This window comes from Podarcis pityusensis (assembly GCF_964106645.2).
Source record: "Podarcis pityusensis genome assembly, chromosome: 5".
Taxonomy (NCBI): domain Eukaryota; kingdom Metazoa; phylum Chordata; class Lepidosauria; order Squamata; family Lacertidae; genus Podarcis; species Podarcis pityusensis.
This window is the reverse complement of record NC_138032.1, coordinates 75,657,160-75,801,338: the sequence shown is the minus strand read 5'-3', so window position 1 is coordinate 75,801,338 and position 144,179 is coordinate 75,657,160. Positions and strand designations below refer to the sequence as shown.

The window sequence follows — 144,179 nt, the reverse complement described above, 5'->3', positions numbered from 1 at the left end:
CCATCATAATTGGGTCATAAAGGTTTTACAATGAGCCTATATGAATGTGTACCAAGGGTAAAATTCCTTTTTGCAAAAGCTGCTCTGATCTGAAAATCTGCACCCTCCTCTTAAAATGAGTATATGATGGGATGCTTTTAACATAGCGAATTTTCAAAAACTATATACTTAAAATCAGTTTTATGTACATTTTATTTACCTTTTAAGGGAAACTGGACTAATAGTGCTTCAGGGATCTCTGGTGTGTGGGTTTTATAAAAAATAAAAATATTTTTTTGCAATGCATAAGAATTTGGTCATTTCTTGATATCTTGGTGCAGCTATGGGGGAGGATGAGTTGAGCTAAGAAGATGTAAGCTTGTTCCCAGTACCTGAGATTTAGGGGTAACTGCTTCTGCATGTTGAGGTTCCACACATTTCTCCCCAAATATCCTGGATTCTTCTTTCTCATCCAACGCCTGTCAGCCTCCACCTGAATGCTAGATTTGAAGCTCTTTAGATGCATGGCAAAGTGAAGATGCAATTTAGACTGTATTCAGTCCTGGGGTTTATTGTGTTAGTTTTCCTAGTTATAATGCCAGCTCCTCTTTCCCAATTTCCAATATTCTTTGTATACTGTTGCATTAAGGAACTGCAGCTTCCTGATCAATATACTGCCACGTTGTGCTACATTTTAAACAGCAGGAAAGAACTGTGCCGCACCACATTTTGTTGTGTGAGCAGCAATGGTGTGACCATGAAAACCATGGGAAGTTTACAACACAGAACTCCAGCAATTTTCTGAGTTAATGGAGTTGCAAATGGGTCCCGTCCCCCCTGTAAACAACATGGAAATGTGTTCTAAACTTCTGCTAGATTTCCAGAAGAGGCTTTTACATTGTGTGAAAGATAATACAGTCATACCGTGGATCTCAAACGCCTTGGTACCTGGATGTTTTGGCTCCCGAACCCCACAAACCTGGAAATGAGTGTTCCGGTTTGTGAACGTTCTTTGGAACCCTGATGTCTGACGGGGCTTCCATGGCTTCCAATTGGCTGCAGGAGCTTCCTGCAGCCAATCAGAAGCCGCGCTTTGGTTTCTGAACATTTTGGAAGTCAAACAGACTTCCAGAACGGATTCTGTTTGGCTTCCAAGGTACGACTGTATATAAAACTCAAAAATTAATGTGGAAGGAAACTTTAGGAATAAAAAAGTGTCCCCTGAATATAGCTGCAGTTTAATCTCGACATTCTATAGCTGGTTAAACATCCTTTCCCCCATATAAGATTCTTTTACTGTTCATCTTCCCTCTACACTCTCCCTCTTTGAAACAGGGCTTGTTAGTTTTGCTTTGAGAAATCTGGTCCGTAGGAGGTCTCCACTGAAACTGTTAAGAATTTATTTTAAAAACAAGAGGATGCCTCCTGCCGGGGACACAATCTGTTAAAATAAAAAGCAAAGATGACTATGACCTCTGTAACTTGAAAGAAAGAAAGACAAAGGCCAGCCTTTTCGATGGGGAACGGGGAGATCTTGCAAACTGAGCTGAAATTTATCAGAAGGGAATCTGTTGTTGTTTCAAAAAATGTTATTTTTAAAAATCTGTAAAAGAAGAAGAAGAAGAAGTCATTATTAAAAAGGGAAAGAAATGAATTTTCTGATGCATTCCATGATAATATACTTTTTCTGCCTCCCCACAAACTGTTAGAGAATTTCAGGAGCCCCGGGGGGGGGGGAGAATCTGTGAAATCCCCTTTCCAAGTTGCCGTCTGCAAATAGGGTGAAGAATTTTGAGTGCAACCGTGGATCCTAACATATTTTACCACTGAAGGAAGAAATTGACCCCCATTTCTTCTAGTCCTCTTCCCCTTAGCCTACTAATAATGAAATAATTCCATTCACCTTAAATGGAGGGAAAGTTTCTCAGAGGAGAAAATTTGTGAGATTGTTATTCTCAGAAATCTTTGAGAATTTGACAGCCGCTTGCCCAAGAATATTCAGTGAAATTTTCCTGCACCCCATTTTGTCACCTGCATTGGGGTAGAGAATTTTGGGAGGCCATTTTCACTCAGGACATTAAGGGACCAGGGGGCAGCAAGGTGGGAAAGGAGATTTCATTTTGGTCAAGATGGAGGAAAGTGTAATCAACGGACCAGTGGTAAAAAGAACTTCTTAGGCGTGTTAACGCTGGACTCCCACTATTTTTGGAGAGGAATTCTCTGCAATGTGAAATATTTCACATTCCCTTTTTATTTTCTTCAGGGACAAAAAAAAATGCTCTTTAAAAATTATTCTGAGGAGAAAAGACTGGAGGCTAAATTTTGAATCGGCTGCCCTCATTCATTCGAAAACAGATGCCTCAGTGGACACAATATAGAAAGAGCTTCTGGTTATGAGCAATGTATAGGAGGAATTAAAAAGTGAAACTATTTTCCCCAGCCTTTGCCAGAGCTTGTAAAAAGGAAATGTCCTACTAACAAGCAAATTAGATGCCCTGGGGTGTTATGACAGATTTAGAAATATCCAACTATTAAGGCATTAAGGAAAGCACCATGCCACAGATGTCAATAGCACTGAAAGGATTAGGGGAGCATTACTGGAGCATAAGCAGTACGTTCTCTCTTCACATGTGTATAACTTGCCATTCATGAGGACTAACTCCATCTGTAGCTGGAGAGGTGAAGAGACAGGTTTAATTTTCAAGATGGTTTTGCCACCGCTGTATTTTAAACTGTGTAATGAAAAAAGCCTGAGCGAGTGCCAAGCTTGAGCCCCTTTCAAATGTTTTAATGTGCGTACAGTTTGGTATGGAGGAGAAATTCAATTCCGTTCATATTTTAATGACAGCCTCCTTCATTTGCATTTCCCTAAATGGTACATGAACTGAAGCGCAGCTGTAATTCCAAATCTGCATTTCTCCCAATTTTGGCAATGCAGTTCTCCAACTAGAAGAGGTGTCCAAAAATGCAGGTTTCAGAGAAATGTGTGTGTGAAAATGAATCGTGTTAGGGGAAGTTGCTTGTAAAATTGTGTGTTAGGCGAAATTGCACACAAAAGTACTGACAATGTTTTGAGGACTTAAATCACTAAATCACTGGAGACTGGGAAAATGGGACACAGATAATAAATAACAATAATTTATTATTTCTACCCCGCCCATCTGGTAGGGTTTTCCCCAGCCACTCTGGGCAGCTTTCAACAGAACCTTAAAAACAGAATAAAACTTCAAACATTAAAAACTTCCCTAAACAGGGCTGCTTTCAGATGTCTTATAAAAGTCAGAGAGTTGTTTATTTCCTTGACATCTGGTGGGAGGGCGTTCCACAGGGTGGGCACCACTGCCGAGAAGGCCCTCTGTCTGGTTCTCTGTAGCCTCACTTCTCACAGTGAGGGAACCACCAGAAGGTCCTCAGTGCTGGACCTCAGTGTCTGGGCTGAACAATGGGGGTGGAGACACTCCTTCAAGTATACTGGGCTGAGGCCATTTAGGGCTTTAAAGGTCAGCACCAACACTCCAAATTGTGCTTGGAATCATTCAATGTAGGTCTTTCAGGACCAGTGTTATGTGATCTCAGTGGCCACTCCCAGTTACCAGTCTAGTTGCCACATTCTGGATTAGTTGTAGTTTCCAGGTTACCTTCAAAGGTAGCCCCACATAGAGCACGTTGCAGTAGTCCAAGCGGGAGATAACCAGAGCATGCACCACTCTGGCAAGACAATGTGCAGGCAGGTAGGGTCTCAGCCTGTGTACTAGATGGAGATGGTAGACAGCTGCCCTGGACACAGAATTAACCTGCACCTCCATGGACAGCTGTGAGTCCAAAATGACTCCAAGGCTTCACACCTGCTCCTTCAGGGGCACAGTTGCCCCATTCAGGACCAGGGAATCCCACACAAACACCCGCCTCCCTGTTCCCCCAAAACAGTACTTCTGTCTTGTCAGGATTCAATTTCAATCTGTTAGCTGCCATCCATCCTCCAACCACCTCCAAGCACTCACACAGGACCTTCACCGCCTTCACTGGTTCTGATTTAAAATAGAGGTAGAGCTGGATATCATCCACATACTGATAAACACCCAGTCCAAACCCCCTGGTTATCTGTCCCAGCGGCTTCATATACATATTAAAAACCATGGGGGAGAGGACAGAACCCTGGGGCACCCCACAAGTGAGGGTCCAAGGGTCTGAGCACTCATCCCCCAACACCACTTTCTGGACACAGCCCAGGAGAAAGGAGCGGAACCACTGTATAACAGTGCCCCCAGCTCCCAGCTCCTCTAGACTCATCCTCCTGAGACATGATGAAACTGACAGATTCATCACCCCTGGATAGCTCAGTTGGTTAGAGTGTATTGTTGATAATAGCAAGGTCGCAAGTTTGATCCCCATACTCCTCACTGCAGAGATTTGGACTAGATGATTCCCAGGTCCCTTCCAACTTTACAATTCCATGACTCTATGATCTATCCCTATGTGTGCTGAATGCTCATAGGATGAAAGCATGCTCCGCCATGCAACTTTAGCACCAAAGAAGGAAGCTATGCTCTCTCTCTCTCTCTCTCTCTTTCTCTCTCTCTCTAGCCCCATGGATTTCCTTTCCCCCAGCTTTCTCTCGATAAAAAGCCCAAAGAGAATGAACGAGCAGCTAAATAGAGCACTTTGTTGTCACTGATACCCGACTTCAATGGAATCATCAAGCATTTGAAGACAGGTGCTGGGATCACCCAATGCAGAGACGAGGGAGATAAAAGGCTTCTGACAAAGAGGAAGGCAAAGCAGATAAATAAATAAAACTGTTCACAGTTGCAGGTGTCTTTGTATTCCTTCCAAGCAGATTTTTTAGCCCAAAAAAAGCACAAAATTAGATGTCAGTACCAACAACCTGAGAACATGCATTGCATTATTAGGAAGTTCCTGGTTTCTTTCAAACACAGATATATATTGACCTTAAAAAACACACACAAAAAAACCCTCTGACATACAAGCCAGCATATCACCCTTCTCAGTGAGATTAGCTGGTGGAGGTGATGCTCAAGAGGACCCTCGGTTTTTTGGGAAAGTTTTTGAGTTATGTATGGGGCTGAAGGGGAGAATTGAAACATGTGGCGTTTGCATGTGGTTCTGCCATACAGGATGGTTTTGGATCCCAGCCATTGCAATGTGGCAATGGATTTGGGAGATGGGATATTTCCAGTAATGTCTGGATGAGATGCCCTTGTGTGATTGGAAGGGCAGGGCAAGCAGCAGTTTTTCTGACTTCTCTAGATTGAGTCTACCAAAAACCAGCAAGGCAGGTCAAAGAGTTTGAGAGTCTGGGGAAGAAGAAGAAGAAGAACCATGGATCTAGGTGGACATAGTGTGACTTACTGCTGAGTAGACATGCTCAGTAAGAGATGTCATGTGGCTGGGCTAGTCAGAATATGGAGTTGACTGGAGGAATGAAGCCATGAAAGTGAATCTGAAAGAGAGACTTCTCGGTTTGTCAGAGAAGAAGAGGTCCATAAGACCATGAGTGACCAATGTGAGCAAAACACAGGTTCGCATTTTGATTTCAAAGAACAAGTTTAAATATTGGGCTGCAAGCCAGTAAAGTAATAAGGTTTAGCAATAACTATTGGAGTGTTTGAAATGTTTTGCAACCAGGCGAAAGCCCTGTTAAAAACGTCAGTATACTCACCACCTAACTGAGCTGAGACTCCAAGAGAAGTCTCTTGGATTCACGGCTGAGATTCTAACCAGCAGCTTCCTGGCTCACAGCTCACACTCTTGGCCACCGTACTAGGTCTCAGAAAGAAACATACAAGGGAGGGGAATACAGAGTGGTATTGTTTATCGGGAGAGTCATAAAGTGGGAAATGGGGGGGGGGATATTTGCAATGTTTCTATATTGGCCTTCATTATGCAAGTTCACACAGTACATCATCTGGTTGCTTGAGGAACAGAGCCAAGCCCTGAGGCAATAACAGACAGTGGGATGGGACATGGCCTGCATTGGCTTCACCATTGCATGTGTGCAACACATGCAACCTTCCCATCTCCTTGCTGCCAGGAGGTTAGGTGAGTTCCACCACCCCATGCTGCCATCCATTGCTGCCATGGAGCAAATGTATTTGGCAACCACCAACAAATTTTAGCTGACGTATTGTATGCCTGCCATTGCACTCATTAGGGACAGAAGGAACATTTCCAGGTTATTAGAACGTGAGCTTTCCTACTTCCACACTGCGTTGCAATGTAAAGTTGTGTAATATGGACATTGTTGGAGTTCGTAGTCTACATGCAGCTTGGCAAGTGAACAATTAGTGTTTTGACTAGAGGCTAGGGAGACAGAGCATGGGAGAAATTTACCTGGAAATAAGAGGACCTAGTAACAGCTCGGTAATTGGCTGAGATCTCTCATATAGGCAGCATGACCTATGACATTGTTTCACTAGTTAGGAGTATATAGTACTGTATATAGTAACTTGCATATAGCTTGTGAGTTTACTGCTGTATATAATAAACTACAAAATCAAGTTACTAGTCGTCAGCTTTGTTCCTGATTGTCATCCTGACTGAGCAGTCTCAATCGTCACCTAAGAAAAGCTGCACTACTCTGCTAAGTTGTGCATTATTGAAGAAGTTCAGAGGTCATAGAATCATAGAATCATAGAGTTGGAAGAGACCACAAGGGCCATCAAGTCCAACCCCCTGCCAAGCAGGAAACACCATCAGAGCACTCCTGATATATGGTTGTCAAGCCTCTGCTTAAAGACCTCCAAAGAAGGAGACTCCACCACACTCCTTGGCAGCAAATTCCACTGTCGAACAGCTCTTACTGTCAGGAAGTTCTTCCTAATGTTTAGGTGGAATCTTCTTTCTTGTAGTTTGGATCCATTGCTCCGTGTCCGCTTCTCTGGAGCAGCAGAAAACAACCTTTCTCCCTCCTCTATGTGACATCCTTTTATATATTTGAACATGGCTATCATATCACCCCTTAACCTCCTCTTCTCCAGGCTAAACATGCCCAGCTCTCTTAGCCGTTCCTCATAAGGCATTGTTTCCAGGCCTTTGACCATTTTGGTTGCCCTCCTCTGGACACGTTCCAGTTTGTCAGTGTCCTTCTTGAACTGTGGTGCCCAGAACTGGACACAGTACTCCAGGTGAGGTCTGACCAGAGCAGAATACAGTGGCACTATTACTTCCCTTGATCTAGATGCTATACTCCTATTGATGCAGCCCAGAATTGCATTGGCTTTTTTAGCTGCCGCGTCACACTGTTGGCTCATGTCAAGTTTGTGGTCAACCAAGACTCCTAGATCCTTTTCACATGTACTGCTCTCAAGCCAGGTGAAGAGACTGGTCCTAGCAGCCTGCAAAAGGACTTCAGAAAGTGCTCACAGGCTTCGGAGTTTTAACAGACATGTGAATAGATAGATAGATAGATAGATAGATAGATAGATAGATAGATGATAGATAGATAGATAGATGATAGATAGATAGATAGATAGATAGATAGATAGATAGATGATAGATAGATAGATGATAGGTAGATATAGATAGATGATAGATGATAGATGATAGATGATAGATGATAGATGGATGATAGATAGATAGATATAGATGATAGATAGATGATAAATAGATGATAAATAGATAGATACATAATAACCAGATAAATAGATGCTAGATAGATGCTAGATTAATAGGCATATAATGCCTAGGTACATGACTGGAAGCTTCTACTGGTAAAAGGTATCAACTTTATTATGCTGCTGGCTTATCTGTGTGTGCAGGGTGCGGGGGTGGGTAATTTTTATATCAAAACAAACTTATGTTCCTCAAATTTCTATCTGGAGAACGATTTGGCTCCGGTTTTGGAGAACACAGAACATCCCTGCTCTATGGCATGAACTGCATCCTTGGACAGATGCCCAAACTCCAAAAAAAACTAAAAAGTGTGCACCATTCCCAATATTTCCCAATTAGAAAACAATGGGGGGGGGGAGGCAAAAGAGAAGCTGTCTTCTTGCATTATGGTGAACTACAGACCTTAGTTATCAGATCGGCAAGTAACTTTGCCTGGGTTTGCGCAGAATCATCCAGCTTGAGCTGTTCTTCCTTGGAGGACGGGAGGCGAGCAGAAATCGATGGGCTTAAAGAAGGTGCTCTGTAAAACCTTGCATAAAAGCAACTACATTCGATCAAATTCTCCTGAAGATTGATTCTCCCCAGAAGATTTCATCAGCTTACAAGCAGAAAGGTTGTGACTTCGTTTCCCCTTGGGATTCAGCTAAGGGTAAAAACAAGAAATAGAGCCTAAACGGGAAAACACAGAGTAAAAAAAACGGGGAAAAAAAGATGAAGAAGCCTGCTGTTAACAGTGGCTATGTGTCATATGAGCCCAAATAACATTTCAGTTCAGAATGATTTAGCTCAGTTGGTAGAGCATGAGACTGAGGGTCATGGGTTGGAGTCCCACCTTGGGCAAAAGATTCCTGAATTGCAGGGGATTCAACTAGATGACTCTCATGGTTCCTTTCAAATCTACAGTTCTATGATTCTATAATTTAGGGATGGTGGAAAAATTCAGATTTGTTCGCATGTAAAGGCAACTTTCTGAAACACAGCCATCCCCTGAAATTCACCTTTTAAAAAAATTTTGCAGTGCAGTTCTCCAGCCAAGTAATGTGTGCAAAAATGCATATTTTAGTGAAAGTGATGTACAAAAATGAATCATATTAGGGAACATTACTTTGCAAAGTGTGCACATCGGCAAAACTGCATATTAGAAGAAATTTGCATGAAAATTCTGGTGAGTACTTTAGAAAGAAAAATGCAAACTGATGCGGAAATGTAGAGAACTGAACTTAAGACTGGGGAAGTGAGAAATTGGGAGAAACTGAAAGCAACAGATTCACCCATCCCTAGTGAAGGCAGAAGTACAGGACACAGATAAGCTGCTGCCCCCCTCCCAGCTGAATTCTCTGTTCTTCCTCCATGATGTCAAGTTCAATTCCCCCTGTGTGCTGATGCCAAACACAGAGAATGTACTGCAACTCAAAATCTCCCTAATACACACACACCCATATTCACACACATCCTCCCTTTTCATCTAGATGGTGGCTTACTGGCAAAGCAAATTCTTCTGGAATATTTTGGGCCTATTTCTTTCAGGACCTTGCAAGCAGCAAGCAAAACACAAACAAACAAAACAAGACAACAGCCTCTTTTATCAAGCGCCAATCTTTTATCAGAAGAAGCATATGGAGGAGCAAAGAATCTCTAGGGACAAATAATGTCTTCCCAGAGTGCTTAATAAAGACGCAGGGATAGATGGTGTCAGAATAATTGGGATACATTGCCATCCACTGCCCTGACTATTTCTGGCTTGTGTATATTCAGAATGACCTGGGTACATGACAGGCTCCCAGAATAATGGGATACATTCAGGCGACTTTGGGGAGCTGACATATTCCAATCTCCACAGGGTAAATACTGGAGGAGTACATCTATTAGCTGCCAAAAGTTTGCTTTAAAACGCAGAGCCAACTATGACAAGCGATAGATCAGGGAGAAGGATTTGGAAAGCCTCCTGAAAACGCATTTCGAAAAGCAGCAAGCATACGGCATGCCTGAAGGAAACTCAAACCCTCCCCCCTATTTATATATACACAGATCACAACTGAAGGGAACCTGAGCAATCTAATATGTAATTGAAAGAAAATTAGAGCGGAGCATAAAGTATTCATCCAAGTCTAAATTCATTTGTTGAGCTCTTAAAAATAATAATAATCATTTGGTGGTCAAAATGCTCACCTCTGATTGTCCATGTTTTGAATGCCATGGGTGGCTGGCCAGGTCATCTTGAAAAGAAATCCCTAATAGCACCAGTGATGAGGTGTGGAATTAGAGAAATGTGGTTCTCCCTCTCTCATAATGCCAGAACTCAGGGATATTCAGTGGAGGTAAATAATGGATGATTCCAGAAAAGCAAGAGAAAGTACTTCTTCCCACAATGTGAAGTTAACTATCACAAGACATAGTGATTGTCATCAACTTGGATGGCTTTAAAAGAGGATTAGACAAATTCATGGAAAACAAACCTATCAACGACTACTTACCACAATTGTTATGTTCTACCTCCATGGTGTTCTGTTTGAAAAAGTACTTTTCCATTGAGGTTGTCCTCTTATTCGTTAAGCAGTTTTCCATTTCCAGAAGGGTGCTTTTTTCCAGTGCGAAAACTGGATATGGCAGATATTCAAAGCTGCCCTAATTAAAATAAAATATTCCGAAAATTTACCTTCGGGTATAATGTTCCCCCTAGCTAAAATATGTTCCTCTGAGACAATTATAACCAGATTTAAATGCAAATAAAATGCACAGCAAAGAACCATAGCTCTGGAAACAATGTAGATATCCCACTGTTAAGCAAAGGATGTGGGCACATGCATCTGAATCGAGAGCTAAAGGTTTTGTTTTCCACCCGATGGTCCCTGAAGGCACTTGCCAGGGCCTGAAGCATTGCAGGAAGAAGGACAGACCACTAAGTTTTTATATCAAGCTCAGCACATTCAAATGCTTCATATTATCACAGATCAATCTGGTATATCCCTGTCCCTTTCTGTGCCACAGACCAATGTAGCCCACACCAGGCCAGGTTACAGCTTCAGCTCATGAGGTTCCTTTTGCAAAAAAAATCTCAGGAAAATTTGACATCTGTATCTAAAGGAAGCTTGCTGTGTGAGTTAGTAGCCAGAAAACAAATGCACTCTCTTCTCTCTCTCTCTCTCTCTCTCTCTCTCTCTCTCTCTCTCATGCTCTGTCTTTTTTCAATCTGATAATAACATGCTGATAAGATAAAGGTTCTCAAAGCCAGCAAGACAGGAGAGCAATTAAAGCGTTCTTTTACTTGTGTGTACAGATTGAACTTCCTCAGATATGGGTGAGATCTAGCCCTCCCTATCAATCAGGCCCAATTTAGGCACAGTCAACTAGAATGGGCAAAATAACTAGATCAGAGAGAAACAACAAGTGAGTTGCAAGTAAAAAAACACACGACTGGACATGGTAGATTTCACAGGCGGGTTCTTTCTTCACATCAGTAGGTTCCAACTGCTGGAGGACTGAAGGATAGATAACACCTCTGAAAATGGTGCTCTGTGAAATATTAGCACCCCACCCAACCTTCCCCTAAAGAAGATCACCCACCAGAGACAGAAAGCCTTGTGGTTACATATTGAGTGCATATCACTTGATAGCTTTTATCCCTGTATTATCAATACTTGAGTCAGGTTCACACACACCTGTATGACAGTTGGTTGACTGCAGCTTTAAGGCTTGCATGTGGGAATGGGACATCGCAGATCACTTCAGAGACAATGCATTTCTTTTTCTTCTTTTATTTATGGTTTTCAATTTTATACATTTCAATAATTTCAAAGTCATTTTAACATTTCAGAACTTGACTTCCTTCCCCCTCTTTCTGCAGTTCCCTAAATTTATTTTTAATATTTCCTGCATATCCAAATTAACGTAATTTGTTCATTTATTCATCTACTTTAAATATACACTCTTACGAAACTGCAGGTTATTACAATAATCCTGCCAATGTTCCTACCTGTTTACAATTTGTTTGTAAATATTCAATAAACCATTTCCATTCTTTTATTTAAAAAAAGTTTGTTATCTTGATTTCTTATTTTTCCAGTAAGTTTTGTCATTTCTGTATATTCCGCAAGCTTTTGCATCCATTCTTCTTTTGCTGGGACTTCTTCTTATTTCCATTTTGGGGCAAGTAACATTCTTGCTGCTGTAGTCGCATACACGAGTAAATTTTTGTACAGTTTGGGTAGACGCGATGCATTTCAAAGGGTGTAACAGTCCCACGCTCACCTGAAAGCCGTCAAATGTACTGTCATCTAGTGCAAAGAAATCAAACGATGTGTGTGCATGTGTGAAGCAGGCCTGAGTGATATGCACAAATTCATGGCAGATGAGGCTATCAATAAGTACTAGCTGTGATGGCAATGCTCTTCCTCAACGGTTGGAGGCAGTATGCCTTTGAATGTGGGCTTCTAGACATAATAAGTGAGAGAATGCTGGTGTCAGGAGTCCAGTCCCTGGCTTGATCACATAGTGAATGTAGTTAATTAAAAGGGATGATTTATTGTAAAAATGAACAGATAGATCCAGACAGCTTTAACACAGCCTCCGCCATCATCAATCAAGATGACCCTTCTGAAGATTTCTTCCGGTTACAGAAGATATTGAACTTTCTCACTTTGCATCTCTTGCTTTGTTTCCGGTCTAACAGCCCTCCCCTTAGCTGACTCTTAGGAGAGATTGGATCAGCTCCAATTGCTTCCCGTTCTGACAAACTGCTTCCTTCTCTGTTCACGCCAGTTGGCACTTCTTAAGAGCGTTGGCTGGGTTCCAACCCGCTCTCAGCCATTCCCTTATCAACCAGCATTCCAAGGCACGGGGGAGTTGGTCCTCGCCAATGCTCATCCTGCCTGGCAGTTAACCCTCTCTGTTCCTGGCTGCTTTCTTCAGTTGGCTGCAAACCTTCACTGGGAGCTGGCTGCAAGCCTTCCTTGTGAGCTGGCTCATTCATGACAGCTGGTGTGCTCAGGTCTGGTTAGTAAGCTTCCCATGGGCATCTGATTGGTCACTGAGAGAAACAAGATGCTGGACTTGATGGGCCACTGGGCTGACCCAGCAGGGCTGTTCTTATGTTTTACCAGCTGCATCCTTCAGAGCTACCCACTGAGTTTTAGCTTCAGTCTTACCATTGGGATATGAATGAGCAGATGGAACCCAAAGCAGTCCCAGGAACAAACTGTACTTCATTGGGTCTCATCTACACTTCTGCTTTTCCTGTGCCTAGAAAGCATGGGTCCGAGCAATTTCCCCCTTGCCCCATTCCTTTCAATGGTAATCCCTAGTCTTTATCAATGGATCAGAACATATGGCAATTTGGGGGGGGGGCACCTGAATTACCATTTGCTCTGACTGAGCACTAAAGCATGGTTTTCCCCAGAGGAACACAGCAGGACAAAAAGAAGTGTGGCTAAGCCTTTAGTGTGCTTCAAACATTACATAAATTGTGAGGCATTCCCCCATATGTTGCAAACCAGCTCCAGACGCTGACCTGAACCTCTACAGCTTGTACAAATATAAAACTTTAAAGGCAATTATAATTTCTGAAGACACAAATGCAGTAGAAGCAAACTTTGTTTGTACAAAGCTTCATCTTGGTGTTTTTTAATCAACAGGCACCAAAAATGAAGTTATTCCAGAAGTTTTCCTGTGTTCTAAATGAGAACCTGCCTTGCCACTGGATTTCTCCTCTCACCCTGTTGTGTTTTTACTCTTCTATTCAGCAAGGCTTGGAGGTGGGAACAGATGGGCTTTTTTGCTCTGATGGAAGCTGTGCCGTTTTGACAGAGAATTCCCAGCAGAATTTGGAGAAATCAATAGCAGAAGGCTTTTCCTCTGTAAGCAGCTCCATGGCTCCCATCTCCGTATGGCTATATTCCTGCACTAAACTCTCTGTTTCCTCTATAATCTGCTGTATGCAAGAAGAACCAGGATCCAAAAAACTGTGTGATGAGTTTTGCATGGGGGCATTGAACTTGTGCTGCTCAAACAGCAGTACCCAATGCCATATGGCTAACCAGCTTGAAACAGAGGGGGAGAGCTTTTTAAACATGAGAGTTCACTGTTGAAATAAGTAAATAAAATGTATTTTCAAAACCACTGGACATCCTCATTTTTTAAAGTGTATCTAAAGCTTTGGGGGTGGGGGGCCTGGTCAACATTTGTGCATTATGTTGCCATGAGTGTCAACATCTACCATTTTCAGGTAGGTGCCTTTGCACCAGTACCCCTGGGTGAGACCACTGCAGAGACCTTTCTTAGGCTCCCCTTACCAGGCCAGTACTCTGAGCAGTGCTGGGTTAAAGGATGTTGGAGCAGTGCCAGATTTAGGGCAGTGCCAGTGGTTTCCCCCATTCCCCGGGCACCAAGCCAAGGGAGCACAAAGTTGAGAAGATCCATTTTGGGGCACCAAAGTTTGGCCTCACACAGGGTGCCATGTTATGAAAGATTATCAAAGTTTGCCCCTGGTCAGAGAATTCCGATGAAATGAGAAAAGGAAGCATAGATTGCAGCAGTTCTCATGTTTGTCTTTGGTCAGCCATGTAAATCAGTCAAGCAAGTGCAATAAGTATACATTCACATTGCTGCTGTTTTTAAGTCTGCAAATGATATGTAATTACTGACCTTTTTTTTTTTACATTGTTTCGATGTTTCCTTTACGATGAAATGAATGTAATTTATGCAATTACATAAGCAGTTGTGTACGCTAAGTAAATAGTTACATACATTACCAAACTTACATTCAATAGTAGACAGTAAGACGAATATTGTGGTATTTGGCAGAAACTAAACTACAGCAGAATGGAAACAATGCTGATTGTGACAAACACAGTTTGGAAGAGAATTACTGCCTTCTTACATCCCTAGTTGAGTGGCTTTGTCAAGGCACCAATTTAATGTTCCGCAATGGCTCTGATGAAATGTAAAAATGATGGCACAGCTCTCAGCTTTGCTGCCACTGCTGCCCACTTCAACAGGGTAAGTCTCCACTGGTGAAGCAGGGGTTCACCAAAGGGCAGTTTTCCCAGCCCCCTCAACCTGGAGCCAACCTTTGTTATTTGGGAGTATCACAAAATCCACTATCTTTTCTACCACCTGGCTATTCATTCAGACACTCAGCAGCAACATGTGTATGTGTGTACGAATGTTTATGCATGCACCGCTAGCCCTCAAACTGTAGAGAAATACATCACTATGCTGGAATCCAGTTAAATTTCAAGCACACAGTAGCCAATGACTCCAACAGATACTGAGAACGCCATACCCTCTAGAGAAACGGTTCTTTCTTTTTCATTATGTTCTCCTGGGGGACCTGCTAGCTGATTGATAGAATGGATTCAGGAAGGCTTATATCATACTAATAGTCAATGCAGTTCTAGGATGTTCTGAACATTGCTGCCATGCAGTGCCAATGGCATACATCAGTGGTTTTCAACCAGTGTGCTGGTGGCACCCAGGGGTGCCTTGAATGATGGTCAGGGTTCCGCGGGCAACTGTCCCTCTTTCCTTCCCTCCCTTCTGTGATGCCCTCTTGCATCTCTGCCTCCCAAAGGTTTGCACGGCTGTTTGTTGCAGCAGCCCTGGCTACAAGCTTCCCAGGCGAATGGAGCCTCTGGAGCTGACCAGGAGGTGCTTCCCAGGCTTCTGTGGAGTGTAAGGAGGCACCTCTCTTTGGGGTGAAGGGAAGGCAGCTCATAGACCAGGGGCAGCGGCAGTGGACTCCCAAGGAGAGGAGATTGGAGAGGAGGCTGAGGGAACACTCCACAAGGGTGTGTTTGAAAAATGGTGAGAAGCTAAAGGCAAAGGGTGACATAATTGGGCTCCTGAGCCCCATGGGGGTGCCACAGAAATAATTTAGTTGGTCAAGGGAGCCATGGACTCAAAAAGGTTGAAAACCTCTGATATTTATGGTGCTTTGGGCATGAGAAAAAGAGAGAATGTTTCCTGCCCCAGGGAGCTTGCAAGCTTTCAACTGCAATCTGTTGAAAACTGCAGGGACTTGTCGTTTTGCTCATCCAATACAATACTAAGTGCACATTGTATAAGTCATCACCATCTCTAAAATAGGAAGATTATTTTCTTCCCTCAAATCTTTATGCACTGCCAACCAAACCTGAAATGGCGCTGCTGTGAAATGGGACAGAAAAGTCAGCCCCCAAACGCCAGGATATGTTTCTTCCATGTCTTTGGATGCAATGAGAGCAGCCAGGTCAGCAAACGCTCCTGCGTTCCTTTCCCTGGACTGTACATGAAAAGAGGAAAGATGAAACACCTGCTGGAAATGACACAAATTAGGTATGCTAAGTTAGTGGTCACGATTTGCATAATCAGCATGTCTTAGTTGCACATTATGCAAATTTCATTACACAGATTTATTTTGGAAGATGAGAAGGAGGGGTCTCAGAGAGAGTATCCCCCACTATATGTAACACAACAACACATCAAATGCTTGTTATATACAGCGGACATTCAAAACGCAGAAAGGCTCACTGGCATTTCTGATTATACCTAGGATGGCACACAGCTAGCACATTGCCCTGCCTTTAAAACTCCACTGTAGCAAAGTGGAAGTCTATGGAAGCATCTGGAAACCCCAAGTGCCGTACGTCACCTTTTGCCTAACAGATGAGGAAAACTAGCTAGCGAGTGTGGTATGTGTAGGGCTGCCATATGTCTGGATTTTTCGGGACGGTACCGGGATTTCAAAGGCGGAATTGACATCTGGTGGGAACTTTCAAAAGGCGGCGCTTTGTCCTGGATCTTAGGCAAGTCAATCGAAAAATTGCATTTCCCTGGAAGTTAGAAGGTCATGTTGCTTCCCCTCTTTATTCATTTTCCTCTTCACATTGGCAAGCGTTGATTCTCCCACTCCCTTTTCTGCCCTCCTGAGTCTCTTCTGGGCTACAGAGAAGCAAACATGCCTCTCAGTCCATTCCTTCGTTTGTACAGAAGGACCCTGGAGAGGAGAGATGAACACAACTTTGCCAAGTTACCCTGACCAAAGCAAGGGCAGCTTCATAAAAACGGCGATTGACTGACTAATGGCATGCTATAACTTTTCAGTGTCAGACAGACATTATTTCTCTTTCAGTACATATTTGAGACAGGTCACTTTTGCCTGATCCCAGCTTCTGAAGGGATTTGTTGCAGGAAAAAAGCGCCAAGAGGCTAAAAAGACATATTTCTTCTTCTGGCTGAGGAAACTAGGCAGTCAGTGGCAAGCTATGATTTCTCCATGCCACAAAGTTATGGCTGAGAGGCCATAAGGAGTTTTGTTTCCACTGGAAATAGCACATACATGTAGGGATGGGTGAATCTGTCAATTTCAGTATTTCCCAGTTTCTCATTTTTCCAATCTTATGTTCACATTTCTCCATATTTCAGTTTGCGATTTTTATTAAGTCCTCAGCATCTTTGTGTGACTTTCTCCTGATAGGTTTGCATGCAGTTTTGCCTAATATACACATTTTTTTTGCATGTAAATTTTCCCTAGAACATTCTTTTTGTGTGTTATCTTCACAAATATAGGCAGCTTTGTGCACACTTTATCTGAGTGTATACATTTTAGCTCACTTTACTTGGCCGGACAACTGCATTCCAAAATCTGAAGAAGTGTGGATTTTGAAATATGGCTGTGCTTCGCTTCTTGTAGCATTTCAGAAAGAGCAAATGAGGTAGGTTTGCCTATAAATTGGACACTGATGAGAAATTCTCTCCTGTTTCAAGGCACCAGGGATGGAGCAGCTGATTCTGCCCATGGGAGCAACAAAGAACTAAAGCCTCTTTCCTCACACACCATGGTCCCAATCTGGCTCTCTCCCACCCCGCCGTTCTGCCCATTTGTTTAAGAAAAGGCTACACAAGCCCAATCTAGGCAACTAATGTCACGTCTGTTTTGACCTACATTCTCCCATAGTCTTGCTCCCTTTGGTTTGGGCAGCTTTACTCAGGAAGCATTCAGGCCAAACGCAGCACAACAAACTCTTGCTGAGGTGCCATCTTCTCAGGATGTTACGTCCTGATGTCGCAGGAGCCAGGGACAGTGGCATAGCGTGGGGGTGCAGGGGGGCTGGCCGCACCGGGCGCAACATCTGGGGGGGCGCGCTGGGGGCGCGTGCTAAAATCCACGGGTTAGGGGGCGCAAATTACTTGCCTTGCCCCGGGTGCTGACAACCCACGCTACGCCACTGGCCAGGGAGCAGAGCCAAATGTCCTCTGAACATTGAGGAGGCCTGCCCCCCTTCAGAAAACCATTGAGGGGGCAGAAAGTTCCTTGGCCCTTAGGAATCAGTGCCTATGGACTCTTGTGTAATCCTATGCTGGTTCCCAACAGGCATGTCTGCTGCCTGTGCCCTGTCTTCTACTTGACATAAGGATGTATTCTCCCAGAAAGGGCCCTGCTTTGATATAATGACCTCTAATTTTAAAGCTTATTTTGTCCATCCTAATTACCTGTTGCATGGTTTAATAAGAGTAATCATCATTACATGGAGCGTTTATATAGCACTTCACATGCATTATCTTGATGCTCTAATATTTGCAGTAACTCTGTAACACAAGTCAGCTTTTATTATCCCCACATCACATGGCGGGGGCTGAGGCTGAAAGGGTGGTTGGGGGGTGGGAGAGAGAATGAGGCTTTGGAGTTCATGGCAGAGACACAATCCGAGTCAAGGCCTTTCTGATTTTGAACTCAGGCTCCAAAAGGAGCAGAGTTTGGACTTTCAATTTTCAGCGGCACCCTGTGTGAGGCCAAAATTTGGCATTCCCCTCCCCTCCCTTGCCTTCTGTTCAGCTCAATTCACTATGTCATAGTTGTGGTGCCCTGCGGCAGCCCCTAAGCTCAGCACTCAGTGTAGTGAAAGCAGTTTCACTGCCTTAAATTCACCTCTGGGCTCCATTTCTAATCACCGTTGCTAGAGATTAAGCTCTGTTGAACATAATAAGATTTACATCTTGAGCAAGCATGTGAAGGATTGCAATGGTTTTCATTTATTTATTTTTGAATCTGTTGATTGTTTTTTACCTTGCTGTTTCATCCTTTTCTGTAAACCACTTTGAGGATTTCTACCATCAAGCAGTATATAAATTCTATGGAATAAGATAAATGAATAAATTGCCAGTCTCTTAGCCAGTTTGGGATTCCTCAATGAGAAAGCAAACCCACTGGGAGACTTTAAAATGAAGGTTAGGAAACCCGCGATGGGCAGGGATGATGGGAGATGAGGTTGGGCCTCCCTGGTGTGCAAGCCTGGGCAGTATGTGTGGAGGTCTTGGGCTGCCCAGATGACAAGACTTGTTGAGGTGGTTCAAAGGAAAGCAGAGCAATACCTTTGGCATCAGCTTGGCTGCAGGAGTTGTCAGAAGGAGGCATACAAGGTGCCATCCAACTATCTTGGGGACTCCACTTGGATTTCTTTAGCCTTTTCTTCTCCAGAAGATGTCCCACAAGGCAGGGGGTCTAGTTCTTCTTCTTTGGCAATCACTCGTAGCTGAGTAAGTCCATGGCTGAGTAGCTGAGTCTTCCATAAACACGTTTTTAACAAATGAGTCCGTAAGTGACTGTGGAGGCCAATTCTGGATCCACACATCCTTCCACAGTGGGGACATCAGTTTCCGGGTGGGAGTTGATCATGGTGTGGATTTGCCAAGCGTGCCTTCCTTTTAGCATGTTTCTCCCTTGAGTCCTGAGTTCGAGTGTCTTCAAAGGCCATGCCACCTTTGGTAAAGGCTGTTCTCCAATTGGAGCACTTGCAAGTGTTTCCCAATTGTTGGTGTTTATACTACATTTTTTTTTAGATTTGCTTTGAGATTGTCTTTAAACCTCTTTTGTTGACCTCCAAAGCAACTACTCTATTCCGAACATAAAAATGGAAAGCGTAGTGCTGGTGGGTCTCGTTCTACTTCCTCCTTATCCTGACATCATCACAGTGTCTAGATCCCCACTGCTTCTGCCAACAGCAGCCAATTGCATCACTCAGGGGGTAGGGAAACACCAATCAGAACTAGATACTAGGGAGGGAAAGCAAGAGGACAAAAGCAGAGCAGCCATTGCCAGTCACAGCTCCCGTGTCCTTTGCAGCAGACCCTCCATCCCATATATTGCAAGTCCATTTTCTTTCAGTGTTTCTGATTTGAACCCCACCAAGTGGGCCCAATCAGGCAGCGCATTGAGGCACTTAAAGGGAGCACCAGCGAGGAGTGCATCTCAGGAGCAAATTTCCTGGCGCATATTGCCATTTCAGTCATGTCTCTCTGACGCTGCTAAAGCTTCTGCTTCTGATGTTTGTGGTGGGGAGGCCACTTGTAATATCAAAGGATTGCAGAAATCACATCACTAATGACAGATGTTTGGGAATGAAAGTAAACAGGGAAGTATGTCAGGCGAGTGTGCTCAAGGGAATGAAAGAGCTGGGAAGATACGCTGAGTGGTGCACTAATAGTTTTCAAATGAAGCTACCATGGGGTATACACAAAGGATTGCTAGATTTCTGGCTATTATCCCTGGGGGAAGATAAAAGGTGTCTCTCTTTTTTAATAAAAAAAAACCCATATGAAATACCCTCTCCTACGTCACTTTAAAAGCAGCTTTTAAAGTACGAAAGGAGGAGAGAGACAGAGAGAGGTAATGACACACAGCTAGAATAATTCCCTGTATTATGTGAAATGCCCAGTAGATTAAATGGAACTTGTTTCTATTTATCTCAGTGGCACATACGGAATACTCAGGTAGCTGAACGAGATTCCTACCCAGGGCAGGAAGTGTAAAGAGAAAAGTTCTCGACAGCAAGGGTTTGAAAACAATGAGTAATCTTGGGGGCACATGTACTCTACCTCTTAATCCCAAGCGTGCATCACCAAGGGGAAACAATATTGTGGAGATGAAAGGTGCATTTCAGCAGGGGGGACACTTTGCTGCACAAGAGAAGTAATACTGCATTTCATATGAATGCCTCCCTCCTAAACATATATATGTGGTAGGGCTAGAGCTTAGTGGTAGAGCATCTGTTTTGCAAACAAACGATCCCAGGTTTGATTCTGAACTTCTCCAGGTTGGGCTGGCAATGTCCCCTATCTGAAACTGTGGAAATATTGTTTGGGTGGACAATGTTGAGGTAAAAGGACCAATAATCTAACTCTATGTATGGCAGCTTCCCATTTTCCTCTGTATCTGTCAGGATGCTGTCGGCAGCTCCCAGCTGGGTGCAAAGGAAAGTATAAAGACAAGATTTCTTACTGTCCTTTTTTATTTCAGTATTTATGGAGAGAGGCTATAGAACCCAGCCTCTTGGATGATGGCATTGCCCCAAGTGAATCTTCAGCCCTCATCTCTCCCACTTCATCATTCGTCATTCCTATGGGTGCTGCTACATACCCTCTGTCTTTGAGCTCTTTGCTCTCCTACTTTCAAGGCTTGCCGGGTTCTGGGAGATGGAGGGTTTGGGATGCTTTCTAATGACACTGTGTCAGCCACTCCGCTTCTGCCTCCTCCTCCTCCTCCTCCTCCTCCTCCTCCTCCTCTCCCATTATTTCCCAACTTTTCCCCTCATCTGCTTCTGAGCTATGACCTCATGCAAACCACTGTTGTAAATCTATACTGTCTTCCTCCTCCCTGAAAGGGTCAGGATGGGGACACAGTCTCCACCATTCCCCTTCTGCACAGTGCCTGAGAGTATTCTGGGGAAAGCAGTTTTGCAAGGGTGCTGGGACAGTAGCTCTGTGGGGGTATACTACAGTTCCTGGGATTCTTTGGGGGGGAGCCATGTGCTTTAAAAGTATAGTGTGTTCACAGCCTCAGACTTTTAAAAGGCTCAAAAGAGTGAGAGCTATGAATACCAGAACTTGAGCCCTCTGTCCCGCTGAGCCCTCTGAGCAGGCAAGCCTTGAGAGAGCTCCTCCACACCTCTTGTCCCCTTGAGAAGTTTTGCCTTTCAGATACCCTTTCCTGGTGGCAGTATCTCAATGAGTTCTTGGAGGAGCTACTCTCCTGAGAGGTGATATGGATGTCTAGGAAAAGAGAGGATGCAAAGCCTCTGATCCATCTTTAATCTGACACTAATACTTTAAAGGAAGTATAACAGCAGAAAGATCGCAGAAGAAATATCGGTACTGTGGGAATGTATCCGTCGCATTGCCAGAAGCAAAGAGATTTACAGGCAACGCAAGGGTAGAACAGCCTGTTCTCTAAAAGGCAGCAGCCAAGGGTCAGATGGGCAAAGCAGTCAAAAACAAAAAATTAAAAAACACCTGGGTGACCTTGGATTCCTGGAGCTTCTCAATGCCAGGCACCAGTTCCTTCAGCCAAAGTCTGTTAGCCTTTGGACTACCTTGCCGTTAATCAGACAGGGTGAAGGAACTTGCCAAGTGAGAAATTTGTATAGAACTCATGTCATTTCCATGGGCGAGAGAGAGATTTGTTGCTCCTAGAGAAGGAGCAAGTGCATACTTAGATCCGGTCTGCACTCTGTATAAAATAATGTTACTGTACAGCGGTACCTCAGATTACAGGCACTTCAGGTTACAGACGCTTCAGGCTACAGACTCCACCAACCCAGAAATAGTACCTCAAGTTAAGAACTTTGCTTCAGGATGAGAACAGAAATTGTGCAGCAGCGGCGTGGCAGCAGCGGGAGGCCCCATTAGCTAAAGTGGTACCTCAGGTTAAGAACAGTTTCATGATAAGAACAGACCTCCAGAACAAATTAAGTTCTTAACCCAAGGTACCACTGTATAGCAATGGTTTTCAACCAGTGTGCCAAGGAGAGGGTATTGGAGAGGAGGCTGTGGGAACACTCCACAAGGGAGGATGTTCAAAAAGCAGTGAGGGGCTGCTGGCTCTGGAGGCAAGGGGTGACATAACTGGAGCCCGGAGCCCTATAGGTGTGCCACTGAAATAATGTACAGTAGTACCTTGGGTTAAGTACTTAATTCGTTCTGGAGGTCCGTTCTTAACCTGAAACTGTTCTTAACCTGAAGCACCACTTTAGCTAATGGGGCCTCCTGCTGCCACCGCGCCGCCGGAGCACAATTTCTGTTCTCATCCTGAAGCAAAGTTCTTAACCCGAGGTACTATTTCTGGGTTAGCGGAGTCTGTAATCTGAAGTGTATGTAACATGAAGCGTATGTAACCCGAGGTACCACTGTGGTTGGTCAAGGGAGTCGTGGACCCAAAAAGGTTGAAAACCTCTGCCGTATAGGGATGCGTGAAACCTCCCAGATGGCTCTGTGGTGAAAAATTCATAGTTGCCACCGAAAAAGCAGCCAAGTGTCCAGTTGCCCTTGCAATATCTGTTAGCTTTTTTCATATTTGGCATTGTGGCATTCAGTGCAGGAGGAGACCTACCCATTTGTCCCAGTGCTGGCTTAAGGAGCAAAAGCATTGCTGAGTATGCACAGGTGGGTACATGTGCTCGGTGACTACATGCGCAAGAGTGGAGGTTGTGTGTGCTTGTGGGGTGTGGGGAGCAGAGGGCATCTTGCTCTGGGGCCCCTGAAACTTGACAGAGCCATCTGGAGAACAATAAAAAATTTCCCCTGTGTATTATGGATGACAGTGACTCTCCAACATCCTACCACCATCCCCCACGTGCCATGATGACATCTCTCTCCAACCAAAAATACCGTTCTTTAATGGAAATTCAGAAACAGAAGCCCAGAGCCTGACTCTGAAGGCATTTCTCCCCTTGTTTGGCATGCAGCATTGAATTCTAGAAGGGAAGTACACTGGAGCAGGATGCAAATATTCTCTGTATCTTCCATCTTAATCTGCAAAGCTATGGAGTATCCGGTTCTTATTTATAGCGAGGCTGTTGTTGTAGCTGCTGTGAGCAGAGTAATTGAAACAGTATTTCAGCCTGTCCCCGCTTCTGATTTGTGTAAATGACTTGCTGTTAGCCTTAGCATAATCACAACACTAAGTGGAAAATAAAAAATAAAATATGCATTAAACATATGTTTTTTTATGTTGTGGTTTATGATTGCATCTTATTTTTTATTGCACTTCCAAATTCTGCCGTTTCTTCCCCTCCAAGATCGATCTTCATGCCTAGCAGCAGTTTCCAGTATTGCAGTTCAACCCTTCTCTTTTTCTCTCTCTTTCTAGATGAATAGAGCTTTCACGCTGCTGGCTGCAAAAATGTTAAGATTTAGGCGCACCGTGGCCCCTTTTTAGGTTGGCCTGGCCTAATGGATCAGATTGTGCAACAATTTTTGTTTGTTTGTCTGTTTGTTTGCAATCTACACCACAATTTATGCTTAGTTCCCGGGAATTAGTTTGCTTAGCCTCTTTCCCCCTGTTTGAGTACCGCAATTCATCTCTTTATTTATACCGTCTGGGATGAGTGTGCCATCATGATTCAGGAATGAAAGTTGATCATTCCTTCCCACTGCATACCCATATCTGCGCTCTTGGAAATATTCACTCGGCAAAATCACTTAGCGAGTGCTTTAATGAAGTTGTTAGCTTTGCCTTAATCAGTACAGTTTGACTTAGTTTTGCTTGATCTTCCTTTGTGGGAAATTAAAATAATGAAGGCCACAGCTTGATATTGTACAGCAACTCAATGGATTGAATTAGCTTTGATTTCTAGCTGACCCGCTGAGTGTCTTCCAAACTCTATGCCTTTCAAACTACTAGCTTAATTACTCTTTATGACCTTTGCTGAAAATCAGTCTCCTAGTAATGGAGAAGGCAGTTGTAAATAACAGGGTAACAAAAACCTCTTGGGAGCTTCGAAGGTTCATCTTTATGTCTGTGTTACTTGCCAACTGTCTCCCTTCTGTAGAGTCTATTTTTCATACTTTAGTTCCCTCCCCACTTCTTATGCCAACTATAGTTGCTGCTATGCTCCATGAATCACCATTTTTGGAGGGAGGGGAGAGATTCCACGGGTTCAGTTACTGGTTGGCCTCTTCGGAATCAGACACTCTGCAGTTTAGAATCCATAAACCATTCAGAGCGCTGGTGGTGATGGTGATCTGACTCATTTGCATAGCTCCTCCTCTTCATCCGCAGAGCCTCATCCTGGTGGGCTTCTCAAAGAATGGAACAGAAAGTTGGGAGCTGCCTTCTGTAACTGATGGTTTCTTCGCTCCGATTTTGCTCCTGCTGTTTTATACCTTGGCCTTTATAGCTAATTACATTTCGGGTTACAGCGATGTCTTCACTCTTTCCATTGCAAGGGCTCTTGAGCGAGTGACCATTTTGGAAACTGCTTAAGAATCCTCCAGACACACCAATAAAATAAGACTGGAAACACCCCCCTCCCCAAATGCATTTCTTTAAATAAGTGTTTTTAAGAGCATCTATTTATATTCAGTTTGACATTTACAGTGTTCTAATCCAGCAGCAAGCCTCTGGAGAACCTTGCAGTCTTGTATCACATAAATGCCTATTCAGAGTTTAATGGATCTTCAATAGCACCTTTGAGAAAGTATTTTGTTTAACAGAACTCTTGAGCATCGCCTGCCACAGTTCTTTTGAGCCTCTACATATAAATGCTGCCTAGGGAAAGATAGGAAGAAAGAGCTGGCGAGAAAACCAGACACTTACATATTAGATTCATTTTTAAAGTTTACAGGACAAATAAAATGTATACCATAAACCCAGCAGTGCTGTGTCACACACACGTCATAGGAGTCAGCTGTTTTCACCCACTTTCTCCACAAATGCCGACATTTGTGCTACCCTGCACCCAGTGGTGTAGCGTGGGTTGCCAGCACCCAGGGCCACATGGAGGGGGAGGAGGGGAGGAAACAGAGTATGCATGCACATTCAACTGCCTAATGCTGTCCGTGTCATGCAGGAGATCACAGCCACAGAGATAACAAAAGCAGAGTCATTCTGTTGTCTGGAGAAGTCACTTCCTGGTTTGCACAGAGGAGCCAGCTGTATTGAGGCAGCACCAGGTGTTGAAATTTGGTGCCCCTAACAATTTTGCATCCAGGGAAACCACCCCTGTGCCCCCCTCCCCACACACACTATGCCACTGCCTGCAACAAGCTAATCACCCACCACAACCAGCTATTATTAGACCCTACCCCTCACTAGTGATGGACAAATCTGTCCACTTTTTAAATCTTCAATTCTGATCATACTTCCCCATCCCACAGTGCTACGTCACATAAGATAGTGCCATTCTCCAGCTCCCTCCAAAAACTACAGGAAAATGTCCTCTCTTTTTTGGATGTCCCTATAAAAGCAGGAGGACATTTTCGGTACAGCACTGGGTCACCTCAGATTTAAGGCAAGCATCACAATTTTCATCCAAGTCAGAAAATGATCCTCTCCAGCAGTTACAATAATTCTGCTTCTTGTTATTCAGATGGTTGTAGATGGTGACAAGGATTACATGCAGTGAAAATTTGGAAAGAAGCAGACAGCCAATAAGTATTTGGAAAGATGGAGAGAGAGAGAGAGAGAGAGAGAGAGAGAGAGAGAGAGAGAGAGAGAGAATCCTTAGACAGTATCTGCAAGGACAAATTGAGGAGAAGTGGGATTTAAGGAACTGGGAATGAAGGGGAATGTAATTATAAGCAAAAGCTACTGCAAGTGGCAAGCTTCAAAATTGAAACATGGCGTGTACGGATAAGGGATTAGGGAAATGAGTAAGAACGGTGCTTCTTCTTACACTATGCTGCTTAGGAAGCCGAAATTTATAGGGCCAGACAAGCCAATGATTTGAGGTATTAATAGTTGCTAATAGATTAGCATAACTGTTTCTCTCCAACTGCTTCCAACATGAAGTAACTGAATGTTAGAGTTCTCCAGGAACCATGTTATCCTTCCCAAAAACAGTATGTTTGAAATGGATCTTCGGCGTGTACTTCACCCAGGAAATGTGCAAGACAGCACTGGTCAGATCCACATCATATATTTAAAGTCCATCCAGCCACACCCTACAGAATGTTGTTGTGAGTTTGGGGGATTCCATTGTTGAAGGAGCCAGACAAGTTTCTTGGTGAGTTCATGGGCTGTTAGTATAAGAAAGGAAGCTGCTTTGTGCCAGAGGGCAAATAGGTGGACTGCCTCCCTCACCTGACTGGTAGTGAGAAGGACAATAGCCAGAGTAGCGTGTGTCAGGGCTGGAAGCTAGAAGCAGGCCTCAATCCGCCATCTGGTAGAGGGTAAAACATGCAAACTCATAACAGCAGAAGCTCTCTAATCTGAAAAAGATCATGGTTGTATTTACCTTGGCTAACAGAGCCTGCTGTCCTGTGCATAAAGGTAAAGGACCCCTGACAGTTAAGTCCAGTCACAGACGACTCTGGGGTTGCGGCACTCATCTCGCTTTACAGGCCAAGGGAGCCAGTGTTTGTCCGCAGGCAGTTTTTCTGGGTCATGTGGCCAGCATGACTAAGCCGCTTCTGGCGCAACAGAACACCAAAACAGAGCTGCGCACAGAAACGCCATTTACCTTCCCACCAGAGTGGTACCTATTTATCTACTTGCACTTTTTGGCGTGCTTTTGAACTGCTAGGTTGGCAGGAGCTGAGACAGAGCAACGGGAGCTTACCCCGGTGTGGGGATTCGAACCACCAACCTTCTGATCAGCAAGCCCAAGAGGCTCAGTGGTTTAGACCACAGAGCCACCTGCGTCCCACAGCGCCACCTGTGTTCTGTGCATACTTGCATCTAAATAACTGCCATTGAATTCAGTGAGACTTACTTTTGAGTAAACGTTCATAGGCATGAGCTGTTCTTCCCTGAGACCAACAGAGCATCAACAGCCCACACTGATATTTCAAAGGAAGACAAAATTGCAATACTTTCTCATCATCTCAGCAATTACCCCTTAAGGTAAAGAGATAAGCAAATGTGTGGTTTTTCTTTTTGTTTTTTAAAAGTCCATCTAGTTTATAAATAGCTGGGCATGGCAGAACACTGAGGTAGAATTAAAGTAAAGCTGCCTCATTAACGGTCACAACTAATTTTGCCCAGTTGACAACATAGAGCTGGGTCTTTTTCTTAAAAAGAAGTTTTTCCAAGCTGAAATTACTACTTCAATTTAGACAAAAAGTCCTCAGAAGTTGAAAGGGCAAGAAAATTGGGGAGGGGGGAAATACTGTGTAAGATAATGAGCTTCAAGGTGAGCACCCCACCTCTGGCACTTTCCAATTAAGAGAGAAAGAATTTTGTGCCTGAAAAAATAATGCCACTTCCCGAGAGCCTATGTTATATTTTTAGAACATGCTCACAAATTTGCCCAGAGACTATTAAGTTTCCAGAATCGCCCTTCTTCCCTTTTGCCACCTGCTGATTGCTAACTTCCATATAACACTTGGAATTGCTTTTGCCTTCCAAATCCTGATTTTTAAAGTAAATTAAAAAGATACAGAAAAATTACCATATAACAGTCCCTTTCCAAATTCCAGTGCTTGGCCCCCAAATGGGTGCAGCAATGGAACCTGGAATTCTGAAATTCTGTGGCAAACTTTCACAAAATAATTCAATGAAGGCAAGATTGCAGTTGTGTTTCTTATCATTAGTTTTGTCTGAAATTTTTCAGGCACCAACCTCTCAGAAGGGGCTGCAATATCCAACCCTGCCTAAAAATAAAACAGTTATCGATTTTTGTTTGTTGGTGTTCCCATTATAGTCAACAAGGAAGACATCTGAGGTTTAGGGAAATGAAGTGAAGCAACCTCTGGCTTGGATACAGTCCAAAGCATGATATCATTCCAAGACTCTGAACCAAAAGAGTCCACTACCCAAGCCAGCAAGGTAATTTCTGAAGCATTTTTTTTTTCTGTGCTCAACCCTAATGGCTGTTGTTTAGTGATCCAGACAAGCTTTTACTCAATGAACTAGTGTTATGTCCATGGCAAATTGCTCAACACCAAGAAATAAGAGTATTTCTGTGGCATGAAAAGATAACAGAACCAAATAAACGCCTGCAGCGGAAAGCATCAGAAATGGCATTGATGTTTGTTTCTAGCTCATTGCAGCTTGGTGAATATTTGTCTAGTTAATGTCATCTTCCAGGTGGCAGCAGTGTGTATTTCCCTTTGGACTTGTCATTCCTGACTGGGATTTTACTTTTAGTCTTTTTGCATGTGGGTAAATTCATATTTTTTCTAAAGCAACATTTACACACCGCCAACATTTTGCACATTAAAACAGGGACAACTCTTGTGTACTTGGAACACCACCTTCTGTTCATATCAAGGATCACTGACTGAGCACACTTCCTTCCACCCAAACCATTACACAATGCTAAATGCTCTTCACGCCATTAATTTGTCCTGTAAAAGCCTGTCTGGCACTTATTTAAATACAAAGGGAGAAATGCAACATGATGCTCTTCTAATCGCTGCATCAACACAATCATTTTGGCTTCCTGGACAGAATGACTCCCCTCTCCTGCCCCATTCTGTGTTATATCATCCTGGCGGCCACTCCCAGTCACCAGTCTAGCTGCCGCATTCTGGATTAGTTATAGTTTCCGAGTCACCTTCAAAGGTAGTCCTGTGTAGAGCACATTGCAGTAATCCAAGCAGGAGATAACCAGGGCATGCACCACTCTGGTGAGACAGTCTGCCGGCAAGTAGGGTCTCAGCCAGCAAACCAGGTGGAGCTGGTAGACAGCTGCCCTGGACACAGAATTGACCTGCGCCTCCATGGACAGCTGCTCACCTGGTCCTTCAGGGGTACAGTTGCCCCATTCAGGACCAGGGAATCCCCCCTCACCCACCTGCCCCCTGTCCCCCAAGAACAGTACTTCTGTCTTGTTAGGATTCAACCTCGATCTTCCTTCCTTCTGAAATATCTTGAGCCTAAAGAGGTGGGTGTGGTGAGGATAAGACAAGCACATCTGTAGCTTTGCCCCCTGTATTTGCAGAGCACAAGGGTGGGGAACCTGTCAATCTCCAGGTTTTCTTGGACTTCCAAGTCCCATCAGCATGAGCCTCCAAGGGTGCTGTAGTCCAACAACATCAGGAGGGCCCCAGGTTCCTCACCCCTGGCTCAGCACATCTCATTCCACCTTGCACTTTGCTCAGAATTCTGCTTCTCAACCAGATCCTATCGGCTCTACAAAAAAAAAGTCCAGTGACTCATGTCTCCATGACTTTTGACAACCTCCATTTCCCAAGCAGAGATTCTCTGGGCCCGGTACAAATTGGAAAAAAGGCAAGTCCCCTACGCATGCTTTTAAAATCATGGAGGGTGGATTGGCTTTTTGCTTCCTTGAGCCTTTTAGCTGCTTTAGAACTGTCCATTTAAGCTCCTTATGTTTCTGGCTGCCTGGTTTGCAGTTATAGCCAGGGCACAGCAAAAGTACATGCCGTAATTATACACAAGTGACAGAAGCCATTTAGATACCGGTCCCTTTCCCTGGGATCTAGTGTTAGTTCTTCTATGAGCTCTGGAGAACAGAGGCTCAACTCATGAATTCCCATCTGTTCTGGGCCCTGATATTCTGTCAGCAGCTCTGGCTCCCAATCTACCAGTTTTTTCCAACGGCTTGAGTCCAGAGTTCCCTTCCATAAAGGAAGGCTGACAACATGCTGGAGGATTCCGCTTCTGGAAGGGAACTTCAGATGTGGGTAACTGGGGAGGACAGAGTTCCGGATTAGTGCCACTGGTGCGTTCAGACCATGCCAATCTTCTCGCCACCTTGCCTGTCCAACTCTCCCTCCTGTTAAGCAGCAGCAGCTCAGCTGCCAGGAAGCTAGCATAGCGATTCCACCCCAACTGGAGAGCCACTTTGGGGGAGTAGCAAATGTCGCTGGTCTCACCCTTTCCTGAAGCCCCACCTGTTCCCAGATATCTGGAGCAGATGTTCAGGAGGGAAGGAGAGAGACTTGTCAGGGTGTGGTGCAAACAAAACCTCTCCAGGAGAAGAGCTGTAAAGTCTGGGTGCCACAACAAAAAGGGCCCTGCCTCACAATGAGCCAGAAAATCACAACTCTGGAAACAGCATGCTGATTTGCACAGAACATAGTTCCTAGTGCTGTTTGCTGCTGCTTGCCCTCAGAATCCTCCCGCTGTACAATTTTTTCCATACTTTTGACTTTAAACTCCACCAAATGTACTATTTCTACTGCACACCCTGACAAGTCTCTCTCCTCCTACCCCCCCCCCCCCCATTTCTGCCCATTCCCTGGGCACATTTTGATCCACCTTGCATCCAAATACAGAGGAAGTAATTCCATATTTAATTTTTTAAAACCCCACTAAAAATACAGATCATTCTTAATTTCTATATTTGAAACACATTGAGGGGAAAAACACAGTCCCCAGACTCTTGCACCTGTCTTCCAAGATCTCTTGTCATCATTTGAAATGATGTGCTAGGCCCCAGGAGCATTGCTGCCATGGCAGTTTATTAAAATGTGTCAGTTAAAAGTCTCTGGTTTTAAAATAATAATTGCATATTCCAATTATGATCTCTTCCAGTCTACTTTTTTTTTTTTTAAGAAAAGGGAGCAAGCGAGCACACCAGTAATGGAAGTGAAGCACCTGACAGCCCCATCAGATGTAATCAGGAAGATGTGGGCAACATTTGTCCCAAACAGTCCCCTCACGGTACATTATTCATGACAACCTGTAGCGAAGGGATGGCAAACTTGGGAGAAGCGAGTTTTCGTTCAAGCTTTGGTCTGTGCAGATCTTGCGCTCAGATTCAATGTTTCACATGAAATAACTGCTGGCCGTATAAACAGAAATCTCCAGTGCTTTTTTTCTGCGGGGATGCAGGGGTACGCATACCCCAAAACATTTTGTGAATCTAACAGGAGAAGAAACTATTTTTTTTATATTTAAAAAAATAGTTTCTTCTCTAGCATGGTGAATCGTCAGTTCCATTGCTACCCCCGATGGCAGCCTCATTTTCTGTTACGGTGTTTCCTGAGTCTCAGACAGAAGTGAATGTTTAATGTGTGAAGTAGGAGTTGGAATCTAGCATGGTGACTGGTCAGTTTTGTTGTATTTACTGTATTTATTTTTCCCAATTTGAATTATAAAATGGTGAGTTTATTGAGTCAAAATGAGAGTACCCCTAAACATTTTTAAAGGGGGAAAAAAGCACCGGAAATCTCCAACCATTTCAGGTATCTGTTAACATGAGGGCTAATATATATTCTTTTATGGAGGGCGAAGCTTACAGGTAAATTCATAAGTTGCTCTAGACTGTACCAAGGTTAACAGCCCAGTTCCATACATGTTGCTCCATACATCAAATACACAAAGAGACCCTGTGTGGAATAGGCCTGCCCTACATCCAGATTTTCCCAGACATTACCGGGAATTCAAAGGTGGAATTGACATTTGAAGGGAATTTCTGAAAGGCGGATCTTAGGCAAAAAGCTCAACAACTTTGGGGTGTCCTGGTTTTTACTTTTTGATATATGGCAACTCACGTGTGGAATAGAGGTTAGACCACAGGGATGCGGGTGGCGCTGTGGTCTAAACCACTGAGCCTCTTGGGCTTGCTGATCAGAAGGTCGGCGGTTCGAATCCCCACGACGGGGTGAGCTCCCATTGCTCTGTCCCAGCTACTGCCAACCTAGCAGTTCGACAGCACGCCAGTGCAGGTAGATAAATAGGTACTGCTGCAGTGGGAAGGTAAATGGCATTTCTGTGGGCTCTGGTTTCCATCACGGTGTTCCATTGCACCAGAAACAGTTTAGTCATGCTGGCCACATGACCCAGAAAGCTGTCTGTGGACAAACACCGGCTCCCTTGGCCTGAAAGCGAAATGAGTGCCGCAACCCCCAAAGTCGCCTTTGACTAGGCTTAACCATCCCGGGGACCTTTACCTTTATCTTTACCTTTACCTAGTGGTTAGAGTGATGGACTAGGGCCTTGGAGACCAGGGTTCAAATCCCCACTCAGCCATGGAGCTCACTTTAAGCCAGTCATTAGCCTCTCGGCCTAATCTGCCTCACAGGGTTATTGTGAGGAGAAAATAAAATGGGGAGGGGGGTGCACTCCAACTTGAGGTCTTTGAAGAAGAGGTGGGTATAAATGTAAAAAGAAATAAACCCCACTGAGGTGTGTGTGTGTGTGTGTGTGTGTGTGCATATATATATATATATATATATATATATACACACACACCGTATTTTTCGCTCTATAAGACGCACCAGACCACAAGACGCACCTAGTTTTTGGAGGAGGAAAACAAGAAAAAAAATATTCTGAACCTCAGAAGCCAGAACAGCAAAAGGGATCGCTGCGCAGTGAAAGCAGCAATCCCTCTTGCTGTTCTGGCTTCTGGGATAGCTGCGCAGCCTGCATTCGCTGCATAAGACGCACACACATTTCCCCTTACTTTTTAGGAGGGAAAAAGTGAGTCTTATAGAGCAAAAAATACGGTATATATATATATATATATGCATGCAAAAGACTGCAATCTCATTTAGAAAAAAATACTGTGTATTTTAAGGGCATTTTGTTCTGTTTTTATACTTCAGAGTAGGCAGAAATGACAAAGGGGATAATCACATATGGTTCCTGAGGGGATAATCACATATGGTTTGAAACCAGAAGGTAGAGTTTAAAAGGCTCAGTGATGGTCTGCTGCCTGAAAGCCTATAAAATCCTTTAAGTACACACAAATTATTATTAATTATATATTGCAGATAGGAGGGTAAGAGACAGCAGCTTACCTGATGGGGCATCAATTTGTTTCATAATGAATGATTTAGAAATTGGACTGAATTGGGCCCATTTGGTTCAGCTTTCATTCATTATGAAATGAACGCCCCAAGCAACAAAATAGCATGAACGGGTTTGTTCTCTTTATTGTATTTGTACCTAGTCATCACTGCTTTTAGGGGTAGGGAGTATCTTTGTCTGGCAGTAGCTTTGCAGAAAATATTATTATTATTATTATTATTATTATTATTATTATTATTAATAATAATAATAAATTTATACCCCACCCATCTGGCTGGGTTTCCCCAGCCACTCTGGGCAGTCCCCAATAGAATATTAAAAACACGATAAAACATCATACATTAAAAACTTCCCTAAACAGGGCTGGTGGGACGCGGGTGGCGCTGTAGGTTAAACCACAGAGCCTAGGGCTTGCCTATCAGAAGGTCGGCAATTCGAATCCCCGCGATGGGGTAAGCTCCCGTTTCTTGATCCCTGCTCCTGCCAACCTAGCAGTTCGAAAGCACGTCAAAGTGCAAGTAGATAAATAGGTACCGCTCCAGTGGGAAGGTAAACAACGTTCCCGTGTGCTGCTCTGGTTCGCCAGAAGTGGCTTAGTCATGCTGGCCACATGTACGCCGGCTCCCTCGACCAGTAAAGCGAAATGAGTGCCACAACCCCAGAGTCGTCCGCGACTGGACTTAACAGTCAGGGGTCCCTTTACTTTTACCTTTACCTGTAAACAGGGCTGATAAGCAGAAATGGTTCCAGTAAAATTGATATTGATTGAGTTCACCCTCCTCCTATAGATGCCACCTCTTAACGAAGCTTCCAGGAAGTAGGTCACATATGCTTTATTAATACAGCTGTTGGTGGCATCTGCAAACAACAAATCTGCAAATCTGCAGCAGAGAGATCTATGGGAAGCAGCCTGTCTGTCACGGGCTTCCTACACATTAATCATCTGAAAAGAGGTGGTTGGAACAAGACACTCCTTTTCTAGGGTCAGACATTAGCGGTGACCACTTTGTCAATGATGTGCTGTAAAATGGGTCCGAGCACTCACTGGGGAGGTAGACCTTAGTGTCTGAATCATACCATTTCACTTTGCAGATAGGGATTGGAAGACTGAATGGATATATATATAGCAATGGCTAGAGTCTGTCCGTCTTGGGAGACAAGGGAGTGCACCTTTGGGGTGAAGTCAAACTGTTGGAAGGTTACAGCATCTGCTAGGGTTGTAAAGACCGATATGAGAGAGGCATATGGGGCAGACGAAGACTGTTTCTTCTCTCTGTGCTCCTCCCAGCAGCCATTCCGCCTCTGGTGACTGCTGTGGATACATGACTTGACTGTCCCCAGGCACTGTGGCCATCTGCAAGGGATTCCCACATAGATGTTGCCAGCCCTAATGCAGTGTCTGCAGACATAGGATTCAACTCCTAGGGGGCGAGGGGTCTTCGGTCCCCCCAATTGAGGGTGGCCCCAAAGTTGATGGAGTTGCCATTCAGATGGAGTGTGTGAACTGCATCATATGACCGATTATGTGTGGTGGGGCTTACCTCCCCCCCCCCAATATTTTATGCAAGTTAGCACCCTTCTCTGCAGACATCTTTGTAGAGCTAGTCTGCCATCAGGTCTAGTGCCTGAAGCCAGCTCCACGTAGAGCTCCACGTAGAGCACATCCTTGGGGATCCTATCATCTTCCATTCTGGGGATGTGACTAAGCCAGGATAGAAAACTCAACATGGCCGAGCAGGGTGCAGCAGAGGCAAGGGCAGATCCCTTCTCCCAGGCACGACATTTTCTCTGTGGTCTTCTATGTGGACTGCAGGACTTCCCTGAAGTCTGAGGTGGTACAGCCTGGGCACATGTTCACCTTTCTGTGAGAACTAAGCCTGATGGCCCTTTGCAATACAGATGCCTAACACAGCCATGATGTAAATTCAGCACAAGGGCATTTGTGTAGTGAATTGCAGAGCTTGTCCTCAGTCTGTTGCCCAAGTCAGCCTCTTGAACATAGTCTCTATAGCAGTCCCTAGAACAGCCAACTTTAGGGTGACAGATTCCTTCCCTTCCTCGTGATTGTTTGTCACATGTCTTAGCTGAGGATCATTTCCTTCCTTCCCAAGCCTCTTTGAGCATCTGGAGTGAATATCCAATTAGTTGTTTTTACATTTATATCCCACATTTTCTCGTTGCTATGGATGCTTCTCCCCACTCTTCATTTTTATCCTCAAAATACCTCTTTGAGGTAAATTATGCTATGACTGCCCCAAGGCCGCCCAACAAGCTTTGTGGCCATTGACTCCTGGTCTCCCAAGTCCTGGTCCAATCCCTAAACCACAACTCTGAACTGACACCATTTATTCAGACCTTCCCTCCCTACAACAGAAGGCCTGAAGAGGAGATTGTGGGGGACATTGGGGACAGTGCTTACCTGAACCCCCATGTTCTCCCTGCTTTAAGTCTCCAAGCATTGAGGTGGATGCTTGAATTGTTCTACAAACATATGCTGAGACAATCCATAATTTTGTTTTATTTTATTTTTTCTGAAAGGCACTTCATCCCAATCATAAAACAGTGACAAGTTAGGAAAAGGAACTGCATTATGCAGAAGAATTTGGTCATCATCCATAAGTGAGAGAAGAGGTGGGGGGGGGTTCTCTCTTCTTCTTTTTTGCTGAACATAGAATAACAGCTCTGACAGGAAATCTATTTCTCCCTTGAAAAGGGGGGTATTAAATTAGCAGAGATAGTGCACTCCCATGAAACTGCTGTTCTGCGGTCGGCTAAAGCAAATGATTAACCTGGCATAAGTGGACCAAGGTTTCCATCTTCTAGAGAATGGTGTGCGTGGAATGCAAACAAAACAACAACTAGGAAGCTCCCCACTCCCACCCTGACAATGATTAATTTAGTTCCTACCCTCACTTATTTATTAAGGAAATATTTTATCTTCTTCTCTCCATCCATCCAAAGCGACTCACAATAAATAATTTAAAAAACCATCATAAAACTATCACATTAAAACAAACCAGTCAATTAAGGGCATAAGTAACTGCTTTAACTGGATTAACGAGCTCTATTTATTTGGCCAACATCCTTTTGTGTTCAACAGTATGGTCAACCATTCCAGGGGCTAGCCAATAAGTCGGATGGCTCAAGCAAGGCAGACCCCGTATATTCTGCTGCTGCGTTGGAGGGCAAGATGGTGGGAGGGCACATTCCAAATGCAGAGGGTGGCACAACTAAGCTTCATCTCACGCCAAGACTGGTTACAGGACAACACCTGAGGGCAGCAGTCCTCGAAAGCTTGTCACTACTCTCTATGGCCCCTCCTTCCCTAGTATCTGCTTCTTGAGGCAGTCTTCTCACTCAGCCAAATGGTAGGGCCGTTACTATCATTGCCAGATTTGAGGGGGCCTTTGGCAAGATGATCTATGGAAGGGATGCAAAAGCTCAGGTCCTAACACTCACAGTTATACCTTGAACTTAGCTCAGTAATGTAGTGAAACCAGTAAAGAGCTTGCAGCACTTGTGCAGTCTGCTGACGCACAGCTGCTCTGGACAAAAGAGGTGTTGCATCATTACGCATTAGCTGCCATTTCTGAGCCAACATCAAGGGCAGAGCCGTCTTTCCCATATGGCTTAGTGGTGTGTTGCACCAGGGCACCAGCTTCTCAGGGGTGTCCCAGTGAGTGGGGAAGCTGCTCGGCTTTCCCCTTTCCCTGCACACCCGCCAGCTGTGCCCCATCAACCATATGGCTGGCAGGCAGGAATGCAGCTTCCCTCTCAAACTTCTGCGGGGATTGCTCTCCCCCAGTGGCATGGGGGAGGGTTGCACACCCCCCCATGGCTGGCAGTGCACAGCTTCGCACCCCCCCATCTGTGGTAATTTGGGGGCGCTGAGCGGATATTTGCACCCCAGCACCGCATCTGCTAAAGACGGCCCTGCTCAAGGGTTCTAGACCAGTGTTTCCCAAACCTGGGTCTCCGGCTGTTTTGGGACTGCAATTCCCAACATCCCTGACCACTGGTTCTGCTAGCTAGGGATGATGGGAGTCGTAGTCCAAAAACAGCTGGCGGCCCAAGTATGGGAAACCCTGTTCTAGACCATTTGCTGGGTTATGCGTCACGGAGGAAAGTGGTAAGAATAATCCCTTTGCAGAACACAGGCTTTCCTCTACAGATGCCACACACACAAACAAAGCTAGATGATGAGGCGCAAGGCATGTGGGAAACACAATGGCAGTTTTGTAAAAACAAACGAACAAACTCCACAACTATGTGGCGTGAAAGGTCTGGATGTGAGCTTCCAAAGCAATACAGGGGACATAATGGATACAGTCCCTCTCAAGGAAATGAACACTGCACAAGAATATGGCATAATGGATTGAATCCTGAATAAAATGGTGGTTGCACCTCCCTTTCAGAGCTCTTTTGGTCAATGCAATTAAGAGTGACATCTAACCAATTTCAAAACAGCTCAGATTGTTTTATAGATTTATTTATTTATTTATTTTAAAACTTACCTTTTTATGTATTTGCATTATTGGTTTTGGCTCAACTTCAGTTGGCTAGGCAATACACTGATTTAATTTTGCACACATTAAAATGCATTCAAATAAGATGATGAGCAAAAGGTCATTTCCTGCTTCACCTTTTCCTGCTGGTTATGCTTACAGCCCTACCCTGAGAGCATTAATCAGTCCTTCCACATTCAAGATGCCACCATATCTAGGTAGACTATTGTTGTTGTTTAGTTGTCTTAGTCATGTTCGACTCTCCGCGACTTCATGAACCAGAGCATGCCTTGGAAACCCTCACTTTCTTCTCAAAGCGTCTCCTATTTTATGTCCATGGAGTTTTCTTGGCAAAATACTGGAGTGGTTTGCCAGTTCCTTCTCCAGGTGGATCACATTTAGTCTAAACTCTCAGCTATGCCCTGTCCGTTTTGGGTGGCCCTGCACAGCATGGCTCATAGCTTCTTGGAGTTATTCAAGCCATTTTGCCACGACAAGGCTGTGGTCCATGAAGGGGAGGTAGACTATAGTCCAGTTCAAAAGAATCATAGAATTGTAGTGTTGGAAGGGACCCCAAGGGTCATGCAATGCAGGATCAGAACTAAAACAGCCTTAGCAGATGGCCATCCAACCTCTGTTTAAAAACCTCCAATGAAGGAGAGTCCACCACCTTCCGAGGGAGTTCAGCAGCTTCTGAGGGAGTCGAATGTCCAGTCCTCCTCTCCACTACCCTCAAGATGAATCATAAGAAGCAGAGCTTTGCCCAAGTAGGCATGTAAGAAATGCCAAAGGCACACTACATTATAGCTGAGGAGGAGGGATCCTGTCAGGGCTGGCCCCCTCATAAGGCAAGGTGAGGCAACTGCCTCAGGCAGCGGGATCCACAGGGGCAGCAGATCCAGCCTCTGAGCAATGCATTGCCCACCACTGCTGCAGCAGTGGCGGTGACAGCTGTGGCATGCTGCTTGGAGGCTAGCTCTGCCTCCTCCACAGCACCACCACCACCAGTATTGCCTCTGTAGGGACCCACTTGGTGAATAGATGCTGCTGCTGGTCTCCTCCCACCTCCAGGGAGGAAATGGCAGAGGCTGCCTTCTAGGGTCTCTGCTGGGAGCATGCAAGAGGTTTTGTTTGTGTGGACAGGCAGAGTCCTCCCAGCCCCAGGCGACCACCGAGCAGAATAATGACACAAGACAATGTGCTATGAGATTAAAATTGGCCACAACTTTACTAAGTTTCAGATGTAGGGAGACCTTGGCTCAGGCATTGGGCGTTTATCCTTCCCAGTCCCCAGCTGGGGACCTGGGAGACATCAGGGTTATCCAGAATGTGTGGGGATTGGGCTGGTTCTGGAGAACATATGTTCAAGCAAAGAGCCCGTTCACCCCCACCCCCACCCCCATTTCATCGGCGTCGCAGGGGAGAGAAATGACAACCTCTTGGTTTATGGCCAATTTCTCCCCTCGAGACCCCTTTAACGGGGAACCCTGGGATCACCGCCACAAGGGGGGCATGGGTCACTGCTTCATGCCCTCCCCCATTTAGGAAGATAGACTAAAGGATTCCACCCAAGGCCTGAAACCGCCAAAGTTGTGAAGGTTTGCTACGGGAAAGGCAAAACCTGCCATTGCAGGAAAATTCCTTTCCGGCCCTTCAACAAGGACTCTGACGTACTAGCGTCCACGTACCTGTGGAGAAGAGGTTAACTTGCAAAAGAAGGCTTAACTGAGGGAGGGCAGGGTGGGAGAAGCTCTGGAGCCAACTGATGCTTCACAGCTAAGATTCACCTTCTGTTGTGTGGGCAGTGCGGTCCCTCCACCTACCTGGCCGATCCCCTGGCAACGGCTCCCCAGGGGGGATTGGGCGATTGGCTGAGGTAGGTGGAGACCTACAGGTATCCAGCCTGGGGCAAGCGAAGCCAGCCTGTACTACCAGGAGCCACACTGGGATCTGGGGGGCTGTGCGCAACCACGCAAAAGGCACCCCCCATTTGATGTGGGGAGAAGTCATTGTTCAAAACTCCCTCCTCAAGGCTGCTCACTTCCAAGCAGGCAGGAATATATTACCCTGTTAACAGTTGTACTCGCCCCAGCACAGTATTGCAACTTCATCTTTTTTTCTGATAATTATAGCCTAAAGTAAACATGGGGGGGGGGGGGAGCAGGACCATAATTAACACAAAAAAAGGAAGAGTGCCATCTCAAATTCAGAGGGATTGGGGCAAAAGTCCTAGTAAAACTGGATATACTGAATGAGATTAATACTTTGTTCCTATTAGGGATGGAGGAATATGGTTCAGTTCACAGTTACAAGTTCATTTACTTAATTCACACTTCCTAAAATCGTATGTGAACTGAAAAGCAGCCGTCATTTGAAGCTTATACTTCTATGAATTTTGCAATGCAGTTCTCGAATAATACAATGCATGCAATAATGCATTTACTAGGCTAAAAAGCAGTGCTACTTTTGTAGAAAAAGAGGTGCCAGAACTCACCATGAATGCCTCCCTTGTTCTCTTATAATGGCAATGGTGCCCACCTGAGAGGTGTCGGAACTGAGTTCCGGCAAGTTCCTGCTGAGAAAAAGCCCTGGTAGAAACTGCAATATAACGCAAACACTGTTGAAAACAACATATAAAAATGTATGGTGTTAATGGAAATGGCTCGCAAAAATGGGTCACGAATTTCCAAGAGGACTTTTTAAAAATAAGAGGAAGAATTGCAAACTGATGTGGAAATGTGCGGGACCGAACTTAAGATTTGAAAGATTAGAAACAAAGAGAATCAGAAACTGACAGATTTGCTCATCTGTAATTTCTGTACACACTTAGCTTGACTTCCTTCCCTTACACTGCAGACCTTCAGTAGTCAAGAAATGAGGTTTTTGCTTGCTCCTATTTAAGTGGACCGGTGCCTCTTTCGGGACAATACTCTTATGGGGAAAGGAAATAAAGCAGCACATTTCGAACCAATATTGTACCGAAGGGGAAATCTGCCTTTCTCGCAGAAGCACTGGGTGGCCTGGCTCTCAAATACAGGGATTCTGCAGAGGTGTTTGTGTGTGAAAGACACTAAGGCGCAATAAAACTCTTCCTTTGGAGAAACCTCACAACCAGTTCCCTCGCACATGCATACCTACCTGCTGTGGTGACAAGCGCCTTTGCTAGTTATTAATTTAAAAAATCAAATATTGCCAGATCACATAGATCTGTCTTCTTAGGAAGGAAAAATAGAAGTCAGAGTGAGAAAGGGCTGCCACCTCACTGTCAGCCCCTCTCAGAAAGCAATTGATTTCCCGTCATTGGCTTTCTGCTAAAACCACAGCATGTCCTCCTAGCTGATAAAGATGCATCCCTACTATGGAGCAGACCTCAGTCGCCAACCTCCCCCCCCCCCTTTTACTGCCTCTTCCATCTTTAAGCTTTCTGCCACAACCCCTTTTCAAAAAGAAACAGGAAGTCAATGTTGGAGTTTTGTCAAAGGCAAATTAACCATGAGCCAGTCAGAACCGAATCCTGCTGTTCTAATAATAATAATAATAATAATAATAATAATAATAATAATAATAATAATAATTTTTTAAAAAAATCATTTATACCCCGCCCGTCTGGCTGGGTTTCCCCAGCCACTCTGGGTGGCTCCCAACAGAACATTAAAAACAGAATAAAACTTCAAACATTATAAACTTCCCTAAACAGGGCTGCCTTCAGACGTCTTCTAAAAGTCTGATAGTTTTTTATTTCTTTGACATTTGATGGGAGGGCGTTCCACAGGGCAGGTGCCACTACCGAGAAGGCCCTCTGCCTGGTTCCCTGTAACCTCACTTCTCACAGTGAGGGAACTGCTAGAAGGCCCTTGGAGCTGGACCTCAGTGTCCGGACAGAACGATGGGGGTGTAGACGCTTCTTCAGGTATACTGGGAGGTATACTACCCCTATCTGCTTGTCTGAATTCTCTCCCTAGCTTGAGGGAACAAGTCCAGGCTTCTGTGATTTTAAAAAAGCACTAAATCACTTGTTGGCGTGCATTGCTCTAAGCAAAAAACATCCCTTCCAAATTCTAAACCTTCTTAGTGGAGTTAGTACACTGCTAACTTCTGTTGAGCATGCTCACACCGTTACTACTGGCTTATACTGAGGATTCCCAAGGAACTCTGTGAACTGAAGTGGCTGGGAACAACAGTTTGAAGATTTGCTCTAACAGCATCGTGCACCCTCTGTACAAAACCGACCCCCAAAAAGAAAAGTTGTGGGGACTGCTTTTGCTACCACCTGGTAAGTAAAGAACTAAGGAGGCAGCAATTTCCATCCTCTCCTGTGTTCATTGCAATCGTCACTGTTTCCCTGCTGCTGCACATCACCTCCCATCAAAATCTAGGTTAGTCATCTCGCCAGCCGCTATGGCCGAAACTAACATAATTAATAAGAACTGGGTGTCGGGGACTGGCGCAAACTCTTAAAATCCCCTGAAAGTGGACCTGAGGGAAGCCAGATTCTTCCATCAGCCCCCCCCCCCAAGGTGAACCCTCCCTCCGCACTAGCCTGCCATTGGCCAATTCAGCAGGCTGGCACACAGCCAGATTTCAAGCTGGGAGCGCAAGCCAAAGCTCACACTCCAGCCAATAATATCCCCCAGCATCCCAGCTCTGCAGCACCGGTGGAGGGGAGGTGCCACACCTCAAAGCCGCCACACCCCAAAAGGGGGTGAGCAAACTTACGACATTGGTTGTGTATGTGATTTCAACCAACAGGAAACATAATGCAGAAAATAATGTGATCATTTGCATGACATTTGTGGAATGAATACAACAACAATAGCAAAAAGGCACTCGTATTCACTTGTGTGATTTCTGTTCCTGACCTCGGGCAAACTTGTAAATTGTGGCAATTTTCATTCCCACTTCGTTTTCTGATAGGATTCTTCAGTAAGTGGTGAAAGCAGAAGAGGGAAGATTCAGCACTAACCCAGAATGAAGGAATGTAGACTGACCAGGCCCAACGTAAGAAGGTGGTGATGACTGCTGGGCAGGCAAAGGAAAGGGATTCTTCTGAATCTCCCCCCCCCCCTGGTTCCTACAGAAATTTTATAAGAACTACTGAATTAATTAATTCACTCACTCATTCCCTTTCCTAGCAACAAACAGGACTGAGTATTAAGAAATGCTTATCCTTTCAAAACACAACTTCAACAGCCAATGAAAAAGGAGCTATGCAATAAAACCAATCGTGCCTACTATGACTGGTAGGTAATTTTTGTTGATGAAATTGTTGATTAACTCACCCTTGCTTTTATATGATAACCTGGGTTTTAGATATGCACAAAAATTTCCTGGATTGTAAACATTCGCATGTAATTTCTGCAAGTAACCAGTTGAAAGAGACATTTATGGAACTATTCTATACAGCCAAATGATAGTCTTCCTAATACTACTCAGTATTACGATGTAATACAATTTAAATACGATTTAATCTCGCCATGGTTATATATATAAAAAATAAGAATGCAGCAATCAACTGAGCTCAGAAAACTAATACAGAAAGACAAATATTACTCATGAAACAATCACCTTTCAGTTTTAAGCAATCAAATAATAGCTGAATCTTTGTGTTTTTCTGCAGCTTAAGCTGTTGTTATCTTGATAGCATTAACCTCTCCACCTTAGAAATCAATATAATCACTGAAGAATATCTTCCATCAGGAAATTTTGCCTCCATGTCTTGATGTTAAATTTCATGGAAATTGGGGGATGGAGTTCAGTGAGCATGAAGGAAATGCAAATTTTAAGAGATGACAGTGGATGTGTGTGCACGTGCGCGCACACAAACACACAGGACCCCTCTTACCAGGGAAACTTGAGTGCCTTTTCTATGGGAACAGATGTGAATCGTGCATTAGCTGAAGTTCTGTTCAGCTGGATTCCAGATGTGAGCTTCTGTCTCCCTGTGAGGGAAAGAAATAAATAAATAAATATCAGCAGTCTAAAGGACCTTGATACCGGCACCCCAGTGCCTTGTGAATCCCAGCGGCTGTGTAATTTTGCAGTTCCTTGTCACAAGCGTTACTAGAAATTAGTTCAGGACAAATGTAGAGCAAAGGGAGGTATAAGGCAACTGTTGTAGTAGAAGAAAACAAAGAAGACAAATGCTGCTGTTTCTTGGAGATATCCCTATATCCACTGTACTGTGACATCACAACAGATGTGCCATTTCAGATTTCAAAAGATGCTCAGTGGAATTTGGGGTAGCCCTAATATGTCTACAGTCCCTCCTGCTTCTTCTACTTAGTAGGGCCCTGGACGTTTGCCCTCAAGTCCTGTTACATCCCCTGGATGTAAAAAGTAACTTTCTTGGACTTCTCAGAAATAACCCTCTGGTTATTTCCCTCCTTCCATTCCTGAAATACATTATCACTGCAGGGCATGAACAAGAAAGAGGGCTGCCTTGCAGGTAGAAATCCTCAAGCAGAACGAAAACCAAGGTCGTTAAAGGATCCAGTCCACAAAGATGTGACAGGATTGTCCAGAAATAACTTATTCACAGATGTAACCATTTCACTGGCATCCGTCATAGTTTGGTTTGTGAAATATTATTGATTTTTCCATAACAAAGGTGCTAAGACATCTTTGCATAATGCATCGCATACATTCCCTAATTGAATGTAACAGATACCGCATAGAGTTCCATTCGGGGAGGGGTCTCCACGGTGGGAAAAATGCAAGCGCTGCAGTTTGTAATTGCATTAGCACTCGCCTAAAATGACACGTACAACATCTCACTGTTTAGAGCTGGAGGGCCAAGCCATTCATTACAAGCTTAGCTGTCATTTCCATGAAAATCAGAAACTAACAGCAGAGAATGGCTTCGAGGCTTTTACTAATACCATCACCCCAGGAGGGACACGATTTCAGATTTGTGGGGCGGAGGGGAGAGAAGAGCGAGATTAATAGAAAGCTTCAAAGAACCTCTTTAGGATAGGTTGTACAAATGGTGAAAGAAGCGCTGTGTTTGTTGTGGGTCTCTCGTTTTCCCCCTCTTATGCCTCCTCGTGACTATCAGTAAAAGAGGGCAAGCTATCCGGTATATCCCATTATATAAATGCAAACGGAGGATTGCCTTTGTGTGTCGGTTTGCATTTCTCATTACAGAAAGTATTAATCTGATGTGTAGAGATCTTTCCTATTCTCCTTAATTCAAGAGGGTTCTGGATTCTGAAAGCTTCTGGAAGCTTCTCTGTGTGAAAGAAACAAGCAGAAGGTTCGTGATGTTTGGGTTATTCCTTCAGAGAAGATGAGTACAGCTGGCTTGAACTGGTTCTCTTATCTCTTCTGTCAAGGTCATGCTGACTCTAAAAGTAAGGGCAGAAGGAACCTGGGTTTCATGTTCTCTTTCTATCTCTCCTCCTTCTGATGTGGTGTTCTGTATGCTTAGTGTTAAGGTTTGGACTTATTATAAGTTATTGTAAGTTTAAGTTAAGTCTGCTGCAACTGGATTTCTTATGGACAGTGCCAATTCTGAACGTATTGGATTTGTGGCCATTATGCTCATTTGCCTTCAGTAGCAGTAGAGCTCTGCTGGATGAATTTTTCATTGCCTCTGGTCTATTTTTGGGGTATACTGCAATGTGTTTTAAGTTTTTACTCTGCTAACTATACATTGGAATCTGCTCTGGATCAATATTGAGTAGAATTCCATGACACTGTGTTCATAACTAACACATTCAAAGAGGGAAATTGGCCCCCAGATTTTCATACAGTTTTGGGTTCCTAATATGAAACCATAAAATAAAGAGGAGAGACATGGGGCCAATTGTGTGCTGAGAAGTCACGCTCTACCCTTAATCAGCCACCTGATGTCAATGTGCTTTAAATGTGTGGTGTGTACACAGCCTTACTCCAGTGTTTCTGTGGACCAGTGCCCCCCACCACACCCAAAGGCAAATTAACTTAGGGGGCACAAAGCATGCTACATAGCACACATGTTGCAGCCATCTCTGTCCCCTGGCTCTGGAACTCATGGTCTGTGTTTGAGCCTCACGTTGGGCAAAAAGGTTCCTGCGTCTCAGGGGGTTGGACTAGATGACCCACAAGGTCCCTTCCAACTCAACAATTCTATGATTCTATGATAAGCCAGCCCTAGAAAGGTTTTTCCCATGCTTCTGATACTGCTCAACTGGATATGCAAGAAACAGCATACAGAAGATTCATATTCAAAGACTCAAGGTCTGACAGATGCTACAACAAATGGGTGGTTATCATATCCTGCCTTTAATTTTCCCAGAAGCATCTGGCTGAGATTCCATAAGAAAGTGACTGCTGTGCTAAAACGAACCTTTGGCCTGATCCAAGCAAGGTAGCTTTTGTATATAGACCAGCTTGCCATAAAGCATCTAAAACCCACGGGACTCTCCCTGAATTTACAGCTGCGGCAATTAAATTAATTTTTCAGCACACACGCAAAATTATTCCCAACAGTAACGATAATTTTTTATATTGCTTTCCTGAAGAATGAGTCACAAAATGTTGGCTTGCAGAGCAAATCACTCACAGCTAACGTAAACGAGAAGAGAAAACTTATTAAAAGCCACAAGGATGCGGATACCATGAGAGATTCCAAGAGTGATAAACTGTGCTGCCTGCCGAGCAATCACACTTCTGAATATTTAAGTTTATTCAAAAGGGCTATTACTCGGCAACATTATTTATCGCTATTGGAATTCAATAAACCCTCTCAATGATGCTGTCTTCCCAGCAAGGGCAACTGCAGCCACTGACTCCACATTGAGCACCGCAGATGCCTGTCACTTCGCTCTATATGGCAAGGATCTTTGAGCAGGCAGGGATAAGCCAGACATTCCTGGGTTTCCATATTCAATTTTGTGGAGGTCCTGGAGCCACATGACCCCTGAGCAAGCTTCAAAGCTGGGATGGAGGATCTCAGGAACCGGTTGCTTTCAGGCCTCCATATCTGAGGCTGAATGCACACCATACCTTATGACTTCCCCCAAAATTGTGGTTGATGTGTATGTGGGTTTCTGTGAGGCAAGACGCAGTGATAATAGCAAGGGACCTTACTGAGCCGATGGCTAACAGAACAGACAAACAGGGGCAAATCTTCTATGTATTTCTGAAGGCCTGGACCACTCCCACTCTCAATGTGATTGGCTGTCTAAACACCCAAGCTGTGAATTGTCACCCAGAGACTAAGAGCCAATGCCAGTAGCCCAAACCCTGACCACTGAAAACATAAGAGTGGCTTACCTCTCCCAGAGCTGAAGGAGCAAGCATGTAGTTCAGGGATGTTCCTGGGTCCAGCTCTATGCCTGGAGGTGCAGATATCCTCCTTGGCTAGGAGTGCCTTTCAATTGGGAAGTCAGCTACCGCCATTCCTGGGTTTTCATAGTTTGACCACAGTTGCTCATGCATTGGTACCCTCAAAGTTCAATTATTGCCATGCACTCTGTGGAGCTTTACCCTTGGAGATGGTCCAGAGGCTGCAGCTGGAGCAGAATGTAGTGGCCAGGTTCCTTGTGTGAAGAAACAGCCACCAAGCTATAACACCTTGCTTGTAGGATCTGCCATGGCTGCCAGTCTTATACTAAGCCAAGTTCAGTGTGTTGCTCTAACATATAAGGTCCTATACAGCTCAGGACCAGTTGCCTGCGAGACTACCCTCTCTCTTATATGCTCAGTAGTTCGCTGAGGTCTGTGGGCCATTCTCTCCTGCAAGTTACAAGGATCTCAGAAGCCCAATCCACCGTAACTTGGAGCAGGGCTGCCCCTATTCTGTGGAAGAGTGTACCTGTCAAGATATGACAGGCATCCACTATCTGCACTTTTCAGAAACAATCAAAGATATTTTTCTTCCAACAGGGTTTCCCAGCTGGATGAATAGGCATTTACTGCTTGTTAGGGTTTTTATTTTTTTGTGGTTTTAACTGCTTTCAATTATCTTGTGATTCAATTGCCTTGAGATGGTGGTTTAGAAGGTGATTAATAAATCGATGATGATGATAATTCTCAGCATGCTTAACTGACAAGCGCTTACTGTGCTTTGAGAAGGCGCCTTTCTCAATGGCTTATCCAGTGCAACTGCGCCACACACACTGCCTTAAATCCTCCCTTGCATTTATTGACTTATTTTTTAAAAAATGTGTATACTGCAATTTCATTTTTTAAAAACAGCAAAGTGGTTTACAACAATTATAATACAATAAAAAACCACACGCAAAATGAACACAATTCACCAGCTAACTATGATGGAAAGGGGGTTGTCGGCATAAGTCAGGCAGCAAAGAAAGTTTTCAGCAAACGTATGCAATTCGGTATAGAAGATGCCCGCTGGATCTCTGTTGGAAGAGCATTCCAGAGAAGTGGGCCAATAACTCTCAAGGCTCAGTTACACGTCAATGTGAAATGTGCCTCACCAACTTGGGGAACAACCCCAGGTGCTTCTACAGGTGATCTCAGTGATCCTGCTGAGATATAAGGGTTCAGGAGGTCCATCTGGGCTGCCTGATCTGGGAACATCCCTGTGCTCTGCCAGCAAATTTCTCTCTCTCTCTCTCTCTCTCTCTCTCTCTCTCTCTCTCTCTTTTCAGAATGCACACTAGTTGAAACTTCTGCAGCTGTTGGGCTGAGCAAATTGGGCTTTATTTGAGTCCAACTTAATTGCCTAACCTCAGTATCTTATTACAATAGCAGTATTTTTAATGGCATGGTAATAAATGTTCACAAATTACAGCACAAGCTCGTAAAGCTTTTTTTGGATATGGCAATGCAAGCAGCACCACAATGCAAGAGGTTCCCAAAGCAGACATTTTGTCATGCAGCAGGCTGTTTGTCACAGGCTGCCACCATAAAAAGAAAAAGAAAAAGTATGGAACCTCCAAAGACTTTAGCTGAAATCTGTTTTTCCTTATAGTGAGAAAATGTCTGTAAAGCAGAGATCAGGGAGACCTGCCATCTGTTACAGGTTAAATCCAAAACTGTTTTGTTTTTTTCAAAGAAACTAATGGTTATTACATTTCTTAATCTTTCTAATCCATCAGTTACACTTTTATTAAACAGAAATGTAATTGTTAACTCATTTAGGTTCTCATAGGCAACAACAACCACCAATGCCATGATTATCCGGGATAAAACTGTTCATTGAAGTCCCGTGGAATTTCATCTAATCTGAGGTGAATATGGCAGGTTCTGACTTGGGTAAAACACACTTGAGAGATTTGCAGAAAGTAAATGTTTTAATTAAGACCAGAGAATTTTCTCAGCAAGGTTCTGCACATCTCTCCTTGGGAAACGATAATAATAGAAAATACAAGTGAGAAGTGGAATGGAATATTCCAACTAGTCAGATATACCCACTTCCCATACACTCCATTCCATTCCACCTCCCCCCCAACACAGTTTTCCATTCTCCATATTCTTGCTTAAGAGAAACACCTGAGGAGTTTCCTCAGAGGATATTGATGAAAACAGGAATGAGTTCCAGAAGATCCCGCAACCCCCTGGGACAGATTTTGGAGGCATAGAGGGTTGCAGGGGAAAGGATGGGGGTGTTATATTGCACAAACAGAAGTCTGCAGCACTAGCAGAACAGCAGCCTTGGGTATGACCCATCATCACAATTCTAATATATATTCCAGTCAAACAAAAAAAAAAGTCCTCAATGTGGATGTAGAGCAGGGCTGGGGATGAGTTAGGCCTGCAGAGGCAAGACCTAGCAGTTCTGAGGTGTAGAGGGGTGTATTTGCCCCCAGGGCCTAAGGTTCCCCACCTCAGAATTCCATACCATCAAGAGTATTCAAAATTTGAACAAATAGAGGAGACCCCAAAGATGCTCGCCACCTGCATCTCCAAGCAAGCTGAGATTGTACGGCTTCTTTCTCCACCACCTTTTTCAGAAACCTTTTTCAAAATTATGGACTCCCATATTCTCAGACGCATCACTCAGGGAATGCCTACCATGCGAGAAAGAAAGTGGAGCAACCAACATGAAGCATTGTCGAGACGGCATATGCCGTTTTGTTCAGAAACTGCCAAGGGCTTTAAAGTGAGACTGAGAGGAATTCTCTCATTCTGGGAGCACTTCATGAAATTTGCAGTTGTTTGCTGGCAAGAGGGCCGAATGGCTTCTCTCGCTGCTCAGGCACCTGCAAAAGACCCCAATTTCACACTAGCTGGTCTGTGAAAACACAATTGCTGCTTGCTTTGAGCTGCATGTAAAGAGGGGAGCTTGCCCAGCTAAAATTAACCCTTGTTGCAAAGTTACATTTGTAGGGTGAAAAAGCTCCACTTTTCCAAATGTTCCACTTCCCTTAGATTTAATCCAACGCAGGTGGCGCTGTGGGTTAAACCACAAAGCCTAAGACTTACCGATCAGAAGGTCGGCGGTTCAAATCCCCGCGACAGGGTGAGCTCCCATTGCTCGGTCCCTGCTCCTGCCAACCCAGCAGTTTGAAAGCACGTCAAATAGGTACCGCTCCGGCGGGAAGGTAAAAGACGTTTCCGTGTGCTGCTCTGGTTCGCCAGAAGCGGCTTTGTCATGCTGGCCACATGACCCGGAAGCTGAAACCGGCTCCCTTGGCCAATAAAGCGAGATGAGTGCCGCAACCACAAAGTCGGTCACAACTGGACCTAATGGTCAGGGGTCCCTTTACCTTTTAATAGGGTACAGCTCTGGGGACATGGTAACTTGTAGTATCAGCATCTTTCCACCACCACAAAGACACATCTGCACTTCACGGTATGACCTTATGACCCTCGACAGCTTCACCCTTGTCCTTTTAATTATCCCAGTGACCTGAAATGTTTTATGCTGTGATGCCAATAAAGGAATTTGATTTGATTTGATTTGACACATCTGCACAATTCAGGTGGACACAGGAACAAGAGCATTTCTGGACTGGAGTGCTCCAGCATTCTGTTCCCCTAGTAGCCAGTCAGTTGCCTCTAAGAAGCTAGCAAGCAGAGCCCTCCCTTGTTTATGCATTATAATTAGTGTGTGGTCATATTAACTCCCTTTCTAGAAAGTGTCGCAACATTGCTCCACTTATTGTCTTCCTCCAAAGGACCAGATGTTGTTGGACTACAGTTCATAGGAACATAGGAAGTTGCGTGGCAAGTTCCCACCTCCCCCCAGTGAAAATAAAGACACATGACACAGATATTTAAGGTTAATGGGCTAAATATGGCCACAACTTTATTGGTTACAGGTGATGAGTGGTATTGGCTCAGGCATTGGTCCTAACCGACTATCCGGCTTCAGCCCAATTGCTTGAAGTCCGGGAAGGGTTAATCACCAGTAGGGGGAGTCCTGCTGATGCATATCAACTAGGAACTCCCCCAGGGTCACCGCTCGGGGGCGTGCCTTAGGCCGTCACCTCCATAGGCTTCGGACAGGGCCACGCCCCCCGGAATCCTTTATCAGACTACCCTTCAATATGCAGGGGAGGTGATGGCGCTTCCTCCCCCCTTCCATCTACATAACAATACCAATACCAATGCCTAATCGTCAATACCAAGGAAGTTGTAACGATTTGCTACGAGGGAGGCGAAAAACCAAGTGGCTGGTGCCAATATGCCAAGTGGAAAAATTCCTACCAGGCCCCTTAACGGTGACCAACCGAGGTCCATAGCAAGGTCAAAGATGAAAAAACCTTAAAGGGCGGGAGGGTGGGAAACTGGAGCAGCTGGAAGCGGCAAAGAGGGAGATCCCAGGCCGCCCCTGCGTTAAATGGAGCAGGCCACACACCTCAGGCCAGCCGATTGGCTGGCCAGGGGATGACGCGATCAAGGATTCCCTCAATCGCGCGGAGGCTGAGAGCCAGCCCCCGCGCGCATGGTGGGAGGGTGAAGCCCGCAACCCTACCTCCTTTCTACGTCGGAAGTGGCTTTGCCTTATACCGAGACAGACCATTGCTCCATCTAGCTCTGTACTGTTTACACTGACTGGCAGCAGCTCTCTGGGATTTGTGCTGGGGCTCATGGGAGCTGGAGTCCAACAGCATCTAGAGGGCCACAGGTTCTCAATCCCTGGTCTGCTCAGACCGCCAGCAGCTCTCCAAGGCTTCATAGAGAGGTTACCTGTCATGGATTGGTTGCATGCAGAAGAATGGTGGGAGGAACCAGCTGGGGAACTTCCAAGGGAAGAAGGCTGAGATCCAGGAGATTGGTGGTGGGACAATGATGAATGGTCAGAGGGAGAAGACTGGGACAATGTGTTGGAAGCCGATGAGGTAACAGGACTTAGTGAGCTGGCAGAGAGAAGTCCAGAATCAGAGGGAGAAGCAGGAGAAGAGGGAGGGCAAGAGGCAGAGAAGTGTCTGGCTGGTGAAGAGGCACAGGTGTCTCCCAGAACTAGGAAAGGCGTGAAGTGGATAGAGGAGAGGTTGACTGCATGCAGGCACAGTCTCAGATTGCTTCGGAAAAACCCTGGAGATGGGAGGACTTAGGCAGCTCTGGAGAGGTGGGGACTTCATGAGGGCAAGACCTGCCAGAGATGAGTTGCTGTGCTCATGAGGTCTGACCCTCCTGTGCAGATCCTGTTTCTGCTGTAAAGAGTTAACTCCATCTTGCTCAGCGTAATTTACTGCTGGCTCGCTCCTGTCATTATCAGTGATCATTTGGGGGTAACTGAGGGTGGCTCCTGAAACCTTATGCATGCAAAGTATGTTCTGCACTACTCAGCTGTAGGCTCTCTTGGTTTTGAGGATTACAGGTGGTTGGTGTTGAGGCCCCTGAGCTACAGGCTGTATTGGTTCTCTGCCCATCCATGCAGCAGATTGCAGCAGAGGTCCCCAATGTTGATGTGCAAATGCTCTTGAGAAAAAGTTCTTGTCTTTTCTACAGATATTTCCCATGCTTTCACCTGTGCACTGTAGCTCCACATTAAAACAGCAGGAAAGGGCCACGTCTTCTGTTCTGTGCCTTGCTACCAGGTGGATAGAGCTGTGGACCCTGGCTCAGAAACCAGAGTTATGAGGTGCAGCTTCCCCTCTCCCAGCTGAGCTCCACTGGAGGTTGACTCCACATCCTATCACTATGCCACAAACTGTAGCATTGCCTCGGTGAAACGTCCTTCCCGTGTCCTAGCTCTTCGAACTGAATTTCCAATCTAATACCTCACCCCGTGCGCTGGAGTTAAACCTCTTTACGTCAACTCTGTGTCAAAGAATGGGTGACAATAATACAAATCTTTCTGCTGTCTCGGTCCCAGGCATTCTGTTGCTGGGATGGAGTGGAGACAACTCTCTTAGAATCTACATTTCATTCCAAAGAACTGCATTTGATTGTCAGGGAATAAATCAAAGCAAAGGTTGAGGAGAGACCCCCCATATACCACAGCAGTGCCAGACTTCAAGGCCTTCCATTTGCAATTCTAATCCTTTATATTCCATTCTAGCCTTAAACTCTTTTGCTTTTGTCAGTGTGTTCCTGGCAATATTGTATCTCAGGGTGCAGCAAAAAAAAGAATTCAGTAAAATTCAGAGATATTTGAAAGAAGACAGATAAGCATGAAGTATGAGTGAGAGATCCAATATGACTACTTCTTCTTCTTCTTTAGATAATTCAGTTGTTGGCTAATGAAGGCATTCACTCGCGAAAGACTTTTTAATGTTTAGGAAGGTGTGACTATTTTTAAACCTACTTCTGCCTTAGCAACTTAGCGCACTTTTTTCAAAACTTGTCAAATACAAAATCCATTTTCTTTTCTTTTTTATTAACACATTCTGTTTCGCCTGAGTAGGTAATAAGCATTTAGTATTAAGCAACGGTACAAAGAAATGACGTTTTATGCTTAAAACATAGGCATTATGTTCCTCACAAGAACAAGGACAGAAATCAAAGTTCCCATTTGTGAAAATATTTCTGTCCTCTGAAAGAAAGGCTAAAGACTTCAATTTAGAACATCCATAAAATGACTGGACTGCTCTCTTGATGGACATTTCCAGAAATTATTTAGTGCCTCAGTTATTTTTAATGCTGCCCTAGACCTTGGCCTCCTTTCTTTATGTAAATGTGAAATAACCTGAAGCACTGATCCTGAAGGACAATCCACCTGCATTAATGGCTTTCATAAATACCCTCAACGGTGTGCAATTATAGACAAGCATATGTTGGTGGACTTGTTAAAAGTTGTGCTTTGTTATTTTACCATTGTGCTGTTTGCTGTTTTTCTCCCATCAACTGAAAACAGATGAAAATTGTATTTTTTTCCCCTAGCCCTTCGAAAAAGTGCAAAACACATCAAGGAGTAGGCAATTTCCTTTCAGCTCAAAGTAAGCATTAATTTAGTAACCTGTCAGATAATATTCCTGAGGCCCTGAGTGATGTTATCATTTATTCATTTCCTGGTCCTTCTTGTGATTCCCCAAATTATCACTGATGGAGTTGCAAGTAGGAGTTTTGTCCTTCACTCATCCCTTTCCGTCCTTATATGAAGCTCTTATTACATTACTGGCACCGAAAGAAATGAATGTCACTTTCCTGGACACATTAGTAGGACTTTGAGGTGAGGTGACTTTTGAGTAACTTAGAACTTGACAGTCTGATTCAGGAACTCTGATGTGCATGGGTTCTACACTGAGCACACAAACACATGTGGAGAGAGAAGTAGGGCATGATGGGAAAGTTCCAAAGATCTGACATCTTGTTCCGTGCTTCTTAACACTTGTTTAGTACAGCTTCTTCACAGCAAGAAGAGCTCTGAGGAACAGTGTAGGCTGGTGCCTAACTGGACTCATAGGGTGGAAGGCAGGGAAGTCAATAGTAGGTGGAGCCAGAGCAAATGACTGGTGAGGGCTGGCTGAAGCAGGAAGAGGTTAATGGGTTCAGCCTCTATGACTGATGCTGACATAGGATAAGACGACTGGGGAGAGCCACACCTCCACCCAATCTAATCCCCTCCAGTCTGTCACAAAGTTGTTTTGATAGCTCAGCCCATCTAGTTTGTGATTATTTGGACCAGAACCTGGAGGAATACATGCCTTAACATAGACCCTGCTTCACACTGTCCAAGTTTGGGTTCTTCACTGTAAAGCTATATTCCTATTAAACTGAACCGAATTTCTCTCTCATCCCTACAAGTGAGTATATATACTGATAAGATAATTTAGGGAAGATATTAGGGGGTGGTACATAAAGGAACAAGAAATGGTCATGAAATTATCATCCAGATGGCCTGTTAAAAGCTCAAATGTAGGCGTAATCTTTTATGCATATTCAGAAAGGACACCAGGCTTATAATAAAACTAGGACTTTGGTAAAACTAGGACTTTAAAATGGTTTGAGATGTGACCTTTATGTGCATGTAAAGTCTCCCAAATGCCAAGAATTAAATTTGCAGGAAGAGAAAATGATCAAATCCTGAGCTAGGCCTCACTGTCTTCCTGGAAATCGTTTCAAATACTGGGAAATGTAAGGCAGCAGGAGTTAAGAGTTCTGCATCCAAATCCTTACTTGGCCAAGAAGCTGGTCTCTTGGGCAAATGACTATATCCCTCCAACCCACCTAATGGGCTAGTCGTAAAAAGAAGCAATTTACAAACTGAGAAATACTCTAAAAATAACAATGAACTGCCTTTCTGTGCAAAAGTCAAGGCAGCCTTATTCAGATGTGATGTGCGGGTACATCAGTGTATGGATTGGGTGTGAAGGGGAACAGGCGTAGTCCCATTTCCACGTCCTTCTCCATATGAACAAATCTGGTGTGCACATGAGCTGAGTGCTCCAATTTTATCTGCTCATGGCTTTGAGTCAATACTTGGATGAATCGTAGAATTGTAGAGAGAAGTAGAATTAGCAGGCATGATCCTATTTCCACTCACACCTATCCATGTATTAATACCCAACGCAAATGTCATCTGAACAGAGCCATTATATCACTCTTTGAATCAATCGGTTTCCGTTTTAAATAAGACCATGACTATACTTTCTGCTGCCTAATAAAACATGTAAACAGCAACTGGCTTTGGTCACCCTATTCAAAATAATAGTGCATACATCCGACTCTTATTTCCTTGAAATCATATCAGGTATCACAATAACTTCTACTACTTCTCAGGTAGGAACTAAGCTAGAGCTCACAGACAAGAGGCGTACTCTAGAGTTGCCACGATATAAAGCCTAAAGCTAAATTTCATATGAACATGCAAAGCTGTCATAGTTCGAGCAAGACTATTGATCCATCAGGTCCAGTACTGTTTATACAAGCAAGAGCTTTCCAGAGTGTTAGAGATTTCTATCCCCTTTGCCCTACAACTAAAGATCACTCAAACCGAAGATGCCAGAGGCTGAACCTGAGATGTTAGTGTATGCATACGTTCCAGCTTAGAGCTGCAGTATCTTCCTGTGAGTGAATTGGGAATTTCCTGCTCAGGAGAAACAACTGAGTAATCCTGAGGAAAGAAAGAAAGAAGTTTGTAAAGACTAGCAACATTTCACAGGAGTGTACTTTACACATCTCTAATATATTCAACTCCTTGCTGTTATTAAGGTGCCACTCTTAAATCTCTTTTCTTTAGGGGCTGATTTTGCATCTCAGATTACCAGATAGTTTGCTTGAAGGCACTCTCTGGGATTTGAATTTTCAGAAAATATATGCATACCGAAATACAGTCAACTTCTTCAGATTTTACAATACTGCTCCTCAGCCAATTAATGTGTGCAAAGAAGAATATACTTGGCTAAAGTGTGCACAGAAACACTTATATTACTAAAAATGACATACAAAATGCATTCTATCAGTGGGACTGTTTTGCAAAAAAAATAATAATGTACATTAGAAAAAAATTAATGCAATTTTTGGGTTTGGGGGCATTAACTACAAACCCTGTATTGATGCATCAATTACTCCATTTGTGGGATGCTATAAAACATGAGGGTTTTGCTGCAAAATGCTGCAAAATGATTGCGAAACCTTGGCACCAGTTTTGAGGTGATCCCAGATTTTGGGGTTCATAGTTTATTAAGCTGTGAATTTCCATCTGCATCCTCCTCCGGACCCTTAGAATTAAATGTGCTTAGGGTCATACTATTGCTATTGCTATTGCATAGCAAGTGGGCATTAATTCATTTAGCCCTCCTGCTAAGTGGGAGAAAAGTGCCATCACCTGGCAGATCGACTTAGCAACTGAGCAAAGAATGATATAAGCTGGTTGCTCTTCCTTCCCCTTTGTGACATGCAGCAACTTTCAGAAAGTTGGGTGGCATCAAGGTCACTTGTCATGGTGAGGGCACTCCCTAATGCATAACAGAAAAATATAGTTCAGGTAACTGGAGAGCCTTCTAATGGAGCTGCTTATAGGAGGAGTGATTAAAAGCATCTGACATCCAAGCCTGCTTCCTTTTCTATTCATAAGGTAAATTAAGTCCATTAAAAGTGAGACAAGGCAGCAAGGGTGCAATAGTTCTCTCAGATCCATTTGTTTGTTCTTAAGGAAATCAACAGGGGGGTCACTATATACTGCAGGCGCACTGTTACCGAGAACCACCGTGATATCAAAACTACACAGCATTTGTGTAGCTCCTTGTGAGCAGGTCATTTCCCACCTGGCCCAGGAAGGTGGGGCCCTGACTGACTCCAGCTACAAAAGATGAGGCTGCTGAACAAACTCTTCTTTAGGGGTGTTTGTAGGGAGGGGGGGTTGTTGCTGTTATTGATATTAATTTTTGCATCTTTATTTTAGGTCTTACGTGAAAATTGCTCAGTTTGGTTGTGTACTTTTTGGTGTTTTATTTATTGTCTGTGACTACTTTTGTTAATGTTTGTAACAAAGGGGGATTTCATGTTGTAAGCCACCTTAAGCAAGGTTTTAGTCATGGAAAGTTGGCATACAAATAAAATGAAGTATGTATGCTTTCAAAAGACATTATGCTTATGTATTAACATGCAAGTGTGTTAGCAAGCGATGGAGGACATCTGCCAATTGTGGTTCTTGTGAAGTTTCTCATTTTGCCAATCTTAAATTCAGTTCTCTATCTTTCCGCATTACTTTCTAATTCTCATGAAAATTCATCAGCATTCTACAGTGTGCTTCTCCTAATAGAGATCTTTTTCTTTGCAGTTTTCCCTAACATACATTTTTGTATGCTATTTTCGCACAGTAATGGATTCATTTCTGTCCACATTATTTGGAGGAGTGTGAATCTTCAAAGATAGCTCTGCTTCAGTCTGCATAATGTTCCAGGCAGTGCCAGTTAGGTAGATTCACAATAAAATGCAAACTGAACTGAATTCCTTCCCATCCCTGGCCTTGGTGAGCCCATGTTGGAGTGCCTGTTCCTCACATGCACAAAGTGGAAATGCACAATGTGTGATGATAGTGAAGCATCCATGGAAAGGTGTCAACAACAAAAAAGGAGCCTCAAAGGGTGCACTTAAAAGAGTTTTATTAAGGTACAACTCATTACAAGTTAGATAACTTGCTTTGGAGCAGATGAACTACTTTCATTGTTGTTGTTGTTTAGTTGTTTAGTCATGTCCGACTCTTCGTGACCCCATGGACCAGAGCACGCCAGGCACTCCTGTCTTCCACTGCCTCCCGCAGTTTGGTCAAACTCATGCTGGTAGCTTCGAGAACACTGTCCAACCATCTCATCCTCTGTCCCCTTCTCTTTCCCAACATCAGGGTCTTTTCCAGGGAGTCTTCTCTTCTCATGAGGTGGCCAAAGTATTGGAGTCTCAGCTTCAGGATCTGTCCTTCCAGTGAGCACTCAGTGAGACCATTTCCTTAAGAATGGATAGGTTTGATCTTCTTGCAGTCCACGGGACTCTCAAGAGTCTCCTCCAGCACCATAATTCAAAAGCATCAATTCTTCGGCGATCAGTCTTCTTTATGGTCCAGCTCTCACTTCCATACATCACTACTGGGAAAACCATAGCTTTAACTATATGGACCTTTGTTGGCAAGGTGATGTCTCTGCTTTTTAAGATGCTGTCTAGGTTTGCCATCGCCTTTCTCCCAAGGAGCAGGCATCTTTTAATTTCGTGACTGCTGTCACCATCTGCAGTGATCATGGAGCCCAAGAAAGTAAAATCTCTCACTGCCTCCATTTCTTCCCCTTCTATTTGCCAGGAGGTGATGGGCCCAGTGGCCATGATCTTAGTTTTTTTGATGTTGAGCTTCAGACCATATTTTGTGTTCTTCTCTTTCACCCTCATTAAAAGGTTCTTTAATTCCTCCTCACTTTCTGCCATCAAGGTTGTGTCATCTGCATATCTGAGGTTGTTGATATTTCTTCCGGCAATCTTAATTCCGGATTGGGATTAATCCAGCCCAGGCTTTCGCATGATGAATTCTGCATATAAGTTAAATAAGCAGGGAGACAATGTGCAGCCTTGTCGTACTCCTTTCCCAATTTTGAACCGATCAGTTGTTTCATATCCAGTTCTACCTGTAGCTTCTTGTCCCACATAGAGATTGTCTAAAATAACAATACAAAAAATAAAATCAACAGCAGCAACAACCTCTCCAACTAAACCCTCTAAAAAACACTCCAAAGAGTCTGTTCAGCAGCCTCAGCTTTTGCAGTTGGAGTCAGTCAGGGCCCCACCTTCGCAGGCCAGGTGGGAAAGGCCTACAGGGTAGGGAGCAGATCTTCCAGGACTCACAGCCAAGATGATGATGATGATAATAATAATAATAATAATAATAATAATAATAATAATAATAAATTTTATTTGTATCCCGCTCTCCCCAGCCAAAGCCAGGCTCAGAGCGGCTAACATCATATAAATAAGACAATATGCATAATACAATATACAATATGCGAATAAAATAACATTCAACATTCAGTAAAATAATATAAAATAATATTAAATATCAGCATTTCAAAATTAAACAGAAATCCACTCAACAATTACAATAAGTAATTTCTAAACTCCGATCAATAAAACAACAGTAAACCACAGTGCAGTAAACCATGGTGTTTAACTAAGGGAAGTGGGATGTGTGGCCCTCCAAATCTTGCTGAAATATTTCTCTCATCATACCTGATCACTGGCCATACTGGATGGGGCTGATGGAAGTTACAAGATAAAGAACATCTGGAAGGCCAAAGGCTCCCCATCCCTGTGTACCTTTTCAGGCTACTTGACCTCTTCTCATTGTACCTGATGGGATAGCTTGCACATGCACAGCATCAGCTGCAATGCGAAACAATACACCTTCATGACATCATATGCACACCATCTTATCCCACCAAACAGAAGATGGGAGAAATAAGCAACACATGCAGACGCCCCAGTCCTGTGCATCCAAGGAGATAGCCCATTGTCAGTGCTAGCTGATGTACATTAGGTAGAAGGCAAGGAGGCCAACAGCAGGTGGCGCCAGAGCTGATGACAGACAGAATAAACCAACCAATCCTAGGCTGTGTTCACACTAGAACGTATTCAATTTTCAGGACATTTCCCTAACTGTTATTTTGTGCATTATATTGGAGCTTCCGCATGAAATGAAAACCACTAATGGTGTGGAATGGAATATAGCACAGATTTGCCGCTCATTTCTGTATTTTACGATTCCATAAATAATCCATTTGCAGCTGCACAGAAAACCGTGGGAGTTTTGTGCTTCAGTTCTGCATGCTGTTCTCTCCAGCTCACTGTTGCTGTCAAACTTGAAATGTCCACAGAAAAGGCATCCAGCCTCACAGCCAACAAGCATCCTGACTCAGCCAGCCTTTGTTTCATCACACACACACACACACACACACCCTGTAAGGTGCAGAGCCTCAACTTTTCCCCACCCATCCTGCTGGTGATGCTCCTATAGGAAAGCTGGTTGCAGAACCTGAGATTCCCCCCTGAGCCTTGTGGAGCCTTGGCACACCCATCCACCAGCAGGATTGCCCTCTCCCTTCAACAACTGCTGAGCAGAGGGGATAATTATAATGATATTGCTTCTGTCCTGATTTCTACTGCTCATTTCACGTTGCAGTACCTACTGGTATGAACGAAATAGAGCATGACATGGTGGTATACCGGTACTGCAATGTGAAAGGTACAGAGGCACTAGCCTTATAATCACTCCAACTGGATTCATTGTGGTAGGCAGAGGTTGGTAGGGCAGTGCCCCATTCATCTTAATGTGTCAGCCGCCACTTCTCATTGTCCTATCCCAAGCATCTGATGTACTGAAGGGAATCCCATTACAGACATGCCTAAATTTACTTATTTACAAGTTTCAGGTATCCCAGCACATTTCAAGGTGATGCTGGTCCACCAGAGGAAGCAACACAGCATGGATGTTGAAAATGTCTTGTGAATTATTCATAGGCTACAAATCAAAAAAGTAGAGTAAGCTGTAAATAAAAAACAAACCAAGACAATAACAATGTTAGGTTAAAGCTGGTTTATAGATTCGTGCTTACCTTGAATTGTCGCAGCCTATGAAAAATGGCAAAACGTATTTGTGATTGTCTACATTGCAATGCTGTCAGTCACGGAGACTCACCAGCACATTTGTGACCAAACCAAAATCCAGTTTGCCGCCAACTCCTCTTACAGGAGATGGGGTGAAGAAAGCCCCCTGAAGTCTGGACCTATCACTCCACACAGGGTGCCTAATATGGAAGAAAGCAGGGTCATTTCCTCTCCTCCATTTACCCTCTGGAAGTTGAACAGAATCCATTCCGGGAGTCTGTTCGACTTCCAAAACATTCGGAAACCAAGGTGCGGCTTCTGATTGGCTGCAGAAAGCTCCTGCAGCCAATCAGAAGCTGCAGAAGCCATGTCGGACGTTCAGGTTCCAAAGAACATTCGCAAACTGGAACACTCACTTCCAGGTTTGTGACATTCGGGAACCAAAACGTTTGAGTTGCAAGGCATTTGACTTCCCGTGTACGACTGTACATCCTCTTTCCAATCAACATTTTGCATCTGTGGTATTAAATCATTTTTTCATCAAAAGCAGTGCAGGCAAAAAGGAGACTTCAAACTCAGCTACATTGGCAAAGAAAAAGGGCTTTATATGAGTTGTTTGTGCATTCTAACACTGTGGTGCCAGATGGCGCTGCGGAGTTCTGTTTTTGCTAACCCGATTTCTCACACAAAGCTTGTAATGTGATTAACTGAAACTGTGTCTAGATCCAGCCAAAGCCTCTGGAAGTACTTGTCAAGGCAAACCAGTGAAAACAACAAGGGTTAATCGATAGCTGGCCTTGCTGAGATTCAGAGGGCTTCCAGTGATTATGTGGCATGGAGGAGGCAGGTGGAATGGAAGGCAGGCATTGGTGTTCAGATAAGACAGCAAGGGTGCCTTCAGACTGTCGGCATTCAAGTGTCTACTAGGAAATTTAGATCTGTGCAATTAAAGTGGATTAAAACACCCTATTGACCTAGCACAACAAACCCACTTTCAATCCACTGTTAGGAAAGTGACAAGGAAGTACTGTACACTGAAAATGAGGAATTTACCAATGATTAACAAGAAAACATACAGGTATGCACACACTGCAAGCAAATCAGGGTCATGGTCACAAAGCCACGCTATAAGCAAATCAAAAGGAATGTGCAATAAACACTGGCAAAAATCTAGCCTCCCCATAAGTTGTGTGCACACAAATCAGGATGAACGCTCAACATATAGCTCATCTGGTGGAGATGTTTCAAAGTGTTGGCCCCTATGAAAGTGAGGAGGGGAGATGGTCCAGAAAACCCGCTCCTTAAGTACAGTGGTACCTCTGGTTAAGTACTTAATTCGTTCCGGAGGTCCGTACTTAACCTGAAACTGTTCTTAACCTGAAGCACCACTTTAGCTAATGGGGCCTCCCGCTGCTGCCGCTCCGCCGCTGTGTGATTTCTGTTCTCATCCTGAAGCAAAGTTCTTAACCCGGGGTACTATTTCTAGGTTAGCGGAGTCTGTAACCTGAAGCGTATGTAACCTGAAGCACATGTAACCTGAGGTACCACTGTAATTCTCTTTGTAATGCAGATTTGAGAAGACGTGTCTGTGAAGAAGATATGTATTAGCATTGGGTCTTAGAAATCAAGCCTCTGAATTTTCTTTCTTTTTCTTTCTAAAGCTGCACTGCACCTGATTTCTTGAACATCCAGGAGCCCAGCATGTTGGATATCTTATTTAAATAGCAGATAAGAGGAAGACCCCATGATGGATGATGTACTCCCAGAACTGGCTTCCCTAATAATTCACCAAACCCGAAACACAACAACTCATGATTCTTCGCATGTCACTGAGCAAATGGGGCATAATTCTAAGCTGCTTTCATTAGCACTTTGGGGACTGAACTATCAAAGGTAGCTTAGGAGGGGGGTTGAGGACAAGTTGGAAGAAGGAATGACCCTGTGTGTTGCTCACAGCATTTCACATTAGGCTGGTTAGGCAATGAAGATGCTCATAGGCTACCTGCCCAGTTGAACCCAGATTTCCAGGTAGGCAATGGAACTGCACAACTTGGGGTAGCAACAGCACAATGAAGCAGCAGCACAATGAAGCAACTTGGCCTCAGCCCATGCTTCCAAGCCCAAGGCTGCAGTGGAGGAAGAGAAAGTCTAAGCAGCTGGTGTAGCCAGATTACCATATTTTTCGCTCTATAAGACGCACCAGACCACAAGATGCACCTAGTTTTTGGAGGAGGAAAACAAGAAAAAAAATATTCTGAATTTGAGAAGCCAGAACAGCAAGAGGGATCGCTGCGCAGTGAAAGCAGCAATCCCTCTTGCTCTTCTGGCTTCTGGGATAGCTGCGCAGCCTGCATTCACCCCATAAGATGCACACACATTTCCCCTTACTTTTTAGGAGGAAAAAAGTGAGTCTTATAGAGCGAAAAATACGGTACTTTGAGACAGCATCCAGGGATGACAGAGGGAGATGAAAGGAGTTGTGTACGGTGCATGAGCATGAGAGGGAATGAGGCTCGGGTGAGGCTCATGGGTATCTCTGAGTGAGAGATTGAGGTGCTGCGCCTGTGTGTAAAAGGGAGAGAATAAAAGAGAGGTAGAAGTGGGAGAGAAGGTGGCTGCGCATGTACAATGAAGAGAATGAGCAGAAATGGAGTACATGGATGTGCACCTGTGAAGAATATGGCAGGTGCATGCATGGCCCAGTATAATATTTGTGTAGACTGGAGGCAAGGGACGTATAGCTGCATACCTGGAGTGACAAGAATGCCTGCTTTTGCTTTCCACCAAGAAGAAAAAGAAAAGAAAAAAAATGAAAAAAAGACAAAAACTTAATACCATTACAAACTTGGAAGAAGAAGGAAAGAACATACAGAATCCAGTGGAAATTAGAAAGTGCTTCCAGAGGTATTTTAAACAACTTTATACACAGGAGAAGCAGAAAGAAATGGATATTGACAAATTTTTGAAAATGAATGGCCGACAAAAAAATTCTCAAGAAAATAAATTAATGCTGAACTACAAAATAACGGAACAGGAAGTAGAAGGGGCCATTCAGAATATGCAACCAGGTAAATCTCCAGGACCGGACGGACTGACTTCAAGATATTACAGATCTTTGAAAGAATGGTTAATACAACCTTTAAAGGAAGCTTGCAATGAAATACTGGAAGGGAAAAGGGCACCAGAGTCGTGGAAGGAAGCTTACATCACACTTATACCGAAAACAGAGACTGAAAAGACACAACTCAAGAACTACCGCCCCATATCATTGCTTAATGTGGATTATAAAATTTTTGCAGATATTTTGGCTAAAAGATTAAAAAAGGTGTTAACAGAAGAAATTCATAAAGATCAAGCGGGCTTTCTCCCGGGCAGACAGTTGTCTGACAATACGAGGAATATAATTAATATTTTAGAAAAATTACAAGTGAAGATTAATACCAAAGCAGTTTTGATATTTGTAGACGCGGAGAAAGCTTTTGACAATATTTCCTGGAGTTTTATGAAGAATAATTTATTGGGGATGGGGGTGGGTCAAGGTTTTGGAAACGGTATAGATGCAATTTATTCAGAACAGAAGGCCAAATTAATTGTGAATAATGTAGTGACGGAAGAATTTAAGATTGAGAAAGGAACACGACAATCTCTCCATTGCTTTTTATATCGGTCTTGGAGGTTTTGTTAAATATGATTAGAAGGGACCAATTGGTAAAAGGTATACAAGTGGGAGCCAAACGGTACAAATTGAAAGCATTTGCTGATGATTTAGTATTGACTTTACAGGAGCCAGAATCCAGCACTAAAAGAGTATTAGAGCTAATTCAAGAATTTGGTCAGGTAGCAGGTTTTAAGTTGAATAAGACGAAAACCAAGGTTTTAGAGAAGAACTTAACAGAGATTGAGAGAGATAAGTTTCAGAAGGAGACAGGACTGACACTGGCTAAGAAAGTGAAATATTTAGGGGTTAACATGACTGCTAAGAATGTGAATTTATTTAAGGATAACTATGAAAAATGTTGGACTGAAGTGAAAAAAGATTTAGAAATATGGTCAAATTTGAAGCTATCGTTGTTAGGCCGAATTGCTGTGATAAAAATGAATGTATTGCCAAGAATGCTGTTTTTGTTTCAAACACTGCAAATTTTGGACAAAATGGACTATTTCAAGAAGTGGCAGAGAGATATCTCCAGATTTGTCTGGCAGGGCAAGAAGCCTCGTATAAAATTTAAGATATTAACTGATGCTAAAGAAAGAGGTGGATTTGCCCTGCCAGACTTAAAACTTTATTATGAATCAGCCGCTTTTTGTTGGCTGAGAGAATGGATGCTTCTTGAAAACACGGATGTTTTGGATTTGGAAGGTTTCAATAATGTATTTGGTTGGCATGCATATTTGTGGTATGATAAGGTTAAAGCACACAAAGCGTTCAAAAACCATATTGTAAGAAAAGCACTGTTTAATGTTTGGATAAGATATAAGGATTTGTTAGAAAATAAAACCTCAAGATGGTTGTCACCAATGGAAGCAAAGGCCCAGAAAAAACTCAATATGGAGGCCAAATGGCCGAAGTATTGGGAAATTTTGGAACAAGAGGGTGACAGATTAAAACTGCAGCGCTTTGAAAAATTAAAAAACAGAGTACGAGATTGGCTCCATTATTATCAAATAATGGAGGCATATAACTTGGATAAAAAACTAGGCTTCCAGGTGGAAAAATCAAAGTTGGAAACAGAATTGTTAGACCCTAAAGTTAAGAATTTGTCAAGAATGTATAACTTGCTGTTGAAATGGAATACTCAAGATGAAATGGTGAAATCTGTTATGATTAAATGGGCACAAGATGTTGGACATAATATTATGATGGCCGACTGGGAACAGTTATGGACCACTGGCATGAAGTTTACGGCATGTAATCCCTTAAAAGAGAACTTAATGAAAATGATTTATAGGTGGTACATAACACCAGTCAAGCTTGCAAAAATCTACCATCTGCCCGATAACAAATGTTGGAAATGTAATGAAACTGAAGGTACATTCTTTCACCTTTGGTGGACATGCCCAAAGATTAAGGCATTCTGGGAGATGATCTATAACGAAATGAAGAAGGTATATAAATATACCTTCCTGAAGAAACCAGAGGCCTTTCTCTTGGGCATGGCCGGCCAATTGGTGCCAAAGAAGGATAGAACTTTCTTTATGTACGCTACAACAGCAGCAAGAATACTTATTGCAAAGCATTGGAAGACACAAGATCTACCCACCAGGGAAGAATGGCAGATGAAGCTAATGGACTACATGGAACTGGCGGAAATGACTGGCAGAATCCGAGACCAGGGAGAAGAGTCGGTGGAAGAAGATTGGAAAAAATTTAAAGTATACTTACAGAAACATTGTAAAATTAATGAGTGTTAGAAGGATGCTGGAATGAAGCTATATGGTTTTAGTAGAAATGCAACAAAGAATTAAGTAAAAACTGATTGATAACGGGTTAAAATGAAAAAATTTAAGGTTAGACCGTTAAGATAAATTATAGAATAAAAATTGAGAAAGATGGGAAGAATTTGCTGAAATAGTGAATTGAACTAGAATACAAAAAAAGGGAGGTGTGAGGAGGTCGATGAAACAAGTAAAGGAAAGGTAAAGATATGGAATATTGGATGTGTGTTTTAGTTTTTTCTTTGTTTCTTTTTGTTTCTTTTTGCTGTATTGTTGTATAGCTTTTCTATGGTTTTTTCTTTTTTATTGTTGTCTTTTTTCTGTAACTTTTAAACTTTTAATAAATATTATTTTTTTTAAAAAAAGAATGCCTGCTTTTGCTTTCCACCAGTTAACAGGGGATTAGACAAATTCATGGAGGATAGGGCTATCTATTGTTTTTCTATGGTGCCTATATAGAGCAGTGGAGCACTGCTCATTTACTATGCCTTTCCTAACAGAGCAGTAAAATATGAGCTGGTTGGCAACTATCTATCTCCACCCTGGTCTGTAGGTATCTATCCCTTAACCATATGAGAGAGGCTCAAGTTATTCGTCAAACACAAATATGTTAATATATCTGGTTGTTTTCAACATGCTGCCTAGGTAGCCTAACATTATCTTTTTGCTACTATTTGAACTGCCGCTTTCTCGGGATAGCTTTCCTTACACCTACACACATGCACCGACTTTGCCTTTTATCACATTATAAAAGCTATCGGGTCTCTTAATTAGTGTCACTGAAACCATGCAAATTAGCTGAAAGCAGCTTTTCTGTCACCAATGGGCTGAGTCAATACCAGCTATTAGGCCTGACATTTTCTCCAGTTCTCTATTCCTTTGATTAATGCATCTGCTTAGTTTAAAATAAAAAACAAAAACAAAAAGCCCCCCTTACCCATCACATAGTGCTCTTCCCTGACAGGAATTGATTTTTAAAAAATAAATTTAAAAATTAAGACAATGACAAAGAAAGAAAGGTGTTCTCTGACAACAAAGGGGGAGCTTAATAATAAGCTTCTGAAGGGGCACTTCCTCTACAGGCCTCAGACGGGCGTGCAAGTGAGGAAATCAGTGAGCCTAGCCATTGTTGTTAATCATCACAGCCCTTTCAGAGTATGAAGGGTTTCATAAGTTGCGCATCAGCGTTTGCCTTGAAGCACCCCTGTCCCCATCTCACACTGCCTGGGAGTTAATGATTTGCTCAGGGGCACCCAGTCCTTTGACAGCTGAGCTTGGATTTAGACCCAGATTCAAGTCAATCTCTCTCTGTCTCTCAGGGATTCCCAAACTGTGAGCCGAAGCACAATAGTGCTGAGCTGGAGAGTGACTTGGCAAATTAAGGCACCAAAATGGCTGCATCCTTCCATGGCTAGACCAAATGCAGCACTGACCTTCCCTCTTCCTCCTAGTAGACAAGCAAAAATACCATCCAAGTAGGCAAAGACCTTGTCCCAAGATGGTATGGATGGTGGTAAGGATACAATAATTAGGGGTGGACAGATGTGGTAATTTAAGGGGCTCTTTTTTCCAATCTTCGGTTCAGTTGTCTATGTTTCCACATCAGCTTGCAATTTTTGAATTTGATTTTGCCTACATTTTCAAAGCAATTTTCCCTGATACATTTTGTACATTATTTTCACTAATGATTCACTAACTATTTTCAACATCTTGCTCTACAAATCACTGTTAGCATTGCACTGTTAGCAGAGCAGAGCCAAAGGTTCCTGGTTCCTGGTCAAAGAGCCACAAAAAGAGAGAAATCACACCCAGGGCAGAGAATTCATACAGCATAACTGTCTTGTCATTTGTGCCAAGGATTGTGGAGTTTGTTACTTGCAAACCCAAGAGGAGACCAGAATGAGAAACAGGAGGAGGTTGACCTAAACAATACAACTCAGAGCACCTGTTGTGCATGTTTCGACACAGTAATCAAAGCCGTACTTGACCCTCGTTGCAGGAGTTTCTGAGTACAAAATCCAGTGGCGCTGTCTCCAGACAGATGACCCTTTAAGTTCCTGAGAAAATGATAAGCTGTATGAAAGATATATGCCAAGGTAAGTCTGGGCTTCTCTTAGACATTGCACATCCAAGTATCAGGAGCAAAACAAATGGTAAAAAACAGTAACTACACAAAGCCTTGTCCCTGAGATATGGAGGCAAGATGATACATTCAAATGCCGTGGCTTAAAATTTAACCAAAATGCCTAAGGCCTTGTACCTATGCACACATCCCAGGAATTTTAAGACCTGTGGTGGATCTTTTAGGATTCTGTAGGGAGCACTGGCTTCTTGACTTGAATTTAGGCTTCAGATGAAAGCCTCAGAAATTCCTTTTCCTCCTCTCAGGCCCAGTTCCTTATCCCGACTTCCCCTAAAAGGTGTGTAATGTGTCGGTGGGCACTCTGTATCTGTTGCAGGTTTGTATAAAGGCAGAACTTTGAAATGCACGGTCTCTTAGCAGTTTCCGTTGCAAGACAGCCGCTAGAGTGTTTCTATGCCATAAGCAACTACTCCCCCCTGGCTGCCTAGGAAGAACTTGCAGGAAGCAGCAGAGTGAGAGAAACCCACATTGGCATTGTAAAGCAGGCGTGGCCAATTGCTGTAGCTTTGCTTGGGGGCCACTCTGTTTTCTAGACATTAATCTAGGACTCAAAGGGCATTTTGCAACATAAGCAGCTCCTTTCAGTAGCAGTCAGGCTCTCTTAATGCAGCTGGTGTCGTCTACCAAGAAGGGATTAACTGTAAGCTCATTTAAAGGCAAAACTACCCAACTTGCGCTTCCCAAAACAATACACAAACCAAATCCTTGGAAATTTGCACGTCTCTGAATTTTACAACCAAGTCATGTGTACATAAATGCATATACTAGGGTAAGGTGTGCACAAAAAGTGAACACATTACCGAAATGCACTGTATAAGAGAAAATTCCTTTGCAATAATGTTCATATCAGGCAAAATTGCATACAAAAATGTGAATATTTGTACTAAAATGCTGGTGAAGTTATCAAGGGTTGGGATTTTCTGAATGAAATCCCTAAAGTTGCCTTAAATTGAAAACAGAGAGGGGGTTTTTTGTATGTGTTTGCTGCCATCTATCACTGCCTTTTCTCCCTTTTTCAGCTTCTCGGCTATCTTCTTTCCTCCTTGATGGCTATTTGTTTGCAACTGTTTCTCCTTGGCAGATTGGTATAAAAATAAAGCAAGGCTTTGACTAGAAAAAGGGATAAGCTCTTTCTTCATCACCGAGTTTTGCTCCTCTAAAGTACTGAAATATCATACGTCCAAATATATTCTTCAGGTAGCATCCATAATACCAAGATATGAATGAAAAGTTTGCATTTTTGTTAAAGTGATAGGATCATGAAAACAACATATAAGGGGGGGGGGGGTTACAGTAATCTGGTGCAATGTCAGGTGGAGAGAAAGTAGCTTTACAGCTTAGACCTAACTTGATGCCCTCCATACATTTTGCACTACAATTCCCATCAGCCCTAGCGGCATAGCACATAGAGGAGCTTGCTGTACAAGCATTGGCTCCAGTAGCAGATGGGGTGGTGGCAGTGATGGACTTGGGTACTATGGCGCCATGTGCAAGGCCAAAATCTGGTGCAAACCCCCACTCCACCCCAGTCCTCATGCTGCATTTCCAAAGATGGGTGTGATGGCCTGGGACTCGGGCTTGGACTCGGAACCAAAGGAGTCTCAGTCTGCACCAGATCCTTTGCCTCAGGCATCATCTGAACCAAGTCTGGGGTCTAATCCTGAAGAGTCCCAGTCTGCACAGGTTCCCCTGCAACAAACACCAGCTGGGCCGAGTCAGGGGCCTAAGCCTGCCCTGGCTTCAGATGCGGGGATTACCTCGTTGCCTTCAGCTGGGCCATCGCTTACAGCTGCTCCACTACTGGTTGGGTCAGGGGAGGCTGAGGCAGCCTCTGTGTCTAGTAACCCACTGATGTCTCCCGAGCTGCAGAGACTAAGGTCTGAGAAAAGGAGAGACCTCAGTACTCGCAGGAGGAGTGCTCACCTTTGGGCGAAACAGGGAGGTGAGTCGCCGGGGGATCAGGGCCAGCCGTTACCCTGACAAAGATAAAAGGCTGTCGGACCCTGCCCCAGGTTGCAGGAGCAACATTGCTGTATGCCAAAGATCCTGTACCTGTCCTTCCCTGGTTTCTTGTCTCATGTCCTGCCTTGGCCCTGTCAGACTGATTCCTAGCAGAACCTTTGGATTCTGGACCGGTCCTGGACCGCGTTTCATGGGTTACCCCCGGGCCCAGCACAATGGGTAAGGAGGCATCTGGCTTTGGGAAGAAGGTGTGGGGGCTCTGTCTGGGTCCTATCACCCTCTCAGCTCCTTCCCAAAACTGGAAAAATGCGAAGTACGTTTTGGGAAGGAGGTGGGAAGCCTCAAGGACTCTGCCAGAGGCTCACACCTCCTTCGCAAAGCCCAGTGCCTCTCTTACTGGACTTTGAGATGCTGACCCCCTTGCACAGCCCTAATCCGCCACCTGCATGGTGGGGCTGTGCCCCACACCTGACCTCCCTCCACCTGAGTTACTGCTGCAAACTGCGATGAAGTAGGGGTGTTGATGAGTCAGTTTGGTTCAAGAGCACCAGCAGGGCCAATGCAGTTCTCCGGCTGACATGTTTACAATGCTTCCTGCCTCAGGCCTGTGCTGGCCACTTTGGGGCTCTGCCTCTACACTGCCCCACCTTCCCGGCCAGTTAATAAAACTTGCTGCCTAGATTTCTCCACCATGTTTCCTCCAGAATCAGGGGGTACCACACCTTTGAATGCCAGTTGCTGGACAATATCAGGAGAGAGAGCTATTGCTCTCAGGCCCTGCTTATGGGCTTTCCAAAGGCATCTAGTTGGCCACCATAGGAAACAGGATTCTATCTTATACATCTTAGCATCTTGCTAAGATGAGTAAGACTGAATCTGATAAGTTCTGGAGATGCAATGAGGTCGAGGGTACATTCTTTCATATGTGGTGGACCTGTAAAAGGGTAAAAGAGTATTGGGAAATAATTTATAATGAATAGAAAAAAATGTTTTAAAGCACTTTTCCAAAATAAAAACCAGAGTCCTATCTGTTGGGGATAATTCAGGTGGAAATTACCAGGTGTCAAAAAAAGTTGTTTATGTGTGCCACTACTGCAGCCCATGTTTTGAGAGCTCAAAACTGGAAAATGAGCAAGGTCCCAACCAAAGAAGAATGGCAACTTAAACTGATGGAATATGCACAGCTTGTGGACCTAACATAGAATAAGAGAACAAGAAGAGCATACATTTAAAGAAGATTGGAAAATGCTTATTGAGTATATGGGGGGGAATTGTGTACATTTGAAAATGTTGGCAGCAGTAAGATAAATTCAACAGCGTAAATAAGTTTTGATGGATGTAATAATGGAATACTGAATGGTTTAGTTTATATAAAATATGCAGGGATTTATGCTATGCAAAATGAAACATGGAAAGAGAAGAAGGGAAGTCACTGATATTTTAAGGTTGTTTAAATGAATATTTTAAATTGTAAAACAGAAAATCTAATTGAAAAAACCAGGAGTCTGGGTAGTGTTTTGAACTCATCCAGCAGGCTTTTCTTATGTTCTCCTGTTCCCACATCTCGGATGCACGTGCTCAAATGCCCAGCTTTGTGAGAATTAAATTTATAATCCAAAAAGTGATTCACCAAAGGCTCTTGCCTAGGAGTTTTTTTGAATTGCCTAGTGAGAATATTTTATAGTCCTCCTTGCTATAAGCAGCATTTGCTATTTCGAACCAGGTTCTTCCTTTTATTAAGGGGCAAAGGACGTAGGGCATTATCAGCCTTCTAAATATTTACCTGTTTGCTTTGTTAGAGTGCATGAAGGGTTAATCGTCCCCACACCACTGACTCTTACCTGCAGTATCTGCAACGGGAGAGTTTGCTGCGAAATGTCATTTAGTTAAGTAGTCCAGGCACATTTCCTACAAGAACCATAACAATTTTAATGTTCCTGGCAAACAAAGACACAATTACCCTTGCAGTCATTGAAAGTGTTGATGTGCAACAAGGGAGGGGGAATTCAGACCAAGGAAAAAGCATCGAGTTCAGCACTTCTGCTTAAGGAATTATCGTAACACCCAGACAGCCTCAGTGAGCAAACTAATCAATCCGGCAGCTTTCAGGTTTCGTATTTTTAGCTAAAGACTACATTTAACTTTTTTTAAACAAGGCGGCTGCTGTGAGCAAGTACAGGCTGTCAGATAAACCACTTCCTAGGAGAAATTGAAGATGGATGCATACGGAAGGATGCCATTTTTAAAAAGGAAAATAAATAGAAACATTAACAGAAGTCCTATTGATTCACAGGGCTTACTCCCAGGCAAGTGAGTATAGGGTTGCAACCTAAGTTTCATAGGGTCATCTGAAGTCTTCAATTCCTGTGAATCTACAACAAGGGTTTGGCATGGAGGAGTGGAAATGGTTTGGGGGTCAAATGATATTTTTAAATAAGTAGAATTGAAGAATTTAAAAAAAAAAAATCAGTATCAGTGGCATCTTACTCTCCATTGACTCAGAAGAATATACCCAGCAACATGGGAAATCTGTTGGAAGGTGCAGCAGGTTCCTTATGTTCTGCAACTTTCCAGTAATTCACATACATTGATCTACATTACAATCTGTAATCTTATTTTAGAAATAACAGGATCCCTAATATAAAATGATTTTTTTTTTTTTAATGACTACTAAATTACCTCAAATATACTGTACTAGGGGCAGATGTGGAAGCATTGCTAAACTTATGGATCAAAGCAAAAACAAGTATTCCAAAATCATGGGGGTGGTAAGGTAAAGGGTAAAGGGACCCCTGACCATTAGGTCCAGTCGTGACCGACTCTGGGGTTGCGGTGCTCATCTCGCTTTAATGGCCGAGGGAGCCGGCGTACAGCTTCCAGGTCATGTGGCCAGCATGACTAAGCCACTTCTGGAGAACCAGAGCAGCACACGGAAACGCCGTTTTCCTTCCCACCTGAGTGGTACCTATTTATCTACTTGCACTTTGACATGCTTTCGAACTGCTAGGTTGGCAGGAGCAGGGACCGAGCAACGGGAGCTCACCCCGTCGCGGGGATTCGAACCGCCAACCTTCTGATCGGCAAGTCCTAGGCTCTGTGGTTTAACCCACAGCGCCACCCACGTCCCATGGGAAAGCCCCTAAATCTTACTCTAATGGCTCCATTGACTAGAGCCATTGAGATTCAAGCTTGTTCCTAATCTGCATGGCCCCTCCTCTTCATTGGCATAGCCCAGCCCCTGGGCTTTGCTTCTCCATCGTTCTAGAATGTGACAGCCTCTTGAGAAGAGGCTTTTATATATGTCAACATTGGATACATTTAAAATTACACATGCACACAAACTCACTGGTGAGTGCCTGCAGTAGGACAAAAAAAAATTCTATTTCCATTCCACTCCTTCCATTGGACTCCGTTGAAGCTTTGCCATTAATTTCAAAGGCCGCAGAGCCAGCCTCCTGATGTGCACATTGCTGGGTTTTTTCTTTGTGATGTTTCTTCAGAGAACCGGAATGTCAGTACAATTAAAACAAGAAGAATGAAAGAAGAATACTAAAGCGTTTTTGCTTGAGGTAGAGCTCAGGCTGGACTGACAAGTAATTACACAGCCTTTGCCAATAAGATATCAAAGGGAGTGGTACATCAATTACTTTGCCTCTTCATATCCCAATTTGAACCCGGTCCTGTTTCTGGAGGACACACAAATACAAATTAAGCTTGGCGGGTCTTTGATCATAGGTGAATGCCTACAGGATCCATTGGGCTGGCTTCTAATTGTTGCAGAAGTGCTTTAAACCGCCTCTTAACTATGGAAATGGAATCACACCCAGGACGTAATTGAAAACCCCTTATCATGCCAATATCACTTATGTTTCCGGGGTGGAGTGGGGGTTATCGAAGGACTCCTAAGACACACTGCTGAAGGCCCGGCAGTTATTGAATATTGTAATAGCGGCTTAGACTAATATACTTCATTAGAGATCTACAGTTAAGCTGTCAGCACGGGCCTCCAACACAGAATTGCCCTTTACGGAATGTTTCCAAGACAGCACAAAGGACAAGAGAGAAGAGCAACAAGGCAAGGCCAAGAACCTTATCTGAGCACTAAAGAGATGGAGCAGCACTGGCTAGTGTTTGGCAGTGTGGCTTGCAGAATGTTGTAAACAAAAATTGCCCTTCTGCCTTATGGGGTATCCAAGAGCCCATATAGCGTCCTTACATAGGTTCCCTATTGGTAGGAGAGAATAACAGAGGCCAGCCAGAGAATATTGAGAAGCAAAGCAGCTAGTAAGCTTGATCTTTATTGATCTGTTGCTACAGGGTGCTCCCCTCACCCGCAGGAGAGAGGAGGAACCCAGAGAAATGGCGTGCAAGGCCTTATAAAGACTTTTGAAATTGCCACCCTGTAGATCAAGACCATCCCCCAGAAACATCATACATACATCACAGAAGGGGTGTAACATAAGACCACCCCTCAAATACATCACACCTACATCACAGGAAAGGCGGTCTAAAAAGAAATTTGAATGTTGTTTTTCTCCTGTCGTTGTTTATTTCCTGTCTGGCAGGTTACTTGATTGGATTTCCTGGGGAGCCTGGCTAGTCTTTTGTAATGATAAATACTTAGTTCCTGGGCCACGTCACAGGCTCACACCCTATTCATATCTTAAATGTGCCCTTAAGACAGGATTTGTGAGGAAAGAGACAATGGGGAGGTTTCCCACTTTGACCTTGCAGAGAAAACATTTGCTCAGTTTAGGAATCAAAATGGTTCCAGATTGGCCTTCCTGTGCTGATCTATGTACATGCTTGGTTGGTACACTTATGAACATTACCATATATCTAAGACCATAAAATTCCTATCACAAGAATCATTGCAATAACTGAACAGGCTCTAACTTTTCGAATATGGTCCCAGAGTTCATTTGTGGGTTGTTAATTCCCCCTCTTCATGCACAGTTCACAAAGGAAGTGATTTGACAAGCTTCCTCTTACATATTCTACCCTCATAGAAACTGGACCTCAAGAATTGGGTATCATCTAGATTAATTTCCCGCTGCAAAACAGCAACAACGACAATTCATAACACAATTTTGCACTGTCTGGATCTGGGTCTTTGGATATTCATCTGGTGTAGAAGAATAGCCAAAGAAGCTGAAAACCAGGACCAAATAAACCAAATGAAGACAACCTAAGACATATATGAACCGTTTCCTCAATTTTGCCTTTTAGTCTGCTCTCCTTTCAATTTGCTTCTCCTGTTATTCCCCTCCTTCAAATCCTTTCTTTCCTTTCTGTCAAATAAAGCATTTTTCTTTCTTCCCTGTATGGCCTATTACCCTATTTCCTGAATTTATCCTATGTCTATTTTTATAATTGTATCCAAGTATTTCCTTGTAATTGTATTCAGGTAATTTTAAATTGTATCTAGGTATTTTTCTTGTAATTGTGTCTTTACTACTTGTAAATGTGAATCCCTAAGGTGACCTTATGCAATTGTTACATTGGGCGTCTTTGCAATGGAATTGGCCCCTTTGTATCCTTGTGCCTTATCAGTGTTTGTTCAACTTCTCAATGATTGTAACTGTTGTTGTTTGTTGTTATTTAGTCGTTTAGTTGTGTCCGACTCTTTGTGACCCCATGGACCAGAGCACGCCAGGCACTCCTGTCTTCCACTGCCTCCCGCAGTTTGGTCAAACTCATGCTGGTAGCTTTGAGAACACTATCAAACCATCTCGTCCTCTGTCATCCCCTTCTCCTTGTGCCCACAATCTTTCCCAACATCAGGGTCTTTTCCAGGGAGTCTTCTCTTCTCATGAGGTGGCCAAAGTATTGGAGTCTCAGCTTCAGGATCTGTCCTTCCAGCGAGCACTCACTACTTTCAGGAAAATAAGAATTGGAACCCATGTATTCAAATTGCATCACTTTATTGTAACCATGAATGTTATTTTTAGCCTCAACCTAATCACTTCCACTCAGCTCCTCTTCCTTCTTCCGTAAAGTGCCAGAAGACCAGATCCATTTCCTTTGAACCTGCGGGAAGAGGAATTTAACTGTTAAATAAAACTCTCGTCTCTATTGTTATTCTAGAAAAACGGATTACCATATCATTTGCCATCAGTCCCTGGATTTCTAGATATTACTTTACTCATGTAGATAAGATTTGCACCCCGAACCTCCCTTTTGCACCATGCTCCCATGTACCTCCCCCTTACCTTGTAAACTGATGAACCTGTGACAAATAAGACCACCCGCAATTGTGACTGTATAATTTCTGAACTTACTTTGGGTGGGTTTCCTCACACCTTTTGTCACCTTTGCGTAGGGAACCCGGTTGCAACCAAATAAAGGATCTTTGCTTTTAAAGGACAACTTGCTTCTTTCTCTCCTTGGTTGGACATCACCCGTCTTCTCCAATCGGGCACAAGGAGAAGGGGACGACAGAGGACGAGATGGTTTGATAGTGTTCTCGAAGCTACCAGCATGAGTTTGACCAAACTGTGGGAGGCAGTGGAAGACAGGAGTGCCTGGCGTGCTCTGGTCCATGGGGTCACGAAGAGTCAGAAATGACTAAACAACAACAACAAGTCCATTGTGTTCAGTGGAGAGTACTCCCTAGTAAGAGTGAGGCTTGCCACCTAAAGTTGGATCTGAGGCATATAATACAGCAGGAAATGCATCTCGGCCAAAACACTGGCCTTGAAATTATATTAACACAAGTGTTCCTCGCCACTAGTTCCTTGCACAACTGCTAAGCTAGAGCATAAAATGATAATCAAAGAGATTTTCTAGGTAACAAGACAAACCAAAAAGATTACAGAAATCTGGGTGGAAATGTTAATACTTGCTTCTTCCACAGTTCAATAAGCGAGACTTACTTCACGCCCCATGTTAGAAGAGGAAGCTTTGTATTATCTGAACATGAGAGAGTTTCCATTCAGTGATGGCTTGAAGATTTTAAGATGGAGAATATCTGGATTCCGGTTTAATACTGTAATTTCACTAAAAGCAGCTCTTGTTTGATGCTAATATTTCTCCACTGCTGCTTCTTTTTCTGAGTGTCCACTGCAGTCTTAAAAAATTATTGCAGAACTTGCTATACGAAGTATTGTCCTGAAATAAATTCTCAACACTTATTGGAAAAGAAATCTCAAAGACCGCAAGCTTTGCTGATGGATACTGCAAGTAATTGGATGCATATCATGCCATTGGATTAACGGCTACTGTCTCCACTTGGCAAAACACTATAGCAGGTGTTTAAATTAGTAAGACCCAATCTCAGCCTGGGAGGTGCTGTAACACAACAAGGGACTTTGGCGGTGGTGGGGAGGCAGGAAAAATCCCATTGAAGAAGCTAGGGGCTGGTGCCTGTAGTAGGTACCCCAAATTAGACCCAGTGGAGGTTGGTCCACTAGGGTGAATTGGGAACTGCCCCATCAAGGCCAGACTGCCCTCAGCTAGCTTCCCCCAGCCTGCATTCTTACAATGGCTGAAGAGAGCGGCACTGCCTCTCAACTTCCTCCAACTTAGTCTCAGTGTGCCCTTTGTAGATTCAGCAGGGAGAAGGAGGAGAACAAAAATAGAATTAGTTTGCTCTGCATCTTGTTGACTCTGGCTTACCGCGCTCCCTACCTACTTCCTTGCCAATCTCAACAGGTGTTAGCCGCCAATGATTACACCTAGCAAGCTTACTTGAATGGAGGAATCCTGCCCTCTTGCAAACTTATGTCTCACGGGAACAGAATCTCTGCAGTTCCTGAGATCTCAAAATATCATGGAGGGAGATGAGAACTGTAACAAGGGGATATGCCTGGAGAAGGCTTTAGTTTTAATAATTTTAGGCATTTTAGTTTGCTGTGCCTTATTATACAAACAATGTTTTCATTGTACCTTATATTTAAATTGTCTCATCGAAACTAGAACTGAAGCAACTGGTTCCTAGAATTGTAGGATTGTGGAGCTGGAAGGGTCTATGAGGGTCATCTAGTCCAACACCTTGCAATGCAGGAATATTTTCCCAGCGTGGTGCTCAAACCCACAACCATGAGATTAATAGTCTCGTGCTCTATTGACTGAGCTACCCCAGCTTTGGTTGTTTTTCATACCAGCATTTTTTTAATGGGTTACAGAACCTTTATTGGCTTGAATGGGAACCAAACCCTGAATGGTTTGACTAAAACTTATTTTCCACTGCAAATAAATATGTTTTTGACTAAAAGTTATCTTCCACTGAAAATGGAGCCTTCTCAGAAGCTCTGTTTCATCCAATGTGTTGACAGCTAGCAATGGAAATTTGTCTGCATGTTGATTCTGTTTTAAAACATTTTTCTCTATAATGATGGGCGCCTTTTACTATATCCTTGCCAGTAGAGTAATTTATGTTAAACTCACAGTATTCATTCCCTAGTAATAAGGGAACCCCAGATTTGTACCAGAGAATTCATTAAGTCAGTAGAACTGTTTAGTTGAAGTGTGAATTCCCCACAATAATATAGATCTCCTGGTTTTCATATCAGAACTTGTTAGGTTACAATCCTAACATAGACATGGGGTAGCTCAACCTAACCTACCTCATAGGGTTGCTTTGAGGATAAAATGGAGAGCAGGAGCAGAACCATGTACACCACTTTGAGGTCCTTAGAGAAAAAGTGGCATATAAATGTAATAGTAAATAGTGGCTGATGGGAGCTGTGTTATGTATAATTGGTTTAATTCACACTGAAATGGAAATTCCTGTGTATTGGTGAAAAGGTTTAACATGGGGAGATTCCACTGAAGCTTTAGAAAAGCAAGAAGAACTCTCTCTGTGCTTTAAGTAGTTGATAATTAACTATTGTTGTTTTCTGCTAGCTAACACGTGAGTGTTTAACCTTAGATCTGGTGATTAAGGTAAAGGGACCCCTGACCATCAGGTCCAGTTGTGACTGACTCTGGGGTTGTGGCGCTCATCTCGAGGGAGCCGGTGTACAGCTTCCAGGTCATGTGGCCAGCATGACTAAGCCGCTTCTGGCAAACCAGAGCAGTGCACGGAAATGCTGTTTCCCTTCCCGCCGGAGCGGTACCTATTTATCTACTTGCACTTTGACGCGCTTTCAAACTGCTAGGTTGGCAGGAGCAGGGACCGAGCAATGGGAGCTCCATTTGCGGGGATTCGAACCGCCGACCTTCCGATCAGCAAGTCCTAGGCTCTGTGGTTTAACCCACAGTGCCACCCGCATCCCGTGATTAAGGTATTGAATTGCAAATTAGTCATCTTGGAAAGGAGTCTTGTTCTTTCAGACACTATGGAGTACAGACTCGTAAAAGACTCTCCCAAAGGGAGAGAAAACAGCTCTAGGGAAATGGAATGCAGGCAAGGAAGCCTGTGTGTGTGTGTGAGAGAGAGAGTTGTGTTTGTCAGCTCTGATTGTACATTTATTTTATTTCTAAGAGGATGCTGAGCCTGTGATGGATATGCACAAGATATGGAATTGTTTGAATGTATCATTTACCTTTTGGTTATATTTTAAAGAAAATTCTGCATGTAAACTTTGCATAATATTTTCATGGGTCTGGACAATGTTGTTTTACTCCATAAGGACTCTATTTTTAGCACCTACTTGCTTCAAACTGTGCAATATGAATATCTGCAGTCCAAGGCCTATGGAGGGCACCAGGTTGGAGAATCCTGGTGCTAAGCCACTGCTGCTGCTGTGTGTGTGTGTGTGTGTGTGTGTGTGTGTGTTTGAGGTGTGGGAACTCTCGTCTCTCCTGACGGAGCTAGAAGACTCTGGCTGCTGTGAATATGCTTATCTTTGCACTGTGTATAATTGTGTATGTTTGTCTGTATGTCTAATGCATCCATAATAACCTCAATTACCTAGGCTGTTAGTGTTATCATTGTGATTTTAGGCTAGCAGCTCAGCTCTCCCCCTGACTTTCAATGATCCAGCAACTGCAATACCGCATCAGAGATTGTAGGAATACACACAGCAGTTACTTACAAAGCATCAAGGCCAGACATTGAGCAAAATGTCTTGGCAGCACATAATCATAGACTATAGCAAAGATGATCCTTTCCCTTTCCCTTTCCTGCGTGAATTTATTCACTTCACAGTTTGTTTCCGAGCCACCTGGCTGAATCTTCTTTTCTGACACCTTCATGAAATCTTTACTGATTGTTCTGTTTCCATGGATCTTCGTGTTTGTTTCTGTGCACGTGAGATGAAAGGAATATAGAGTCTAGTATATTTCTAGTATCTAGCCTGAAATTGCACCTCTGCTTTTTATTATTATAAAACAATACCATGCATCCATTTCACCTGCCTTCATTTAATCTCATTAGGCAACTAATTCACCATCTGAACTACACACACATTTAAAGCAGAATCTTATCGCTTTAAACTGTCACTCCTTCTCCCAAAACTATCTTGGGAAACGGTAGTTTGTTAAGAATGCTCACAGTTGTTGGGAGACCCTTCCCCACCCCGCTCACAGAGCTATAAATCCCGAGAGCTCCCTGAGAAGAAGGATCGATGGATAAACTACTCTGAATATTGTAGTTTAGTGAGGCATGGCCAAGGTGGTATTTGAACCTTGCTCAAGCATGTGTCTCACATGCCGGCCCCATGAAGCCGTATGCCATATCCGGTCTATTTGTCACAACAACGCTGTGAGGTGACGTTCCATGACAACATGCTGCTGGAGATGTAATAAGGAAAATGCTTCTTTGAAACATAGGCTGATTCAGTGTCTGATACTTACAAATACTTGGAGGAAAATATTAAGATGTAGATCAGGCATAGGCAAACTCAGCCCTCCAGATATGCTGGGACTACAACTCCCATGATCCCTAGCTAACAGGACCAGTGGTCGGGGATGATGGGAATTGTAGTTCCAAAACATCTGGAGGGCCGAGTTTGCCTATGCCTGATGCAGAAATACTACTTTGGGGGGAAATGTTAAATTGTCAGATGATAATATTATCCAAACCACAGGTGGTTTGACAGCAGGTCAGCATAAATGTACTCTTCAGGCTCTGACTTAAAAGACATATTGATTCATTGGAAAGATAACACCCTGCCCCCCTTTGAATGATGGATAGAAAATATGACTACTCTTGCACCAGAGTGAGAAGGAGGGGAGGGAGAGAAACAGCAATATTTTATCTTTTTTTAAAAGCAAAGTTAAGTGCATCTGTAGCATCATACCTAGCACCTAGGTTCCTACAATTCTGAAAATAATCCCTTGGAGTTGTAATATAAAACCAGTGAGTAAGCCTGAGACCTACAGAGTGCTCTTCCTAAATGGTACCCATGTCTGCTAATGAAGATGACATTTTGATCAGATGGAGGACAGGGGGAGGAATTATTTTAAATTCAAGGCGCTGATGCCAGTTTGACCTTGTTCTAAATATGGCCACGTTATGAATAAGTCATCCAGATGACTTGCTTTTTATACTTTGTCCCCAAATGCTAACCCACACAGGAGTATCCTTCGTTTCATGTATCACTTAATCCCACTTAATTGCTGCATTGCCACAGTAGATTCAATGGCATCAAAACCAGACTTCTGAAAACAAGGTTATAGGCACATTTGGGAGCTGTTATTGAGGAACAGCACCAAATAAAAGCATACAAACCATAGTAGAAATGGTAGAAAACCCAACTCAGCAGGGCAGCTAGCAAAGAAAGCTGTCAGCTATCAATGGGTAAGGAATTTGTGAGGTGTTAAAGAAGCATTTGTCTTTTTAAAAAAATAATGCATTTTCTGTCTGAGTCCAGGAGTATTTGCCCCGATGCGTGAGTATTCTCATGTGTCAAGATTAAAGGATGTACTGACTTTTCGACGGAGCAGAGGTAGGAAAGAGCAAAAAGTTGTGCAGGAAGGTAGTAAATGGCTGGATTTCCTGGTCCGTGCACTACTTGAGTGTTTTCGCCATCACAGAAGGCACAGAGGACACATCAGTTAGAAAACTAGACAAGAACTTTATTGTCTTGAACAGCACAGAAAATGTTTGCCTCCACCTAAAGGTAAAGGTAAAGGGACCCCTGACCATTAGGTCCAGTCGTGACTGACTCTGGGGTTGTGGCGCTCATCTCACTTTATTGGCCGAGGGAGCCAGCATACAGCTTCCGGGTCATGTGGCCAGCATGACTAAGCCGCTTCTGGCGAACCAGAGCAGCGCACGGAAAAGCCGTTTACCTTCCCACCGGAGCGGTACCTATTTATCTACTTGCACTTTGACGCGCTTTCGAACTGCTAGGTTAGCAGGAGCAGGGACCGAGCAACGGGAGCTCACCACGTCACGGGGATTCGAACCGTCGACCTTCTGATCGGCAAGTCCTAGGCTCTGTGGTTTAACCCACAGCACCACCTGCATCCCGCTGTATCCCGCCTCCCCCTGGATACAGCTAAATCCAGTGCCACCTCATGACTAAACTACATAATTGCACTATTCGCTCCCTCAACATGCACCTTTTTGTTGTTTTCCAGTTCTGTAGTTCACCTTCTGGCCTCACTCATAAAGGAAATTCGGTACACAACCATTCAATCTGGAAGTTGCCTGAGCATGGAGTACAGAGGCCAAGTCATTTCTCTCCAAAAACAGCCAGAGGATTCCTAGTCACCAAGGCCACCAGAGCCTCCAGCGACAGTGTTGAATCCAGCAGCCCCCCTAAGGCTGCCACACGTCTGGGTTTTCCGGGACATTATTCGTTCAGGAAAATGGCGTCTGGGCAGATTTTTGCTGAATTGATAAAATGTCCGGGGAAACCTGGATGTATGGTAAGTTGGGCTATTTTTATTTTTACAATTCTTTAAAAATATAAGACCCAAAATGAATGTTTTTGGGGAGCTCAACAACTTTGCCCCCCCCCCCAAAAAATCAACAACTCTGTCTGGATTTTCACTTTTGGCAATATGGCAACACTAAAAAGCCGCACCCCGAAAGCTGTGGACCTGCTCCTTCCAAGGTAATGTAACATTGTCCAGAACAGGATGTCTCGCCGCCTCCGTGGCTTTGCTGGATTCAAATGAAACGGCAGGATAAATGTGCTGAAAGAGACTTTTATTCTACCTGGTGCTGATAAGGGCTTAGTGATTTAAGAAGTCCCCAGAAGGCCAACTGCAGAGATTTTGAATTGCTTGTTTGAAAATAATGCAGGGTAAAGCTGTGATTTATAAGCTTTCTGAAATTTTGCTCTGGTTTTTATTTTATTTTTAAAGACAGAAATTCCATTTTACTCACTATGACAGCCTATTGTTTACAACTTACCCCTCCTTTCCTTTTTCTGACACCACCGGACGGCGTTCTCGCATTCTGATTTCTTCCACCATGTTTCTCTCTTACGCACAAAGTAATTACAGCCAGCCTAAAACACACTGCCCATGTCACAGTCTTAAAATTTATAGCATTGATATCCTAACATACTTCCCTAATACCTATGGAACTGGCTTTTTACCCTTCATTGACAAAACTGCATACATCACACAATGGAGTAGATCCCAGAGGTCCTCTGTTGTGCCAAGCCGACTTTCCAGGGATTTCTTGTGCTTTATGGATCTCACTCTATCTCCCCATCCATTGCCTGTGATGATTTGTACATTTCTTATTTTGCCATTTGAATAGGAAGGCTGCATAAGGTCAAGTCACTGGAAATTATTGTTTTCTCTAGATAATTTCACTCCAATGGGGCTGAGAAAGGGACATCTGCTCCACATACTGATGCTACTTGCAAAAGGAATCTCTGGCAGTTGTAAGTGGAAAATCCAACTGCTTGATGGGTGCAGATGGGCAAAGTTCCCAGTTTTTCCACACCTCAAATGTGGCAGCAACCTGTTATTCTGGGGCTCAGGGTTCGCGGGGGAAGTGGTAGCAGCCTTAAATAAGGTCACGTCAGGTCAGGTTCATATAAGGTCAAATCTCAGTAAGCAGGTTTACATCAGGTCAGGTTTGTGGGATGGGTTTTTAATGAGTAAGAGAGGATATATTAATTGCAATTTATCCCTCCAAGTGCCCACCTGTGTGAGTTGAAAAGAGGTTCAAAATCCCATCCTTGGGAGCAAAATTAAAAGTATAGGAATTAGGCTATAAAACCTTGTTTTGAACAAGTTCAGCTATGGATTAAGCTGGCTCCCCTTTCTTATCCCACTTAACAAAGAATCAGGTAACAATCTGAAAAGTAAGTTTAAAAATTACCGTATTTTTTGCTCTATAAGACTCACCTTTTCCCTCCTAAGAAGTAAGGGGAAATGTGTGTGCGTCTTATGGAGTGAATGCAGGCTGCGCAGCTATCCCAGACAGAACAGTAAGAGGGATTGCTGCTTTCACTGCGCAGCGATCCCTCTTGCTGTTATGGCTTCTGGGATTCAGAATAATTTTTTTCTTGTTTTCCTCCTCCAAAAACTAGGTGCGTCTTATGGTCTGGTGCGTCTTACAGAGCGAAAAATACGGTAAGTTTGATTTACTTATATTCTTGCACTGGTTCACAGCGATGGCATTAGTCAAAACTATGCAGGCAAAGTACTCATATTTACAGTATGTGCCTAAAGCTGGAACAAGCACAAGGCTCGTCTGCCCTCATGGCTGATCACTGGAAGAAAGAGAGGAACAGGAAGTACTATATGCTCCTTCTTCTCTAGGAAAGGAGGGGAAATGACATCACACAGAGACCACTCTACCAGTTGTATTTCTATGGTCTGAGTACCTGCCTATCAGCAATACAGTTCTGTGGACTTAGCCCTTTCTCATGCTAACTAGCAAGAATATACATTAGTTGGGTTGGACTGCTAATCTCCCACAAAGTCAGATTTAGAAACACTTTAAGGTGGGTGGCTACCAAAGAAAGGGTCTTTTCAGTGTTGGCACCGTGGTTATGGAATAGCCTCCCTTGTTTGGATTCTTGTTTGGGTTTTTTCTGCTGTGAGCTCTGCTGCTTGTAGCTCTCCCTCTACTGTAGACAACATGGGAATGTGGCTTCAGCTAAGCATTGAAGCATCATAAAGCTACGACCTGTTATGCTGCTGGCACTGTCTCCCTAGAGTAGGCTTCCTCAAACTCAGCCCTCCAGATGTTTTTGGCCTACAACTCCCATGATCCCTAGCTAGCAGGACCAGTGGTCAGGGATGATGGGAATTGTAGTCTCAAAACATCTGGAGGGCCGAGTTTGGGGATGCCTGCCCTAGAGGAACTATCTGTTCTTTTAAAAGGGTTTATTTTTGGTTCTGCAACTACAGAGAAGCAGGAGATGCTACTGAGGGCTCTGAGTCTGAGGAAGGCAGAATTTCCATGTCCTCAGGCTTGAAAAGTGTGAGATGCTGAAAGTCTATCCACTGGGTGGAGCAGTGTGAATCTTTTCCTCATCTGGACTTCCCTTGGAGGCAGTGCAAGTTAGCAGGTTTGGGAGGCCATGACAAACCCGTTACCAAATCTTATATTTTTCTAGCTTTTGGAGAACACAAATGAAGAACACAAGACCTAACGGGTATGAGCTATTTCCAGCTAAGGCTGCTTATACATAAACCTTTAAAGCACCTTCAAAGCACATTCTTTTACTCAAGGAATTCTGGGCTCTGTACTTTAGCCCCCAACAGTTGTAATTCCCAGCAAGCCTTAACAAACTGCAGTGCCCATAATTCTTTGAGGGAACGAATTAAATGTATAATATGCACACAGCCTAACAGTCCCTGGTTGTAAATTAGCTGTGTTTAAACATTTTTAACTTTTTTGGTATACCATCCCCCTTTAGTTCCTCCCCCCCAAGTTTTATTGTTCCTTTGCAAAACTTGTGGTTCCATCAGACCTCCGGATAGCTCCCTCATGCACAAGAATGTGTGTCCTTCTGCCTACATATATAAACCACACACATCCTGAACACTGGAGATATTCCTATGTTAGGAAACTGCCCCTGTAATATTCCTATGTTAGGAAACTGCCCCTGTTCCCTTGGAACAGCCTTCTCTTCAAGGTAACAGAAGGAGCAAAGGACTTTCTTGCCATCATGTTTCTCTGTAATAATGCAAGGCCTATGAGAATTCTGTCAAGTACAGGAACAAGACAATAATGAAGCTGAAGACAAAGAACTTGTAAAGAGAATTTTGAAATGATAATGTTTTCAGTGCTGGATCCTAGGGAGATTTGACTTCTACTGAAGGATGCTTCCTGTGTTAAAAATTAGCCTTGTGGGAGTGTCTGGAGAGCTAATTCCCTTCTCAAAACATAGCATGGAAAGAACAAGCCTCTTTCATTAGGCCCCCGCCTCCCCCCCTGAGATGTGGGCACCTGAAGAATCCCACTCTGCCAATGTTGAAACTTAATTATTGACAAAAGTTCCCTTTTCCTTTTGCTGTGGAATGAAATGTCTAACAAACCCCAATGAATAGTGATTGTTTAGTACACAGTACAGTCCCAGATTATCATCAGATGGAAGAGAGCAGCACTGTAACTTCCTCAGCCAGTGGGACACAGTGGTTTTTAATGTGATTCTAGCAGAATACCAAAGGCCATTATCCCTGGCTGAAACATGATGTGCTTCAAAGAGAAATATTCACTGAGAGATATTCAGAGAGAGAGAGAGAGAGAGACCTAGGGATTGAGGCAGGGGGCAAAAGAGAACAAAGGGGAAACTAACTGAAACTAACTGAAATTTTGGGGGAGTGTCTCATCAGAAAGATCTTCTCAAAAGCATGGGTGCATAGTGAACAGATGAAGGAAAGCAGGGAATTGGATGAGTAAGTGCATCAAAATTAAATGTTAAAGAGCTTGGCTTGCAGCTGGTACCCAAGAAAATGCCAGTGTGATATTTCTAATGGGAAAGTATCGGCAGATTAACAGTAATTAAAACAGAGCTAAATACTCTCTTCCTTTCTTCCACATATTTATCCAGTGAATAATGTGTGTTCAACTCTTACTAAGTCCCAGCACAATGCAGAATCGCATTCCTTTGTCTTCCTGTTCCTTAATAATTGGTTACTCTTGCTCATGAATTTTACTCTGAAATGGAGCCAAAGTTAATGTATAAAGAATACCACTGTTGTCAACTTCAGTGAGAATGTTTTGCAGGAAGGGAGTTTATTTTAGAATGTCAGCTTTCACGCAAGATCTCTCCTACTCAGAGCAGTAGCTCCCACACTTTCTGTGGCATAATAGTTCACCCTTCATTTCAGTCCTGCTCCTTTTCCTGTTACCAGATCCTAGGACATTGCCATTCAAATGATGTATGTGCACCGTGTCCTGTGATCGAATGGGGGGGGGGCAGATAAACCCCATATTTTATTCAGAACAGATTTGAGGACACAGAGGGAGAGGAAGTCTCATTGCGCAGGCAAAATTCATTAAAGTGATGGGATGACTTCACTGGCTACAACACAATGCTGAATTGATAGTAACCAGTTAGAGATTTTTTAATGATTAAGTAGTATATAAATCCTGTTAAATAAAACAAACAAACAAATAAAATCTGGCAGAATCTTGTTTGTCTAGCACACAGTGTAGTGGGATTTGATGTTTACTCACTTTTACTTGACAGAATAATAATAATAATAATAATAATAATAATAATAATAATAATAATAATAATTTATATCCCGCCCTCCCCAGCCGAAGCCGGGCTCAGGGCGGCTAACAACAATGCAACCTTGCTGGAAAAGGCCAGTGAAATGTTGACCAATTGACAATCCTTACATACCCTCCAGCATTTTTCCAAAGAAAATAGGGACGTCCCATTCCATATTGATAATTTTACTTTTTATACCCCACATATCTTACTGGGTTGTCACAGCCACATAATAAAACATTAAACATTAAAAAGAACTTCCCTATACAGCATTGCCACTGAGGCCTAATTTGAATACAGTGGTACCTTGGTTCTCAAACTTAATCCATTCCAGAAGTCCGTTCCAAAACCAAAGCGTTCCAAAACCAAGGTGCGCTTTCCCATAGAAAGTCATGCAAAACGGATTAATCCATTCCAGACTTTTAAAAATAACCCCTAAAACAGCAATTTAACCTGAATTTTACTATCTAACGAAACCATTGATCCATAAAATGAAAGCAATAAGCAATGTACCGTACTGTATAAAATAAATAAGACAGTATTGTAGATGATAAAAATAAAAATTACTTTTTTTTCCCTTTCCTGCACCGATAACAGTCATTGTTTGGATAGGGGGCTTTTATCCATTTCCGCAGTCACACAATCAATCAATTAGTAGCTGAACTGGGTTCCACACAGTCACAAAAACAAATTAATTGAAAAAGCCTCAAAAACAAAAACACTAAACCAATAGCAAAAACAGAAGTGCCAGACTTAATCCATTCCGGAAGTCCGTTTGACTTCCGAAATGTTCAAAAACCAAGGCGCAGCTTCTGATTGGTGCAGGCACCCCAGAAACAATAGCTGACAACCGTATTGGACTTTTGGCTTCTGAAAAACATTCGAAAACCAGAACACTTACTTTTGGGTTTTCGGCGTTTGAAAAGCAAGGTGTTTGAGTATCAAGGCATTTGAGAACCAAGGTACCACTCTAGTAGAGTGCTTGGTATCTGGTGGGTGGGGCTTGTGTGCTTTGTTCCAGAATCACCCCTCCCTTCCATGTGTGTTCAGTTCTGTTCAGTTAAGAATGTCCGTTAAGAGGGACCAACTGTGTCTTCTTGTTTCTTGCCTCCTGTTGCTGCATGTAGTTTCTCTCATTATGTTATTCTGTTACAGTTTTCATTATTATTAAAGCTTAGTTTATATTTACGCGAGCCATTTATTTTTCTCAGAGAAAAATTCATGGGTGGGATGGCCCATGGACACTGGTATCTGTTTACCTGTAAGCACACACCTTTAGTGTTTCTCAATCTACCAGCTTTGCACAAAACAGAAGCCATGTGTGTGTGGCCAGGACACAGGCCTGTTGTAGCTTCTGGGCTTGGCAAAGAACGTGAGCCTCACCTGAACCTTCTCCAGCTGAGGAATCACACATCTCCTCCCCAAGCTAGCGAGCCCCACCTGGGCTGTGGGTCATTGCTTGCCTTCACTCAGAACTGATAGCTGTAAGTTCTGGAATCCTGAGATCAGGGGTGGTACGTCACATTTTGCCACTTGAGGCAAAACAGGAAGTGCCACTCTGCTCTGCCACACCACCATACCACCACCACGCATGGGACACTCACCGCCACTGCGCCACCTGCCAGTGTCACTGCTGCTGTACCATACCCTCCAACATTTCTCCAATGAAAATAGGGAAGTCCCATTCCATAATGATAATTTTACTATTTACACCCACACATCTTATTGGGTTGTCCCAGCACTCTGGGCAGCTTCCAACAAATATAAAAACATAACAAAACATTAAAAAAAATTAAAAATACCTTCCCTATACAAGATTGCCTTCAGACAGCTTGGGGGGGGGGTCAGATAACTCCATACCCTCCAACATTTCTCTAATGAAAATAGGGACATCCTACCACATCATCCAGCAGTTCTTCGGTGAAAATAGGGACCTCCTAAGGAAAAAGTGGGACATTTCAGGATCAAATCAGAACCCGGGATGACTTCTCTAAATCAGGGACGTCCCTGGAAAATAGGGAGACTTGGAGGGTCTGTTCTAACTCAGACCAGGCAAAGAAAACTGAAAAACATGTGACTGTCTTATAGATCCAAAGCAATGAACCACAGATAAATATTGACCAATGAACTAGAAAATTACACACAGAGACACACACACATGTAAGGTGGGATTGGGTAGAGGTGTCCTAAAAATGAGTTGCCTGTACTCATATATTGATCAAAGTGTTATGGGTGCCCACATAAAGAGCTGTACTGGTAAGAACTCTCTCTCACACACCTCACACACAAGCCTGTTGTTCAGTGCAGACATGAAGGATACCAATCCAACCAAGAAGCATCTCTAAGACATTTTTTTTCTTGGCCAATCATTCCCAAAAGAAAGATTTGTGTCGACAGAGCTTACACTGTGCAGTGTATTTGCTCTACAATATTTCAGCAGTTAAGCTGCTACAAACGATACAAAGCCTTCAGTGATCCTCTGCAGGCTTCCACTCTGCCAGGACATATATGACTTCTACAACCTTTTAAGGTGCTTTTTTTTATAAAAAGGAAAAAAGAAAAACTGTGGGACCTGAACGGAGGGGGACAACAGTGCCCCAAATAAGTGAATTTGACATTGTGTGGTTTGATTATCAAGCTCTATGGTTCCCTCACACCCTTAGGTGCGAAACATCTGTAGTTATTAGAAACTGCTCCAAGCATGCTCTCAACTACATCATTATGTTATTTTAACGTGCCTCATCCAGGATTTGAACTTCTGGAGGGCATAGCATGCCCCTATTTATGCAGGTGCAGTAAAAGATTTTGCAGTATTTCATCTCTGCCTGTCTCTCTTCTCCATGCAAATGGGAATGCTTTCCCATGGAGCTCCCTGGCTTCATGAATTTTGACAGCACTAGTGATGTCTCTCCCATGAAAACCCATGAAAGGAAAGAACACCTGCACAGTAAACTTATTTGCAGTAAAATATCTGACAACTGGAGATAAATGGAGGTTGCGACTGTGTCCTTCTGTGATATCATTTTTACCCTTTCCAAATAAAACTTTGTATGATTGCTGGATTTGCTAAGCAGAGAGAGAAGCGAGGCCAGGTGCGTATTATATGCCTGTTATTACTAAGGTGAGTATTCATGGATATCTGCGTATTGCAAGAAGACTGGTGGGACGTGTTCCTACACAATTGTCGACAGACACAGGGTTAACCTGGGATAATAAAGATGGTGATGATGACAGAACAACAACAACAATTTCTGGTGCCCCACCCATCTGACTGGGTTGCCCCGGCCACTCTGGGTGGCTTCCAACAGAATATAAAAGAATGCAACAAAACATTAAAAGCTTCTAAAGCACCATAACAAAGTACCAGTCACGTTTCAGTGTTATGTGGTGGGAATATGTGTGCCTCCCCACTCTTATTACAGACCTCCCTGTGTTTATAGCAGGGAAAGTGTGTTGAAGGTTCCAAACTGTTTTCGCTTAGCTAAAGTGAAGTCTTCACTTAATTGAAGTCTTCAAGCTATGATAATACAGGGCTCCTATGTGCAGAGGTGTCTACACTCAGTCAAGTAAATCCAGGTAAAAGCCTCATTCAGACATCTCCTGCTCAACCTGGGAAGATCTGGGGCTGACCAGCATGCTTGGCTCAATACCCCAAATCCAGACTGCTATTTCTTGCTCAAGCATGATGCCTGAATGAGGACAGAGTTTGCTATCTTATCAGAATCATTTTTGCTGCCTTTAAAATCCCTGCAGATGTTTTGGCTGCAGAAGATTTTACAGGTTTGACTGGAGTCTCCCAGGCAATGTTTGGTGACGGCCTTCGAGTTGAACAAATCCAGTTTCCACTGACATTCTGTGTATGAGGTAACAGTGCACTTGGGTCCTGCGACAAAACTTTCAGCGTACCAGCCTATCTCGTAGCAGATGCTCGAGTGGCAATAGAAAACGATCAAAGTTAATCCTGTTCTGAGAAACAATGAGCACAAACAGTGCATAACAAGCGTAAGCTTAATCCCTTTCATCTGAAAGGGTTATTAGAAATGGATTCTTACATTTTCCGCCAGTATTTGAACCTATGGCTATGTTATCCCGTTTCGACTCTTCTCTGTGCGAATGATTGTTTCTAAAAGATCATCTCACTCCTCATATATTCCAAATTGTTCCCTGTGATTTATAGGGGAAGGATCTCATCAGGAGGTCCATTGCATATGATACAGGAATCAGGCCTCTAGCATGGTGGCACCTACCTTTTGGAACTTCCTCCCAGGTCCGGCCTACCCATGAGGCAACAAGGTGAGGCAACCGCCTCAGGCAGCAGGATTCACAGGGGCAGCAGATCAGGCATCCAAGGAATGCATCACCCACTGCTGCGGCTGCCACAGTGGCAGCTGCAACATGCTCCTTGGAGGCGGGTCTGCTGCCTCCTCATTAGCCACCCTGCTATGCCACTGCTACAGTGGCCTCTTGGTGAACAACAGATGCTTCTGGTCTCCTCTCCTGTTCCTGGTGTAGATCTTTATTCCATACCCTTGCTCCTGATGAAGTTTCTTCACACACCTTCCTTGGTGGGGGAGAATCACCATTGTGTCCTTCACCTCAGATGCCAAAATGTCATGAGTTGGCCCTAGTCCCTCTTGTTGCATATCAGACAGGGGCTGTCTCCATTGTCCTTCAGGGCCTAAGGAGGCCCTTTCTTCTTCAACAAGCCTTTTAAGTGGAGATATTTAGCCCAGCCAGTATCTGCATTGGACCTGAAATTGTTTTTGCACATGAAACTTCCTTTAGTTGGTTTCATACATGAAAGGGCCCATTGGTTTTCACTGCCGATGTTTTTATTGTGAAATCTCTTCAAGATAATTTAATTTATAAACAGAACAAAAATAAGAAGAAAGAAGAAGAAAGAAGAAAGAAGAAATAAAGAGATTGCACCGACTTCCCCTTTTCCTTCTCACAATACACTTTCCCACTTAGGAATGAAGTTCTAATTACAGTGACCATCTAATGTTTTAATGGCTTTAATGGTTTTAATGGTGAAGGCTTACTTTGGGAGATGTGGTGATGCTGTAGGCAAATTTTTCAAGGTGGAGATGCTCTGGTAGAAAGGATCAGTACTCCCATTGCCAGAAGACCACATGTAGAGGTAAACAATGTTCTTCATTCTGTGTTTAAAGATGTGGTGCTGAGATGGCTAAATCATGCTCAGGTTGAGCTAGGGATTTGGTTTTTTTCTTCTTCTTGATTTAAACCATGAATCCTTTCTACCAGATGAACAGTAGAGGAAAGGCTAGAGGTGGAGGAAACTCCATAGACCAAGAATAGTCAACTGACAGCCTGCAGACCAAATCCATCCCTAGAGATATTTTATCTGGTCTCTAGTGGTGGTACCAAAATTTAATAATGGTGATAGAACAGGTTTGCTCACAGCTTCATTCCCAAATAAAGTGCTTACAATTTGTTAGGGAGGAAATATTATAGAATTGTAGAGTTGGAAGGTACACTGATGGTCATCTAGTCCAAACCCCTGCAATGCAGGAATCTCAGCTAGATCATCCATGACAGATGGCCATCCAACCTCTGCTTAAAAACCTCCAAGGACCCTTTTAAAAGGGCTAATTAGATTAACAGGAAGGATTCGAAACCGGCGAGACCAGAAATTCACGGAAGACTGGAGTAAATTTACGGACTATTTGAAAAGTAATTGTGAAGAACAGACAACGTTTGTAGGGTTGCAAGAAGTTTTGTGAGGAGTATTATTAGAAGTATTGTAAAAATGGATAAGGGGGAGGATGATTTGTTAAGAGATGTAAAGGCAATATAAAGTTAAGAAATACATAAGAAGTGGTTAAAACGGTGGATCATCAGAGGTGCTGATGGAAGTCCAAAAAGATTGAATAAGTGATAAGTTATGTGGTACATTTTATAATTTATATGTTAAAATTAATAAAAATATTATTTAAAAAATTAAAAGGGCTAAGGAAATATTGAAAGAATTCTATGAAATAAATGAAAATCAGGATACGGATAAAAAAATGATTTGGGAAGCGAGTAAAGCCTATATGAGAGGGTATGTAATACAACAAATGGGAAGGATAAGGAGAAATAAAGATAATATTATGGAAATAAATAAATAAGAGAGAAAGAAAAAGATTTAGTGAAAAACCCAAAAAATGAAGATATCCTCCAACAAATAAAGAACTTACAAGCCCACCTATCAAATTTAATAAATAGAGAAGTTGAGAAAAAAATTACATGGACAAAACAAAGATATTTTGAACAAGCAAATAAACCGGGTAGGATGCTGGCATGGTTCATTAAGGAAATACAGGTAGAAAGAGTAATAAATAGAATTATTGACAAAGAAAAAGAAATTATTGACCCAAAACAAATCAAAGAAAGATTTATAAAATATTACAAAAATTTATATAAAGTAGAATTGAAAGAGGAAAAGAAAATCCAAAAATACCTATTAGAAAATAGATTGCCATATATAGAAGAAGAATATGCAATTTTAAATTCAAATATTGAACTTGAAGAGATTTAAAAAGTGATTAAAAATATGAAGGATGGGAAATTGCCGGGACCAGATGGAATTTCAGTAACATATTATAAAAAATTAGAGGAAATATTAAAACCCAAATTACAATTAATTATGAATGAAATTTTAGACAAAGGAGAAATACCCAATTCGTGGCAAGAAGCATTGATAACCCTTTTCCCAAAACAAGGTAAGGATTTGAGACTTATAAAAAACTAAAGGCCAATATCTTTATTGAATATAGGCTATAAAATATTTACTGGAGTTCTTGCAAATAGAATGAAAACTCTGCTAAAAAGGGTAATTAAAAAAGATCAGGTAGGATTTTTGCCAGCCAGACAAATAAAGGACAACACTAGAATAATTATAGACTTAATAGAATATGCCGAAATGAATCCAAGTAAAGAAATTTCAATGCTTTTGGTAGATGCTGAAAAGGCATTTGACAGTGTCTCTTGGAAATTTATGATCAAAACCTGTGAAAGTCTAAATTTAGGTAAAAGAATTTTGAATGGAATTCAAGCAATTTACAAAAAACAAAGAGCCAAATTAATCCTAAACAACAAAATTACAGAAGAATTTGACATCGAGAGAGGGACACAACAGGGATGTCCTTTATCCCCACTCCTATTTATAACAATATTAGAAACCCTATTAATAGCTCTGAGAAAGGACGAAGAAATAAAGGACATATGTCTTGGTACACAGTGTTACAAAGTAAGAGCATTTGCAGACGATGTGATCATTACAACCAAAACACCAAAAGAAAGTATAAAAAAGCATTAGAAAGAATGAAAGAATTTGGCGAAGTAGCAGGATTCAAATTGAACAAAGATAAATCAAAATTGATAACTAAAAATATAGGCGAGAAAGGGGAAAAGGAATTAGAGGAAACAACAGGACTAAAAATAAAAAATAAAGTGAACTACTTAGGGATATGGATTACAAATAAAAATACAAATTTATTTAAGGATAATTATATCAAAAAATGGAAAGAAATTAAAGGAAGTATTGATAAATGGGGAAAACTAAAATTATCATTAGGAGGAAGAATATCTATGATTAAAATGATGATACTCCCCAAAATTCTATTTTTATTTCAAACGATTCCAATTGTAATAGGAACTGAATATTTTATAAGCTAGCAAAGAGATCTTGCAAATTTTATATGGCAGGGGGAAAAGGCAAGGATAAAATTAGAAGTAATGATGGGCCCAAAGGAAAGTGGAGGATTTGCAGTGCCAGATTTAAGAAAGTATTTTGAGGCAGCGTGTTGGTGTTGGATAGAAAAATGGATATTAAAAGATAATGAAATCCTAACACTAGAGGGTTGGGACAAAATATACGGCTGGCATGGCTATTTATTCTATGACAAAAAAGAACAACATAAAAAATTTACAAATCACATATTAAGAAAGGCTCTATTGGAAGTCTGGGAAAGAACAAAAGCAAAAATTATTGAGAAAACTCCCCAATGGGTTTCACCAGTGGAAGCAACCACAACATTAAAGAGTAATGCAAAGGAAACTTGGCCAACATATAGGGAAATATTAGAGGATGCAGACAGAAATATTAAATTAAAAACTTACAAACAATTACAAACATTTGGAATAAATTGGTCACAATATTATCAATTAAAAGCAACATATGAAAAAGACATAAAAAGGGGGGATTTGAAAATAAAACCTCAAAATTAGAAAAGGAAATATTGCAAAGCGATCAAAAAACACTTGCAAAAATGTATAGATTATTAATGAAAACCACCTTAGAACAAGAGACGAAAGGGGAAAACGTTAAAATGGGAGCACGATTTGGGATATGAGATAGATCTGGAAAGATGGAAAACTTTTTGGGAGAAAACATAAATTTTACTGCGTGTGATTTATTTTCTTTTTCTTTTGTATTTTCTTTTGTTGTGAATATATATGTTTTCTAATTTGTACTTTAAAAAAAAAAAAAACCTCCAAGGAAGGAGAGTCCACCACATCCTGAAGGAGTCCGTTTCACTGTCAAACAACTCTTACCATCACAAAGTACTTCCTGGTAAAGCTTGGATTCCAGACCCTTGATCATCTTGACTGTCCTCCTCTTCACATGTTACAGCTTTTCAATATCCTTCTAAACAAGGACTAATAATAATAATAATAATAATAATAATTTATTATTTGTACCCCGCCCATCTGGCTGGGTTTCCCCAGCCACTCTGGGCAGCTTCCATAGAAACCAAAAATACACTAAAATATCACACATTAAAAACTTCCCTGAACAGGGCTGCCTTAAGATGTCTTCTGAATGTCAGGTAGTTGTTTATCGCTTTGACATCTGATGGGAGGGCATTCCACAGGGTGGGCGCCACTACCGAGAAGGCCCTCTGCCTGGTTCCCTGTAGCTTTGCTTCTCGCAATGAGGGAACCGCCAGAAGGCCCTCGGTGCTGGACCTCAGCGTCCGGGCAGAACGATGGGGGTGGAGATGCTCTTTCAGGTATACCGGGCCGAGGCCATTTAGGGCTTTAAAGGTCAACACCAGCACTTTGAATTGTGCTCGGAAACGTACTGGGAGCCAATGTAGGTCTTTCAAGACCGGTGTTATGTGGTCTTGGCAGCCACCCCCAGTCACCAGTCTAGCTGCCGCATTCTGGATTAGTTGTAGTTTCCGAGTCACCTTCAAAGGTAGCCCCACGTAGAGCGCGTTGCAGTAGTCCAAGCGGGAGATAACTAGAGCATGCACCACTCCGGTGAGACAGTCTGCGGGCAGGCAGGGTCTCAGCCTGCGTACCAGGTGGAGTTGGTAGACAGCTGCCCTGGATACAGAATTGACCTGCGACTCCATGGACAGCTGTGAGTCCAAAATGACTCCCAGGCTGCGCACCTGGTCCTTCAGGGGCACAGTTACCCTATTCAGGACCAGGGAGTCCTCCACACCAGCCCGCCCCCTGTCCCCCAAAAACAGTACTTCTGTCTTGTCAGGATTCAACTTCAATCCATTAGCCGCCATCCATCCTCCAACCGCCTCCAGGCACTCACACAGGACCTTCACCACCTTCACTGGTTCTGATTTGAAAGAGAGGTAGAGCTGGGTATCATCTGCATATTGATGGACACCCAGTCCAAACCCCCTGATGATCTCTCCCAGCGGCTTCATGTAGATGTTAAAAAGCATGGGGGAGAGGACAGAACCCTGAGGCACCCCACAAGTGAGGGCACAGGGGTCTGAACACTCATCTCCCACCACCACTTTCTGAACACAGCCCAGGAGGAAGGAGCGAAACCACTGTATAACAGTGCCCCCAGCTCCCAGCCCCTCTAGACGGTCCAGAAGGATGTTATGGTTGATTGTATCAAAGGCCGCTGAGAGATCCAGCAGAACTAGGAAACAACTCTCACCTTTGTCCCCAGCTCGCCGGAGATCATCAACCAGTGCGACCAAGGCAGTTTCAGTCCCATGATGAGGCCTGAATCCCAATTGGAAGGGATCCAAATGGTCCGCATCCTCCAGGCGTGCCTGGAGTTGTTCAGCAACCACACGCTCAATCACCTTGCCCAAGAATGGAAGATTTGAGACTGGGCGATAGTTGGCCATACTGGCCGGGTCTAAAGATGGTTTTTTAAGAAGCGGTTTAATGACCGCCTCTTTCAGAGGATCTGGGAATGTTCCCTTACAGAGGGAAGCATTCACCACCCCGCAGAGCCCATCGCCCAGCCCTTCCCGGCTTGCTTTTATTAGCCAGGATGGGCAAGGATCAAGGAGACAGGTGGCTGGTTTCACGCGTCCAAGCAGCCTGTCCACATCCTCGGGGGTAACGGATTGAAATCGATTCCATGCAAGTTGACCAGACAGGGCTCTAGCACTCTCCCGCCCCAGCCCTGCTCCCACAGTGGTGTCTAGCTCCCTCCAAATATGAGTGATTTTATCTGCAAAAAAGTTTGCAAAATCGTGACAGTATCTGATCACTCTAAGGCCTCAATTACACTATATATTTGAAATAGTATCAAACCACTTTCAACAGTCATGGCTTCCTTCAAAGAATCCTGGGAACTGTAGTTAAGGATGCTGAGAGTTGCTAGGAGACCCCTATTCCTCTTCCAGAGCTACAGTTCTCAGAGTTCCCTAGGAAGAAAGATTGGTTGTTAAACCACTCTGGGAATTGAAGCTTTGTGAGGGGAATATCTGCTGTAGAAATTTTGTGCCCTATCAACTGAGATTGGTGGCACGGCTTTAAATCACCACACTTCTCAGTGGCATCGCTTCTGACACATGTAGAAAGTGCAAGTGGTACAACTCTGGAGGAGAATCCCGGGCTTGGGGAAAATGGCTTCGGCCTAGCTCTCTCATGTGCTAGCTTTCTACATGCTTAACTAGGCTTAACTAGGCCGGCCCTACCATTAGGCTGCCTAAGGCAAAGGACAAGATGGTGCCTTCCCCAGCCCCAACCCTCCATTTTACCTACAGAAGTCATCCAGGATGTCATCTCCCGAGACAACTCTTGCAACCAAGCAAATTGTCTGTTCCACATCTCCAGAGGTTATCTGTTAGGATGTCTTCACTGATGTTATTAGGGTAGAAGGTGCTGCTGCGGTCTAAACGACTTAGCCTCTTGGGCTTGCCAATCAGAAGGCTGGCAGTTTGAATCTGCGCCACAGGGTGAGTTCCCGCTGCTCTGTCTCGGCTCCTGCAAATCTAGCAGTTTGAAAGCATACCAATGCAAGTAAACAGGTACCGCTGCAGCAGGCAGGTAAACAGCGTTTCCATGCGTTCTGGTTTCCATCACAGTGTCCCACTGTGCCAGAAGCGGTTAAGTCATGCTGGGCACATGACCTGGAAAGCTGTCTGTGGACAAACGCCAGCTCCCTTGGCCTGAAGCGAGATGAGCACCACACCCCATAGTCGCCTTTGCCTGGAATCAACCATCCAGGGTCCTTTCCCCCTTTTACTGATGTTGTTAGCATAAGCAGCATGGAGAGGGGATGAAAATGTAATCGGCACATATATAATTGTTCAATAATGTCTCCATGCTCTGCAAATATTAATTAATAGGAGAAAGGGGTAAAAGTCTGTCCTCACCCTGATGTCCTGCTGTCAAGATGCAGGACTATAAGAAGTGGGAGGAATTAGTGAAAGATTGACTCTTAAAACAACAACAACATATTAAAAATACATTAAAACACCAGTCATTAAAAATTTCCCTAAAAGTTTCAATGCAGGGTCTTCTTCTTGCCATTTGAGACCATGCAGCTGTAATAGTTTCCCTTGCTGGGCTTGGGAACCTGCGAGAGGTTGTTATAATTTCATACCAGCTTACAAAGTCTAGTGCCCTTATAGAAAGAGCAATTATATCCACCCTTTAAGCAGCAAGCGGCAAAAATAATTAAATGAGTAATTACATTCCCACTTTAAAGCTGTCACACAATTAAACTTAATTAGACATTCTCTATACTCCGCTAACCTTATACAAACAGCAGAAGGTAAGATGGGTGGGGCAAGGAACAAAGGGAAGGGGTCTTGGCAAAGGAGTCGAACTAAAAACTTATTATCTCCGTTACGATGAAAGAGGAGAGCTGTGTGGATCTCCCTAGAACAACTGACCTGCCTCTATAGTAGTGTAATAGACGAGGAGGTTCCACGTCGGAGGAGCAAGAGTCATAGTGACATGAGACAAAGCAAATCCTGGAGGAAGCCATGGGGACATAGGCTAGTAGCTCAGGGCAGATTCAGCTAAACCGTTATTCTAGAGGGAGCAGTGCAGTGAGCCCCACCAGTGCAATGGAACTTCCCTTCCTTCTTCCCCACCAAATTTGTTCAGGAGGCGTCAGGCTTCCCCCCCCCCCCCAAAAAAAATTTTTTTTAATTAAATTTTCCATTTTAGAATATTCATTTAAACCAACTATCAGTGACTTCCCTTCTTCTCTTTCCATGGTTCATTTTGCGTAACATAAATCCCTGCATATTTCATATAAACTAAACTATACATATTCTGTATTCCCTTATTACATCCATCAAAACTTACGGTATTTATACTGTTGAATTTATCTTAATGCTGCCCAAATTCTCAAATATACACAATTTCCTTCCAGATATTCAACAAACATTTTCCAATCTTCTTTAAACGTATGTTCTTTTTGTTCTCTTATTCTGTATATTAGGTCCGCAGGCTGTGCATATTCATTCTGTTTAAGCTGTCATTCTTATTTAGTTGGGACTTTGCTCATTTTCCATTTTGTGGCTAATTAACACTGGCCGTGGTATTGGCATACATAAATAACTTTTTTTGACACCTGGGAATTTCCGTCTGAATTATCCCCAGCAAAAGGGACTGGGTTTTGTTGTTTTTTAAAGTACCTTTAAACATTTTTTTTCTATTCATTGTGAATTATTTCCCAATACTCTTTTACCCTTTTACATGTCCACCACATATAATAGAACGTACTCTCAGTCTCATTGCATCTCTAACATTTATCTGATTCAGTCTTATACATCTTAGCAAGTCTACTTGGAGTTAGATACCATCTATAAATCATTTTGAAGTAGTTCTCCCAGGAGGCATCAGGCATGGGGCAGGGAGTCTAGCATAGGGCAGCCTTCCTGCTTGCCTACACTATCCCCAAGGCCACATGCTGGAGCAACCTTCAACAAGCTCATCCTTGCTATGTGGCATCATTCACCATTAAGCCCCTATGGCATGAACCGGGACCTACAGAAAAGCACTACTATCATGCTGCATGTCTGCCACAGGTCCATGTTTTAAAGCTCCATACCTAAGCGCTTTTTTTTTTTTTTTTTTTTTTTTGCCCCAGCAACTTCATACCCTCCAACATTCCTCCGATGAAAATAAGGATGCCCTGTTCCAACAACATCATAATATTTATAGCCCACCCACCTCACTGTGTTGCCCCAGCCACTCTGAGCGGCTTCCAACATGTATAAAAAATAAAACATTAAACATTGAAAACCTTCCCTATACAGGGCTGCTTTCAGATGTCTTCTAAAGGTTGTATAGTTACTTCTCTCCTTGGCTTGGGGGTCGCATCACTCCATACTTTGCAACATTTCTTTGATGATGATAGGGACGTCCTAAGGAAAAGCGGGACATTCAGATCAGAAACTGAGACAGCTTCTGTAAATCCAGGACAGTCCCTGGAAAAATGGGGACACTTGGAGGGTGTGCACTTTCCCTACAAAAAACCTGCTCTTCACCACTGAATCAGAGACAGAGGCGGATTTAGGGGAATGTAACCAATTCAGTCACAGAGCACAGAGCCTTGGGGGGTGCCGTGGGGGACACCACAACTATCATTTAGAACAGAGCACAAGAGGCAGAATTTTAGCATCTCACAGAGTGCCACTGAAATTTGAGACACCAATCCACAGAAAACCTGAGTTGCCATTTGTTCAGATTCAGCATTAATGAGTGGGTTTTCTTGGAGAAAGTGGAGCAGGGGGAAGCCTTCAGGCATGGAGCTTTGAAGTGTGGATCTGTGCAAGGCACGGGGCAAAAAGGAAGTTTGGGTGAGCACTAATGGGACTTCTGCTGGGAATTTTACCAGCCATTCATGCCTGCTATTTCTAGGCCTGAGACTTAGAATCATAGAATCATAGAGTTGGAAGAGACCACAAGGGCCATCGAGTCCAACCCCCTGCCAAGCAGGAAACACCATCAGAGCACTCCTGACATATGGTTGTCAAGCCTCTGCTTAAAGACCTCCAAAGAAGGAGACTCCACCACACTCCTTGGCAGCAAATTCCACTGTCGAACAGCTCTTACTGTCAGGAAGTTCTTCCTAATGTTTAGGTGGAATCTTCTTTCTTGTAGTTTGGATCCATTGCTCCGTGTCCGCTTCTCTGGAGCAGCAGAAAACAACCTTTCTCCCTCCTCTATGTGACATCCTTTTATATATTTGAACATGGCTATCATATCACCCCTTAACCTCCTCTTCTCCAGGCTAAACATGCCCAGCTCCCTTAGCCGTTCCTCATAAGGCATCATTTCCAGGCCTTTGACCATTTTGGTTGCCCTCCTCTGGACACATTCCAGTTTGTCAGTGTCCTTCTTGAACTGTGGTGCCCAGAACTGGACACAGTACTCCAGGTGAGGTCTGACCAGAGCAGAATACCGTGGCACTATTACTTCCCTTGATCTAGATGCTATACTCCTATTGATGCAGCCCAGAATTGCATTGGCTTTTTTAGCTGCCGCGTCACACTGTTGGCTCATGTCAAGTTTGTGGTCAACCAAGACTCCTAGATCCTTTTCACATGTACTGCTCTCAAGCCAGGTGTCACCCATCTTGTATTTGTGCCTCTCATTTTTTTTGCCCAAGTGCAATACTTTACATTTCTCCCTGTTAAAATTCATCTTGTTTGTTTTTGCCCAGTTCTCTAATCTGTCAAGGTCGTTTTGAAGTGTGATCCTGTTCTCTAGGGTGTTAGCCACCCCTCCCAGTTTGGTGTCATCTGCAAATTTGATCAGGATGCCCTTGAGTCCATCATCCAAGTCGTTGATAAAGATGTTGAATAAGACCGGGCCCAAGACAGAACCCTGTGGCACCCCACTAGTCACTCTTCTCCAGGATAAAGAGGAACCATTGATGAGCACCCTTTGGGTTCGGTCAGTCAGCCAGTTACAAATCCACTGAGTGGTAGCATAGTCAAGACCGCATTTTACCAGCTTCTTTACAAGAATATCATGGGGCACCTTGTCAAATGCCTTGCTGAAATCAAGGTAGGCTACATCCACTGCGTTCCCTTCATCTACCAGGCTTGTAATTCTGTCAAAAAACGAGATCAGGTTAGTCTGACATGACTTATTTTTCAGAAATCCATGCTGACTATTGGTGATCACAGCATTCCTTTCTAGGTGCTCACAGACTGTTTGCTTAATGATCTGCTCCAGAATCTTCCCCGGTATTGATGTCAGACTGACTGGGCGGTAATTATTTGGTAATTATTATCCCTTTTTGAAAATAGGGACAACATTTGCCCTCCTCCAGTCTGCCGGGACTTCGCCTGTTCTCCAGGAATTCTCAAAGATGACTGCCAGTGGTTCTGAGATCACATCTGCCAGTTCTTTTAATACTCTTGGATGCAGTTCATCTGGCCCTGGAGACTTGAATACATCTAAACTAGCCAAGTATTCTTGTACTATCTCCTTAGTTATTCTGGGCTGTGTTTCCTTTGCTGAATCATTTGCTCCAAATTCTTCAGGCCGGGCATTGTTTTCTTTATCGGAGAAGACTGAGGCAAAGAAGGCATTGAGGAGTTCAGCCCTTTCTGTGTCCCCTGTTTGCATTTCACCATCTTCTCCTCTGAGTGACCCCACTGTTTCTTTGTTCTTCCTTTTGCTACGAACATACCCATAAAAGCCTTTTTTGCTGCTTTTAACCTTTCTAGCAAGCCTGAGTTCATTCTGTGCTTTAGCTTTTCTGACTTTGTGTCTACACGTGCTGGCTATTTGTTTGAATTCCTCTTTGGTGGTTTCCACCCTTTTCCATTTTTTGTACACATCCTTTTTTAATCTTAACTCAGTTAAAAGTTCTTTAGATAGCCACCCTGGCTTCTTTAGGCACCTTCCATGTTTCCGTCTCACTGGTATTGCCTGACGTTGTGCTTTTACTATCTCCCTCTTAACAAACTCCCAGCCATCATGAACTCCCTTTCCTTTTAGTATTACTGTCCATGGGATCTCACCCAGCACTTCCCTAAGTTTTATGAAGTCGGCTTTCTTAAAGTCAAGAAATTGAGTCCTAGTATGCTTGGCTGCTCCTTTCCACTGTATAGTAAACTTTAGAAGAGCATGATCACTCGCGCCTAATGATCCTTCCACTTCTACCCCACTGACCAGGTCATCAACATTGGTTAGGACCAGATCTAAAATGGCTGTTCCTCTTGTTCCTTCTCCCACTTTCTGGACAATGAAGTTGTCTGCAAGGCCAGTGAGGAATCTGTTTCACCTTATGCTCTTGGCTGAGTTTGACATCCAACAAATATCCGGGTAATTGAAGTCCCCCATTACTACTATCTCCCTTCCTTTTGCATGCTTGGCCATCTGTTCCAGGAAGGCATCATCTATGTCCTCCGTTTGGCTTGGGGATCTATAGTAAACTCCCACAATGAGGTCACTGTTATTCTTCTCTCCCTTAATTTTGACCCAAATGCTCTCACTTTGGCTTTGAGGTTCTAAATCTTGGATCTCTTCACAGGTATACACATCCCTGACATATAACGCCACTCCTCCTCCTTTCTTGTCTGGTCTGTTTCTCTGAAATAGATTGTATCCCCCCATTATTACATTCCAATCGTGAGACTTATCACACCAGGTTTCAGTGATGCCTATTATGTCATATTTAGTTTGCTGTACCAAGAGCTCAAGCTCATCTTATTTCCCATGCTTTGCGCATTAGTGTACAGACACTGAAGTCCATTAATCATTCCCCCGTGTCTCATATTTAAGGATTTTTTTCTCCCACCACTAGGTCTGCGTGCTGTTTGCTCCATTTGGTCTATGACATTTGGATGGTCATCTTCATCAATTGATAGACTTGCATTGTTTTATAACTTGCATTGTTTTATATTCTAAGGAAAAACTTGCTACAGAGATGCAGACTTTGATTTGTTGTTTGAGTTGGGCTCATTAACCAATTTGCTGAAACAACTGAGCAGGCCTGGTTTTCTACACAGAACATGCGTCTTTTCTTCTCTATCCTCTTCTCTCTCTCTGATTTTTATTACCATTTCATTTATGTGCTAATTAGCTCTTGAAAAACATGCTTGGGAAGGTTCCCCTTTAATTAAAAAATTATCTGAAGGCTGAAGAATCCGCACCCAGAATGTTATCCTTTTTGCTTTTCTCGGAAATGCATGCATCCCATTATAGTCTTCAGAGCAATGAGGAAGCCCTTGCGCATTTATGACAGCTTTCCTGTTCCATTTCCACACTTTGCTGCTTTGCATGCACTTGGAGGGCCTGTTTTTCATCTACTTAATAGAGACAACCACAACAAAAGTCCACATGACGATGATTACATGGCTGTTGTATCAGTGGTTTGTCAGTAGTCGTATTGCAGTCGGTCCATAGCCTGTCAGTGGCCTCTACATATTTGGAGAACATGTAAAAGGGGGAGCATGGCTGCATCTGCAGGCCCTGTTTGCAGCATGAACATTCGCAGTGGCTCCAATCTCAGACATCCATGCATTCAGCAAATGTCTGAAGTGGTGGACTATGTGCGCATAGCCAGGTACATGTAGTTAGCGGTGTAGCTAGCTGCTTGGGTGCCTGGTGCGGGGATGTGTCCTGCAGCCGTGGGCAGGGCCATCCACGCGTGGGGGCAGCGTGATCCGCCCATGGGGGCAGGATGATCCACCCATGGGGGTGGGGCAAGCCTCTCCAACGCTTGGAGCCTCTCCGCCGCCTCCCCCTCAGCTGTAGGGCGGCTGAGGGAGAAGCAGTAGGCAGGCGCAAGTCCCACGCTGCCATTTCAGACAAAGCAGAACCTGCAGGTGCCAAAGCCACCACATCACTCCTAAAAAGTTTCGCTAGCCCAATTTGGTTTTTGTAACTCATTTTGTCACACACACATCCTCAGTGATGACACCCAGGGCAGACCGCACTCCCTGCACCCCCCCTTATTCCGCCACTGCATGTAGGCTTTGCCATGTGATCAAGAGCCACTGTCATGTGTGGCTCCCAATCTTGTGCTCAGGTAGAGCTATACACACACATAGTTCTCCCTTTAGATCTTCACTGGAAACACAGAGGTGCAAAGGACAGAACCAGGAACGAGGCAGATTTAGAGTAGTACAACCAGTTCTGCTCAGTGGCATAGCATGGGTTGCTAGCACCCAGGACTGCATGGAGGCAGGAGTGGGTGTGAGGGTGGGACGGAAACAGGGCCAGCCTTGTCATGAGTCATGTGGCACAGGAGGTGCACGAGGAGAGGCAATGAATTGTGCCCTCCTTCCTCCTGCTGCATGCAGGGCCAGCTGGCTGCCCTCTACAATGGACAACCCTGCCTGTTCACTGGCACCACTCTTGCCTCCTGCTGCTCCACCCACTCAAACTGCAGTGGCGGCAAGGGCACTGCTGGCTTTGCTCCTTCAGAGTGAAACCTTGTGAGTAAGGTTGCCCAGAGAGTGCCAGTGCCACCGCTGCCTTGAGGCATTGTAAAGTTGTATTTCAGAGACCCACCGAGTGGCACAGGGGCTTTCTGGGCAACTTCGCCAACAACACCACACTTTGGAGCAAACTTGGCAATGCCCATGCTGCCACTGCTTTGTCAGAGGCCAGCTGGCTGCAGTAAATAACAGGCAAATGGAAGTGTCAGAGGAAGCCAGGAGCGGAAAGAAGCAGAGACAACTGGGTCAGCCTCAGGCGGCACAAAGTCTTGCACTGCCTCTGCTCTCATGGACCGCTGAATGCACAGAGGCAAAATGCCTGAGTCTGGCCCATGCCATAAGCGTTTCCTTCCCTTCCCTTGGTTCTGTTGCCTATGTTGATTCCTCCTCTACATTCTGATGCCTTATCTGTCTTCTCTTCTTCCCTAACCTCACACTCCTGTGCATCAAAGGAGGCAGAATGCTGCTGGAGGAGACAGGAAGAGATTGAGGCAACGACACCAAATGAGACATGGGCTTCGCTTGCGCTGCAAATCTCTCCCACAGGCTTTAGGCTGCCTGCTCAAATTGCTGGGTTCTGGAAGAATGAAAAGAAAGTCACCTGCTTTGAGATGGTAGGAACCTGTCCTCTTGGCAGATGTTTTGGGGAAGTTGTTTGCAACCTATGAAGCTGTCGGGGAAACAGCTTAATTGACTTTCATGGGAGCCACTTGCTTCCCTTCGATGACATTGCAGGGACCTGGATAGGCTGTGACAAATTTAGATAGAAAGCTCTGGACAGGAGCAGTTTTCTTCCATCCGTAACATTTATGATTGTGATTATGATTTAGACTAATATAATACTTGTTATATGGCATAAAATACAAAAAGCTGAAAATATATAAAATAGAATAGTTAAAAAGCTGACTGTAACAGAATTAAGACAATGCAAAAATAAATGTATTAAAATACAGATAGCAAAAACAGCACAGCGCTATTAAAAGCCCTTTCCTTAAAACAGATAATTTCCAAAAGCATGACAGAATAAAATGATTTTCACTTGCCAGCAGAAGGACAGCAAAGAGGAAGTCTAGCCTCTCTAGGGAGTTCCAAAGTCTGGGAGCAGCCACTGAGAAGGCCCTCTCTCACATCCCCACCAAGTGTGCCTGTTCATATTCATTGTTCACATTAAGTAACGTTGTTAATAATGTTAAGGTAATTTTCAATGGGCCAGTAGTAGTAGTAATAATAGTAATAATAATAATAATAATAATAATAATAATTTTATGTGGCTGGTTTCCCCAGCCACTCTGGGTGGCTCTTTATCCATAATGGAGAATTGTATGGATTTCCATGTATAATAAAATAAACACGAAACTTCTGTGAAGATATAGTCTACAGCAGATGAATATTAAGGTGTGAACCAGTCCAACCTCTCCTGCAAAAGGAGGGAGACACTCCCTGTGCAACACTTACTTGCTCTCCCATTCAAGCCGACACAAATTATGACAGAAACTCACAAAGCAGGCTATCGTTTCATCAGCACTCAACTTCTCCTGTCACCTTTTGCTCTCAGAGATTCATAATTGGAAGTGGTGCAGTCGTAACTCTTCCAACAGCAGCTCTCCAAATGTATCGATCAGAAAAGAATTAGGCAATTAGACAGGCTCGCTTGGCGCCATCATTATGTAGCTTTAGGTGCCAGGCAAAAACTTTCCTCTGTAACCAGGCCTTTAACTACCAGTGGCCTTTTAGACGAGTGGAAGGATGTTTTTAATATACAGGCCTTTCATCTGCTCACCTGTGGCAGGTGAGAATTTCTTCCAGCAGCAAGGCAGAAAAGCCAGTTGACCATTCCAGTGTTATGGGCTAGTGACTCTTGTGAACATATTTGCAAGGCTGATCTAGCCTAGGAAAAGTGATACAGTAATAATTGTGGCACTCATAATAGACTTGTCTCACAGCTTGGTTCCCATTGTTAGGCAATTACTTAACAGGGAAAGGACATGATCTGTGGTCCCTCATCACATCATTTTATTTTATTTTTCATGATCTCCTTATGAAAGCTAAATTGTGGAAAACTTTTTCATTAAACCAAGCCTACGCAGACACATAACTGAGTTACCTAAATTCATTTGCAAAGTTTTCCTGTTTTCATGTGTGTTTTAATGGTGTCTATTTTAATAGTTTTGTGAACTTTAGCTGTGTTTTATCTGCAGTTTTATTTTGCACAGAGCTTAAAGAGGTCTTTGATTAAGTGGTCTATAAACCTTTCTAAAGAAATAAATTAACTCGCATATAGAATGATGCCACCTACACATTCTGAACTTTTTGTGATGTGGGGACCAATAGGTGGGGGCGGGGGGGAGTCAATGTAAGCTTCATAGTGATTATTCATTCATGGAACTCTACACTATGAGCATGCCAACTTTCTGCTGAAAGGCAGCTCAAAAATAGGAGGAATCATAACTTGAATCCAAATAATTAAGCAATCCAAACAGAAGAGGATCTAGAAGAGGGAAACATGTTGTCAGGAGACTTATAGCTTGAACTAGATGTTGCAGCATTGCTTGAATGGAGTTGGCACAGAGGTCCCAATACCTTCTGTGGTGCCTTAGCTACTGATTTTAGCTACTTTTTTTTAGTATAACTGGGGCAATTCTGAGGTTGAGGTTTGTGGGTTTCATTTAAGCTCCCCTCTACTCCCTCTCAACTCGAGCACTGTGAGCAGGGAGCAGATAGGTAGCTCTGATGTTCAGCTGCCGCCACATATATCATACTATCTAAATGTGTATTAGTGAAAAGTTTTAACATGGGTAGACACCACTGAAGCTTTAGAAAAGCAAGCAGAGCTCTCTCTTTGCTTTTAATGAGTTGACAATTAACTAACTGCTGTTTCCTGCTAGCTAACACATTAGTGTTCAAACCTTAGATCAGGTGACAAATCTCCTTAGATCAGGTAGCAAATCTCCATTTTGAAGGGAGTTGCCAGTTTAGTCCCCCCGCCCAACACCACAGAGAACAAAAGCATGTAAAATGACTCACCATGAGCTGCAGAGTCAAAGGCCAATGGATATTTTTGGATGCATCATTTGATGTTTCTGTTTTGTTTTGAAGAGTTCTGCAAGATAAAGTTTGAATAATATTTTTGTGGGCCTGGACATTTCTTCCAAAAGGAGTAAGTTCTTATGCTTCCAGTTGCTTCAACTGCACAATATCTATATATACAATACTCCTGACCCTCCCAGAGCCAATCTTTTGGGTGGCCCACAACCCAGGGAGAGGAGGTGAGGGGTTGAATCGAGCCCTCAGCCATTTATGACCCATCTCTCGTAATTTCCTTGGAATGTCCAAACGGCCTTTAAGTCCAGAATAGAGAGACATGATCAAGAGCAGGGGTCTCCAAACTATGGCCCATGGGCCGGATCTGGCCCACCAGGCTTGCAAATCCGGTCCGCCAGCCGAAACGCCGGGCACCTGTCCTGAGCGCAGTGGCCGTGGTGGCAGCGCTTTCGCCGCCTGCCTGGCTTACTGGACTGCAGTGGTGGCGGCCGCAAGAGCGCGGAGAGCAGAGGAGCCTGTGCGTGCTGCGGCCTGCCCAGTGGAGCAGGGGTGCCAACAGGGGAGCGGCAGCCAAAGAGCAGGCCTCACTCGGCAGCCTGGGCCCTCCACTGGCTCAGCTGCTGGGGCTCCTCATTTGCCACCTCCCCCTGCAGACAAGCAGTGAGTTGTGGCAAGCGAGTGGGCGGCGCCACCTCACGCGTAACCTGCCACTCCATCCTTTGACAACGGCAACGCCTCGCTTTCCCTCTGCCTCTTCTGCCAGCTCGGGCAGCAGCCTCTGACGAGCCCAGGAGGCCTGCTCCGGCCTGGCTGTGGGCAGGCGCATGTCCTCTGGCCAGGCGCTCTGGAGAAGCGAGGCCACCCAGGGCAGAATGGAGGGCCTCAGGAAGAGCAAGCAAGGTAGCGAGAGAGAGAATGGCTTCTCCAGGCAAGGCATGCCGCCCCCCACAACGTGGAGGACCTCGCTGCCCGCTCAGTCCATACCCACACACTGAGGTAAACCCGGCGAGGCGAGGAGTTTCCTTGATGTTATGTATTGGGTTTAACACATTTTATGTTACAAGGCGTGTTCTAACCAATCGTAGAAGCGTTCGTAGACGAACGTTCTAATGGCAAGTAAGCGCATGCACTTTCAACTGTCAACTGTCAACGGTCAGTTCATGCTTGGGATTAATATCATGTTGTCCAGTCAGTTTGGTTCTTGTGTTCCTATGAGTGAGCTGTTGTCACTGACAAATGTTGAATAAACTTAGTTGAGGAACTTATACTGCCATGGGCTTCTGAATTTTTCTGAACATTTAACACTTGAAAACAATGTGTGCGATGGCCTCAGGAGCCCAAGATGTGAGTGGGGTCCGCCAGCCCCTCAGCTTGTTTATCCGGCCATGTGAGCACCAGCAAGCTGCCTCCTCCCTCCCTCCCTTCCTCCCTCCCTCATGCTGCTCACTGAGTGGAATGGAACCTGAGCAGAACATGTTTGGTTAGTGCCCCCATCACGGTGGCTCCCAGTAGCTGCCACTTGCCTGGCAAGAGGTTATTGTTAGGGTGAGTCATGGCTAGCAGCTCTGGGAAGGCCGGTGGCACCCTGGGGCTCTTTGTTTGTGTGTGTGGTGCCATGCCATGTGGTGCCCTGGCTGATGTGCTCTGCCTGAGGCTCAGCCCGGGGCAGCAACGCACGCCCTTGCCAGGAACAGGCAGAAGTTGTGTATGGTGAAGCTGATTGTCTGTGTGGCCGGCAACTGCCCTCTTCCTCCATGTCTCATTTCCTCCTTTCCAGCATCATAATGTCCCCCCACTGTGGAACGCCCTCCCACCAGATGTCAAAGAAATAAACAACTATTGGACTTTTAGAAGACATCTGAAGGCAACCCTGTTTAGGGAAGCTTTTAATATTGGATGAATCATTGTATTTTAATATTCTGTTGGAAGCCGCCCAGAGTGGCTGGGGAAACCCAGCCAGATGGGTGGGATATAAATAAAATAATAATAATAATAATAATAATAATAATAATAATAATAATAATGTTGGCATATCACAAGGTTTAGCCGGAGATACATTATGATGTTGGAAAGCAGGTATCACTCAGCCCTAATGTCAACAACTCCATCTTCATTAAACAACAAGCTGCAAAATACATTTTTAGATTTGGTACACCCAACCCTCCCCTTTCCTTTGCATCTTGTAGAGCTTTATAGGTTCTCCCCTTGCTATATAAACCTAGATAAATATTCTTGCCTTTGTTTGAACTGCAAGTCATTAGCTGTAACACGTAATGTGCATAGGAATTGGTTCATTTTCCCCAAAAAATGTAGTCTGGCCCCCAACAGTGTCTGAGGGACAGTTAACCGGCCCCCTGTTTAAAAAGTTTGAGGACCCCTGATCAAGAGCATTGGGAACTAGTGCAACTTTTAAAATTTTGGTTTTCAGCTGTGCATTTTCATCTCAAACACTAGGCTATTATAATACATTAATGGCTCCGAGCATTGTGGTAGAAAATCACCTTGGACTGCAAACCTATTAACTGCTCCATACGCATTAGGGGAGAAAATAAAGACATGGCTATGCACTTCCTGAAATAGTCACTCTGTCACATCACAATCGATGAAAGTGGTGAAATAAAACCCCTGGCAGTTTTGCTGGCCTGGAGTGATATGCGTAAACTGTTAGCAGAAGCTTTGCTTCTGCAAATATTTTTTAAAAGGACCCTGCAAATACACACACACACAGAGAGAGAGAGAGAGAGAGAGAGAGATGCTCTTCAGCTTACACTCTGCATCTTTCAGCAGTGATCTATAATGTTATCAAAGAAGCTTGAACTCCCTAGATCCCAGTTGTTCTTCTCCACTTCTATATTCAGAATTAGACCAGGTTGTTCCATGCTCAGGTAGTTCATGAAATCTAACCATCAAGAGTTCTCTTCTCGATCAAAAATGCACCTCGTTTCAATTGCAGAACGTACTTTAAACATGGGAAACGCTAAGTGGGATAGAGAACAACCAAGAGTTGCCTAAATAACTCACTGCAAAAAATGAGGTTACAGGGAACCAGGCAGAGGGCCTTCTCAGTAGTGGCACCCACCCTATGGAACAGCCTCCCACCAGATGTCAAGGTAATAAACAACTATCTGACTTTTAGAAGACATCTGAAGGCAGCCCTGTTTAGGGAAATTTATAATGTTTGAAGTTTTATTCTGTTTTTAGTGTTCTGTTAGGAGCCACCCAGAGTGGCTGGAGAAACCCAGCCAAATGGGTGGGTTGTTGTTGTTGTTGTTAATAATAATAATAATAATAATAATAATAATAATAATAATATTTTCTGCGAGGAGATGGAAAAAAGATAAAAAATGGCTCCTTTCAGATAAGGAATCTCCTTGGAGTGTGTTATACCTGCTTTACTAATATCCTACTTGGGTAAGCATATAGAAAGCAAAAAGGCAGTAGATTCTCTGACTTTTCTACATTCAATGTTTCTGAGACATTTTGAGTGCTTTTATAGAAGGAAAGTGATAGAAAATGATTGACAATATTAACATTGGAAGTGCAGGCCAATTTTTAAGAACATTCCTAACCCTCGAGTATCTTCCTGTGTCTTTGGTCAACCATTTCAAATAGTAACTTTTATTCCTGGTTTGTAAAGAGTTTTGCTGCTTATTGAAGTCATAAAGAATTATAGAGAAAGAAGAAGTTGTGTTGAAAGAACCAAGTTCTTTTTAGAATAAATTTTGTGAACAATTAAAGAACCAACATCATATGTTATTATTTTCTGTTTTTAGTGTACTTTTCTATTTTGTTGGCATAGCATAATCATGAAGTTACGTTGAAAGCATAGGATGTAAATAATGAAAATAAATCAAGTATTTTCTGTGTAAAAATAAGAGAAGTTAGATTTAAAAGTGAGGGGCCTTTATATACGCTAGCAACTGATTAAGCAATTAACAAGCAGATAAAACCATTATTTGTCTACAATATTTTCAACTTAATGTTTATATGAATAAGGGAGGAAAAGAGAGACCCTGTGTGTTTCTTTAACAGAATTTGAAAAGAAAGTTGTAGACTGTAAAAAGCAAAACCCTGAAGGTGTATTATTGAAACATCTAAACTGAATACAAGCATGGTGAATTAAAAAGGAAACACTATATGAGGTTACTGCCAAAAAAGGCACCCCTTTGTCACGTGTCATCACCCCAAAGTGACTTGCCCATAGTGTGCCATCATAACTTCATCATAACTTCCTGTCCCACTCTAAGTAACTGGTATCAGTTGTGAAGTCTGGAAAACAAAAGGGTCAGGTCAGCCTAAAAATACCTGTACGAAAAGAGAGAGAGAGAGAGAGAGAGAGAGAGAGAGAGAGAGAGAGACTCAATATAAGCCTTTCAATTTCAACAGCCCTGCATCTAGTATTGCCTTCATTCAGCCACTGGAATCCTAGGGCATTAGCAAAACAATAGTTTTGCTCTGGTTAGCTCTGGTTTGACAGAGCTAACAGTGGTTGGTAAAACTACGATTCAGTGAATTTGAAACATACCCTCATTAGAAAACCCTCACCCTGGTTCAGGTCAGCTCCAGTTCCCTTCAAATCTGCATCCAGCTCAGATTTGCTCCCACAAGTCACACCCAATCAAGCCGCTACCACTTTGCCCAAGAGGGAAAATCTATAATCCGAGCATGCCCAGGAAGAACATTTCCTGCCACTGAGTTTCTCCCTGGGAATACTCCACTAGCATTATCTCCTGTAAAGGAGAGACCAGCAAAGCCTCTCGGCCACTGCTTATAATACATTTCCTCTTCTCAAAGTATTTTTTTTATTCTTACATTTCACAGGGAAACGAATGTGGGCCAGCATGCTTCACTCTTATTTTTAAAATTTCATTAAGAATACTGTCTTCTTTCTCAGTATCTCCAGAAAAGGTCTCCCACTCAGTCATTTTTGAGGCAAACCAAATAGAGTCTCCCATCATTCTAGAAACAGCTGAACGAACCTTGTTTACTTAGCAAATGTTCTGCTTAGTTTCCTCTTGACCCGGTATTATCCTTCAGTGTGAGCAACCGAAAGGGAGGAAAGAATAAAATAGGATGTAATCTTTGCTAACTGTCAGTGCTATTGATAAAAGTATAGATTTTCCATTACAGCCTGCTTCGGCAATAAGTGTTAAAATCCATCCCTGGATGCTAATCCACCAAAATAAAATATGGGTTGCCTCAGAAGCTCTGCACCTGTCTTTCTGTTGTTTGGAGTTAGAGAAATAGTAAAAAGCGTGCAATCCCCTGCTTACAGAACACCCACTGATTTTAATGGGGCAGGAAGGACTGCAGTCAAGTATAGCAGCTTATTGAAGTACATGATTAAAAAGCAACTGACATTGTTGGGAAACCTATGTGAACACTTCACAGCTTTTATTAGAAGCAGGGTTATCATTCACTTATATTGACTTGGCTATCACTGTCGTGCAATGCTATTCACAGGTTTTCTCTCGGCAAAATCCACAATCTTCTGAAACCACGCACAATCAGAGCAGTATATCTTGATATCAGTAAGGCAACCGAGATGATCAAGTGTCTGGAAACTGAGCCTTATGAGGAATGGTTGAGGGAGTTGGGCATGTTTAGCCAGGAAAAGAGGAGACTAAGAGCAGATGTGATAGCCATCTTCAAATAGCTAACGGGCTGTCACATGGAAGATGGTGCAAACATGTTTTCTCCTGTTCCAAAGGGTAGGCCACAAACCAAGAAAGTAAATTCCAACTAAACATCAGAAAAATCTTTCTGACAGGAAAAGCTATGATCCATAGCTAGCTGTGATCCATAGCTGTTCTGCTCCATAGCTATGGAGCAGACAGTGGAACAGAATCCTTCAGAAGGTGACAGACTCTTTTTCATTGGAGGTTTTTAAGCAGAGCTTAGGTGGCTATCTGTCATGGATGCATTAGTTGAGATTCCTGCATCCCAGGGTTTTGGTAGGTGGCCCTAAGGGTCCCTTCGATCTCTACAATTATATTATTCTGTGCTTGCCCACCTCCTCCTGAACTGCTTTGCTGGCACAATCAGGAGAGGGACTATTGGCTAGTTGTGAGGGGAGGGGATATTATAGATTGTGTTTTGTGGAATCTGTGATATGCACATGAAAGAAGAACTCATCGAGATCACACCCTTCCCCCTAAGGAGCCACAAAAGACCCTCACACAAACCCCCACGATCATCTCAGATCTGATTGCTCACCAAGCAAACTGCATGCCTCACACGAAGGTAAGGAACCTTTAACAAGCCTGGAAGAAAACTGTTAAAACTTATAATGAAGAAGTGGAACCTGCAAGCAAATGCTGCAGTGCCTCTTCACTCCCGAACAGGTATGTTCCTGTTCTGAGAGCTTGGTGGGCATGACTTCTTCTAGAATAAATGGTTTGGGGCTCAAGCAGGTGTCATGGACTGGCTACACACAGAGGAATGGTGGGAGGAGCCAGCTGGGTAACCACTGGAGAAGAAGACTCAAAGCCCAGAGAGTGGTGGGACGATGATGAGTGGTCAGAGGGAGAAGACAGGGAAGAGGTGTCAGAAGCTGAATAGATAACAGGGCTTAGTGAGCTGGGAGAGTCTGTGGCAGAAGAAGTCCAGAATCAGAGGCAGAAGCTGAAGCTGAAGCAAAAGAGTGGGAGGAGAGAAGCCAAGAGGCAGAGATGAGTCTGAAGAGTCATGGGTGTCTCCTCCTGCTGCTGTGACAAGCTCCCTTCTCCACTTGTCTCCAAGGACCAGAAGAGGCATGAAAAGGATGGGGAAGCAACAGGCTCCCATCAGCCCCCTTCAGCATGGCCAATGGTCAGGGATGATGGGAATTGTCTTCCACATGATTTATGACAATATATTGTGCTCTATTGTGATGTAAGGGTTATAAAGGCTCCCCCTTATACAGAGAAAAATTGGGAAGTGAGAAGTAACCAGTATTCATATAAAGAAACTCATCCTCAAGGGCCATAAAATCAAATTATAAGCGTGGCTAGGAAGACTCTGGATCTCTTAACATTTGTCGCAAGTGCTAAATTAGTTAAAACATAATTGCATTTAAAACAGTGAAAGTCAATTGAAGATGGAGATGCTAATTATTCTCCCTGGTTTATTTTATAATTATGGGTTCATTGAGTTAATGATAAAGAGACAACAGCTATATTTTCTATTTGGGGACTACACTGGGGCTCAAGCTTGCCTACTTCACATGCTCTCTGTACTTAAAAAGATAGCTCCTGCATCCAAGAGTTGATTGAAAGCTTGTGGCATTCTGCACATAATTATTATTATTTACACCCAATCCATTTGACTGGTTTGCCCCAGCCACTCTGGGTCACTTCCAGCATAATAAAAACACAGCAAAACGTCAAACATCAAAAGCTTCCCAATACAGGGCTGCCTTCAGATGTCTTCAGAAAGTTGCATAGTTCAGTGAACCCTCTTCCTTACCGTCGTTTCACATTTTAGTGCCTGAGCTCTGTATTTGTAGTCACAATGGATTGTATTCACCTAATTTTTACCCAGAGCAGACCCACTGGAATTAAGGACCATGGCCAACTTAAATCCATTTAAATGGGTCTACTCTGAACAACAGTTAATTGACTACAATTCAATCCACCCTGGCCCTATGGCTCATTTGACTGAAACTCCTGCCGAGTGGTTAGAAGTTCATGGGAGAAACTACACTGCCCTAAGCTTGTTTCATATTTATATTCCTGTGTTTCTTTCTTTTCTTTTAAATCAAAGGGACTAGCACACATGTAGTTGATCTCAGCAGGGTAGCATTACCAGATCTTCAGCTTTGGCTCAGACATTCCAGACTCAAAGCCCAACCTTCTGAGCTCTGGGCCAACAGCAGGTTTAGGAGGCCCTGAAAAAGTTGTGTTGTGCTGTGCTTTGCAGGCCCACACATGTGGCAAACTGCCAACAGTCAACGAAGACCCTGATGGTTATGATGTAACAATCATCAGGCTCCACCTGGCAGCCTCATAGGTTCTTGTTCTTCCATGCCATAATGCTTGATTCTTACAAGATAGCATATGTAATGTCTTGGAGGCTTAAGGGTTAATGTGTCAGATGAGGCTCTGAGGGACCAGAGTTGAAATCCTCATTCAGCCATGATGACGATGACGATAATAATAATTTTATTATTTATACCCCGCCCATCTAGCTGGGTTTCCCCAGCCACTCTGGGCAGCTTCCAGCACATCTAAAAACATAATAAAATGTCAAACATTTAAAATTTCCTGATACAGGGCTATCTTCAGATGTCTTCTAAAAGTTGTGTAGTTCTTTACCTCCTTGACATCTGAAGGGAGGGCATCCCACAGGCAGGACGCCACCACTGAAGTGGTCTTCTGCCCTATTCCATGTAACTTCACTTCTCGCAGTGAAGGAAACGCCAGAAGGCCCTCGGAGGTGGACCTCAGTTGTCACGGTCCGGTCTACGGGAGATCGAAGTCCCAGCTGAGGACGTCGGGACCGAGGGCAAGATGGCGGGGTGGGAGCAGGAACAAGAGTCCAGAAGTCAGGGATCTGAGGGTCAGGAAGCAGGGAGTCACGAAGTCAAGGGTCCGAGGGTCGAGAAGCAAGGAGTCATGTAGTCAAGGGTCCGAGGATCAGGAAGCAAGAAGCCAAACGCAGCAAGGAAGGAAATGTGTTGATGTGGTGAAGAGCCAAAGGGAAATGCTGACATATCCCTTCCCGGCTCTTGCCACCAGGTGCAGTGAGTTACCAAGCGGCCTCACCTGTGCGGCCATGCCCTGCTTCTCCAGAACAAACTTAGGAAGGCCCCAGTCCTGCAAAGCCCTACTGGTCACAGGGCCTGGCTCCTGCATGGACTCCTGACATCAGGGTTCGGGCTGAATGATGGGGGGGGTGGAGACGCTCCTTCAGTGATCTTCAGCTTGTCTTTCTGTCTCAGCCTAGCCTGCTTCACAGGGTTGTTGTGGGGATAATGTGAGGAGAGGGAGCAATGTATATACTACCCCGAGCTGCTTGGAAGAAAGGTGGGGGACATACCTTTAATTGATAAGTTTGGTTGAACTTACTTAAGTGCTACACCAGAAACAAATGAACGAGGTCGTTTTTTCTTGGTGCTTGACTTTGTCAAAGCAACAAGCAGAAGGAGCACTAAAATCTGTTTTGTGCCTATAGTTATTATCTGTAACACTCGCCAATGCTATCAACACCGTCTCTTTAAAGAAAGGCACCACGAGTGGTCATCAAGGTAGTGGCATGAATTCGTCAACAGCGAGAGATTGTTGTCAGGGAAACTCACCAGAATGAGCTGTGCGGGGTAGGAAATCAAACTTCACCTTAAAAGGATAACTAAAGACACTTCTTACAAACTCAAGATAAGGAAACAAACTACAGGACATTCTGTAGAGACTGAAGTGCCCCTTTGTGGCCTACAGTGGAACAATCCAAGTGAAAGATTTGTGGGTGCCTGGGTCCCCAGGCCCCCCTGGAGATGGTGCCAGTGACGGAAAACCCGTGTGGCCCTCCAGGTGTTGTTGGACTTCAGTTCCCATCATCCTTGACCACTTACTTACTTACCATGCTGGCTGAGGCTAATGGGAACTGGAGTCAAACCACATCAGGAGGGCTACATGTTCCCCATCCTTGTGGAACTGACCTTTCCCTCCTCATCTGCCTTGGGAATTACATACCCACAGAGCCCTCCATCAGAGCTGTCTTTGCCTGCAAAAAAAAAAAAAAAAAAAAAGGAGCTACAGCCTGTCCAGCTACATAGGTGAAATATCTTGTCTCCCACAGAGTCAAAAATGTCACAGTAACCCTCCCTGCTGGGTCAGACCAAAGGCCCATCTAGCCCAGCATCTCATAGCAGCTAACCGTATGTTGGTGGGAAGTCTGCAACCTGGACATGGTCGCTAGGTACCACACACACAGGGAGAGGGAGATTCTCCTCCATGGTTACCAGGGAACCCACAAAGAGCATCATTTGAAACAGCCACAGGTGTCTTGGGATTAGACATCGTCCATAGTTGTTCCCCCAGAGCCTACAGAAGCCATCATTGCCTTAAAAAAAAAAAATCTTATTATATGTACATAGGTTTTCACTTGGAGCCCCACTGTCTAGTAGAAAGGCAGGCTATAGAATCATCCAATCAATTAATTGTATCCCCGTACAGGCTCAAATGTCCTTATTATACAATGCTGAATACAGCAATCTTGGCTTTCAAGAACATGTTTAGGGGAAAAAACTTCTCATGTGGGGCCAAGAGGCTGTCAAAGATGTCCCTTGCATTGTCCTAGTATCATCCTGAGAGAATGGGCACCTGATATTTCTTTGCCATGCCATTTTGAAGCTGTCAATTGAGGGATTTAGCTGCAAGACTCCCATTGCAGCCAGCAGGAGCCGAGCGGTTAAAAAGCCCTTGTGAGAAGCTTTAGAAGCAACTCACTAATGTCCCCATTTCTGTGTCCAAACAGAACGGTTATCTGTCAGTAAGGAGGCAGCGGGTGGCACATCAAAACTTGGCTCTCCTGGTCGACAGCAGCTTCCATTTGCACACAGCGGGATAATTTGGGTTCTCTCAAAGCTTGGTTGGAAGTGTTTTAATTCTTCTCTGAGCGGACATACAGACAGGCCTCCCAGAGCTGGCCAAGGCTACTGACCCCACTGCAAAGCCTCAGTCCCCCTTTGCCTCACAGAGCTGCTGTCCAGTGACCAATTGATTTGTTCCTTTCTATTCCCGCCACTTGCCCTGTACTTTTCTAGTCTTTCCCTTGAGAGACAGCCTCTTCAGCTGACCAAAGCACCAGGTCCTATTCTGGGGAGAAACAGACCAAACTGCAATTATGTCTGGGAAGGAAAGAGCGACGGTGAAGGAGAAATGCTGAAAGATCTTATGAGATTTTTGTAGGTAACTGTGTTCACATCTGTGTGATGCTTTGAGTACAAAGTGGCTGGGGAAACCCAGCAGGATGGGCGTGGTATAAACAATAAAACAATTATTATTACAAGGCTTCTCAGCCCTTTCCCAGTACTTAAACATACGACTTACTGTACCTTTTGTGATCAATCCTGGCTACAGACACAAATCCCTCAGGAATCCTCTCCCCTTTCTGTTCCATTTGCCGCAATCACATTATTCATATTTCCATTGTATTTTTGTTGCTGCTTTGATTTGGGGCATCATATGGCAGGACAGAATCTCAAACAAAGATGTGCTCTTCCAAGCCCACAATCTCAGCATGTTTGCACTCCTGTCTCAGTGATGTTTACGCTGGCTTGGTCATGTGCACAGAATGGAAGATGTGCTTTAAGGGGAGCTGGCTTTAGGCACCAGGCCTGTTGGCAGCTGAGAATAACTTTTTTTCTTTAATGCCTTCATTGGCATTCAGTGTTGGTGCATAAGCGCTTAAAATAGTAGCCTGATGGTTTTTGGTAAGTTTTATTTGAAAGGTTGAAAGTTGCTCATTAATGCCGGTAGGGACTTCTGACAAGAGCTTCACAAGATCGTTTTTGATAGCAAAGCCTACTCCATGTATTCAACATTCTTGTTCAAGTAGACCTTAAAGGGAGTCTTGAAGGGAGCCAGTGTGGTGTAGTGGTTAAGAGCGGTAGTCTCGCAATCTGGGGAACCGGGTTCGTGTCTCCACTCCTCCACATGCAGCTGCTGGGTGATCTTGGGCTAGTCACACTTCTCTGAAGTCTTTCAGCCTCACTCACCTCACAGAGTGTTTGTTGTGGGGGAGGAAGGGAAAGGAAATTGTTAGCCGCTTTGAGACTCCTTCGGGTAGTGATAAAGCGGGATATCAAATCCAAACTCCTCCTCCACCACCTTTCCAGAAGAATGTGTAGCCTCCTCTTTCTTCCTTCAGTTGTCCCTCTCCTGCTCTTTGTTTCTTGAAGTGCTGCAATATCGATGTTAAAACGTCGCAACTCTCTTGCAATGATGGCAGTCCTGCGTTCAGGACACTCATCTTGTTATATTGCTCTGTGTATTCCATGTTCCAAAGGTCAATTTTTACGACCACTGGGTGGCAACCCCACTGAGTGCAGTAATGCAGTCAGGGAAAAAGTGAGGCAGGCTATGTTCAGGGCACCTTTTCTAGCCCCTCCCCCTTTTCGGGGTAAGCAGAGTGGATCCTAAATAGGGCTGCTCCATCCTAGATACAGCTGCCGAGCTACTCAACTGCCTCATTCCTTGAGTCAGAACAAATGAGTCTGTATCCACTGCCCATGTGCCAGTTCATGACTAGGAGCTTCCAGATTTCACGGTCCTTTCCCCGTTACCATGGGGCTTTGGGTTTGGGATGGGTTTTGGGAAAATGCCTGTGCATGAATTTGTTTTATTTGTGCATTTCTTTATTTGTGTAGATCAGTGCACACTGACCAACATATCGTCTTCGCAGTAAGGCTCTATTCTGATGGCATGAGTGTCACAATGACTGGTAGATTCTTATCTGCTGCAGCCTTCATCCGCCTTCACAGCCATTGTAACATACCACTTGTTATCTTCTGCCTGTGCTGCCACTGAGAATTTCTTGGCTCATTCTTTGTCTAGCTCCTCCCCCTTGACCTTACTGCCTTGGGTGACCCTACTGGGAGTACGAGACTCCCGACAGCTTCGCTCACAAGGATCATAGGAAGGTGCAAGTCCACTCACCACAACAAGGTGATGATCCAGCGAGTGATCCAGATGCATGCAAATTCCGAAGAGAGATTTTTGCTTAACTTAGCTTCAAGTTAGTGGATAAGATTGGATTTTTGCAAGGCGCAGAACAATGAGAAAAGCTCTCGGATGTCGGGGGAATTAATTGATACACAATACAATTAAGAAAACGGGCCAAGCGAAAGTGTGGATGAGCACTCAGTGGAGAATAAAGCATTCTGGATATTCTCAAATCCCAACTTTACTTTTGATCTTCCAGGACTGTATTATGGCTCAAAATTAAAGCCTCATTATACTATTCATCTACTGACTACAGTTCTACATGACTCCTTCATCACATGCTCACACAAGGTAAGAAAAATTGCACTCCTTAGTTATGTGTTCCCCTTCCCCTTGCCAGAAGTTCAATCAAAGCAAAAGCTCTAGCTAAAGACAGACTTGGAAGTCAGCTCCTGGAGTGACCTTGAACTTCTTGACTCTTCTCATTAAGCAGCTTGGCTCAGAAAGGGCAGACTGACTGAAGCCAGCACAGTGCCCCTTCGTACAATATCCAATTACAGCCGCTTCTCTTTCAGTCTTGCAAACTACTAGATAGCGAGGGGCGGAAGAGTGCCACTCAAAAGCTAAATTTGGCACCTAGGCAGAGACATTATGATCTCCCTGCCGTCTGATTCTTCCTTAGACACATGACATAATGAAGTGGCAAGGTCTGAAATGTCTGACTTGAGTTTCTACCAATTACAGCAGGCTTCCTCTGACATACAGACCCTCGCTGCGGGTGTGACGGTATGATAAACTTGAAACAACCATCTGCATGAAGTCTGAGCCTAGGCATGCACCCCATAATACACTCCATCTGCATGTCAACCTCAGATTAGTTGACCTGCAGAGGTTAAAGTCTGAATTGCTGTCACAGGGTTAAGATATAAAACCTGTCTGCACCAGGTATTCTGCACATATTTGTATCTCAATGTGCTGCATGCAGCTTCTATGCTTCTGCCACAGGATTTTTTCCCCTTAAGTGTGAAATTCAGCATCTCCTGAAGCATGTTGTAACCTTAATGTGATGTCCCTTAGGTTAGAGTGGCATAACACTATTTCTTGCACTGTCCCCACATCCCAATCATTGCCCCAGCTCCTTCTCCTCTAACTCTCCAGTTCTTCACTATAACTATTTCATCATGCAAGTTATCAAGACTTTGAGCAGCCACTTCCATTTCAACCTTGTAGAACATGTTGAAGTACGAAGAGCAAAATCACAGCTAAGAAGCTCAAATCATACACATGACTGACACTCTTCTTTGGAATATCCAGACTTTAACGTTCAAAAACTTGCATGTTACACTAGAGTAAAGTGTGTATGTAAATGTGTAGCTCAATAAAGCCATAAACAGAAAAGGTTGTGGGTGAGATGTTTTACTGACACCTTCTTTTTCACTCTGAAGGGACAGCTAAAAAACAGTTGGTCATCCTACCTCAACAGGACGCAGCCTCAGAAAACATGCTTGGAACAAATCTAGGGTGATCTATTAGCCTAATTCAGTTCAGGTTCTTTCTTTCAAATCATACAGACTCTGCACACACAGCTAAATGCACCTCAGAAATGCCCTTCTTGACAAATTCTTACAAGTAACAAGGGTAAGCTAGTTTTGAAACTCACTGGGGGAAATGGTAACAAAGAGAAGAAATCAGATATCCCTGACCGATTTTTTTGTGAATATAATATGCCACACCTTCAGCAGGAGGTTCCCAGATAGCTTACAAACACAAGAGAAAAATATAAGACCATAAAAAAATCAATAAAAAGCAGATCAGCAAACTCAAGAGGCTTTTAAGCAGCTACAATATATAAAAAGGAGAGAATTTTTAAGTGCTGGTAACTCACCAAACTAGGCCCTGAGTCAACAATTCCAGAGATTATAGTGATCAGAATCTAGGGGTGTGAATTTAGACCTGTATTTGGCTATACTTGCACGCCAGTATTATGAATGGGGCCTGCAACAGTATTTTGGGTGTGCCCCACACAACCCCTGATTCCTGTCACCTCCTTTTCCTCACCTGACACTCCATTTGTGACTCTCTCTTTTGACCACATTTTTTAAAAAAATACTTTTTATTAAAGATTTCTTAGTTTACAAAAATACGCGCATTGTGTCTTTTTTCAAGTTGTGTTTTCTACAGATCAGTTTCATTGGTTGTGAGCCATTTTTTAAAAAAAGATATTTATTAAAATTTTCAAGATATTACAAAATGAAAAAAGAAAAAAGAAAAATACAAAATAAAAATAGTTAAAAACAACTCAATCTTTCCATTACTTATTTTTCATTGGCTTGTTTCCCGGACCTCCTCGCGCCTCCCTTTTTTGTATTCCAATTCAGTTTGTTAGTTCAGCAAATCCTTCCCCTCTTTGTTTATCCTAGTCTTTAATCTTAAAATAGTGTGACATTGAATTTTAACCTATTAATAATCCATTTTTCATATTCCCTTATAATATTACAGCTAAAAACCACTTAATTTCTATCCAACATCATTCTAACATTCATTAATTTTGCAATATTTCTGTAGATAGTCTTTAAACTTTTTCCAATCTTCTTCCACCGACTCTTCTCCCTGGTCTCGGATTCTGCCAGTCATTTCCGCCAATTCCATATAGTCCATCACCTTCATCTGCCATTCTTCCAGGGTGGGTAGATCTTGTGTCTTCCAGTACTTTGCAATAAGTATTCTTGCTGCTGTTGTGGCATACATAAAGAAAGTTCTATCCTTCTTTGACACCAATTGGCCGACTATGCCCAGGAGAAAGGCCACTGGTTTCTTCAGGAAGGTATATTTAAATACCTTTTTCAATTCATTATAGATCATCTCCCAGAAAGCCTTAATCCTTGGGCACATCCACCAAAGGTGAAAGAATGTACCTTCAGTTTCTTTACATTTCCAACATTTATTATCGGGCAAATGATAGATTTTTGCAAGCTTGACTGGTGTCATGTACCACCTGTATATCATTTTCATAATATTCTCTCTTAAGGCATTGCATGCCGTAAACTTCATACCTGTGGTCCATAACTGTTCCCAGTCAGCCATCATTATGTTATGTCCAACGTCTTGTGCCCATTTAATCATAGCAGATTTCACCGTTTCATCCTGAGTATTCCATTTCAACAGCAAGTTATACATCTTTGATAAAGTCTTAGTTTTGGGTTCTAACAGTTCTGTTTCTAATTTTGATTTTTCCACCTGGAAGCCAATTTTCTTGTCCGAATTATATGCCTCCATTATCTGATAATAATGAAGCCAATCTCGCACTTTATTTTTTAGTTTCTCAAAACTCTGCAGTTTCAATCTGTCTCCCTCTTGTTCCAGAATTTCCCAATATTTCGGCCATTTGGCCTCCATACTGAGCTTTTTCAGTGCTTTCGCTTCCATCGGTGACAACCACCTTGGGGTTTTATTTTCAAGTAAATCCTTATATCTTATCCAGACATTAAACAATGCTTTCCTGACAATATGGTTTTTGAATGCTTTATGTGCTTTGACCTTGTGATACCATAAATATGCATGCCATCCAAATACATTATTAAAACCTTCTAAGTCCAAGATGTCTGTGTTTTCAAGAAGCAGCCATTCTTTCAAACAGCAAAAGGCTGCTGATTCATAATAAAGTTTAAGGTCTGGCAGGGCAAATCCGCCTCTTTCCTTTGCGTCCGTTAATATTTTAAATTTTATTCTAGGCCTCTTGCCCTGCCAGACAAATCTAGAGATGTCTCTCTGCCACTTCTTGAAACAATCCATCTTATCCAAAATTTGCAATGTTTGAAACAAAAATAACATTCTAGGCAATACATTGATTTTTATCGCAGCAATACGGCCTAGCAGTGAAAGCTTCAAATTTGACCAAATTTCTAAGTCTTTTTTCACTTCCGTCCAACATTTTTCATAATTGTCTTTAAATAAGTTCCCATTTTTAGCTGTCATATTAATCCCAAGGTATTTCACTTTCTTAACCACTGTTAAACCTGTCTCATTCTGAAACCTTTCTCTTTCAATCACTGTTAAATTTTTCTCTAAAACCTTTGTTTTTAATTTATTCAGTTTAAATCCTGCAACTTGACCAAATTCTTGAATCAGTTCCAAAACTCTTTTAGTACTAGATTCTGGCTCCTGTAATGTCAATACTAAATCGTCTGCAAAAGCTCTCAATTTATACTGTCTAGCTCCAACTTGTATACCTTTAACCAACTGGTCCCTTCTAATCCTATTCAACAAAACCTCCAGGACTAATATAAAAAGGAATGGGGAGATTGGGCAGCCTTGTCGTGTCCCTTTTTCTATCTTAAATTCCTCCGTCACCTCATTGTTAACAATTAACTTGGCCTTTTGTTCAGAATAAATTGCACCTATACCATTTTCAAATCCTTCACCCACCCCCATCCCCTGTAATTTCTTCTTCATAAAACTCCAAGAGATATTATCAAAAGCTTTCTCCGTGTCCACAAATATCAAAACTGCCTTAGTGTTGATATTCACTTCTAGTTTTTCCAAAATATTAATTATGTTCCTCAAATTGTCAGACAAGTGTCTACCCGGGAGAAAGCCTGCTTGGTCTTTATGAATCTCTTCCATCAACACTTTTTTCAATCTCTTGGCTAAAATATCTGCAAAAATTTTGTAATCCACATTAAGTAATGATATGGGGCGGTAGTTCTTAAGCTGAGTCTTTTCAGTCTCTGTTTTCGGTATAAGTATAATATACGCTTCTTTCCACGACTCTGGTGCCCTTTCCCCTTCCAATATTTCATTACAGACTCCCTTTAAAGGTTGTACTAACCACTCTTTTAAAGATCTATAGTATCTCGAAGTCAGCCCATCTGGTCCTAATTGCATGTTTTGAATGGCACCTTCTACTTCCTGTTCAGATATTTTATAGTTCAACATTAATTTACTTTCTTGAGAGATTTTTTGTAATCCATTTATCTTCAAAAATCGATCTATATCAATTTCTTTCTGTGGCCCTTGTGTATATAATTGTTTAAAGTACCTCTGGAAACAGTTTCTGATCTCGGCTGGGTTCTGTATGTTCTTTCCTTCCACTTCTAAATTTATAATAGTATTTAGTTTTTGTCTTTTTTTCATTTGCCAAGCCAACAATTTCCCACATTTATTAGCTGATTCAAATGTTTTTTGTCTCATTTGTTTAATTTTCCATTCTATTTCCTGATTCATCATTTTCATATATTGTACTTGATATAACTTTATTTCTCTCAAAATCTCCTGCGACTTTGGTTTTGCTCTCAATTTCTTCTCACTTTCTTTTATTTTCTCCAAAATTTTGTCTTCTCATTTTGACTTCTCTTCTTTATTGCATTCTGTTGGATCAGGAACCCTCTCATGACCGCTTTGCTTGCATCCCAGATTACTCTTTTTTCAACATTAGTGTTCATATTTATCTCAAAATAGTCTCTCAAAGTTTTTTGAGCCTTCTTAATCACGTCTTCATCTCTAAATAAGGTATCATTCATCCTCCATCTGAAGGAGCCAGTTGATATTAGTTTCATCTCCATCCTTACAGAATTATGGTCGGAGCAGGTTTTTAGGCAAATTTCCGCTTTCTTTATCTTTGGTGCCATTCCTCTAGTTACCCATATTTGGTCGATTCTAGTCCATGTCATCTTGGCTTCAGAAAAGAAAGTTCCTTCTCTTGCCAAAGGATTCTTTGTTCTCAAAATGTTGACTAAGTCCAAGTTGTCTGTCATCTCAAAAAATGTTTTCGGTAGTCTACCATCCTTGGTGACTACCTATCTTTGTGTCTTATCCATGTTTGTAGATACCACTCCGTTCATATCCCCCATCAAGATCAGATTGTAATCCAAATAGTCCATTAAGGTCTCATGCAACTTTTTAAAGAATTCAGATTTCCCCTCATTCGGTGCATAAACTCCTACTATCAAAAATTTCTCTCCTTGTATTTGAATTTCAATTGCCATAAATCTTCCTTGATCGTCTTTAAAGATAAATTTCGGTGATAATCTCTCCTTTGCATAAATCACTACTCCTCTTTTTTTAACTTTGTCAGATGAAATAAACTCCTGTCCCAATCTCTTATTAATCAATACTTTTCTATGTAGCCTTATCACGTGTGTTTCCTGTAAGCAAATCAAGTCCAATTGTTCCTTTTTTAGTAAATGAAAAACACTTTTCCTTTTCTGAGGAGAGTTGAGGCCATTACAATTCCAGCTTAATAGTTGCAGAGCCATGATGTAATTACTTTGCTTTACCTCCAACTGCACCAAGTGTTTGTTCTTGTTCTGTCGGTGGTGTCACTTTCTCTGAACCATGCAATCCAAACAATAAATTTGCTATGTCTAGTATTCCTCTTTCCAGTGCTCTTGGCTCTTCTCCAGATTCCACTTCTTTCTGTAAGTCTTCTCAGTGATCTTTCAGAAATCTATCTTTGTTGTCGACTGATCTTATTTTTATCTTTCTTCCTTTATATTTAAAAGACAGGCCTTGGGGAAATTCCCACCTAAAGATGATTCTATTGCTTCTCAACAGGGCAACCAGATCTCCGTAGTTAAACCTTAAATCCAAAAGATGTTTTGGAATGTCCTTAAATATCTCCACACTTGACTGATGTATTTCCAGAGTCTTTCGGAAATGCAGATTCAAGATTTTGTCTCTCTCCTCTTTTGTTCGAAGGGTAATCAAACAGTCTCTCACCTTATTCTTCTTTCCTCCTCTTCCAAGCCTGAATGCACTCACTATCTTAAATTCTTCCTTCCCCAAATCCAGTTGCCAGAAGTCTGCAAATTCCTGCGTAAGAAAGTCAATCAAACTATCTTTCTCAAGTTCAGGTACGGCCCTGATTCTCAGATTCGTTTGTTTCTCCTTCAATTCAATCATAGACAACATCAACCTGTGGTCCTCGAGTTGCCTATATATCGGTGGTATCTTCTCTTCAGTAGCAGTTGCTATGTCCTTTGCTTCTTCAGCTGTCTTTCGGGTCAAAGTAGATTCCTGTAACAATTTCTCAATAGTCTCTGTGTTGGTGTTCACCTTCTGTCCCAAATTGTTAATACTTGTAGTATTTTGATCAATTTTAACTGATGCTTCAACTACTTGTTTATTTGTTTCAGCTACTTGTTTACTTAGGTTTTCCAAAGATTCATTAATTTTTCCTAGTGCCAAAGCTAAAACGTCTTCAGACGACATTCCTTTTGGTTTAACTTGTACAGGTGCAGCCCCTGATAATCCAGATGGTCCAGACGGACCAGATGTTGATGCTCTCCACTGCGACCCAGTATCTGTATGAAAGGATCTACCAGACCTCGTAGTTTTTTCCTGAAGCAACTCTAACTTTCCTCTTCCATCTGCCATAACACTCTAGTTAGAATCCAAGGTCAGTCCCACGGCTAGGATTTGTTTTGAAGTGGAAAATTCCCCTGGCCCAGTTGTTATTGTAACAATGTCAAACCTCCTCTAGGGGGACACAGTAACAGTCAAAACTTGTAGCTTTAAAGAGAAAATAACCTTTTTAAATCCCCCAATTCACAAAAAGATGACAGTTTCAATTGCACTTAATCTCCAGTTACTTTAAAACCAGGAGAAGTCCAGAAACACTGTATCTCTCTTGCAGTTAGCTGTCAACAGTACTCTATTTACCAGTAGTGCTTTTCACAGAATGGCATTCCTATTGTCCCTAGGCAGTCCGTTCCCAGGCTCTAAGCGGTGGATTTTAGCTTCCTTTCCTCTCTTTTTTTGCAGAAAAATACAGTTCAAACCTTTCCCCCCTCCTCTCCTGCAATCCGGAGGGGAGATCGCTTATCTGATGTTAGAATTTGAGTCCTTTTTCAAGCTTCTTTCAGAGTTTCCGCTTACAGTCTCTTTGCTTTGATCTGTTTACAAGAAACGGAAGGCGGACTTCCTGCTTATGCCTCCCCGCTTCGGTGCCAAATTAATTGTTTTTCTCCCTTTAAATCCAATTTTATCCTACTCACGGGTAGTTGCTTTTGAAACCAAATTGTCCCAGGAAAAAGTCAGCGCTCTCCGATAACGGCTGTGCGGCTTCACTCCGCGGAAGAAGCAGTCGACTCTCAGCACCGCGCCACTCACCCCGTTTCGCTCCGGAGCCCGTAAATGGGTTCCTTCGCAAATTGGGGGGGCGCAAAGGGTGCCTGCCGAGTCCCACGTTCACAGGCTTCACCCGCCTGTGATTTTTGAAGGGCACCCGCTTCACCGCAGCGGTGAGACCCGATCCCGCGGAGCTGGTCCCTTGGAAAGTCAGAGGGAATCCGCCATTACCGATGGCGCCAACCCGGAAGTCCCTGGTTGTGAGACATTAGTGTTGCAAGCAGTATTAGGTTGGGAAGAAAAGAGGGGGAAGGGGGGGTACATGGCGTAGGGTTGGGTGATAATGCCTCTATTCTTCTACTTAGTGTATGTGTGGGGTTTTATGTCAGCATCACTTGTATCTTTCTGTTCACTTGTTATATTTCCTTGGTTGTGGAGGTTGTGGGTGGTCTAGGGGTTGGTTGGTTGACTTTAGTGAGATTTGTTTTTGTGTGTGTGAGAGGTGTGTGCGTGTTTTTGGATCAGGTTAGCCAGATTGATTTGTATGTTGTTGGCGGATTCTTGTTGTCTTCTTGGGCTGTGTATGTGATGAAGGGGAACCATACCGGAGTGAAGGCGTCTTCTTCTATTTGTCCCTGTGTCAGTTTCAGTTTATTGGTTAACTTTTCTAGTAAGGCTGTTTCCCATACTGTTTGGTACCACTGGTCCATGTTTACTCCTGACAGCTCTCTCCAGTGCCTGGCTATGATGTTTCTGGCTGCTGAGAGTAGGTGGGTTATGAGCTCTTTATAATGTGAACGGGCATTGTTATCTTGGAAGATGTTGAGTAGGGCCAGTTCTGTGGTGACTTCTAATACCTTCTTAGTTATTTTGTGTATTTCTTATATGACTGATGTCCAGAAAAGTTGGATTTGGGGACATTCCCACATGTGGAGGTATGTTCCTGTGGAGGTGCAGCCTCTCCAGCATTTTGGTGAGGCTCCTGGGTGTATTGGCGCTAGTTTCCTTGGTGTTAGGTACCATCTGTAAGTGAGTTTCATGGTGAGTTCTTTTCTTTTAGCTGAGATGGATTTAAAGGGGGGTTTAGACCATGCCCAATCTATTGGGTGGGGTTAACCTCATAGCCTATGTCGTCCTCCCATTGTTTTTTTTATTATATCAAGGGGTGTGTGGGGATTTTGGTGCAGTATTTTGTATATTGTGGATACCATTCCTTTGCCGTGTCCCTTTGCTGTTAGGAGGTTTTCAAAGGTTGTCAAGGGCCTGGTTGATGCTTTTACTACTGGATTGTTTAAGAAGACATGTAATTGGTGGTGCGTTAGCCAGAGTATTTGGGTGTTCCCAAGTTTTTATTGTATTTCTTGTGTCGATGTGGGTTTATTTTGCAGAAGTCTGCTAGGCGGGATATGCCTTTGGCGTGCCATGTTTTTATCTGGAAGTTTTGTGCTGCGTGGTGGAATAGTAGGTGGTGAGCCAGGGGGATTAGTGGGTATAGGGTTGGGGACAGTTTGCCTGCTTCTCCCTTCCATGCTTTAAGCATGGTTTTGACCCCCAATTCTTTTCTTTTTTTAAGGGTTTCAGTATATATTTTATTAAGGATTTTCTTGTTTTACAGAAGTAAGTGTAATGCCTCTTTGACCCCCAATTCTGACCCCATCTTGCTCTTCCTTCCTTTTAGTCCTCTCTCCACCTTATCCGCTTCAGCTGCTCATTCACCTCTTCCCCCTTCTCTGCTGCCTTCTACCTCCTGTTTCCCCTCCCCAGCACGAAGAAGCAAGCGCATGAACAATGTTTTCTTTGAAAGTGAGCCCTGCTCACACGAGACCAGAGAAAGTCAGGCCTGTCCGCACACATGTGTCATTGCCTTCTAAGCCTTCAGTTCCCATTTTGCCTACAAAGATGCTTGCACAGGTCACCCAAGTTCAGCATTAGAGGGAGTGACTGAAAAGAACACCATCTGCCTACTCTCAAAATGGCTTCAAAGTTTCTGTGTATGCCAGATACGATCAAACCCTAGTCAACAGAGTTGCAATTATGTGTTTTCCACAACAGGGAAACATTGAAGTCAGTATCTCTCTCTCAAAAGAAAGCATTCTTCGGAAAAAAGCAGAGCTGCTTTTCTCACTGGTAAAAATGCTTCTGTAATTCCCTGCTGTGAAATATTTGCTAGCAGCGGTGCTCTGTCACTACAGAAGATAGGCCATACTGTATACTGTATATTGCAAAGGAGATCTTGTTATTTTGGTATATTTTGTATTCTGTCATTCTCCTTGAATGGTGATTTAGCCTTCCTCCTAAATGTTAGGCTGGGAGATAGCGGCTTTCCCAAAGCCATGCTGTGAGCCTCTTATCGTAACACGGATTTGAAACAAGTTTTCCAGATCTGAAACCACATCTAGGCCACTCACGCACTGCAGCACAAGTTGTTGATGAAATACAGCCCTCTCAAGTGAAATCTCCACTTTGATATGAATTCCAGAAGAAAGGTGACTAGGGAACTATGACTCTAGGCACTGATCAGAGCCTTGTCATTCCTTTCTACATTCTACAGCGACTCCACTCCTTAAGCTGAAGCACATTAAAAAAATGCCTTGCTGGATCCATCCAAAAAGTTTATGGCTTTGGAAGATCACAAGAACTCAGAGGTGGCCAACTTCTCCTGTGGTTTGCCCCAGCATCTGGTACTCATAGGTAGAAGGCCTCATAACCTTATATTTCAAATTATCTGTTAATTCATTGTTGAGAACTCACTGCTTGATAAGATACTGGAAAAACCATGATCAGGAAGGACTCTGCTTCCCTCATCAGGACTGTACGTTTGTCTACAAAGGCTATTTAGTTCCTCTTGAAGCTACATGGTAGAGAGTAATTAGTTACACATGAGGGAAAGGCTAGTGTACGGCTTAGAGGCCTAGCTGGGAGGATGCTATATTCACTTGACCAGAGCAGTGAGGCGTCAAAATTCTTGCAAACTGAGGCCAACAGAAATTATTGTACTCCAAATAGGTCACTTAATTCTAAGAGTCCATTAACTCCTGCTTAACCAGTGATGAAGAGGGCCGTATAGATAGAACGGTAGAGTTTGCCTGAATACTAACTAATAGATTAATTCATTTATGACCCAAGCCATTACAGTAAAGGGAAAATGAAATCTTTTTTTAATGGAGCTGTAAAAGTATTATAGGCACAGCAGATGAAAGGAGTCTCTGTAATAAAATGGGCATTTTGCTAGCAACCAGTGACCTGATTTCTCCATTAAGTCTAACATTAGTTATTACAGAATGACAAGTGTTGGAGCCAAGTCCTGCAGGTTCCTCAAGCTCCAGCTGGCAGAGCAATTAGGTACTTGCTGACCTATCAGAACCTCCCTGCTTGCATTCTCCTCTTGTCAGTTTTACCTATAGGCATCCCAACAGCCTCTCGCACAGAAAATGAAGCACACATGATGTATTAAAATAGCTCCTTTTTTAACCTTATTTGTTGCTTTTTGGACTGAAGTGCCTGAAAGAAAGTTACAAGATAAAAAAAGAAAATAATAGGAAACATTTAAGGTACAGTGGAACCTCGGTTGTCAAACGTTTCGGAAGTCGAACGTTTCAGCTTTCGAACGCCAACAACCCAAAAGTGAATGCTTCCGTTTTTGAACATGCCTTGGAAGTTGAACGGCTTCCAAGGTGCGTTTCTCCATTTTTTCAATGGATTTTGCCAACCAGCAATTGCGCCTCAGTTGTCGAACGTTTTGGAAGTCTTCCAGAACCAATTACGTTCAACAACTGAGATTCCACTGTATACACACACACACACACACACACACACACACCAGAAATAAAACAAGGCCTAAAGTGCTAATCCAAATTGTATCTCTCTCTCTCTCTCTCTCTCTCTCTCTCTCTCTCTCTCTTGTGTGTGTGTGTGTGTGTGTGTTTGGAGCAAATCCTCCCCATCTCACTTAAAGGATGAGCACAACAAGAGGCTGCATATGACTAGATACCCTCCAAATTAAGGATCAAACTTCTGGATAAATAAAAACATTTTTACCTGTCACCTAAAAGCAATTGATGGCACCAGACGTTCTTCAGTGGAGACAATGTTCCACAGATTGGGAGCTGAAAAGGCCAGATTTTTTTGTCATCATCTCTCACACCTCCCAGAGAGAGCACATGGAGAGGGGTCCGTGCAGTCATACTAAGATTGGTGATGCTCGGGTTGTCTTGCCCCAGTCAGCTACTGAAATCTGAGCTGCAGTTTCCAACCATCTTCAGAAATTTATTGAGGTAATCTAACCTGGAGGTTTTCTGTCAGCCACAACTGTACTTTACACTGTTCTGTTTGTGCAAAGTCATGCTTATGTATTTACCACACATATCAGGGTAGTTGTATGGTCTGTGTGGACTTTTGAGAGAGCTACTGCATTGTATGTGTAATTCTGCAGTAAGCCAGATATCTGTATTGTCTGGAAGTAAGGAGAATTTCCCCAAATAGCATGTGCGGCAAAATGTACCCACTCATGAACCAAAATATTACATGTACACTCTGTAATGCTGCTACACTACACAAATGTCTATAACATACCCTCCAACATTTCTCTGGTGAAAACAGGGACATCACATTCCATAATAATAACTCTACTATTTATACCCCACACATCATACTGGGTTGCCCCAGACACTCTGGGCAGCTTCCAACATATGTAAAAACATAATAAAACATTAAACATTAAAATAACTTCCCTATAAAGGATTGCCTTCAGATGGCTCAGGGTCAGATAACTCCATACCCTCCAACGAAAATAGGGATGCCCAAAGAAAAAGTGAAACATTCCAGGATCACATCAGAAATAGGGACGGCTTCTCTAAATCAGGGACATCCCTGGAAAATAGGAACACTTGGGCCAAAAGTTCCTGTTTCAATTAATTGATAGTGTAGTAGTGCATATTGAAGGGAAACAAGTACATAGCAAGTACAAAAAAGTTTTCCCATATTTTTATGAAGGTGAAACTGTATTACTAACCTTAAGCCAGGCAGGCCTGCCTTTAGTTTAAAAAGGGGAGTGTTGAAGGGAAATCTTATTTGGTTTTCCACACATGGTTAGTAGACTCCCCCCCCCCCCCAAAGGCAGACGAGATCAACTGTGAAATGTCATACACTGTGGAAAAACAACTTGGTTGGTATTCAACCAAGTTTTATCCACAGCAGTCTTATTGAAATTAACGGAAATTAGTCGTGCTCATTGATTTCTTTTCTTTTCTTTTCTTTTGTTTATACTTTTCAAGTATATACATTTCATTGATGTTATAATCAATTTAACATTTCAAAGTTTGACTTCCCCCTCTTTCTGCAGTTCCTTAAATTTATTTTTTAATATCTGCAGGTTTTTTAGTAACTGCAGGTTATTATAATAAACCTGATAATGTTTTTATCTGTTTGCAATTTATCTGTAAATATTCAATAAACCATTTCCATTCTTTTACAAACGGTTTGTTATCTTGATTTCTTATTTTTCTGGTAAGTTTCACCATTTCTGCATATTCCATCAGTTTTTGTATCCATTCTTCCTTTGCTGGGACTTCTGCTTCTTTCCACTTTTGGGCAAGTAGCATTCTTGCTGCTGTAGTAGCATACGTAAATAAATTTCTATACAATTTAGGTAGTTCTGTCCCTATAAGTCCTAAAGCAAAGCTTCTGGTTGTTGTTTTTTACAAAAGTTATTTTGAACATCCTTTTCAATTCACTGTATAGCATTTCATTGTATATCATTAACTGAAATCAATAAACATGTATAATGAACAGGATATACAGTATTTTTCCATGTATAAGAAGCCCCCATGTATAAGACGACCCCTATTTTTTAAAACCCAAAATTAAGAAAATGCACTATGCGCTATCCGTGTATAAGACAACCCCTTATTTTAAACTTCAAAAATTTAGGAAAAAATATAGTCTTATACACGGAAAAATACGGTACATGTTCACTAATTTCAAGAGGTCTGCACTGAGTAAAACTTCACTGAATATCAGGTAGTGGGGTAAACATCAAGAAAGAAGTATTTTTTGTACCTTGTTTGTGAGTTGTTTGGAGACAACTGCTGGACCTCTGTTGGCTAGCAAACAATCCTATGCATGTTTACACAACAGTAAGTATTCAATGAGGCTTACTCCATTGTATAGTCCATAGGGGATTGCACTATGTTGCAGGAAATGTTTGGACTGTCATCAACCACACTTTCTGGATAGTTCTGGTTGATGTAATCAGGATCCCACGGTTAAGGGATACACAAGCTTCCTGACCTCAGAACCCAACCCAGGCCATCAACATTTTTTCCACCAGTTACCAGTAAGAATATTTTCTCCTGTAAGGGTTGAGCATCTACTGCAGCATTGCCTGGCAACCACAACAGAGAGCCCCTGTGTTCCAGCTGGGTGGAGTTATGTCTCCAAAGGTGTTGATGAGATTATTCACATTTTATTGAAGTAGATTAAAGACAACCCATGGAGATGAGATCCTTTTATCAAAGCTGCAGAGCTGCGGAGATGAGAAAAGTAACTGAAAATAAATTCTGACAATGTTTGTTCTGTTTGTCTAAGAAATAAACCCAAACCCCCAAAGCACAGAAAAATTAATTATTACTGTACCTTTGATGGAAAGAAGACCGATGCTGGGGGCTTCCGACGGCAAGCAAACACCTCCGAGGAGCAGGAACATTGATGAAAAACGATTTCCATGGTTTCACTGGTAAGAGGTTAATTCAATGTCAATTTATCTAATGCTGATGAAAGGCTGGTGTCAACCAGAGTTATGATGATAAAAAGCTCAGCAATACTTACAATACCCCAGGGTCACCATGCAAAGGGGTAATTTACAGGCATCCAACAAGTCACAAGATATAATCAGACTTCTGAAATGTGAGTCTGGGGGAGCGACAATGGCACAAACGAGAGCTGGTGAGAACAGGAGTTGGGGTATGCAACTGATCTCAAGTTAGCTTTCTAAAAATGGAGCTGAATAGGCACTCAAAAGCCATTCTGTGGCAGTCAAGCAGTGATTGTGCTAGTGCTTACTAGCCTGGCTCTATGATGGGTGGTATGTATGTGAAGTCCTAGGTACTAGGAACACAGGAAGCTACCTTACACCAAGTCAGACCATTGGTCGGTTTAGCTCAGGATTGCCTACACCAGCCTTCCACAGCTTGAGACCTTCCAGATGTTTTGGATTACAACTCCCATTATCCCCAGTTAGCATGGTGTGTATTTAGGAATTATATAGGAGTTGCAATTGAAAAGGAGAGCAACAAGCTGAAGATTGGCAGACAGTGGTTCTCCAGGGTTTCAGAACTGGCTTTTCCCCAGCCCTTCTGGAGACAGGTGCCAGGGATTAAATCTGGGACCTACCGCATACAAAGCATGTGTACTACAACAAAGCCTACAGAGTCTGTCCAAATGGATCCTCCTTTGTGACCCCTGTTGGTGAGCTAGTGTTGACCATCAGCGGAAAAGTAACTCATGGCAGAGGAGGCTCACTAAACTCCTTTCCAGCCTTTCCAGTACTGGAAATGGTGCTCTTTGGGCATGCTTTTGTTGAACCTTCTCCAACTTGGCACCCCCACCAGATGTTTTGGACTAAAACTCCTGAACCATATGTTCAACAGTATGCCATGCTGCTTGGGACTGTCCTGAGAAATAGTCTCTGATATGATTTGGAGAAAATTAAGCCTAACCCCGAAGGGACGTGGGTGGCAGTGTGGTCTAAACCACAGAGCCTAGGGCTTGCTGATCAGAAGGTCGGCGGTTCAAATCCCCGCGACAGGGTGAGCTCCTGTTGCTCGGTCCCTGCTCCTGCCAACCTAGCAGTTCGAAAGCACCTCAAAGTGCAAGTAGATAAATAGGTACTGCTCCGGCAGGAAGGTAAACGGTGTTTCCGTGCACTGCTCTGGTTTGCCAGAAGCGGCTTAGTCATGCTGGCCATGACAGCTTCCGGCATGGCCTGGAAGCTGTACGCCAGCTCCCTCGGCTAATAAAGCGAGATGAGCGCCGCAACCCCAGAGTCGGCCACGACTGGACCTAATGGTCAGGGGTCCCTTTACCCTTCACCTTTAAGCCTAACCCCGGCTAATGCTTCATTGCATGAGGGGTGGTCCCTGTTGTTTTGAAAGAGGCAGTGGTATGGTTGTTCCCAAAGAAATTAGCTCTGGACCCTTTAGACTGAAGCAACTATCAATCCCCATCAAATATACCCCTTTGAGGAAAGGAGAGGGTTGTGGTAGGGCCACTACAAGCATTCTTGGATGGCAGAGATTATTTAGATCCAAATCTAAATGGTATCCAAATATTTGCAGAGACTGGGACAGAAGGAGTGTGACTTTGCTCCGGTTTCTTATCTCCTGTTGACTTTTGATACCATCAGCAATGGTATCCTCCTGGACTGGCTCTGTTTAAAAAAGGCAGCCTAGTTCTTGTTGAATGGTATGCAAGTAGCACTTGCCTTATGAATCTCTTCCTCGCTGGTTCCATGTCGACATCCATTTCTCACGCCCTCCATGGAGAAATCCATCTTTTCAGGAAAAAAACCCAGCTGCATTTTTTCCTGCAGGTCAGCTCAGCAGGCTGATGCAGTAATCTTCAAGCTCCACAGGAAAGAGCAGAAGTTATGACGAGCGCCGGAGGCAGAAGCAAACATTTGGTCATATTCAGCCTTGCATATATCAGAAAACTGCCAGACATTCATGCAACGCTAAGAACACTGTCCTAGTTTGGGGAGAGAATAGGCTATTTGGAATGTGGAATAAAGAGGATTGATTTTTCTCTCTCAAGACTGTCAGCACTTTTCTAAAGAAGCGCAACGTCGGGTAGCTTCAGATGGAAGCACTTTAAAAGGTATTTATCAAAATGTATTATACAGGGTGGAATTATTGACTGAATTCTGTTCTGTGCGAAATGTAAACAAACAAAGCAAACCAAAAGAGAGACTTACATAGTTTATGGCCTCAAAGACTGGTGGTGAAATTATCTCATTCAGCCCAAAGCACAATAAAACACTGCTTTCAACAGGTAAGAGCTCTTAAGATGCTTCCAGGCATCAAAATTTGGAATGATACTTGTAGCCTTTATGTTCTAACAGAGGATGGAGTTGCTTTTCATCCTGACGACTGCAATTCTATTGATTAACACGTAGAGAGGGTTAGGCAAAATTTACTGTGCTTAAACAGCAAAAATCCTTTAGAAATTACATATATGTGAAAGTTTTCTACATTCGCTAACCAGTGGAAAAGTCCAGGTCATACAATTTATATGCTATGGAAAGCACACCTTTGATTAATTTAAAAATACAAATCTGCCTGAGGGAATAGGTCCCTCTGGTCCAGAAGCCCCACCCCTGAATCAGAAAGTTTATTTGGTTCCCGATTCATACATTATGGGTTGGCTGCAGATCAGTGGTTCCCAACCTTTTTTTGGCCATGTCCCACCTAAGCATCTCTAAAATCCCAATTCTGCCCCCCCCCCGACATAAAATTCTTATTATTCCAGAAGTGAACTCCTATCACGTGGAGGAAGCCTAAAAGGCCACTCACTGTTAATAACTCATTCTCAAATTACCCCCCTGTGGGGCGTGTGCCCCACATTGGGAACCACAGATCTAGATGTACAGAGTAATCGTATGCATATCTACCCAAACAAACAAACAAACAAACAAGAAGCTTTGCAGAAGGTTCCTTGCTTCTAAGGTCATCCTCTACAAGTTGGAGAGTGACAAAAATGAGCTACCATGTTCATCTCTAGACACCCATACCCAAATGTGGAGTTAACCTTTACGTGTAACTGTAGCCATCTTCAGGCACTGCTACGAAGTCAACTTTATTTCGGTGAAAACTAAGTTGAGACATGACTATCTTTCCCCACTGGTTTAAGTAGGATCTATATGCTATGTATTATTATTTTTTTGTATTTTACTTTTGTTGTAAGTTGCTTTCAGACTTCCTCGACTGGGGAAAGCGATGAATAAATTAAGTCTGGATTCAACTCCATAGGCTGGATCCAGCTAACCCACTGTGCTAGCAGAAGCCAGTACAAAGTCTCCTGCTAGCGCAATGGGGCTCCCCCCCTTCTTGTCCCACATCTGCTCTGAAGGGTGGGGAAGAGAGCAGAGAGCACTCCCTTTGGCAAGCAGAAATGCTTGTGCTTATCATCTTAGCACAACTTATCCCCCCATGAGCCTACCCTTATTTGTACAACACCTTCATACAAGTTCCTTAAAGCTAAAGGGACCCCTGACCATTAGGTCCAGTCGTGGCCGACTCTGGGGTTGCGGCGCTCATCTCGCTTTATTGGCCAAGGGAGCCGGCGTACAGCTTCCGGGTCATGTGGCCAGCATGACTAAGCCGCTTCTGGCAAAACCAGAACAGCGCACAGAAACTCCGTTTACCTTCCCGCCAGAGCGGTACCTATTTATCTACTTGCACTTTGAGGTGCTTTCGAACTGCTAGGTTGGCAGGAGCAGGGACCTAGCAACGGGAACTCACCCCGTCGCGGGGATTTGAACCGCCGACCTTCTGATTGGCAAGTCCTAGTCTCTGTAAAACAGGGAAATTGTGCAATCCAGTGGTAATGTATATGCTTTTCGCAGAAAGAAATATGTTCAATCTGCCGCTTCTCTGGGGACTGGGAAAGAGCAACTTGGTTGTAGAACATACAGTGGGGTGGGGTAGAAGAAGCTGGCCCCAAAGTTTGCAATTTATAGCAGTCTTATATTGGACTGCAGAAGGATTTATGAAGATTTTACTGGATTGGCATCTATTCAAAGTGAGGAGAAACCCTCCCAGTCCCGCAGTATTCAACCCTCTCCCCATGTCTTTTCTTCCCATAGCTATGAACTATAAATGCAACCAGCTGGAAATATGAGGCCTATGAATGATATACATTAATAAACATTCTGGTTCTAATTACAAACATACTTTACCTGGGTTATCAATCACTCTCTGTTTCCCTCCTCCCACCAGAGTAATGACAGTTTCTTTCAGCTGAAGAGTTGTGGCTGAGCTAATTTGCTGCTGCTCACTGTCAAATAGATTGTGAGTGGGGGGGAGAAAAATCAGAATACAGTTACGTGTTTAATTTGTGATCCTCCCAACAGTGAGTACAGGAGACGTGAGGGGTAGACTGCAGCAACCGCATTTGTCAAGGACCCAGTCATTGCACAAAGAAACTGTTTTTAACGCAGGCAGGAGTTTCACACACCTTTTTAGAATTCACTTTTCCCCCATTAGCTTGCATCACAGTGCCCTCTGCTGCACAACAGCCAAAGCAAAGCATTTCTCTTTTTCCCATAACCTTTGATTTAAAACAACAAGTGGGGAAGACAGAAAGAACAGGCCTGCCCACTGGCACTACGAAAGCAGTTATACAATTTCTGGGAGGTGCCGAAACTCATGTGGCAATTTTACTCTGCTCCTTGTCATGCCCAGGTTCTCTGTGTGTGAAACAGAAGCTAGATTGTGCTTCCTATGGTAACTGTTCAGATTTTCCTCTCAGGGGCTATTCCACACAAATTGCAAAAACTGAATACAGTGGTACCTTGGGTTACATACGCTTCAGGTTACAGACTCCGCTAACCCAGAAATAGTGCTTCAGGTTAAGAACTTTGCTTCAGGATGAGAACAGAAATCGTGCTCCGGCAGCGCGGCGGCAGCAGGAGGCCCCATTAGCTAAAGTGGTGCTTCAGGTTAAGAACAGTTTCAGGTTAAGAACGGACCTCCGGAACGAATTAAGTACTTAACCTGAGGTATCACTGTAGTAGGATCACCTAGTGAGGACTACCTAGTCAAAAAATGTATGCTATTCAGAAGCACCGGCACTGGAGACCATCGCAGTGCTGTGAAGAAGAAAGGCCACATACTTTCACAAAAACAGCATGGTGCAACATCATCCCCTTCTAAATCATCCATTACCTTCTCTTGCCTCACACTCCCTTTTCCACTCTTGATTTGGAGAAAAACAGGTGCTTCCTGGCTTGAGGCACATCTGACAACAGCACAGCCTGCTCTTTCCAGTTTAAAAAGTAGTAGTAATTGGAGTTGAATTGAACTAAGTTACTTGGCTTGGCCAGAGGGACTAAATACTAGGTGCTTTGATTAAAGACTGGGTGAAGGAGGAACAGCTTCCTCTTGAACTGAGATGGATTGAGTGCCAGGGGGTGATGCCTGGTTTGATTATTTAGTTGGACTCAGGTTGCCATAATAGATCTTTCTCTTTCTTACTCTCCTGCAATCAATTTGTAACATTTGAATAAGGGCAACCAATGTGGTGCCTTTCCAGATGTTGTTATTACAGTTCCCATTAGCCCCTGCCATTATGGTCAATGGTCATGCATCATGGGAGTTGTACCACGTGGGCTATGGCTGCATTAGAGCTCAGACTTCTTAGGGCTAGCTCAGAAACGGCATGGGCCCACTTGCTTTGTGAAGACACAAGCAGGAAACAGGAAGCAAGCAGCCAACTTCCTCAGAGTTCTACTATTTGTGGAAAGAGAGTTGGTACTTTGCCTCTTGTTTGTTGCACAAATCTCAGCCTTGACTTCAATCCTTACCTCTAGGCGATTTAGTATACAGTAAGCCCATAACTTACATGCACTTAACTTGTGTGTATTTAGCTTTATGTCCCTGACCTGTTTCTTTTTCTTTTACAATTAAAAAGTAGACGGGTGTCGAGGAAATAGACTTTGGCAATCCCAACTGCCATTGCACCCCATTTGTTTTGACTATATGGGATTTTGGCTTAAGGAGCAATCCATGGAACGTAACCCCCACATAAACTGAGGGCTTACTGCAATCCATTATGGGCTGGGGTAGACCGGTTCCTCTCAAGCTGCCTCTTCCATTGGGTGCAGTGGTTTGATTGCTGGGCCTGGACATGGGAAATTCTGCTTTAAATCCTTTATGTGTTCAATGGGTGTCCTTGCCCAAGTGACTATCTGCCTAATGTACCTTAAAGACGAAGAGACGTTAAAATGCTATTTGGAAGAGGACATCCCATGTAGTACAGTAGACAGGTTGCTGGGAGTTAGGACTAGAGAGAGCTGGGTACAAATTCATACAAGGCCTTTGAGCTCACTCACATTGGCCAGTCACTTTATGAAAGTGTTAAGAGGATTCAGCGGTGAAATTACCAGATCCTTGGAAAATGTATGGCCTACAAATGTGGTAAGGGCAAATACAAAAATAAGTGTTTACACAGAGCTAGGTGCTAAAGAAACACACGCTAAAATTACAGTAGGCCTGACATCGTTTTTTATGAAAGACAAGGAGTGAGTGGAGTGCATACTACATTTCAAGAACCCGTAAGTCCCATCAAATGACTGTGTTGGCTTCAAAATGTGTATCTGGATTGCAGTGTTTTATATCCAATGAAATCCAAGTTCCTACATGAAATCCTTACTTTCAGAGCAGCAATCTGCAGAAGCATTTAGAGACTGCACAAACTGATGCAATATTAAAAAGCAGGAAAGTACATTAACTAGAATATTTGTCCCCTCCAACTATTAATATTTTACATGTTCAACTATTATATAGACATTTTCTTCTGAGGAGGACAGCAAGATAGCACCAAATAA

General features: G+C 43.2%; 3 long non-coding RNA genes across 10 annotated transcripts; 1 reads left to right on the top strand and 2 right to left on the bottom strand.

The window, feature by feature from the left end:
- Positions 1–23,232: 23,232 nt before the first annotated feature.
- On the bottom strand, positions 23,233–25,019 carry LOC308476987. The gene is made up of 2 exons (XR_013986315.1): positions 24,486–25,019; positions 23,233–23,539 (listed from the first exon to the last, which is right to left on the bottom strand). It is a non-coding gene; the product is annotated as an uncharacterized lncRNA (long non-coding RNA).
- Positions 25,020–76,534: 51,515 nt separating this feature from the next.
- On the bottom strand, positions 76,535–117,795 carry LOC308476924. 8 transcript variants are annotated; one of them, XR_013986186.1, is made up of 5 exons: positions 117,657–117,773; positions 114,070–114,176; positions 109,854–109,929; positions 108,372–108,717; positions 76,535–76,687 (listed from the first exon to the last, which is right to left on the bottom strand). It is a non-coding gene; the product is annotated as an uncharacterized lncRNA (long non-coding RNA). The 8 variants fall into 8 exon arrangements; XR_013986187.1 differs by having other exon boundaries at positions 108,610–108,717; XR_013986192.1 differs by lacking the exons at positions 108,372–108,717; positions 109,854–109,929; positions 114,070–114,176; positions 117,657–117,773 and adding exons at positions 80,514–80,844; positions 83,111–84,006; positions 85,103–85,227; positions 89,572–94,147.
- LOC308476963 lies at positions 110,498–139,422 on the top strand. The gene is made up of 4 exons (XR_013986285.1): positions 110,498–110,867; positions 122,218–122,863; positions 137,165–137,312; positions 139,167–139,422. It is a non-coding gene; the product is annotated as an uncharacterized lncRNA (long non-coding RNA).
- The last annotated feature ends 4,757 nt before the right edge of the window (positions 139,423–144,179 follow it).